General features: G+C 39.9%; 1 protein-coding gene across 2 annotated transcripts; it reads left to right on the top strand.

Annotated features, from left to right (window-relative positions):
• Nucleotides 1–33,301: 33,301 nt before the first annotated feature.
• NR5A2 (nuclear receptor subfamily 5 group A member 2) lies at nt 33,302–116,159 on the top strand. 2 transcript variants are annotated; one of them, XM_065742979.1, is made up of 8 exons: nt 33,302–33,510; nt 42,293–42,430; nt 44,547–44,665; nt 45,929–46,070; nt 48,683–49,329; nt 81,742–81,861; nt 92,297–92,444; nt 114,610–116,159. In XM_065742979.1, the coding sequence occupies exons 1-8, from the start codon at nt 33,447–33,449 to the stop codon at nt 114,855–114,857; spliced, it is 1,626 nt and encodes a 541-aa protein (XP_065599051.1). In that variant the 5' UTR covers nt 33,302–33,446; the 3' UTR covers nt 114,858–116,159. The 2 variants fall into 2 exon arrangements, with proteins under 2 accessions (XP_065599051.1, XP_065599042.1); XM_065742970.1 differs by lacking the exon at nt 33,302–33,510 and having other exon boundaries at nt 42,255–42,430.
• Nucleotides 116,160–144,179: the final 28,020 nt, after the last annotated feature.

Below are 144,179 nucleotides of genomic sequence, written 5' to 3'. Positions count from 1 at the left end.
CTTAGATCATGCAAAATTTACAATAAGAGTAGAAAATACTTCTCAACAAGTACCTGATAAAACACTTACAGTTTCAACCACAGCAGTAAACATCCAATAAAGCAAGGTGGAAACCCATCAAAAAGCTCGCCACATCATCACCCAGAGCAAACCACGCTGCTGTTTCTATCTTACCATTTTCTCTCTTGCTGTGACAGAGATTAATATTTTCCTTTTCATAAGTCCAGTAACAAAAAAAAAAAAGTTTGTTTTCAACTTTCTGGTATCAGTGGGGAAACAAAGCCATGATAAAAAGGACAAACAGGAACCCCACACCTGACAACAATGAAGAATCTTGCTTTCAAACATCACACAATTGGCTGATGCTTTTTTTTTTTTAATGGGCTAGCAGCTGCGTGACTCATTTATGTATGTTCTGCCTGCCTTAGCACTAAGCAGACTGATGTAAATAGGAAGTGATGAGGAAAATCAATTCAGGGCAAACACATTTTTTTCTAGGCTGTAACAGGAAGAGATAGGAAGCCCAGGAAGATACTTGATAGATATTCAACTCTGTAGAAAGAGGAAGCAGCATGTTGAAGCACTAAGCTGGTTATTTTGAGTTGTTGAACGGAAACGGGATACAGCACAGAAAGGATGCAGATAGGATGCATTTTGTTGCATAGCAACCTAGGGAATAGAAGCTCCCGCATGTAACTGGAGACCATCTGCTAGTATGAGAGGGAGAGAAAAAACACGTGTTTAAAAGGGAAAAGAAAAAAAGTGCAACACTGAAGAAGGAAGTTTAGTACTCTGATGTGTCCCAGCCAGATCACCCTGGCAAGAAGTTAAGGGTTAGAAGAACTTAAGTAATTGTATGCAGCTTCCTTCTACAGTATTTTTGCATTGACAATGTTTTTACAGAACCAAAGTAAGCTTTGGAGCAAAATAGGCAAACTGACAGTGAAGATTAAGAATGTCAAGATACTGAGTTTGCTCACACTAAAGCAGGTTGTGTCTTCTTTACTGTAGAAGGAATAAAAGTCAAACTACTTTAAAAAATGCTGGAAGTTACTTTGCTGTACTTTTGCACTTCTTCCCAGAACATCACCCAGTCACCAGAGCATGTGGAAATAGTCTAACTCCAGCTCTCAATGCAACAACTTTATTTTTTTTTTTACTAGTCCAAATTCAGGTGCTTAAATAAAAGAATTGTGGATTGATTTCAGTCAAATTAGAATCAGGATTTCCTGAAGCACATTGAATCAATGACAATTTTACAGCAAAGGATTTACTAAGAAAAAAAGCATTCTAAAGAAGAGATTTCCATTAATAGGTAAGAAAATACCAAGAAACTAAAGCCCTGAGAATGGAGCTGCTGGCATCAGCTCAGTCACAATTCTGATCCTGAGGTAGCAGCTACCCTTAACTGTCAAGCACTGATAGACTGTGGATGGCACAGGACATGCCAAGAAGCAGCTTATTTTACCTGGATAGTCTGAATCGTCCCAGTCTCCAGCCTTTTGCTGATGCCTTCAGCTCCTCTTAGCACAGACCATAGGAAGTGTTGACCTCCACCTCTGCACAATTGTGGCCATGGGGCATGCACCGTCCCCCACGTGAGTTTACAGTATACCTTCCCTCATAGTTTAAGAGAAATGCAAATAGCTGTCCTCATTTTCCTCATCCCAGTTTTCCTTTTTTTAAACACTTCACTATAAAGATATTTCAGATGGGCTCATAGTCATTTTCAGAGTCATATGGTGTGTAATTGTTGAGGAGAAAACTGTTATAACCACCATGTCAAATTTATGGCCAGTACCGTGCTGCACTGAATAGCTTCTGGTAACATTACAGTGTTCCTCTGATTGTATTTTTCCTTATCTGGTAATCATTCAGATGGGACTAGCAGCAGTCTATCACATGACATGAGACATGAGGCTTAGGTCATGCTGCCTTCCTAATCCATCAGATCTCCCAAGCAGGGGTGGCTCCTCACGAAGTTTTGGTTTCTTAATATCTACATATCAGATTTATTTATATCAAGGCAGATGAAATCATGCTTCAGCCCATTCCCTGGTTTAAGCACTGGTGCTCATGCCACCAGAGTTCATCCCTGAAGTTGCACAGGCTGATTATTGTATGCAGGTGGCAGCATAAGCATCTACTTACAAACACATCAGCACATACAAAATCTTAAAACAAACAAGCAAGAGCTACCATGAGAAACTAGAATGGAAACAAGGACTTAAACTTGTACACAATTATTTCACTTCAAAAATTGCCACTGTTGCATGTGCACCTGGAACCATGCAACACTGTAAAAATTGGTTTATTTCAAAAATAAAATCCTAAAGAAGACCCAGAGCTGTTCAACTAGACCACTAGATTATTAGATTCCTCTAAAGCCCATAATTTCAATTGCTTTATGCCTCTCAAAGATAGATGAAAGAAACCTAAAATTTGCAGCAATGGGAGGAACGAGCATCTCCTGCCATACTTTGAAATGCACAAATCTCCCAAGCAAGACAAATCCACATCAGCAGTAAGGGACTATGCTGATGTACAGCCCAGTTACATGGAGCCAGTCCCCCAGGCACCAAGTTTCCAGCAGAGAAAAGGTAGAGAAGCTGTGGCATATTTTTATTACACATTTGAGGTCCTACCTCAGCTCAGGAGAAATCTTCTGTGTGATCTTCTTCCATTCATTTTATTATTACTTCTACACTGTTGATTTATAAAATGCCTCTGTCCCATCAATATGTTGCTGCAGAGCTGAGCTGCCCAACCCAGCCACCCAGATGGGATGCTGAAATAGTGAAAAGGAAAGCCATATAAAAACTGTTGCTCTAACACAAGAGTAATAAATGAATTTATGTAGACTTGGCCAAAGAAATGCAGAAAAAGCTGGCAATACTCCACCATTTGAAGTACCTGGGACTTGTCCACCTCCAGATGTTTTGTCAGGCAACACGACAGGAGAGCTCTCGCAGCCCAGCTGGCAGAGCTACAAGCAAGGAACACCTATATTCAGCAAACTGTTATCCCTTGTGCTCCTCCCCCCCAGTACACCATGTCTAGAGGAAATAATTATAACTGACGATGCTCCTAGGGTTCACATTCAGTTAAGAAAATGTTTAGTAGACCTCAGTGATGACTCCTTATAGTGCTTAGTTGCTCCTGGCAGTAAAATATTTCTAAAGTACTTCTGTTGTTGTATGCTAATAAATTTAGTACATATTTTTCCTTCTCTAGGACACCTTCAGACTGCAAGTTATCACCACAGGATAATTCCATACGTGATTCAGGATCAGCACATACTGGTTATAGCTTGAAAAAGAGTACTGGCCCAGATTGAAGACTGGTCCACTGAAAGCTAACAGTTCCTGTTCTAGCTCACTTCCCATAAAAATCAGTGACAATGAAGAAAAGCATCCTAGTCCATTTGATATTTAGAAGATACAGAAGGCAGATAATACTGTCAGTCCATGATAAATCAGTCTTTACATAACTTCCCCTACAATGGACTAATTGATATGAGCTTTCCTACCTCCATAAACAGAAGAAGTTTTGTCTAGCAGTAAAGTACTGATCCTACAGGGAAAAAAAAGCCATCTTGGTCAAGGAAGTTCCAGTGCCTGACACACATTCCTAACTTTTTAGAGAAGCAGTGATATTAATTATTCATCACCTAATGCACATCTAACACGCATGCCCTTTTTCTTTCACATGAAAAGCTGTGTAAAGAAAACATTTTTCTCCTTTAGCGCTCACATAGGATACAGAGATTATTCAGATGAACTTTTTTCATCACATACCAGTGATGGGCAGTCCCTATACCACCAGTACCTATGGCTGTACTGATGCTCATTCAACTCTTCAACAGAGCTCTTCCTGCTGATAAAGCATTGAAAGGAATTAATCTTCTACCTGAATAAAGACCATGATGAGAGCAAAATACTAAGTTCATGGCAAAACAAAAGTAATAAGAAGTTCAGCATGGGCTTAGTCATTAAAAATAATATAGTTTCTAATAAGAAATGTTACTTTATTACAATCACTAAAATAGCCACTTGTTACCTCAAAGGTGATACCAGGATAGACTAAGCTGAACACATTTCTAGATAAAAAGGGAGATATTTAACTTACAAGAAAATGTTTCGTATTGTCACCTTTGATAAAAAAAAAAATTGCGCCTGAATAGATGTGAAGTCTAATTGCTGTGAAAAAGACTATTAAAATTACAGAGCTAGAGCATGCTCACAGAAATAGTATGTAAAAACATTTTGAAAAGCTGTTCAAGTAGAAAGAAGGTTGAATTCCCACATTTTCTCCTCATATTCTGTGATCTCAAAGTTGAGAAAACCAGCACACAATTGTTTTGGTGGGATTAAAACACTAACTACATGTTCCTGAAGTGACTTATTTGGAAATTGTGATCCTTTTCCAAAAAATTAGATGGGGAAAACAAACCAGAACTTTAACAGAACCTGAGTTATGCCGTTATCTCTCATATCTTTTACATGAGAATTAATCCCTAATGTTTCGTATTAACACAAAAATCATTTTTTGCAAGTGTCCTTTTCATTTTGCCCCAATGGGCAACGAAATGACATTTAATCAGAGTAGAGCAAGTCACCTAACATTTAACTACAAAGAATATTTCAAAGAATGCTAAAAGAATATGCATCTCTGTATGACATAGGTCTCCATCATATTTTTCAAGATGTGATAGAACATTCCAAACATCAGTAGATTACAATTTGCAAAATCATCTCTGCATCTGATTTAATAGCATTTAAGGCACCTCCTCCTTATCTGTCCAAAGTGCTGTTGCATGAAAAAAAATTACAAAGGAACATTTGCAGAGGAAACAATGCTCCACAAATTATATTACTTTTGTGTGTGTAAAATAAAAGAAGCAGCAATAAGAGAGTTTGAAGTACTGCCTTGCCAGTATAAAAATCAACCTGAACTACATTCAAGTCATTTTCATTTCCAGTTTTGGTGTGGGGTTTGTTTTTGCTTGTTGCTTGCTTTGTCTGTTATTTTCCTTTTCGCTAAACATTCTCAAATAGGGAATGTCTGAAAAGTCACAACACTTGCTCCATGAAGGAACACTGTGTCACATCACAGAATAAAGTACATAATGCAGGTTTTAGTTGTTTTTAACTCAAAACTGGAGCTCCAGCTAATAAAATAGGATTTATTACATCATAGTATAGGAACTCTGGCATCCCACTCCATGCTTTTCTGAGGCAGAGCCTGAGCTAATTGTCATGAACATTCATTTGATATTTGAGAACAGCATGGCATGAACAGCACTGAGAAGCTTCCAGGATTTTCTTCAGCTATTTTTCCATTGTTACCCTCTTAAACTGACAGGATAAATATCTTCAGACATATCTCTAACGTAACTAGCAGCATAATGGGGGAAAACACTTCAGTTTTATGGATATTAGAAGAACATAAAGAAATTTATATGTATCCTAATTCATTACAGCAAGTTTCTCCCGTGTTCCACAAACTTCTCTCTTCTGACATCGCTTCCTGTTGTCAAGCATGTTATTCTATGATAGTCACTGCAAAAACTCCTGCCAACCAGGCAATTCAGTTTTATTGGATAGCTCCTTTTATTGTTTCCAAACTTATTTCCCCCCACTCAAGAGATCAGTAATGAATGGCTGTAGTGTCTGTACTCCTTATATATACATATAGATAGTAAAATGTATATACTTATAAATTTCAGTATTTTGTGTGCCTAGTAAATGCACTTCCATACATACAGATTTACACAAACACAGCAAACAAGCATTTTGATTTAGTATTCGTGTTAACACAGTCTTATTAGTATAATCCCCTTTACCATTCTGAATGGTTATAAGAGGACTGGGCAAAAGAAGCAATAGAACAGCCCAATAATAAGAAAAATGAACTCCTAAAAATTAAAATTTGACCTAAAACATTTCACAGTTTTACTGCTAGAAAGGAAAGTAGGAGTAGGACCCAAGTTGCTTTAGATTATTTTATATACCTGAAGTTAGTGCATGTTTAGGTACTGTATCCTGAAAAAGTATCAGTATCAAATATCTAAGAACAAATGTACCTCCTTCATTGAAACTATCAATACTGACTACACCTCCTTTGAAATAACAGGTGACAAAGTAGCTGTAATAATTTTAGTCTGTGTTTACTTGCACATTTGGTTTTCAGATTTGGTCTTGATAATCAGTTTGTGCAAATCATTCTCTTTGGGATTGTCCAACTTCCTTCCACCTTCTCAGTGGCCCCTTGTGCAGCAGGACATCCTGCATTTTAGGAATTTCAGTTTGTTATCTCAGTAGCTCTGAAAGCATTGTCTGAGTCAGGAGTTTTCTTTTTTGTCTTAAGTGCCTGGTATGCAGTTGGCATCTAACCTTATACACACGTGCACAAGCTCAGATCTGTCTTGTTTAAGCTGACATTTGACGTGGCTATAGCACTTACGAGTGGTGAACAGGATGCTAGTCCCACGATTTGCCTAGCAGTAGCACTGTAGAGCTCTCTGTTTAACACCCATTAACATGAATGGATTCGTTTCGAGTACTCTGTATTGATATACACATGCATGGAAATATATTTACACATAGGATTTTAATTTCCCACTTTCCCTCTCCCATAGCAGCTACTGTGACCCTGAGCAATTCTTTTTAGTCATCAGTAAGAGTATAGGCTTGACTACTTCTAAAGTGATCTATTATCTTAAAGGCTACAGAAGTTCTCCAGACCTATGCCAGAGCTCAGAGATGCCCATTCATAGTAATGAATTGAGTAACTTTATTTTACATCGGTCCTATGTATCACAGACTGTCTGGTAGGTGGTTGCACAACTTCCATCTCAGTCAGCATTCTCTGTAGTGAAATCTTTTTGAAGATATCTGCCTGAAATATTTTTCCACGAATATCCAAAGTGGGGTGCTCCTGCAGTCATGAAAACAGACTTGTGCCAAAATGGACTTGGAGTTGCGACTAAAAAAGTAAAACAGTAGGCACCCTACCCAGCAGCACCACTTGCTGTCTTCAAGTATGTTGTTTTAAAATTGTGTATTTTTCATGTTTCATAAAAGCTTTATGTTTGCTCAGTGAGATTACAGCAGCGTTTCCAGGAATAGATCACCGAATCAGAAACCACACTTGAGTTTTACTTTTTGGTAGTGCCATAGGGTCACTGTCCTATCTTAGGACAACCATTGAAACACTTTACACCATATTTACACCAGTGTGTGACAACCTAGAACTACATTAACACAGGGGCTCTAGATGATAACTACTCCTCTTATACATGACTAAAATAACACATCAAGCAAGAAAATTTATTTTTCTAGCTTAATTAAGACATTTTCTGACTTGGAATAAATTGCAATTGGTAAAAAAACAGTATATGTTTACAAGTCAAATTCAGTTATTTATTAATGGGCCTTGATTCCAGTTTGAAGCCTGAGATATCAACATTATTTGAAATAAGAAAATAAGCTTAAGGCAAAATTTTATTCATTAGTAAAATTCATTTTATCTGCTATCACTACACCGAGAGCACTGATCAGGTTCTGCAAGAGCAGTATGTTCCTCATAGGCACAAGAAGAAAATCACATTTTCAAATTTAATACAGCGAATGCTTTAAATCCTCCTTTCACATCATCATTTACTACTAAGCAAGATATCATCCATATCATCACTCCTCTGCAACTGGCAGAGACAGCTTCCTTGAATACTGAAAGCTTCTAGATAACTTTTACAAGTTTGTCCAGATTTCTTCTTTTTATCCAAAGCCCAGATTCTGCATTCTACTCGTACATTTATTTTGGTAGTAACTGTAGCTCATATTGGAGACCAATAGCTCTATGAATCAACTCTTTGTGCAAAAAATTTTAGCATCTAAAACACTCAGCTCTTGTCACTCTTGTACTGAGACACTCAGCACCTAGAAGACTGTAGTGAGAAAGGATTATACAATATTTGGTAGAGGTTGCACCCCACTTCCCTTTGGAGAATATGCAAAGAACCCAGAGATAATACCACATCAATACCAGTGTCATCTAACAGCAGCAGTATATTAGATGTTCTGTAGAGGCAGTAGTAATCTGTTTCAGTGTCTTTCAGTGTACTTGTGGGGTACTTTCTTTGTGTAATGGTGTAAAGCTGTAAATTATCACAGATAGGTAATTCAGTTAGTAGTTAGGTGAGCTGGCCATAAGAACTGGCTTGAAGCTGGTCTCTGCTGCAGGTGTGCTGAGAATTATTTTCTTCAAAGTGATACAGAAAACTATTTGCTACAAAAAGTTGTTTCTGTTCACAGGCACATAGGATGGTTTTAGATCACAATCAGAGAGATCACTTTATTCAGCAATACCTTATGACATCACTTTATTCAGCAATATCTTACACCTCTGGAACCTGAATAATTTCTGAATAGCTATTACTACAAAAATTGGCACTATAACCAACCACTCAAGCCCTCCGAAAAAAATGGAAAAAGTTTATAGGAATGCTATTTGCACTAATATACACACCAATCAAGAGGGAGATTACCTAAACAAAAACATTTAAAAGTAAATCAAGAGCAGAATTATTGAACAAATAGTAGTCCAGGTACACTAACATTACATGGCTCACTATTGTACTAAACCAGTTAATGAAGAAAGTTTAACAAGACCTACGCTATCCAAAGGGTTTGGATAACTAATTATCTATGGTTCTCAGATTCTGTGATCAACTAACACAGCTCCACTGAAAAACAGATCCCATTTAAGAGTGGTAGATGCATTACAGACATCAATTACTAATCATAGCAATCATACAGAAGATTAGAGCCAGACCTGTGTCCCCTTCTGCATTTAGTTCAAGGCTCTGATTTAACACTGCAAAGGATACGCATCATTAGCATGGGCTTCAGGGATTCTAACACATTTTGTAATAGTCTTTGTATTTTACTTTTTCTTCCTTGCAAGTAGCCTTATTTAAGGCATTTAGGCTAACTTGAAATGTAACTGTACTTTTAGTTATTTGATCTGATTCTATTTTCCCCATACTACACTGGGAAAATTGTTGCTGCCATTTTGAATAGTCACAATATATTGATGATCCATACACCAAATCCCTCCAAATATAAGCATTGTATTTCTCACATCTGAAGGCAGAGCTAAGAGCTAACAGCAGATGGACTGCCAGCATTGAGATTATTGTTATACTGTTTCCTTGCAGTCATTCCAGAATATTTGCACTTATTTCTGTAGCTCCCAAACTAACATTACCTTCTTTCAGCATGAACCTCCCTTGCACATAACAAAAGGGAAAACAAAATCAGAAATAATTTGCTCTGAAAGTAACACCTCCTATTTATTTCTGCAGAAACAAAAACAGGAAGAAACAGCACAATAACACTGTTTGAAAGAGCATATTCTGAGCTACAAAATATTTTTTCAATTTAGTTACCACTATTAGTTATGCATTTTATGCAAGCAATAAATGAGAGCCTGCAAGGCACATTCATAAAAATCTACACCAGCACAGATGACCCAAATCCAGGTTACACAGAGGGTGTGGTAGACAGCTCAGTCAAGACTGGCAATGAAATCCAAAGTCTTCAAACTGATATGGGGCCAAGCACTATTGTATTGCAAGAGACAGACTGCCTTCTTCTCTGGTCTGTCTCTGAAGTTTGAGCCTTAAACCTAGTATCACAATATAGTCAGCTTGTCAAGGGTTCCAGGAAATCCAGAAAGATTACCCCTTTCCTACCATAAAAGACAGTGCACATTGCTTTTCCTACTGAGGGTTGTATCTTCAACTTTTTGTCTGATGGGGAATTCACATTCTGCCACACAATGGACTACTGTTTTGACTCCAGTCTGTACTGCTGACAACTCAGCACCAGAATAAAACAACCCAAGAGACTGCTAACTTCAGCCTCATATTGTTTTAATCAATCCTGACAAACTTGCATATGATGTTCTTTATGATTCTGTGTGAGCATTCATGGGACCCACCTTCATGATATCCCAGCGTTGCCTCTGTCACTTCCAGTGAATTGAAGCCAATATTCAGCTTCATAGACAGCTTCCTGATAGTTATCCACAACTGAGTTGATCAAGACACTCTCCATTTTGTGGTATAACAGCTGTGCATAACTGTCCAGAACACGGCTTATCTTTCACGTAACTGTCACCACTGCTGAAATGTACCACCCACCACTTGTCTACGCTCACATCCACTGTTTGATCTCCATCAACATTCAAGCCTGAATGAATGACAAGGGGTGCCATTTTCTTCCCACATAGAGGAATTCAATGGAACACCTTTGCTTCATACACCATTTTGTCATACTGCCTCTTTTCTGCCATCTGTTACACAAAAGCAAAAGGTAACAATATTGACAAGAAGACTGTGTCACCTGCCATATCTCCAACATCTACCTCTAACATAAGGGCTGGCATAATAAAATAGGAGGCATTACTTTCAGAGCAGCCCTCATCCATACGCAGTATAGGCTTTGCTTACTTAGAAAGCTCTTTCTGTAGCCTGCCTCCTGAACTGCAGCACAGGGATACACAATCTGAGACAACAGGAGGAAATAATAAATCACATGGTAAAATACAAAGGTTTTGAAAAGGAAGCACGACCTATTACTGATAGACACTTTTTCAGAGAATCAGGATACTGCTCCTCTCCACTGGTCTGACTGATCGTACCCTGGGCAAAAGTTTTTAAATCAGTAAGGTTATAACTTTGCAGCATTACACATTTATATAATTTTAAAGAGTATTCATATCAAAAATATCAGAATTATTGATTTTTTTTAAATGAAAGCCATCTTGGTTAGGAGGACTCAGGAGCTTTAGCAAGCACTAGTACATGAGGACAAGAGCGAGCAAAGCAAACAGAAGGGCATCAAAACAGCCTGTCCACTGGTAGATTCAAGACAAAACACTAGTTTACAAACAGATAAGATTTTCATGATGATGCCTCCTCTGCACAATATTGAGGAACATGTAGTTCCCTCAATTATACATTGTAGCTTTCCTCAAGGATGGAGTTAAGATGGCATTTTATTTAATTTTGTCTGCAAACTACAGGCTGAACTGCATTGCTTCTGTTGTAATGTCTTGTTGATAATCTTATCGGCGTAGTCAAGTCATCAGTCCAAACTGTAGTTGGAAACTTGATCCCATCTTCCCCATGCCCACATGCATTTAGCCTTGACCACTCACCCAGAAGAGAAATTTTCTATAGATCTTGACAGCTTTTGCTGTGATTGCCCTTCTGATGGCCTTATGTTCTACATTGCCATCAACTGGCAACATGTATGCTCTGGCTCTATTTTTATGCATTTGCTAGAATAATGTCCTTCAGATAACCTAAAGAAAGGAGTGAGAACAGATTCCCAAGGACACTGCTATTGGTTATAATGTGTCTTTTAAAGCAAGCCCAGTTATACTCTAAGCTCTTCTGCTACACCTGCAAAGTCTTCAGGAGGAGCCAGTTTCAAAATTATGTTGTATTTTTGAGAATACACTCAACCCTGTTAAGAAAGACAAAAATCACAGTCCTCCCACGTGGAAAGGATTCTGGGGCTCTCTAGTGCAGCCTGCTGCTCAGAGCAGCCTTAGCCCTGAACCCAGACCAGGTTGTATATTCAAGACAGCAGTTGCCCAGCTGCCCCCCAAAAAACTGCTCTTCTGCTTTGTTACATTGATTTTGTTTTTCCTTCTATCCCCATCTCAATTTACAACTACAGCCTTTGGTTTCCTGCCACACACCTCAGTGAGAGCCTGGCCCAACTTACTACAGCTAGGCCTTCACAGCCCTCTCATTCTCACACTGGAAGCCCCAGTCCCACCCCTCAGGAGGCATACTCCAGCCCTGCCAGAAGCTTGGTGGCCTCTGCTGAGCTCACCCCATTTAAATCCATTCTCTCCTGCACTGAGCAACCCAGAGCTGGATGAAATAAACAGTTGCTAATCAGCACAGAGATAACACATTCTAAAACAGCCCACACTAATTGCTTACAAGCAACAACTTCAGGCAGCCATGTATTAATATATACCAACTACGAGTGTACATGTTTTTCTATTTCACTTTTGCAACAGTTTTTAAATCTCAGTTTTATTGCAACAGAGTTAAAGATTTTAATACTTCAAAGCTAATGAAGCAGCCAAAAATTAATTGAAATCTCTTAGCTGAAAGTTCCTTTGTGCTTAATGGACAGTGGCTCAAATCTCCCCTGTGCTGAGGCTTATGCAGACTTTTAAATCAGAGCAAAGGGAGCACAGGCTGAGCAATAACCAATGCCTTTTTGAATCAATTGTATTCTACATTACCTCCACTGTAAGTGACTCCACAAGGTGAGGGCCAATGGCAGTTCAGGCCCAAGACCACTATTTTCAAAGAAACCTCTACTCATTGCACCTGATGGCATACAGCTTGAACATACTTGAAATACATACAAATGTAATCAAAACTGTTGATCAATGGCTTTAAAAGAAATAATGGTTTTGTGTTTGTGATTTGGATGTAAAAATAGTCAGAAATATTCTGAAAGTCCCATAAAAAATAAAAATCAGAGTACACCTTGCAAAGCAAGCTCTGATGTCTGTTATCTATATATGATTGATAGTTGCTTACCCAGCTTCATCTAAGTGCCAATCTATGATATGTCATGCAAGCACATTTGTTTCTAAAAATACAAGGAGAACTTGGCTAGATAAGCCTGTCACTTTTGCCTTAATAAAACTTTGCATCTGAATCAAGAAAAACATTCTTAAAATTTTTTTTTTGAAGGATCTGATTAACAAAACGTATAGCTCTTACCAAACAAAGATTAAAGGCAAATACATTTACTTTTAGAATTTTTTTAATGACTATGTACAAAATAGCAACAGTGCACTGTGGGCATTAAGTGCTTCCTGTACTAGAATTACATCGAGAATTCAGAACTCTTAATAGTTATCTAGATATATTTTGGAAGTAGCTTTAGGATTAGTACTTTTGAGATTTACTAGTGTTAATTTCTTTGTTTTGGGAGGAAGGATTATCTACACATTTGATAACAAAATCCAAATTATCAAGACTCTGGATTACACAGATTTATATGTCCTTTCATAAGCTCTTTGTCCCTTCTCAGTCTCTTCTGTCACTCTCAGATGAGCAAAGTAAGTTGTGCATTATACCAGCTTTGGCATCCAGTTTTATTCTCAAAAATTAGAAGTGTTCTAAGCTTTGGTGAGTAAAGATGTCTCCTTCAGTTGCTGTAAGACAATAACAGCTGTAGACAACAAATTCAATATCTTACCACTTTCTAAAATGTAAAACTTCAGTCCTAAGGGAATCCTTGAGTCAAACAAAAGTGTAATAGATCTTCACTGAAATGAATACCAACTGCACCTTGCAGACAGAGCAATATCAATACTGCTTAGAGGGTCTCATGTGACACCTCCAGACAAACCTTCCTCAAATCCATTCAAAAAATTGCTGAAAACAGCTGTATTTATGGTGAAATGCCCTACAAACATGGAGGTCTTCCATTTTCTTTCCTTGTGCCTTACTTCACTACTGTAATTTGGATTTATTCCAGTTCTTTGTGAAGTGATAAAATAAAGCATCAAGGTACGAGGAAAAGAGAAATCTTTCCAGTAGAGAAGGAAAGTAACTCAGTTCCTAAAAAAATTAGGAATAAGCCACCATTTCAGCATTGTCTTCTCTTTGTTGGGTTTCCTCCAATTAATTTTTAAGCAAGCTAGTTCCAATCAAGTTCAAAAGATAAAAATCTGAATCAAAATGAAGTTCCCCTTTCTATCAGATGAAGTAGGAAAGAGAACATATACTATAAAGCATCGGGAGAGATATGGGAAAAATAAAGTTGAATTATTGCTTGCAAGAACAGTAGAACAACAACAACATTTACAGGGGGACTGTGAAAAACAACATTTTTTCTGGAGCAATAGTTATGCTCTTTTTTCATGATTCAAGATTAGAGTTTACAACAAAAATATTGTTGGAAGACATTTGGATAATGGTTTTAATGAGAAAAAACAAAACCTGTAATGCGGTAACTAAAAAAAAAAGAGACAAAAGCTATACTAGAAATCTCACCTCAGTTAACTTATTACCAAAGCCATTCTTGCTGACAGTCACAGGTTGATTAGATTCTGTTTTCCTGTGAATGCATGTTTGATATGGAAAACGGAATATTCTGTGGTTGTGTCAACCTAGAAAAAGCTGTTTAAAATATGATTAAAACATCTGAGCACAAAGACAAAGCATACTGAATTTAGCACTATATCTTAAATCTCCTTTTTGGAGAAAAGGATATTTAAGACATGCTTGTTACAGAACCTTCATTTCTTTTTTTTTCTTAATTGGAAATGAAAAAAATGCTCTATCAGGATAAAGATTAATTTCAAGATATACTCAGGAAGGAGCCAAATGAAAATGCCATTACCTAATGACAAACTCGGGGTACTTTCCAGGCTGATTCTGGATTTCTCAGAAGAGAGGATCTGCTGAAAAAAAAAAAAGCCTAACCTATTCAAACACATGCCTTTCATTCAGCCTGAACTTCCAGGTAAGTGTAAGATCTGACAGGACACCTTGGTGTAAAACTAAACCAGAGATGTCAGCACACGGCCCCCAGACAAAGAAATTATACAAATATCAATATTTATGCTCAAAATTATGCTAAAATTATTGCCTAAATAAAGATACAATTAAAACAACATTATCAGCTGGCAATAAAATGATAGCTCATGTTATAAATTACATACTGTTTCACCTTCTATATGATTTTTATCATTATGTCTTCTAGGATGCACTGAAAGTTTACAGCACTTTACCAGTCTTATTGAAATACCCTCAGAAATTGCACTGAAATAGCTTTAAGCATTCTTAATTCAGTGCAATACTGGTAATATCTAACAGTAGGTGATAGCCAGAATCAGAAATGCTTTTCTAAACATGTTTGAGTTGGCTTAGCATTGGATGTTCTGGTCTGATAAGAGACTCCAGCACTAAGGCTATCACAACTGAAATTAGCAACTGGAATGAAAATTACTGTACAAGAAATTGCATTCCACCTCAACATCCTTTTCATTATGCCTTTGAAAACTCTCTATATAAACAGATTAAAGTGAAACTTTTCAACTAGGAGATGATGAGCAGCAGGAATTCCTTTTTCAATAAAAAGTATTTTTAATTCTGAAAGATGTGATACTTGAGAACATTAATGACTCCTCATTTCGACCTTTTATTCAAAACACAGCTGGTGTGACTAGCTTGTTGAACATCTCCTTTGCACTGGATGCAACCTGTGAGCCTCAGCTGGTGCACTGAACTTAGTCCACCATTTCTTTCTCATCAGACACCTACAACTGCACATTTGGGATAATAGAATAAATAGTGTGGCAAGAAATAAGAGGCTGGAGATGGTTTCTCTTCAACTTAGAAGTAGTTTGGGACTGCTAACTTCAAACAAAAGAAATGGCATACTCTGTACAAATTCTGAGACAAACTTTCCACACATGCCACATGCAGTACTAGAAAGCAAATGCCAACACCACCTTGAAAAGATTAATGTTGTTACTTATTGTTTTCATCCTTTGAAGCTTAGATTCCAATTTTCTGTATCACTGTACCAGGTACACAGGTTGCTAAGGGCATCTGTAGTGAGATAGTTTTGAATTCTACTATTTATTCTAAATTAAAATATATTTTAATCACCAAATTGAACCTCTTATCTTTTGTTCTCTTTCTCAGAACAGATGCACAGCACACTTACTCTGCATGCTGACAGGTTTTTGGCTGCTTGTAAATCCTGAAAATATTGATCAGTTAAAAATATTCGGATGCTTGCATCCCTTGATTCTGCTTACTACAGCCTTTCTTTCTGGTCAGCAAGCAGAGTACCAGCAATTTTGTTATAATGATAAATGACCCTCATAGACAGGTCACTCTTTTTTACCTAAAGCCACAATTTGCTCCTTCCTTTAGGTCACAACCTGATTTTTCAGGGTGACAGATTTATTACTTTCTTTGTGTGCTAAAAAACAAATCACCAACAATTGCTCAAAATACCATCCTGTCACAATAACTTTGAGCACTTCCCAGCCAGAATGATGCAACACAAGAGGGTTTTTTCCTGTTTTTAAAGCAGCAAGATCACTTGCACATTTAGTCTTGCTTCTGTGAAGATCCATTTGGTCCATTTCATCATACACAGCATGTCCAGACTCCCCAGAGAAAAAGGTATTACAAATTGTAGTAAAAGCACCATTAAGCCTCTCACAGTGCGAGGTGTCACTTTTAAAGTGACAGTCACAGAAGAGTAACTTCAAGCTTGCCTGTGGTCCTGAAGAATGGTGTTTTGAGTAGTAGTAACAAACTTTTTTTGCAAATATTTTGTGTGCACTTCTAGTACACCCCCATAACTGAAGCAGGAGAACAACTAGAGATTTTTACAAGGAAAAGTTGCCACTTCGACTTTCACACTTGTTTCCAGGAAGACTTTTCTCTTATGACTCCAGCCAAATACAATGGTCTCAGGATGCTGGTCCCAACCAATGAGTTACCAAGCAGTAATTCCTTAAAAAGCCAGAAATTCATTCTCCTGAAGTTCAGATTCTGACAAGATTATATTCCTTGAGATCACAAACTCAGCCAGGGCACAGTCACCACAGCCTAGACTGCTTCCAGCCTTAACTTCTCTAATGAGCTCCTCTGAAGTGATGAGCACCAGGTCCACTAATGCTTTTTCTCTGGTCAGTTTGTCTAATACCTGGACCAGAAAGTTATTCTCAAAACACTCCAGGAGACTCCTGGATTGTTTGCAGCTTGCTGCGCTGCTTTCCCCAGTAGACATCTCAGTGATTTAAATCCCTCATCAGGATATGAGAGCCTGAAAACACAAAGCTTCTCGTAATTGAAGTAACAGGGCCCCCTCCACAGGCTTCCCTTGATCAGGTGGCCTGTAGTAGCCCCTGACCACCAGATGTCCTTTGTGGGTCTGAGCTAGTCCTGCAGCCCTCACACACACAATACTTCTAAATGAATACAAGTGTTTTCCCAAATACAGTCTACAGGAAGTACAACATACTACACTCAGCTACCAGGGATGGTCCACCCAAATTTCATTATGTACAGTTCCAAGTCCCAGTTAGCTTACAGTCATTTCAAGCAGCATACTTTCCATTAAGCTACTGTCCTTACACTGTTAAAATGATTGTAATATGTCATTAAATATATATACCATAAACATGTACTTTTGATTAACACACTTCAGCAGAACCATTTTTGATAAGCTTTGTACGCTACCAAAGCTCATAAGGTAGAAGGTGCAAGAAACAAAACTTTTACTGAGAAACCGTATCATCCTCTGGAACAACTAACAAAAATGAACACTGAAGTGGATAGCATCAGTGAAACACATAAATGAGACACTGCAGAAGCAAGCGATAAGAAAGGAAGAGAGCATTGAGAAGCTCAGAGAAAGTCATCAGGAGAGACTAAAAAGCATTTCTGAATGCAAAAGACCTTCTGTGTCAATTTTAAATATACAAATATACTGAGCTGCATCAAGTCTGATTTTCAGTGAATCACTGACATTATGCCTCAGCCTTTCGAATACTTTTGAACGTGTCCTTCTACACAACTTTTGTTACCCATTTTACAAGTGCACATGGAGTTTGCCAAGTTGTATAAAGATCTGTACTGCATGTTCAATCACTGAGCTACATAAAAATGTAGCTGTTTGCAAACATGATCTCTTGCCATACCACAACAGATTTCCACATTCTTCATCTTTACCTTGCAAATAGTTTGCAATAACTACAAGCACCATAACAAGCAGCTTTCAAGGAATTTAGATTAACCTCCCAGATGCAGTTCTGTACATACATACAGCTGCCTCCAGCTGGCAACTCTCCATTTTAGAAGAGCCACATGATGAACTCAAGTTGTTTCCATTTCTCTCTGGTGACTGTGATGAGTTTGTCTTCTCTGAGACATCTTCAATAAAAGAAATCAGACCTGAGATGTGCAGGACTTTCACAGCAGGTCTGCATATACAACAGAAGCATGAGCTCAAGATAACAATGCCAAGAAACATCTATCCATCCATCTAGCTAGGCACACCATACTTACACTCTTTACATGAGAATAGTAGTGCTCAGTAGCCTAACGAAGGCTACTTATCTTTACTGATATATAATGAAGAATAAGATGTTTTTTGTGTTGCTGAAAGAAATGACTACCTTCACAAACCCATCCCCTGAAAGAAAAAAATAAAGTTGGCGATCATTAGCCAGCTTTATTCTATTTACTGAGATAAGGTTTATAGCTCTGATATGAGAAAATTCTCTCAGGACAGCTCACACTAACCTTTTAGCACAGAAAGTATCAAGATACTGAGAGATGATATCCCATCATGACTGCTGCTGCATAGAGGACGACTTAACATAAGGACAGATTGAAAGGGTCAAAAGTAAACACTAAATTAGGCTCTGTTGTGTTAGTTTGTTGTCCCTGGCTCTAAGAATACACCCAGCAAGCTCTAACAGGGCACCAAGTTGCATGCTGCTTTAACTTAACCTCTTGTCCATATTTATTCAGGTAACTAGATTTTTCATTTCTCACATCTGAAAAGTAGCAAGAAGGTGGTTGAAATATTAAGTTTAACTTCAGAGTTTCCTTTTCCTCACTGTGAGGCTAACACAAACATCGGAACAAGTGACTTTAGACTAGCAAGTATGCAAGTGTTGCTCCTAGAGTCACAAGACCATCCTGATGACTCGCAGGCTGGTCTGAGCCCGCAGAGCTGCAGGGAGTTGTTCACCAAAGCTGCAAGCAGACAGTTCAAAAGCTCACCTGCCACCCTCTCATAATTTTAAGCTTGTAAGGAACACGCCATTAGGCTCAGAGCAAAATAAAAACTATACAGTTGTACCGATACAGTGAGAAATGCTACATTTCCTTGCATGGGTGCCAGCCAGCACAGCTGCTAGAACAAAAGTTCACATTCCAAATGAAAACACCATACTGTGCCCTCAGTTTGAACATAGCTGCTTCACTAGCTGGAGGGACAGTCTAAGACAAGGAGATGGCCTGATCTGCTCAGGACTGAACAGAAATCAGCTACTAATCCAGATGAAGTTAATGCAGCAAGGTGTATGGGCACACTTAAAGAGATTCCCCTCAGCTAAACATGCTTTAGGAATCACCAATAAACAAATTAAACTGGTAAAAGGCTGTGTAAGAGTAAACATCCTGGGAATTACTAACATCTGAAGTGCAGGATCCTAGAGGTGAGAACAACTCTGTTGGCAGAGTTGCATTTCTCTTTGGTCCCCATTAGCCTACCCTAATGCCTTAATTATTTTTCCTGGTGAGTCTAATTGAGCTCGCTTTCTAGTCAGTGTGGCCTTTCTTTGGAATCCAGGACACAGGAAGAAGTCACTGCTCTTAGGCTTCTCTCATCAACTTTGCTCACACATCACTACAATGTTGACAGTCCTGCTCTGCACTTCCCTTCCTATAATGAAACCACAGAAAGCTTTATCAAATGTTTACCAAGTTGTTTACAACCATCAAAGCAAGGCCCAAAGAGCACTACTAAGTTAACTCCTGAGACTAGAATGACAAGGCTTTGTCTCAATCTACCTCTTTCAACCATATATCCTAGTGGTCAGACTAAGGTCTGATCACCCCAGTTTATTCACAGCAATAAGGACTACCTTCACATTCTGCTGCATTCAGTGTAAAATAAACTATTCTGTGCCTCAGTTACAGCCCTCGCGGGAGCATCTCAGAACAAGACTGAGTCCCTAACTTGTCTGTACACAGACCTAGTGGTTAATTCAGAGCTGCAATAACATCAGAAACAGCTCCACCTGTAGAGTATGAACCACTGACATCTTCAGTTAGAAATATCAAGTGCCACTTCTAGCTAAAAGCACATCTTTCTGCCACTGCCAGTTACCAGGCCCCAGGAGGACAGACACAGTTCAGTTACACAAGATACCCATGTACATCCCATACAGACAGAGTGGTGAAATCCCAGACAGAAGAGATAACCAAATAAAAACAGTAGCAGATTTAGGTGCCTGCATGCATAATATGAGGCAGCTTTATCAGAGAAGAACAAAGCTTTTGCCAAGATATAACCCAGAGCATAAGGGTTTAAAAAAAAAGTTTGCACACCCACCCTTTAAGGATCTCAGTCAAAAAACCACTGATCTTGGTGAACTCAGCAACACAGAAGTATACCCATGAAGGAACAAGTCACACCAGATACTGAACCATTCCACATTCATTATTGGCTTTATGCACACACCAGGCCAGTTACCGTAGATCAGCAGTTGTTTATTCTGGAGATTTCACATGCATCAGAAACAAGATTTGACTTAAGTGGACTAGAATTCAAATAACATGCACAAAACAAGTTCCTGAAATGCATCCCAACTAAATCAAACTAAATCAGACTGCTCCTCCAGTGCCTGAAGAAACCAAATCCTTACACTGGCTCCTTTCACTCAGGCTCAGCAGCTTTCACCTTTTCCAAGCAACTACAAATCAGCCTCTCTCTCACAGCTAGCAGCAGCAGCAGCCAGCACGCTCCTTCTACATGTTCCTCTTTTGCTACAGAGCATGCGTACACACAGATAATACAAAAACACCTCATTGGAATAACCCAAGAATGAACAATATTTATTAATGAAGAAAAACATCTAAGACCCTGCTTCTTCATACACTGAATGACATGTTCAGGCTCAGCGATGCTAGGTTTTAATCTTAGGTCTTCAGCTCCTTCCCTTTCTCTACTCAGATCAGCAAGCACTGAAGAAGAGGTTAGCCCTCAATTTTTTTACTTCCTTAAATCTTCAGTTCTCATCTCTTGACAAAATCCATTCACACAGGGCTCTCAAGTTAATGGTTAAACTTGTTGTTTGTAGTACCATTAATATAGGTCAAGCAGCACAATAGTTACAACTGCTGAGAGGGAAGGTACATAAAGACACAGTAAGCAGTTCAGGACCTTATTACAACACGTCTATCAAACGCAGGAGTACAAACAATGTGCCTGATTCATCAGAAAGATAACTTCTGCTGACAGTACACAATGTTCCCTGGAGTCTCTTGCACATGGCTCAAAAATTAAAATTGGAAATGTAAACTACAGACACATTCTTACAAATACATTTCAGCATAGCGAGCAATTCTATGCAAAATAGCAGATACAGGCAGCAGGATTAATTCAGATCTCATTTGCATCACTGAGCACTGAAGAGACTTGGTAGCAGCTATGACTTTATTCTGCATTTTCTCTCACATAAGCAAGGGAAGAATTTGTCCCACCAGACCCAAGAACACTTTTTTCACTGTGGGATGCACATGCATAATGCCTAGAAGAGGGATTACCTTATGCCTTATTTAATAATATTCAAAAAGACCTCTACGCCTCAAAAAGTCAGGACTTCAGGAACACTGACAGTATTTTTTCAAAGCTAATGGCACCCTAAAGCTTCACAACATGGATCACTTCTGCTCAGTGCCAGTCATTCACTGCCTGCAAGTTCAAATACATAACATTCTAGTTTGGCTCCCAAGCTCATTAGTCAATGTTCCCAAGCTCAAGTGAATTCCCACATATGCTACTGAAGCCAAAGCTGAAAGAAGTCAGAGGACTCAGGACTGCAACGGTTGATTGTGTGCTAGACACCTCTCTCTTTCCAGCTACTTGCATCATGATGACACACACAAGCATGAAACAAGTCTGTAATGTGAAGCACATCTCTCCCCAATCCCTAACATAACAGCACTGCCTTTTGTGACCAAGTATTTTGAAAGCACAAATAGCTTTCTAAATTGTTTGCCCCTCAATTGAGTAGACCAAGGTAAGTTAAATTTAAGTAGAAAGCCTCCTATGCATGTGATTGGCCAATGGTAATTCCAAGACAACCAGTTCAACTGTTATGAATCTAGGATGAAGGGTTTGAACAGAATATTTTCTTACACAGCCAAACACAGAACTGACACCCTAAAACAGAACACATTTTTAGTGTGTATAAGAGTTGGAGGTTTACAACTGGTAAAAATTGATGACTGTTTTTAACTGTCTCACTGATAATTCACACCAGTGTTACTCATTCACAATCACTTATTTCACCTCAAAAGATTAGTAGCATTCTATGAAATCAATTTGAAACACTGGTTGAAGCTCTCCTAAAACACCCTAACCACCTTAAACACAGACAAACATATATTGCTTTGTGCATTTTACACACTGTTATGCATATCACATTTTCTGGCACCTTCCAAAAAAATAAATCACATCACACAATTAGAACACACATTTGACACTTCAGATCAAGTCTAGTGCACGTTACTTATAGTACATAACAGTTCAATAGACTGTCTTCTGATTGTATTTATATTGGAAAGGCAGCTCATCAAGACAGCTTGGATACAACTGCTCATGTCAAGACAAACAACATCATTATAAGAGAATTTTTATGCATCTGGATATTTATAGAACTGCATCTGTTCTAACACTTTGTATGTTGCATTTTCTTTACTAGGATGAGACATGCAGCACTTTAGCACAGATGGACAGGAGATCCCACTACAGTATAGTTCCTCCCTATGAACAGACTACATGTTTTTCTATAGACACCACTTATATTAGCGCTAACAGCATTGTCTCACACTACTGTTTTCCTGAAACATTAATAAGATCACGTTTAATGCAGAGCAGGAGAAAAATTTAAAACTGTCCACAGCATATATTGAATAAGAAATATAAGAGTCCACAGAAAATAATGTAATTGCTTGTAAAAACACATGCACCTGCTGCCTTCCTCCAAGACTGGATAATTCATAGCATATACAGGCAGTGGGAGCAAGGCTGCTTCCTTGGGTACTCACAGGATCTCTGCCCTGTCATCCAGGAAGCACAAGGTGGAGTGGTTCTCTACTGATGTTCAGATTGCTAAGGTAAGAAGCAAAAGGCTTTGCTTCTTCACCACCACCTCTGTTTCACCTTAAGATGCTATCTGCTGAATCCAGTTAAAGACACTTCATCCCATTTAAAAGGAGGAAGCAGACAGGCACTTCAATGCAGCAAAAATGGAATTAGCCATACTAGTTCTATCAGCCCCTTTTTAAAATACAGTTCCAATTCCAAAAGTTTGTGTTATAATTCAGTGTACTCCTGTTATTAAGTCTGTCCTGATTAAATACCACCAGGGTGGATGAAACAAATTGTGAGTCTTGGATAAGCATTTAGTCAGTACAACTCAGCATTCAGACCTGCTTCCATTGTGTCAGACAGAACGACAGCAATTCACCTCATCTCTTCGGGAATGTCAATAGAAATACATTTGCCAATGACACTTCTGTAACTTAACATCACACCTTTGTAAAATTGCTGAAAAAATGTTGAAGACCATTGAGCCAGGTTAAGAACACTGATATCTCACATGAAACCTAGGTCCTTGCATGCAAGTCTGTGCAGCCAGTGGAACTATCTCTTATCATGAAGAAATGTAGACTATTAGTGGTACTCAAACTGATAACAAGCTCACACTAAACCTGCTTGCTATTCTTGATATAATCTCTATGTTACATAGTTAATTAAGGTTCTGGTCATTCACTGCACCCTTTAAACACATGATGAACCCTTCACAAAACTCCAAATAACAAACTCTTTCACAGCTCTTCAGAACCTGGTAGGACAGCAGGACCTACAAATGGCTTCCATCTGAGAAGCCAACTCAGAACTCTCCCATGCACACAGAAGTCCCGCACAGAAAGCTCACATTTCACAGAAGTTTCATTTCAACATTTTAACATGTACTTTCTAGTCATATCAACTCAAAGATGGCTTGGTAGAATCACAGATAGAGCTGTGAAAATTCCAGGATGCTTCAATTTTGAGCAGAACGGGCATTCTGAAGTGAGATCACAACTACTTCAACAGTAATCAAGGTGTTACCAGCAGTTACCTCTCATGAATGAAGCAGTCAGGCATACTGACTAACTGCCTGATCTAAAGCTCTCCTCAACAATCTTCTGCAACAGGGTGAGGATTAGCTTCAAATCCTATAAGAATCTATTATAAAGTCCCAGAAACAGAGCTTACTGCTTTTAAGAAACATAATACAGCTTCTGTAAGTGGCTGCCACTTATTCTGTAGTTTCATGAATTTCTCTGCACAGGGAAAGCTCCTTACAAAACAACCTTTCCAAGCACAGCTGTTTTCAGAGCAAAGCAGAAATAGGTCCCAGCAGCCCCCAGCATCAGAGGGGCACAGTAACTGAAGGAACTTCGTGGGTTGCAATCTTCCAGCACAACAAAACCATATGAATCCAACAGCCATGCTGCAATGGAGGCAAAGAACACCATCAAGGAGGACAAGAAATGCACTGCAATCTCAAAGTTAAAAAGCAATCCTTAGTCTTCCAAAGAAGACGATGCAAAACAATGCAGTTTAGGTTGCTAGTGCTGCCTGTTGTTTTAGCACTTTGTGTATAAATTATTTACTGAATCCCATTTTTCTGTAAAAGAAGCATTTCTAGTTACAGAAACAGCACTATTACTGCAAGCAGTACAAAAGCCTAACTTGAGAAAAGGCTGAACATCCTCAACAATTGCACTTCAGAAGGTGCTCAGTGCAGGAGCCAAGATAAGAGATACATGGGAAGCAGCCGTATCAGGAATTCTGTCCTCAACAGAAGACAGCACCACATCACACAAAAAAAGGAAAACTTTAGATAAAGTCAAAAGGGAGAGAGGGGAATAAGATCAGACAATAACAACAAAGAAGCAAGAGGTAAATGTCTGTGTTTGATGTAACAATGTGCTTTTATTCACATTGTGGAAACGTTCTGAGCTACAATTTCATTTGGATTCTGCTAGTTTCCTAAGCTATAGGAGAAGTGATACAGAAATGCTTGACTTTCTGCCAAAATCCTAGAGTCTGTTGTAAAATTACTTTTTAACCTCCAAAATAAAGTCTCATCTCCTGCTCATTCCCAACACTTCATACAACTACAATGTCAGTGAATTCACTAAAGCAGCTTTCCCCTGGGTAAGTTAGGAGTCTAGCTAATTGTTTTCATTAAAAGTGATAAAGCAGGTTTCAAGCTCCACCAGCCTAAGTCTGTGCCTCTCTGCATTTGCCTGAACACTGATCTTTGAGTCAGAAAGAACTTCCACCCCATTCCATCCCTCTTCTGTCATTCACTGTTTGTCATTTGTCTCAGTGTGCTTTAGGTAAATTATTGATCTAATGCATTTATTTAAGTTTAGCAGATGTTTGTTTCAAGACTGAAATTCATTGTAAAATTGTGTATTTCACAGATTGTGAAATTTTGATACCTTAATGAAATAATTTTATACAGCTTCTTAACACATAGGAGAAGGATACAGGAAAGAAAAGATGATGCTTCTTTGGCTGGAAAATAGCACTGCAGACACTGACAGCCTAGCCTCACTAAACGATTCAGAATGTTCCGTGCCGTTAATATGAAATGAAAAAAATCAATTCTTATTGTTCAGTCATTACCTCCCATGAACTGATGTACAAGTGTCACACATGGCAGCAAGTTAATGGTAACCCAAAGCAGTTGCAACTTTCCAGAAACAAGCTTCAGCTGCACCTTTTAGGCATCCTTGCTCTTTCCAGCTTCCTTTCTAGAAAAGTCCTCTCCCTACTCCACAGGTGCAAGTAACGAGCAGGGCACCTGCCTCATGGCAATCACCCGCTGCAAGCTCTTCACAAGCAAGGACATGTGAAGGTCAGTCAGATTCTGTTCAGATACCATAGAAGAAAAAGAGTATTTTCTTTTTAACTGCCAATCACTGTGGTCTGTGTGAGAAAAATTGCGGCCCCCATAATAAAAGAAAAAAGCCAAAATTACACATCAAAACACAGAATCCTAGAAAACCATGTAATTGATAACTGAAAAGGATTCACATTCCAGCTGAAAAACTTCCACATTTTGAGGGGAAAGTATTCACAAGACCCACCACCAAATCCACATGCTTCATTACAGAAACATTACAACCCACTCCAAAAAGGAATAAGAAGAGCTCCTGCAAAGGATGCGTAGAGAGAAGAATGGAATGTGGAAAAATGAACACAATTCCTACTGGCTTTAATCACAAGAATAATCTCACTGAAGTAAACAAAGAATAGCAAAAGCCTGACTGTTGCACAGAAGTAGAATTAATCTTACAAGATGAAGAACACCAATACAAGAATGCTGACAGAAAATCCCAACATTCAAAAAGATACGTTAACCCAACATACAGCACTTGTTTCACTGACTTCAGCACAGCTCTTAACACAGGACTTTGCCCTGAGGACTTCTTTTTTCCTAAACCAGAACTTCTAGCAAGCCTTGAAGAAAAGAAACAGTAAACGTTCCTTGAATAAATAGCTATGATTTTCAACTGGTGAGCCTTAGTTGAAACTAGAAACAGTAACTTCTTGGCACAAAAGAGAGAGCAACAAAGGCCAACCGTACCTTCAAAGGAAACAAACTTACAGCCAACAGCAAATCTAACACAGAACGGGTAGGAGCCTTACCAAGAGCGTGGTCCCACAGCACAGGAGCTGGTTGAGCAGTAGCAAGTCCTATAAAGTCACCAACAATCATCAGGAAAAATAAAAAAGGCATGCAGTTAAGCCAGGAAAGACAAAAAAACATTGCAAGAGCAGACCCACATCCAGCACAGCTTAAAGAAAGAGCTGGGACTCCACCCAAGATCTTAAACGGCCCTACAGCCTTGTGGGTCGGTGCACAGGTGGGCCCACTCATGACTCAGGGGAGCCCAGCTGAGACTTGTGAAGTCATTAAGGCCTATTAGTGCCCTCAGGGCTCTGAACCAAGTTTCTTTTTAAATCATCATTCTACTACTACTCTATTAAATTTCTCTTACTGCACATATATCTATTTCATGAGGTTTTCTAGAGCTCACAATCAGACATCCAACTCAGTTGTGCACGCTGTTGTCTGCACCACAGAAAAACACTTCAGTTTAATGAAAGGCTAGGCAGTGGTGAACAGAAGAAAGCATGAACAGCATCTGCATGAGGCTAACGTGAATTTATGGCTGTTAAGGGAGTGGCTGAAGTACTCTTGAAGCCTCGGTTTGAGACCAAGAACTTGATCTGAGCATTATGCAAAAAGGGTGGCAGAACAGTTCTGCGTGCATCGCAGTATTTGTGCCAGTGGTCTGATTTAAAGCTGTTCCCTGCCAGCTGGGGCTACTCAGAAGTCCCACAGGTTCCTGCTCTCCCCAGAAGGGAGGCACCCAAATTCCAGGGTCGTTCCCATTTTGTATTGTCATCCAAGCATTTTAAATAAAATAAGAATACTGCCTGACAAACTCTGGGCACGTAGTATAAAAATATATTAAAATGTTAATTAATATGCTAAACTAATCTATTATTCATGTGGCTGCACTGGGGAGATATGTTCTTGAAGGAATTAAGCACTTCTCAGATCTCAAGTCTATTTGTTCTGTTTTTTGAGAACTGCAACATTTATCAAGAGTGGTGCCTAGGTGACTCAAAAGACAATGAAAAAGCTGTCTTTCTTCACTGCTATATGTGCTCGTGAAATCTATCTGCTGGATAGAACAGATACAGCATTTTACCATGAAGCTTACATCTAAAGTAGTTGCTGGTGTCCAGATTTCATCATATGCTTCCAGAACACAACTGCCTTAAATTGTCAAGATAAAGACTAGAGCGCTGTTTAATTATTAGTGCCATAAACCACAGCAATATTTACCTGCCTACAACAGAGCTTAGGAAAATCCACTTATCTTTCTTGCCAGGTGCTACATTTCTCACAGTTATTAATAAAGTGATCAGAAATCATTATTTCTGAATGGCCTTTGCCCCACTTTTCTGTTGTCCAGCATGCTTCCCAACAAAAGTTGGCTTCGAATTTGGAACAAATTCTGCACTTTCTTGTTGGGAAGGCAGAAAGAAGCAAAAGCTTTCATCTGCACCAGACCCAAGTGATCATGCCAGCACTAAGCCTTGATTCCTCCTGCCTCCTGTGGCAGTTAAGCCCATGCAGTGGGCATTACGTGCTGCTCCACTGTTCCCCAGCCTTCAGATAGCCCACATTCCTGATTCTGCTAGGAGACCCCCCCAGCAGGACATGAAGTGCCATGCTGAGCATCTTGCCTTTCCTGCCCTGCACTTTCCTTTAGCACCCAGCTCAGGTGCACCTACACAAGGCTGGGCAGTAGGAGGTGCAGCACATGCCTGGCTTCCCTCACGGGGAGAGACTGGGAGAAACTCCTCAGAGCATGCAGGGTCTTTCAGGCTATAGTGTCCTGAGGTAAGACTTAATGCATCCATCCTGCCTCAAGTGACGGTGTCGTCCCTTTTTTGGTTTTGGTTTTTGTGAAGGGTATTTTTTGCAGGGAGCAGAGGGCATAACTGCTCTCACTACACATATGTACAAATCTTGAAAAACAGAGCATCTAAGCTAAGATTTTATGCACCACTTAACATTCACTTTAGGACTCTTTCTCCTCTCCTCCCTCCAAAGTAACATATTCGTGATATTTTATTAATAATGCTCTAAGGACAAGCTGCTTTCTGCTCCTGAGTGCTGTGTAAGATGATGGATGAGTTCACAACACCTGTTACTGGTACATACGTGGAAGTAATTTCCCCTTGCCTGTTTCACAGAAATCTGTTATTTTCTCACATAGTCAAATACCCTGTTCCTATTTCTAGTAAAAAGCTGCTAGATAAGCTTTGAAAAGGTTTCATAATTAATTAATATATTTTTTCTTTGTATGCCAATAAGTTAGATTACTGAAGGAAAAGACTTGTGCAAGAAATTAAAATTGAAGCAAAATTAAATTGAAACAAACGAACAAAAAAAACCACCTAGTTTCTAAGTAATTATCAAGGAAAATTCACAAGAAGCGATTTTATACTTTCTACAATTCATTATTCCTCTTCAAATATGGTTCCTATTCAATTGTGTTCATCCAATCAGAGGAGAGAAACTTGTAAGAGGCAAAAATATTCCAAGAGATTAAAGTTGTCATGGGAAATGATTTGTATTGTGAACATCCATTTGGAACTTACCATGCTTTTCTTCAACACAGTTGAATTTGAATATGCTGAGAATCACAAGTAAGCAGTAGCATACACTGACATGTATCTTAACATCATTACATTTGATTACTGAGGTGATTAATGTCATGTTTTTATATACTGAGGCTGCTTCAGAAGTAATGCCTCCTATTTTATTGTATTGGTCTGTGATGTCAGAGGTAGAAGTTGTGTATGGCAGTACATGTTGGACCTTCCCACCAATATTCCATTACATTTTCTTTCTGTATGACAGCAGCAGAGGGACAGTCTGACAAAATGGCCTCTGTTACTGAAGTGTGTATGAAGCAGAGGTGTGTCATTAAATACCTCCATGCAGAAAAAATGGCATCCATTGACATTCGTTGATGCTCAGTGAATGTTTATGGAGATCAAACAGTGGATGTAGCAAAGTGAGGCAATGGGTGGTGTATTTCAGCAGTGCCAACAGTGATGGTGGGTCACCTCTGCTGGTGCATACTGCTACGAGCACAGCACGCAGGTTCTTATTCACTGCATAGCTAATGGTAGTGACTGTGCTGAAAAATCATCTTTTGTAGCTGAGAATTTGCTCTATAAATATTATTATTGTGCCCTTTGTCCCTGCTGTAGTTTCCATGGAAATAAATAGGAGACATTACTTTCAGTGCAATCTACATATGTACACATGTATGTACGTACGTATGTGTAATAAAAGAAAACTAGCAAGATATTTAATACTGCAGGCACACCACATGACCAAACAGTAACTGAGAATCCACTGCAGGAAATAATCTAATAAATTAGAATTGTTACATTTCATTACTGGAATTAGTTCATTGAAAACCTCAGAAGGTGAATATCAACAGACATATAAGATTTTCTTAATTTCTTCTACAGAACACAGTATTTTCAATTCCACAGTTCTGCACATGCAAAATAATATAAAACCCATGATGGTGGAGAAAATACACTGAAGCACCCAAATGAACTTTAAATATCTGTTGTAGGTCAAGAGGAACGGCAGGCAGAAGGGCTGAAATGAAGTTTTTACAGAGTGATTTCCAGATAAATGAATAGTGCTTGTAAATCTCTTTCCACTTAAACAAAGCTGCAGCTGAAACCAACTGGCCTACGCTCAGGACCAGACAACAGCTCACGCCTGGTGGGCACCATGCCAGACTGAATGCCACATTTGCCCTGGACTTTCAGTTATATGAAGATTCTGTCCCCCACTTGATGTGTGCTGTGCCAAGTGATTGGCTTTGGTGAGATGGAGATCAGTGATACTTTGTGATGGCACAGAAAGATAACATACTGGATTCAGAAGAACAACATCCAAACTACTAAGAGAAAATGGCAGACTCTTGAATGACCTCACCAAATGTACACCAACATGGACGAGGCAGGGTTTAAGACTCTTGGAAGAGGCCACTGTTCATTGGACTAGCTGCCTCCAGAGCATCTGAACATCCTTATGTGCCCAGATGAAATGCCACGAAAGAAAACGTCTGTAAGAGGAGCAAATCCTGTGTAGTAAATTTGTGTAGTAAATGGTTGCAAAATAATTTGATGTGCAAGAGTCAAAGGAGGGATTGCTGCCAAGCTTTTGAAACCAGTTGCGTTTTCTTTGAGGGACATTTGATTGAGGGACAAACAAGGAACAATTTCATCATAAAAGAACAGCAAAATAAAGACAGTAAATAGCTTTCAATTAATTACCTTCCTGAAAGACCTGTTAAATATACAGAGGTGCCAGATCATGGGTTGGTACAGACTGTCCTGGAGTTCTACGAGTTTTCCCTGCTTCAAACTAAGTACAAAGAGAGGTAAAGAAAGTCCGTCTGGTCATGCACCTGGCACACATTCTTGTATCCATGGAGACAAAGTATCAGAAAGGAAAAAAAGAACATTTATAAGTGACCCTGACATTTGATACTGATGCAAAAACAAGGAAAGAAATGACAGAGTTAGAAGCCAAAAGCATGAAGTTTCTTTATTGCCTATGATTCAGTATCTCTCTCCCTCACATAGAAGAGATTCCTTTAAAGACATTCCTGCCTGCGGACCAGTGGAGCTCCAGCAGTGTCTCCAATGGAACTGCAGAAGGTTTCAAGCCTAAGTATTACTTGCAACTTTTCTCTTTTATCTCACATTCTAAAAGACATGTGGGTTGCTTTTTATTTATTTATTTATTTATTTATTTTTGTGATGGAACAAATGATTGTTTTTTATTTTTGCAAACAGAATTTAAAACCTACTTGATGATTAAATGAATTAGAATAGACACACTAATCCTTTAGGTTTGTATAAAAACTGTGGTAAAAGTTGGCTTCCAGTTCCCAGATAATCTAATCAGATAAAAAAATATCAGTGACCTTGAGAAAACACCCATAGTGTCTGTTTAACCAGACTTACGAATTATTTTTTTCCCATAATAAATAAGAAGATATATTTACATTTCATGCTTTTGCTTTTTAAAGCATCTCATAAACATTACAAGACAATTCACAGCATTGCTGAGAGGTAGTTCAGGAGTATGCTCACTTTACAAGTGTAAGAACAAGAAAGAAACTTGATCTCAGGAAGTTTTTGATGCACTGGTCAGTATGATTCTACTTGCTGCGTGTACCACAAACACAATGAATATGTATGATCAGCACTCATTAAATGGGTTAACACATAAATGGATGATTTATACACACCATCACAGTATATGAAGCATCCAAAATGCACTTGCAGTTGTTTAATAAGATTTTGGAAAATCAGGTCCTCCCTCTAAAACCTCACTTCTTTGCTAGGGGGCTGCAGCAGAGGGTGGCCCTGCACAGACCCAACAGCGCAGGGATCATGGCCCTAATGCTCAAGCCCTACAAGTCACTGCGGTTTGCCACAACCCCAGGAGGAAAGCCTGAAAAGTTGTCCCTTTTCAGCACAAATGAACCACTTTATCATCAATGTCCAGCCATCATGATGAAGCACATAAAAGCAGATGTTGCTTTACAGCCCTCTTCTAATCTCAAAAGCAAAAATCCTGCAGACTTCAAGAGGCTTCAGATCCAGCCCACAGTGGAAGAATTCCTTTATTTTCCAACAGACTTGACATATCAAATATCATCTGAGCACTCAGATGGGAGCCTGCTCTCACAGCACAGATGGCACCTCGGCTGTAGTGAGCACCAAGGGCACAGCAGTGTACCCATATAGGGCCCACAGCCCCTGCCTACCTGCATGGCATGGGGTGCCACAGAAACAAGGTGCCACGAAGCACAGTGCTGCATGGCCAAGGTGCTGTAGGCCAGGGTGCCCAACACTTCCTCTGCTGTTGGCAAAGCAGGACTTGGCCACTCAAAGCCAAGCTGAGCAATCACCCAGTCATCAGCACAGCTGCCCAATGTTCCCATTTGTATTGACAGAAAAGCACCTGCGGCCATTTTGCACACTGTGAATGCATTCTGTACCTCAGCAGCTTCAGAGGTGAGCCAATACCATCTGTGTATCATAATCCTGAGTATCAATTAACCGTGCTGTAAAACTCTTACTTTATTGAGAAGTGTTACACTTTCGACTAAGTGGCTACAACCTGGAGCTGTCTCCAGCCTGCAGGCTGGGCAATAAAGTGCTTTGTCTGACAAACCCATCACAGAGGTTTGCTCACGCTGTCACTCGGGCATAGAATCCCAAGCGCATTCCCAAGCCTCCTTTAAGGAATTAATGCTTGCTTACTTTGCCATCCCGAGAGTATTTACAGAAGTCAAAACGACCGTGCTTGCAGTCCACTGTGCAAAGAGGTGATGACATCAGGAAGATAGGTCACAAGCTTGAGTTTATAGTCATTACACTTACGTTGGTATGGCTTTTCATCCACTCAGTATAATCTTATGACCCCACAACTTTACAACCCTTCACTCTCTGGGTTTCATAGCACCTCTCCACTCCGGGTTAATCATTTCTCTGTCATTATCTGCCAAGAGTTCTTATCTCTTCTGCTGTCACTTTATAACAGGGCCCTCTTATCAAGCTGTACTAAATCACGTGACGGGGCCAAACCTATCACAAGTTCCAATTCTTCTGATTAGAGACTATCATGAAATGGGATACATGGTTTACAGCAGGTCACTAATGCTGGAAAAAGTACAGAGTCCACCGAAAGACATGCTTGTTACTTTCTGAATTCTGGGATAATTTTTTTGTTGTTGTTCATCACTCCGACTTTCACTGAGGGTTATTATAGCCTTGGTCTCAAGGCCAGAAAAGTTTACAGGCTGCACCTCTTCCGTACTCAATGCTGTACACCTTGCACCCAAGGGTACTCTATATTTACACTCAATAATGTCTTCTGGTTCTCACACGGCCATCATACAGGAATCTATAAAACATGGACTTACATCAGTCGGTAAGTAACAGTTTTCTGTTTTGATGACTCTGCATAAATATATTAAATTGAGGCTGCCCAAACTGAAAAAAAATCATTATGACTGGGCAAGCAAACAAAACTGATTAATTTACATGTGTTTTTAGGCAAATGAGAACTTTATGACACTATGTAAAATGAAAGTAAACAGTCGATGACTGAGTGAATGATTTTTTTCTGCAGAGATAATGCGATTACCAAATTTACCGTTAGACCATTAATAGTATTTTTATATACTATAATTGCTAATTACCAAGAAATGGCATATGTGCACATATGTATAAGCACTGGTGAAAAGCATAAATTGCTTCTGGCCTGACTGTTCTCACTGAATAAAACCTCAGGAATGTTTTCAGGGTTTTTTTTATTTTGGTTTTGTTTTTTTATGTTCTTTTTCTTTTTCTGTAATTAATATGGATGCTAAATACAGATTCTTTTTAGTATCGAAAGTGCATATATATATGTATATCCATTTAGTAGGAATGGGCTGGATAGTGAAGGTCGGTTGATATCTCAGAGCAGTGAAGATGTGAACACTTTCAGCAGAATGTGGAACAGCACCAGTTCCCTGTTGGGAAAGCTGGTTGGCGCAGGTTGCTCTGGCTTGCCAACACGAGGAGCATTGTGCCCCAGCTGCTCAGGGCTGCAGGGGCTGTGGCAGAGCCCGAGCAGGGCTGCAGATGGCACCCAGAGCAGACTGCTCCTGCATGGAGAGGGAGGCTCCTCTGCCTGTGCGAGGCAGCCCAGCCACACTGCAGGTCCCACAGCCCATGGCTGTGCGAGGCTGTGCCTTGGCACGGCAGCTGATGGCAAGGATGAAAAAAGGGAGCTTTGGCCCGAGGGTGTGTACCTGGGATCACTGTCCTCTTCTTCCCTCAAAGTGCGTCAGTGTGTGCAGGCAAAGCACTCATCCTGATGCAGGGTGTGATATGGGTCCCTCACCATCAAGGGATTGCAGGGATGGAGGGCGCAGCAACAGCTGCAGGAAGTAGCCTCAAATCTAGCTGAAAGCTGATCTTGATCTCCTAGGTGGAGCTGCTGTTTCACCTGGGGAAGGGGAGTGTGCCATGGATGGGCTCCCACCTGGGACCCAGCTGTGTCCCAGGCTGCTGTCCCCCAGGAGCTCACTACCTACCCTCTCCTCCTGCTCTGCACCTCCCACACAAGGGCCATGCCAAACACCACAGCATACTTTGCTGGGCTGTAAATGAATGGCTGGAGGATAATACACCATGACTGTTCTGTCAGGGTATCCTGTCCACAACAGCGGGAGAAGGAAAAATGAGACATTCCTCTCCATCATACTTACACCAAATAAATTTAGGTTTCCCTAAATCATGTAGATATGAAGGACAGAGAGTCATGAATTAGCAAAGCACTGTTGTCACCATACCTCCAAAATGCACTCACATATGTGCCATACTGCACACATAACAGGTCAGATTCACTAAGCAAAGCCCAGGAAAAACAGATCTGAATCCTGTGACACCTTCTGAAATTCTAGGTGCTCTGTGTCTAGGGCAGAACTGTTGCCTTGTGTGGCACAGCACAGCCACAGCTCCTGGTGGCATTCCTGACAAGCATGTCTAATTCGACCTGTGTACTCTGAGCACTATGTGCCCTTAAGGTTAAATGTAAGGAGCAAGATCCCACTCTTATTTGCTCTTGAAAGTATGCCTTTGGAAGGAATAGCCATTCCCCAGAGCCAAGTAGGCTAAATCCCTTCTCTGGACTTTTCTTTCTGTCCAGTCCTTCCCAGCACATCCTTTACTTTTTCCACCTCGAGCCAAAGCAAGGCAGATGGGTATGTGAGGTGCTCTTGCTGTGAGGTGCTCTTGCTGGGGGCACCTGTGCATGCAGGCAGGCAGTACAGGCACCCACTGGGTAAGTCAGTCCATGGAACGGAGCAGCAACACACCGCTGCAGGGGTGAGCCTGCTTCCAGCCTCAAACTGCCCAAACTGAGCCTTCCTCTCAGCCTCATCCAGCTCCCATGGACACAAATAAAACTCCTTCTCTTATTTAAAGGGGAGTGGATCTGCCCCTCAGAGAGCAAACAGCCAGACTGGAGCTGACACCTGGTTTTAGGTTTACAGTCAAGTAGTGAAAAAAGCAGCTGGAATTCACAGGATATTACTAGCACATCGGATCTTCCAGGTGAAGATCATACAATCCTCTGGAAGTGCCATGTGTATTTCTGGTCAGATTCCCAGGCAGCACAAAGCCACTCAACCAGCTGGATTTTCCTCTAGTCAGCCTGTTGTCTTAGCATCCTCAGGGACACTGCAATTGGTGTGAGCATTAACTACAATTATTTAACAGAAATAATTGTTTCATTAACTTGAAAAAATGGTCGTAGAGCAGGACAAATAATCTACTTGTAATTTCTTACTGTGAGGCTTTTCAGCTTGTGTAATACTTGCTGCCATCTTAATTCGAATGTATGTCTTCCAGCAATTTACGGTATTACAACTAGTGCTCTCGAGTTTGGCAAGGTTTATTTGTATGCATCATTATTAGCATGCATATATCATGCATTTTCACATGACTGGCAAAGACAGCAAATATTATTTTTAAATTCTGGATGAGGATTTTGGTCAGCATAGCAAGCAAAGCTTCCATGGAAGCAAACAGAGGTTGGGCTGCAAGACCCAGGCAGCTTTTAAGAGTGATATCTCAATGCTAGCCTTAACTTCTATGCCATTTTCTTCTCCTTAAATACTTTTGCTATCATTATACTGCAAATGAACTATTTAGAAAAGTGGCAGCATTTACATATACACTTGGTTCTCTCCAGTTAGTCTGATTTTAAATATGCAAATGCATGGAGCAAAATAACAGTGATGATGCCTGTGGGCTCCAGAGGAAAACCTCTGCCAGAAGGCCTCCAGTCATATGTCCATGTGGGCATCTCAGAAGTCAGCTCCCAGCCTGTCCTTACGTAGGGCAGCAGGGAAGAATGATCTGCAGCAGGAGCTGTGCCTCACTGCAGTGTGGAGAAAAACGTTACTGAAGTACAGAGTTTACTCACCTATTCCACAAGTACTTTATACATACTGCTGAGCTGATATGTGCATCATTAGGTAGTAACATATATTAATACATTCTTATATATAATGCAGAGGCATTACATACACAATCCTTATTGAGATTTCTCAATGTAAACGTTGCTATTTTATCTTTTCATGGTTTGTTTTATGATTAGACTTATGCGTGGAGAACTCTTAGATGATACGTATATATCTATGAGCTCTGGGTTTGCTCACGATAAAGATCAGCTATTAAATTACTTTTTGTAAATAAAGTTTTCCAAGCTTCAAAACATAATCACTATTTGGGAGGGGAGGGGGAAGGAATGGACCTAAAACATCTCCTTTTTTCTTTTTTTTATTTTTTACCAGCAGATCAAGGTCAGTTGCCTCAGCAAAAGAAATTTCATTTTTAAGCCTGTCTGTGCAGGATAGAAATCAATTATCTCTTATGGTACAGAGGCCAGCGCTCAGCCCTGACAGGAGCCTTGCTTTATACACAAATATATTTGGAGTATTTCCAGACCAGGCTGCAGTTCTTATAACTAGGTGCTCCACGCGCAGCTCCAAGGGGGCAGCGCAGCCGAGACAAAAGGAACCCACCAGCGAAGTAAACAAATACCCTGAGTGGGTATTTGTACCCAGGCAGTTGGGCCTGGCCCCGGAGGGCAGCGCGGCTGGGTGCCCCGCTCCGAGCCGTGCCGTGCCGCTCCTGTAGGGCTGGGGCTGCGGTTCCGCTGCGGGGCGGGCGCGGGGAGGGGCCGCCGCATGTCCTCGGCGCTTCGGTCAGAGCGAGGACGTTTTCCGCAGCTAGACGCAACAGGTCCGAGAAGCGCTGGGATAGAATGCGTCTTCCCTGCTTAGCACTAAGAAAAAGAAAACTATCACGTTTTCTACTTGCAAAACTGACTCTTTGAGCGTGTTAGGCGAAAGGCTGACGTGTGGCGAAGGATGCCGCTCGCTGCTGGTGCTGTTGATGCAGGGAAACCCCCGCAAGCTCCAGGCAGGACTCGCCTCTCCCGGGGCGCCCGTGCCTTCAGCCGCCCGAGCCGGACGCGTTGCCCCAGACCTCGCCTCCTCCTCGGGCCCCGCAGGAGCGCCGGCAGCCCCTCGGGGAGCAGGCGGGGAGAGCCGCTGCCCCGAGCCGTCCCGGGGCACTGCGCTGCGCCCCGGGCCCGGCGGGATGCGGCAGGACGGGGTGCGGCACCGCAACGCCTTCCGGTGAGTCACCGGCAATAAAAGAAAAGCAATCACGGAGGTGCTTTGCCACCCACTTGGCCCGACGCGCTCCTCGCCCTGGAGTATCCCGTAGTTTCGCATCACTCGTGGCTGCCAGGTGTTTATAAGGCAGCAGGGCGTTCCAGCGCGCAGCAGTAAGCTCGGCCGGGCGTTAAAAATAGTTTCTCGGTCAATAATTGACTGCTTGGGAAAGGCTCTCCGGTTCGGACCGGAGAGGATCGGCACCTCCGTAAGGCAGCGGCGAAAGATTCGCAGCAGAAAAAACGCAACAGGCTTCGGACAGTGATCCTCTGCGGTGCGCGTTTCACTTCAGAAAGCACTGCGGCCCGAAGCACTCTCTCTGATTCGCTGTTGGCGGATCAAAAAAAAATTACGGAAAAATAATGTGTTTTTGTGTTTGTTTGGTTGGTTTTTTGCAGTTTTCTGGAAGGGGCAGTTTACTTTCTAAAGCCTGAGTCGGAGACGTAAACAACCTCCGCCCAACTGAATCCCTAGGAACTAAAAGCAGCGCTCCTTGGCAAAGTGATGAGAGGAGCTCGTGGGCTGAGCGATTTCGGAGGTTTCAGGGAACTCTCCGTGTCGTCCCGTGGGGGCGATCTGTTTATGGCAGGGACACACAGGGAGTGAAGACATGGAGTGAGTGAGGAGAGGAAAAAGGAAAAGAAAGAGAGAAAAAGAAAAAGAAAGGAAAGGAAAATAATTAGAATAGAGCCGATGATAGATACATATTTCATGTTGTAAACAGTCTCGTGAAGTTGGGAGTGAGAGGTGAGTGAAACGAAGCAGGAGCCGCATTACAAATGCTGCAGTTGCAGAGGGGAGCTGCACATGCCGCTCTCTGTCACACGCTGCCTGCCCGCGTGTGTGCGGGGCCGGAGCGGCGTGAGGCGGTGTGGGGCGGCACGGAGCAGCGCTGGGCGGTGCGCTGCTAGGGCTGGGTGCCTCCAGGGCTGGGTGCCGCTAGCGATGGTTGCTGTTAGGGCTGGGTGCTGCCAGGGCTGGGTGCTGCTAGGGCCGGCTCCGTGGCAATGACTCTCACCCGCGACTGGCTGAAGCTACCAGACTGAGGAGTGATCCCTCAGATTCACTCTGGGGCTACTAACGCGATGCTCGGAGGAAAAGGATGAGGGAGGGCGGAGAACGGATGCAGATTTCTTTCCTTCTTAAATACTTCCTTATAAGCCTTCTTGATTGACTTTGCATTTAGATTTCTCAGCAGAAGACTCCAGTCTTTCATTTGTTTCTGCAAAGTTTGTCTCGGACTCCCCCCCACTCTCCTTCCCCCACCCAGAAGTTCCCTCTCGCTCCAGCTTGCTTGCTGGGAACATAAACCAAACCTTCTTCGGGACGCTTCCCTGCACAGAGGTGGCAGAGAGCACTACTTGCTGCTCTCGAGCAGATCCTCGGGGATGGAAATGTCCCTGCATGTACTACATCTGCCCCAGTCTGCGGCCTCTTTGAAGCAGTAAGAAATTGGAGCTTGAAGTATTGCCACACAGAACCCTCTGCCTTCAAACAGAGGCGAAAGAAGCTTCGAATTATTTAAAATCAGACCGTGTTTTCTTTTTTTTTCTAATGTAAATGTACATACATTTAAATAGGGAAGTATAAAATATTCCAGGTCTTGCTCCTTGTACTAATCAAGGTTGCTGGAGGCTCTCCGAGCCATCATCTTTTATAATTATAATTACACGCGTCAATCAAGACCTTCAGGCAAAGTCAGAACAAGGCAGGCAAACTCAGGAGAGAAATCACATTAAAAAAAAAAAAAAGTTTGGAGAACTTGGTAAGGAACGGAGAAGAGATTAGAAGAAAGGGTAATTAAGGTTGCTCAAGGCAATCGCGAGAGCTAGAACTCCATGTTAAATTAAATGTAGCCACAAGGGAACAGGTATCATTTATAATGTGTACTGCCCTAAACTGTTACTTCGGAGAAACGTGGATGTGTAATAACCTCTCCAAAGTATGTTCATCTGTAGCGATGACTGGCGGAGCAGCATTGCAATGCACACTTCGAGCTTGCTCCAAACCCTCCCCGGCAGAACCACGCGGAGCCCACGAGCGAGACCGAAGCTCCCAACACCGCTGCCAGGGCCGGGTCCGGGGCGTGGGCATTCCGTCCGCTCTGCCGGGGCTGTCCGCGGGGCTCTCTTCCCCGGCTTTCGCCCAAAACGCGGGTGCCTTTCCCGGAGCTGAACTCACTCGAATAGCGGCACGGGGCGCCTCGGCAGGACTACGCCGCGCGGCGTGACCGACAGGGGAGGGAGCGGCGGTTCCCCGACGGCTCAGCGGGCCGCCGTCTCGCCAGGCCCGAGGCCACGGCCCCGCCGCAGCGCGCAGCCTCCGGCCGAGCCCCGAGCCCCGAGCCCCGGGGCGGGCGCCCGAAGGAGCGGAGCCGCCGCTGCACTGAGCCCCGGCCAGAGCCGAGCCACGGCCGGGAGCCGGCGCGGGTGATGCCGCACGGCGACGCCGTCCCGAGGGCACGTTAGTGACGGGGGCCCGGGGGAGCAGCTCCCCAGCGGCCGTACGGTGTCGGGCCGGCCCGTTCCTACCAGGGGATGGGCTCACCCCCTCGGGGGATCTCGGCCGCCCCGCAGAGCACCGCGCTGGCACGTCCTGCGGCTCATCGCGCCTCTGGGTCGCACGGCAGGACAACTGCTAAGGTGTGAAGTTATAGCCTGAGAAATAACGCGATGACATAGACCAAGACCTCCCTGCCCGCGCTCCATCCCTAAGAGGAATGGCAAAATATAAGGAGCCCATAAGCTCCGAGCATCGCGGAGTACTGGGTCCAGCCTCACAACGCTAAACCCCGCACAGAGTGGGAAAGGCAGACAAAATTCTCCCTGTGCGTAGGGTTGGCTGAGGGTCTGCTCTCAGTTAAGCAAAGCTCTCCCCTTCCCGTCAGCGGGCGAGAGAAGTTCGAAGTGTCGAGAGAATGGCACACGCGACGCACTCCACCCGCGATCCCTTTCGTTCCCCACAAGCGGTTGTAAGTTTGGTCACGGGTCTGCTTTTCCGAAATCTGTTCCAACCGATGGGAAAAAGCGGTCCTCAGCACCGCAGACGGTTCCGCGCCTCACTTCCAATCGGAAGCAGTTTTCAGCGCCAAATATTTTCAGCTTTTAATGTACACAACGGTGACCAAAGCCTCATGGCAGCACGGGCGGGGGTCTCGGATGCTCGCGGAGGTGACAATAACGCTCAGCCCGCACTGCCGGTGGAGGCGGCCGAAGCCCCCCCAGTGCCCGCAGCGCGGCAGGGGCGGGCAGGGCAGCGGGGCGGGTGGACCCCCGGCCCCGGCGCGGCTCCGCAGGCAGCGTGGGACCCCGCCGCCGCCGGGGCTGCTTTGCGCTGCGGGGCCGCCCGGCTCCCGCGGAGACGCACGCTGGCGAGAAACGAGTTATCTGAGATAACGCGGGGAGTAGTGCCGCTAGCCGCACCGAGGGCCGGGGAAGGGAAGCTCTTGCTCAAGCGTTGGCTCGGCAGGGCATTGGATTTTGTGCAAACGATGCAACCGGCACCGATAGATTTCGCAAGAAGTTTTAGGGAAAGGAGACACAAAAAGCCAGAATAGACACGGTGAGCTCCCGCCTGCTGCTTTAAGGCTCTGGGACAGAGAGGCGGCAGTGGGCCCCGAGGGCCGGAGTTCCCCAGACGCCCAGGGTCCCGCTGCCTGCCCCCGCCCGCAGAGGAGCGAGCGCCGGGGGTCCCGCGGGTGGCAGAGGGGAGCTGCAGCGGGGCACGCAGCCGCGGGGTGCGCGGCGGGCTGGGGGCCGTCGGGCTCCTCTGGTGCGAGCGGGTTTGGCGGCAGCCCCGGCCCCGCAGCCCGGCCAACAAGCGGGCGGGGGGCGATCACGCTGCGCGAGCTCCTGTGTCTGTGTGCGCGTGTGTGCGCGGGGGTGTTGCTACTTCCTACTCCGCCGTATTGGCTGCGAGAGCCGTGTCGGTGCCCCCCTTCGCTGGGGGCCCCCGCAGCCCCCGGGCTCCGGGAGCGCCTCCCCACGGGCCCGGGGCGAGAGGTCCCGGCTCGGCACCTCCGCACTTGTGGCGGGGGAAAGGGGGAGGAGGAGGAGGAGGGAGGAAGGGAGGAGGGGGCCGGGGGTGGGAACCCTGTCCAGCAGCACCAGCGGCGGCAGAGCGCTCCCGTGCACTGTGCCTCTCCGCATGGATCGGGGCGCCGGGCTGCCGCCGCGCTGAGCCCCGGGCGGAGCTGCTGCGGGCTCCCGGGGTTGCTCCTTCCTCTCCGACACCCCCGGTCTTCCTCCTCCTCCTCTCCTCTCCGCCCCCGCCGCCTGCAGCCCAACAACCGCTCCGCGGCTCCCCCGGCCGCGGGCACCCGGCGGCGCTTCCCGGCGGCCGGGGCCGCTCGGCGCTCCCGCTGCAGCAGGGCAAGGGCTGGCGCGGCGCAGAGGGAGGGAAGAGGAGGAGGAGGAAGAAGAAGCATCGGCCGCCGAGCGTCCCTCGGTCCCGCTAAATCTGTGCTGCCGTGTCCAGGTGCCGGTGCCGCGAACGGACACGGAGCCCTCAGCCCGGCCCGCAGCCGCCTTGTCATGCTGCCCAAAGTGGAGACGGAGGCCCTGGGACTCGCCCGGTCGAATGGGGAACAGGGGCAGATGCCAGAAAACATGCAAGGTAAGGGGGGAACCGCACGGCGCTCCCCCTCCGCGCACGCTCGGCTCCCCACTCCTTCAAACCGCCCCCGAGTCCTGCAAAAAAAGTTCAGGGCTGCCTCCCGCGAGCTCCGCCGAACTCGTACCTTCGCGGCTCCGTCGGGTACCGGAGCCCGAGGCAGTAGCGCTAGATCGTGGCAGAACCGGGCCGGGAGATGCGGCCGCGGTGGGAGGTATCTTTGCCCGGGGGTGCAGACGCCCGCGGGCTTCTGCCTCGGGGCCACCGCAGCGGGTCGGAACGCCGCGTGGGTCCCATCCCCGCTCCGCCCATAACTATCGCTAAGTTTACGGCGGAGGATTTTACGCAACGGGAATGTCCCGGAGAACACCTCGCGTGTCACCCCCGGGGCCCGAGGGGACGGCCGCCGCCGGCACCCCGCAGGTACAGCGCAGGTGGCAGCGGCCTCTGTGCTAAACTTCGCCCGGAGCCCCGGCGCGTGTGCACCGTTCTGGGTCCGGTTCTGGGTGACGGCGGGATGCCCGAGCTGGAAACGCCTCGGCTGGCCCGCCCGGGCCGGGGGCCGCGGGCAGGGCCGCTGCGAGGGATCGGTTCCCGCAGCCCGGTGAGCGAGCGCTGCCCGCTCCGCCCCCTGCCTGCCCCCGAGCAGCGGGTCCTGCCCCGTCGCTCTTCCGCAGCCGTCCCCTGCTTGCAGGGAACTAGGGGCGGGGTGGGCCGGGGGCTCGGAGGTGCTGGGGGCGGCTCGCCCGCCCTTTTCTTCGCCCGCAGAGCGGGCTCCCCGCCAAGCGCTCGGAAAACCCCTGCTTTCCCACTTGTTTTTTCCTGAGACGAGGGAGAACTCGGTCCCAGCGCCGGGTCCCGGCTTGGGGCCGCGGGCGCAGAGGGGAGGGCCGGGCCCTTCTCCTCCCCGTCCGCTGCCGCCCCGCGTCCGCCCCACGCCCCTGGCAGGCGGTGACTCCGGCCGTGCCGAGGCCGCCCTGGAGCCGCTGCCCCGGCCGCGTGCCGGCTGGTTCATGCCCCAGAGCGCAGCTCCCGCGGCCCCGAGCCGGGCTGCCCCCGGGGCGCTTCGGGCGGACTCCGGCCGCCCCGCCGCCCGCGAGCCGCGGCGTTATCGGGAAGGAGGCGACGTCCCGAGCGCTGCCGCTGGCTGCCCGGTGCCTCCCGCAACTCCTCGGGAACCCTCCGCCGTCGCCGGCCTGAGGTCCGGGGAGGGAAATCGGCGGCGCCGCTCCGGGCGGGCTCGCTTGCCGTGAATCGCCCGCCAGAGCCGCCGTGCGGGCTCTTCGGAGAGAGCCCGGCTCGAGAGATCGCGCTCCGCGTCCGGCTTCAGCCCGGTCTGCACCCACCCAGCCCCTTCCCCGAGCGGCCCGAACGCCGGGCGCCCGGCTCGCCGGACCCGGGGCAGCCGCGGACCCCTAGGGACGCCGGTGTCGAGCCGGGACCCGCTCCCCGCCCGCGCCACCGGGGCCGGGCAGCGGCGGCGAGGCTGAGCGCGACCCCGTGCCCGGCTGCGGCACGCCGGGGCTGCGGGCGGGCAGCGCTCCCGCGGCGGCTCGGGCCCGGGCTGCGGAGCGGGGGGCGGCGGTCGCCCCGAGCCCACGAGCTCCTGCTCAGCAAGTAAGTAACTTGACTGCAACGCGGCACAAAAGTGCTGGGGCTGTACGATACAAGCCTAGGCTAAGTAAATATTTGCAGGCTGATGTTGAAAGGAAACTTTAAAGGAAACGAACCGAGTTACTTTAAAGACAGCGGTGACGCTTCATCTTTTCATTGTACCTTTTTAAGCACGTTTCTGATCACTCGGATTGAAATAGACTCATTCCGTTTGTGATTCCCTAAGCTACGCTCTGAAGTAAGAGCGCTCCACGAACAGAAATACTGAGAACCTAAACATGAGGAGCCGGGGGGTTTTGCTTCTCCTGCCCAGTGCCATACAGATTTGCTGTTGGGCAAAAGTTGCACATTCCAGTGCAAGCTGTACTCTGAAACGCAAAACTTTCTGCAGTTCTCAGCGTTATACTTTAAAGAGAACTCTTCCCCTAGATGAGAGCAGTTGCAGAAAAAGAAGTAAATTGTTACCGTCAATCCTAACAGAATGCGCTATTTCTCCTCTTCCCAGTGTCTCAGTTTAAAATGGTGAATTACTCTTATGATGAAGACCTTGAGGAGCTGTGTCCGGTCTGCGGAGATAAAGTGTCTGGGTACCACTACGGGCTGCTCACCTGCGAGAGCTGCAAGGTTCTGTACTAATTACCTCATACAAACAGAATACAGCAAAAAAAAGTTTCAAATATAAACAAAACAAAACAAAAAAAGACAAACTAAGGCAGATGTTTAATAACTTGGCTTATTTCTTGTGCATTTCTTGCTAGATTCTCATGAAAAATTAAGCACCAAAATGCTGCAGGATTAGAACTCTCTTTGAGAGATCTCATTTGCACAAAAGGGAAGAAAAACTTGGGCTGTTCTTAACCATAGCTTTAGTGCTACTTTAAAGTGTTTTGTTGTTGTAAAGCGAGTTAGTTAGAGAATAACTTTTATTCCTAACTGTCCTAAATGTTGATCTTAGTTGATTTACATATGCTTAGAATATTTCTTTTCCCGGAGGACAAAGTAAAAATCTCCTCGGTGCTGATCAGTTTCACAGAGTCCAAATCAGCTTTACGATTTTGCTTCCCTCAATATTACACAGTCCATTTCTGTAATGATGATGATTTTGCTCTTTTTATACCAACTAGATACTGCCAGAGCTCACCTGACACAAAGCTACCAACATATGACTTGCTTTAAGTTATTCTCTATTTTGAGAAGAAAATATTTCTAAAGGCAACCACATTTAATCACTTCTAAATTAATTTCTCTGCGTGGTTTTATTACACTAAAGTTTAAACATCTATGAATTTATGGCATGCCAAATTTGTCAGGTAAAAATTTGCAGAGTTCTTCCCAGCCATCTAAGTAATGCACTGTGAAGAAAGCTCCATGGCTCAAACAAAGCAATTGAAAATACTTAGTTGTATGGGAAAATTAACTTGGCGCATTATATTTTCATTAAAAAAAAATCAATGAGAATTGAATAACAAGCACTTATGCCTTTAGCACGCACCGTTGGGATACGCATTCGCCAGAGGTATTCTGTATTGTTTTTATCTTTGCTACAGTGTTCCTACTTATTTTACAGAGAAGTGCTTTGAAGGGAACACTTATTTTACAATTAAGTGATACAGAAGGAGCTGGCCAGCCTCTCTTTCCGCTGTGCCTACAGCCACTCTTGCGAAGCTTTGATGCAAGTCTAAAAAGCAGAGCCCTAGTTCAAGAAAAGCTCCTGTAGGGTCTGGTGCTTTTTTTCCTGTATACATCTCACTTTCATTTAAAATCTACTGTAGAACTGCATGAGATCCTGTCCAGAGCCTGAAAAATATGTTACAATCATTTCTGTGAAATGAAATGCTGAAGTACACTGCTCAAGCAGAATGGCTGACTTTTGTATCTACCACACAGGGGTTCTTTAAGCGAACAGTCCAGAATAACAAGAGGTACACATGCATAGAAAACCAGAACTGCCAGATTGACAAAACTCAGAGGAAACGGTGCCCTTACTGTCGATTTCAAAAATGTCTAAGCGTTGGAATGAAATTAGAAGGTAAGGCTTCCAGTCTTGCTTGTATCACCAGCTGTATACAGACTCACTTCTGAGAAATGACAGGATTACGTTATGATAGACACTGCTTTATAAGCATTACTCTATATGTCACATTTTTAAAGTTGTAATAAAAGGTGGCTTATGTTCAATGAAGCTGTTGCTTCCTAGAAGTACAAAAAGTAAATGGTAAATCTCTAAAAACTTGTCAAAACCACACAGTCAATTTTCACGTATGTACATCCTGTGAGATTTCAGTATTTCCACGCTCTAGGCAGTATGGAATTAGTTTTGCAGCGTTATGAAAAGATTAAACTAAGTATATAAGAGGAATCCAGATTTTAAAAATTCATTGTTAGAGTGATTTGACGTTATTTAAATTTTATCTGGGGTTCTTTTTATAGTATTATCTTTCAATAATATGGCAAAAAAAAAAAAGAGATGGAATGCACAAGTTCTTTCTTACAGTGACTTTCTTTTGGGATTAAGGACAAAAACTTCTAAAGTTATGTCCTATATCTTTCACGATGCTACACCTGCAATGTTATTACCAACAAGGACTTGGAAGTATACTTTTTTTACTTCATTAGGCTCTGTTGTGTACAGAGAGAAATGAAGAATATACAATACCCTTTGAGAAAAGAGAATGCAAAAATATCATTCAGATTCAAATGTGAGACTCGAAATTATTCCAACATTGACAAATAAAATAAATTGAGATTTCAAAGCAAACAGCATTTCTATTTGACCGAGCACAAGCTTCCAAATCCCTTATTCTTCTTTTGTACTGAAATGGCATTTACCTGAGATACCAAACAAGGAAGAATCAGACCAACAAGGGATACAATAAACCACTAAGGGAGCCATAAAAGACAAGCCCCATCACCTGAGTTTGGCTGAGGAAAACTGTTTCTATAACTGAAGATCAACACAATAATCAGCCCTCTGCAATCTGATTAATTCAATATTATTCTATCTGCTCACATCCTTGGCTACCACTGACACTGCACTAAACATCCCAAATCCTGCATAGGCATCCAAATTCAAGCTTTGAATTTGGAATCATTTTCTTCCTGCTGACAGAGAATAAGGATAAGATACATTAACTACTTTTAACTCCTCTCAACTGTGGGCAACGATACAGGTCCAATTTTTGTGCTTCAATGACGCTGTGCAATACACACTAGTCTCTGTAGGAGTTATGCCAACATTTGCTAATAGCATTTGCCATGTAACTGTTAATTCTAGATACCTGGAAGGATACTGTATGTACAGATTTAAAGTTAATGACATTTAGCAGCATCATGATTTAATTAGTTTTCTACATTTCACTCAAAACCAACATTTAGCAGCATTATTAGGAACATTCTGGCTGTAAAGGGAAGTAAGGCACATCTAGTTTAAAAGGTGCTTTCGAAGTGTACTCTAACTCCCTTCACTGTACACCCATACAACTTCTTTTCCTCTCTTTAGAGAACTGTTGACATGCGCTTCCATAACTGTGAATACTTGTGACATTTATGTGTCTTTTTCCCTAATAATTATATATATATATCCTTAAAGTCTTTTTCATAAATTACCATGCACTAAAAAAATAAAGAATCATTAAACATTAAGTCCTTATGATAATGTACAGTATTATCCATATCCAGCATTCAGAATAAATTTTTAATGATCTACTAATCCCTAAGATAAAAAGCTCAAGAACTTAACCTCCAGCAATCTCAGCAGTCTCAACATGTCACCCGGCTGTCAAAGGTTCCTCTCTCAGTGTAATTGCCACTGGGCAAGGTGGGCTTGGTGAGAGCTCCTCGCTAGACCATTACACACATAGCACGGTGACAGTCACTGCTGTGTCACAGACCACCAGCATGACTCCCAAGGCAGTTGTTGAGGTGGATTTGTTTTAATTATTTCTAATTCCAGAGATATTACAAGCCAAAACAGCGCCAACAGTTTGTGTCACTTCCTCCTCCTATGTGGAAAGCAGTAGGCTAACAGCTTTTCTCTGCGTGTTCCTACTGCAGCCAAACTGTAGAGCTGTTCAGATAACTAGAAAATTCTCAGCTATACACCAGTCTGAAGAGAGCATTCAAAAAGAAGTATTTCCTTTTTGCCAGGAAAATACATATTCTCTCCTTTGTGACTACTGAATGTTTCACAATTTACGTTTCAGATGTTTTAATGGAATGACTATAACAAGATAATGTGGTCTACTGGATACATCTCAGACACATTCTGGACATCAGCCCTTGTTTCTTAATGACATAGTAACTTGACATAAAACCAAACACACACTGAGATCTCCACGTGATTCCATAGCAGGTGTGAAATCTCTGTAGCCAACCATTGTGTCTGTCCCCATGTCTTAATCACCGTAGAGAACAGGTCTTCCAAGTTAGCAATGTGCATGCCATGTTTCAATTACCAGAAATAAGTGACATTTGTTAAATTAAAATAACTCTTTCTTTAAGAGTAAGTGCTACTTTGAATTTGGAAAAAAAAAAATCAAGGAGTTACATGTCTACATTTCTGCTCTGTCCTAATGTACGTTCTGTTACAGAATGTCCATTTCCAGTTTTCGTTCTGATTTACTTCCTCCTCTCCCCTGACAGCCGTGCGAGCTGATCGAATGCGTGGTGGCAGAAACAAGTTTGGACCAATGTACAAGAGAGACAGGGCACTGAAGCAGCAGAAGAAAGCTCTCATCCGAGCAAATGGACTTAAACTGGAAGCCATGACTCAGGTGATCCAAGCTATGCCAACTGACCTGACAATATCCTCTGCGATCCAGAACATCCATTCTGCCTCCAAAGGCCTACCTCTGAACCATACTGCCTTGCCTCCCACAGACTATGACAGAAGCCCCTTTGTAACCTCTCCAATTAGTATGACAATGCCACCCCATGGCAGCTTGCAAGGTTACCAAACATATGGCCACTTCCCAAGCCGTGCTATCAAGTCCGAGTACCCTGACCCTTACACTAGCTCACCAGAGTCAATAATGGGCTACTCATACATGGATGGTTATCAAACAAGCTCACCAGCAAGTATTCCACATCTGATATTGGAACTCCTGAAATGTGAGCCAGATGAACCACAAGTCCAAGCTAAGATCATGGCATACCTGCAACAGGAGCAAGCCAACAGAAGCAAACACGAGAAGCTCAACACATTTGGGCTTATGTGTAAAATGGCTGACCAAACCCTATTCTCCATCGTCGAGTGGGCTAGGAGTAGCATCTTTTTTAGAGAACTTAAGGTAGGTAACAATTTCACATTATATTTTTTAAGAAAGCAAGATCATTTTTAACGTTGTACTTCGAGCAAGGAAGTGTGGTTTATCTTTTTCTCTAAGCATTTCTAATTCATCTGGCTTTAAATAAGCAGACTGTTCTGAGGAGAAACTTGCATGTGTCTTCATCTTAGTGTGCAGTAAGCTGTATCAGAGGTTTCAGTTTTACTCTTCTGTATTTTATTGTTTGTCCTAATAGTTTTTTTAACTGCACGGGCCTAGCATGAATTTTGCTCCTTCTCTGTCAGCCTCTTTCTGGCTTGTACTTAGAATTGAAGAATGTCTGTTACCATTCTGTACTCATTTGCATAATTATCTTATTACCTTATTACACAGTAACCTTATCTGCACATCTGTGTTCACTCCCTACTTAAGTGTATATTAGAATATTAACTTTCTCACTGGGATATTATTTTGTATGTCTACGTGTAGTTAACCATGAAGGCTACGTTGTAAGCAGGGTACACAGATCAGATAGCAAGGAGGAAGAAAGTATCCTTAAGGATTCCTTTGATTCCTATCACCACTGATACACTGTGGACTCCTGTAATCTACATCAGCCACAATTACCTTTAGGCTCTTCTTTATGAACATTAGGCAGTTGGACTATCAGTGCACCCAATCCTTATGCACAATTCTCTGGTGGACAGAGATTTCATTTTATATAAATATACATTTATCAGATTACTCTTAAGGCAGTTCTGTTGTTTGTTGTAGTCAGCTCTGACACAGAAATTGTAAGCCAGAAATTTGGGATCAGCCAGTATAGATAAACCACAATTTTAACCACTCCTTCAGTCTAAACGTTAGCTCTGAAAGGAATAAAATACCTTCCACCTAAAACAAACTAACAAAAAAACACAAGATCAAGCTTATATTGGGTCTGCATTTCCCTATTATATTGCCAGCTAACTGAATTTCCTGCAACTCAGAGATGTTTTTGCCATAACTATTTGCTGCTGAACTCTGCAAAGTTCTTGCCCCTAACTTCTTGACTGTCTTGCAAAAGGAAAATAATAAAATGCCCAAACAAAACAATTACTGCATAAGTTCATTGAGAATTGAATCCACCAATATCAAGAGCACAGAGGGGAGAGCCTATCAAAGGCCTGCAGTCAGGATACTTGCCACAACAGTATTTTTATCATAGCCTTAATGATTCAGACACAAGAAATGAAGTCTATGATTGCAAGAAAAGTGAGCTGTGTATGTTGTATATACACAGCTCCACTTGTTCTCAGACATTTTCACAACTGAAGGAACTATTATAAACTCAGCCTAAATTAAGAGAAAGAAGGGAGGAAGTTACTTGGGGGGGGAAAGAAAATTGATTAAAAAGGGCTGAAAACTGTCGCATCTTCTTTGCCATATATTGTTTATAATCTTTTAGTAACCCATACTTCTCATTTTAAATAACAAAAAGATTAGAATGACAAACCAAATACATTTTCAAAAGACGATGTCCTACAGTCTGGAAACAGGGAACTTTGAAACTATTAAGTTCTTAAGGCTGGAGTAATCATTTTAAAAAATAACTGAGATTTGCAGAAGATACTATTCAGTGCAAGATTTTTTAAGTTATCATGATCTGCCTAAAAATTACACTTACAATTAAAGTGATAATATGAAAAGATATTTGAGCAACATTTACTTGTCATGGTTCTACTGCTTACTCTGTAGGCAGATTTTAAAGGCATGCAACATCCTGTCCTGGGAAGTCTTAGAGATAGTCTTCATTTCTAACCTCAGGCAGGTTGATACTCTTCAACTAATGCATGCTTACTAGTATGGATGTAAAAGGTGCAGAAATTTGTTTCACACAGACGTCTAGAAATACATATGTTCTAGAAATTCACTACATACAGGCTTTGGCTATATCTTTCAGAGACAATGTTTTCTTCCCAATATTTGTGCCCTTTTTATCACAGAATCCCCCATGGATTTTGTATCTTGTGGCATACCTGGCTCATTTTTCTTAATTGGACAACATTTGCTAAACTGCACAGCATTCCAGAACAATATCAGCACACTTGGAACCCATTATTTAGGAACTAGGCTACAACAACTCTTAAGAACTTTGAACTTTTCAGCATTGAAAGAGTGACACATATACATCAGCCACCACACTGCCAACAGTAGCAGGTAACACTAACTTTTTGCAGCTGAGAAGAGAGGATCAGAATGGAAATTTTTCCTACCCTTTCTGTCCATCCACATTGTCAGCTCCTTCCAATCAACGTAGCAACGGCTGCTATTTCAGATTGCTCTGGAGAACCTGGGTACCTGTGGGGAGTAAAAAAAAGGATATGACAGAAATTTTAAATGCAGAAGGAAGGAAAAGGTAATTATGAGAAAGGTGCAAATAGATTTTCAAAACAGCTAACTTGTTCCCCACCTTCACACATGAGAGAGAAGTGTATATTTGCTTGAAGTATTTTCCTATTATACTGACTTTTCTACATAAAAACTGAACCATCAGATGCATTCCAGGTAAGATAATCTGGGCATTAGCAAATCTGAGACTAAAATTGTAATTGCTTCAAATTATGGAACAACTTAAAAAGTATTAAAAGGCACTCTTATATGAGTTCTAAAAGTACGTAATATAAAGTTCATACTTGTCAAAGAGGAGATCTTTCTGTCTTCATACTGGGTATCAGAAATTAATGGAAACATTAATGAAGCAAACTAGTTGGAATGAGTAACAACGTGAGAGTAAGAGCCAAAGCAGCAAGCTGCAGTCTAATAACTTGCACTTCAACCTCAAACATGCACCTGCCTTGAGAAGTGAGGATACTTTGTAATTTGTAATTATATCAGAAAATGTTTTTGACATCACATAATACTTGCTTCTTCATCCAAACAAATGTTTCTGTACAGATTAAATACAAACTCAGAAAACCTCAAAGTAAAATAATAGTACTAATAGTGAAGAAGACCTTTGTTTGCTATTTTGGAGTTGTTGAAAGCTTAGTAAATATAGAAGTAAGATATATCCATCTTATTCTCAGCTATGAAAACTCAGGAATGCCCCAGGGATGCTAGATTTGTAGCCAGCTGTCTCAGTCATGTGAAAGGTCTCGGTACAAAGCTAAAAAGAAAATATTGCAAGAGTTCCTAGAGTCCAAAGGTTATCTGGCCCCAAGAAAGGATGCAGACAGTTCCAGTGGACCGGTCTTTCCTCATCAGCTCACAGCAGGGAAAATTCAACAGCTACTTCCAAAGTATTCTTCAAACCATAAAAGCAAGCAGTCTCCACTTGCCACAGAAGAAAACAGAACCTGCACTGGAGAACAGTCCTCAGGATACCTTCACATGGCTGAGGATCAGAAAATTCACTAAAATGTTGATAGGTATAAAAAAAGACCCTAAAGAACCTGTGACTCACATAAAAATACTACCTTGACTTATTTGCTTATTTTAGTGAGGATGTCATAGGTCAAAGTACTATGTGAGCACAAGCCCAATTAGTGAATGATTGCAGGAAGAGGCAGCATACTTCATGTTGAAGAAGTTCATCCTAAAACTATTCACTGAATTTGCAAATTGATTTAGGCCATTCACTGACATCAGACGAGCAGCTCTGGGATGGACTCCTTACTCTGTGTACGAATTTGTCCATTAGCTGTAAACACATCTTTCAAAGAAACGATGGTTTAACCACATTTCTCAAAAGGGCCCTGTCTGTGGGACCTGTACTGCAAGATGGCAATACAGCTGTTTGAGCAGCTAATAAGCAAACAGATGCTTGGTTTAGCATCACATATATCTCATAAGCACAACTATATTAGCAGAGTTTCAAAGTATTTCTTAAAATAGAGCAAACTTAGTATGAATTGGGTCAACAGAAGCACTGGAGTCTCCTGACCTGTCACACAAAATACGTCTAGATAAATATAGTAATAATAATATTCAGTACATCACGATTAATTTCAAATTCAATCTTCATTAAATTAAATACCAAGAAATGCACAGAAAAATAAGGAATTAAGGTACAGAAATAGAGTTATTAAACCAAATTAATAGAGATGAGGGAAAATTTATTCTTTAGAAAAAACATCAGTAGTGGAATACCTTAAAAGTTTTTCTTCAGAGTGATGAAAGGTTGATATATTATTTCAACTTAAGTAATCAAAGGCAATTTGATAACTTAAAGTGCTTTTGGACTTTGTAGCGTGCATTTATCAGGACAGGAAGTGTAACTAACATAGCTGATGAAATAAAACTGCCATAGGATTCCTTCAGTCAGGGAAGCAATGAGAAACTGAGGTTGAGGATTTCCCTTAGTATCGGTAGTCAGGCTACGGGGTGTGGTGTCATACGTAGTTATTGATCTCTAGGCTGGTTTAAGCGTATTGGGATCTGAAAAGAGCCACCGTTTCTCAAACTTCTAAAATGTTGGGGGAAGTGGGTAAGTATGCATCTTACTCACCCAACAAATTATTTGCACTAGAAACATTAAATTGATTTAATTATGAGTGCTCGACAGTAAGAAATAAATACTTTTTTCTGAGATTAGTGGAAAGAAATAGTGAAATGACTGTAATGGAAAGAAGCCTCACCAGAAAAACCAGGCTTGGAATTATACCTGCCACACCACTGAAACTTGTAGGGACCACTGTCAGAAGTTAACTCAGTGATCTTCTTGATTTTTTCTGAACAAAGCCTGTGACTAAATGCAGTACTTCAGCATGCAGGAATGTTGTTCTGTAGCCTTCCTGAACTGCTTGTTCATTTCCAAGCCTCTGATACTTTTTCTAAGGGTAAGAAGACGGTAATATTCTCCTATGCTTATTTGTTTCAAAGCTCTCTACTTTGCAATATGATGTTGTCACCTCTGATAGCAGGAGGCTGAACTCAGCACTCTGGATTTAGTCACTTTTCCATCTGATGGCTGATGCTCAGCAGCACACTGAGATGAAGCAACCCTGCTTCATGTGGGTGCTTTTTGAAAGACTGTCACTTCTACAGGCAAGTGTATTTTCACACACTACTTCACCATAGCAAGCTTACTTCGATTCCCACCAACAGCCATGATGCAATATTTTGTTACTTATTACTAGATGGAAGAAAATGAGCATCCTAACACTTAAAGCAAGCATAGATATAGGCTGTAGTACAGAGACAGGGAGGTCTGCAGCTGCAGCCAGCGAATCACACACTGCAGCCTTGGCAGGAAGGATGAGCCCCACTCGCATATCCACCTGCAAGTTGGTGCCATTTGTTATACAAAATGGAAGTTTAACATCAGAGTTCAATTTTTTTTCTGAAGAACAAGACAACTGCCATCTTTACAGTGCAGGTGACAGAGCAGTGGCACAGGCTGCCCAGAGAGGTTGTACAGTCTCCGTCCCTGGAGATGTTCAAGACCAGCCTGGATGTCCACCTGTGCAACCTGGGCTAGGGAGCTGCTTTGGCAGGGGGCTGGATTTGATGATCTCTAGAGGTCCCTTCCAACCCCTACAATTCTGTGACTGTGATTATCTGGCTGCAGTACTAAATGCATTGTTACAGGGCAGTATGAAAAAACAACAGCATCTGAGACTGCTGTTCAGACCTTGCGTATCATGACGGCTTGCAGAACTTGGAAGTTCCCGCCACAGAAACGGCCCTCCCCTCCCCCCTGACAGATGATGGCATTTCTTAGAACCACAGCCCGTCAGTGCAGGTGACGCACTCCTGAAGGAAGCACCACTTAAAAGCAAGCTGGAGCACACAACCTCCATCTTCAGCAAGTCTCCGGCCGTTTCAGCTGACAGACAGCAGCTTTAGGCACCTCGCATTCGCTAAATCACAACACGTCGTGTCTTACCCGCGTCCAAGGAGCGGCGTGAAGCGTTAGCATTTACACGGAGCAGTCGCGCAGGAAAGCCTCCAGCCGCAACGTTCCCGCGCCCCTCAGGCTGCGGGCTGCTCCCATCACGCGCCCCTCGCGCTGCCGGGCGTTGCACGCCGCTCGCACGCGCGGGGCAGGCAGCTGCTGCCCGCCGTGGCCGCCTGCAAAGTGCCGCGGCCTTTATTCGCCGCTTGAGTTAAAAACTACAAGTTGTCGCTGCTGGCATCGCTACAGGCATGTGTAAGAAGGGCAGGTGTAAGAAGGAGAGCTAAAGAGAGAAAGAACGGCTGCAGTAGGAAAATGAAGCCATAATTTCATGCGGACATCTTCAGTGGCTTTTTTCCACTTCTGTAGCTGTTGGGCTGCAGATGCAGGCCAGGCAGATAAACATTCAGCACTGTTATGGGAACACCTCAAGCATTAAAGCAACCATTACAGATTTATATATATATATGTACATATATATATTTAAGTGGGTGTGTATATATATATATATACATTTATAGATACAAATTAGTGAAATAAATACAAAAAAAAAAAAAAAAAGTACCATTTTGTCCAGTTCCAGAATAGCCCGTCATACTCATCACTTGGAAATGGAAAGAAACTAAAATCGTTTTTCAGAAATTCAGAAATAGAAAAATGCTTTTTTTTTTCATCTAAATACAGCTCTTCATTTGTTGAAAGAAAGGTTACTTTGATATTTGTTGCTAAATAAAATCTTGGATCAAGTAAATTTAATTTAAAAAATTAGTGAAGGCAACAATAAACACAGGAAATATACATGAATAAAGTGTTCTAAAAGTCAGGCAACTCTTTTAAGACTATAAATATAACCTAAGCAAGGCCTCTATAATTAGCAAAGGGTGAACAAAAGAAGACATCCAGAAATAGATGGGGAGGGGGGAGGTGGGGAGGGTGTCATGTCTTGGTTAGCCTTATTCAAGTGTTCTTTCCATAGCATAGGAAATGGTTCCAGCTAGCTCATGAGTTCTGTTGGTATTAACTGATTTTTAAAAGGACATTTCCATATTGTCTCTATGCCAAGGAAATTCTTTTACTGGCATGTTTGCTGAATACAGGAAACATCGTCCCGACTAAGCGACACTGGATGTGATGAAGAGCGGTGTCCTTATTCTGGTGTTACAGTCAGCACCCTCTATTTGTTTCATCTGGATACCAGATGGTATTTATCAGGGAATACTTACTGCCTTGCAATTTGTCCTGAGCAATGAGCAGTGGCTGCTGGTGCTGTGTCATGGTTTGCTGTTCCTGAACCAACTCACTGCAGCCCCTGGAGGGGGGAGAGCACCAGGGATGTCCAGTCATCCTCTAATCCATTTCATACCTTTTAAAAGTTTGGGGAGAATGTCTATAGTAGCAACAGAGCACTGGGAACCTTTCCGTGCAGCGGCAAGAATTCCCTATACAAGGAAATAAACATGCACCTACAGTCAATTCCTAAACAGGGAGTTGAAGAAGTCATCCTTGCATGTGGTGATATTCAGTGTTAAGTCAAGTTGTGCTTACAGGTCTGGTCTAGTATTGCTTATTGGAAGAAAACTTCACTGAAGCTGATGAGAACTGTGTCCAAATAAGAAGTGCAAGTTAAGATCTTCAATCGTGCATTTCCAGCTTCACTCACAGCATCTGCCAGTTTCCTGTTTTCTTCTGTAGAGCTGCGTGGGTCAGGTGTTTGTTTCATTTGCTATGTGTTACTTCTAAACCCCCTTTTTATTATTTACTGGCTCTTCTTTTCCTTTCTCTTTCCTGGGAATTACGTTAGTCAGTATGTGGGCAGCATTTGAGAATTTGAAAGCTTTGAGATGAAGGTCCAGCATGGGTGGGTCAGGCAGGCCTGCAGTCTCCACTCCATATTGCTACTCCTGTAGCTCAGTAAAAATCACCAAAACAAATTAGTGTGTAAGTGGAAGCCAAAACTAATGCTGCAGCTCATGCCCAGGTCACCACGGTCTACAAGTTCCAGCTTCTTTTGCAACCAGTCTGCAGACACTGATGTTCTTCCTGCCTTTATATGGAGAAAGCGAGACAGAAAGACAGCTACTCACAAATACTACTGGAGTATTGTTTTGAGTGGCACATATGCACTGACATCACACATGTGAAAAGCAAGGTCAGACAAGTTTCTGCCTTTGAGGCTGAGACCCTGAATCTCCAAATGTTTTGAGTATTGGTCACATCACTAAGTTTCTACTCAAACTTACTGTACCTTGAAAAATCCAAAACCGCTAAAAGGAAACAGCATCAGAAAACAATCTTTCTGATGCAGTACTTGGAAAACAAGGCTCCTAGTTTAAAACACAAAGTATCAAGAACAGCAACAATAATGATAACTCTTAAGTAGAAATATGCATGTGGAATTATTTTACTTTGAGCTGTCCTTGCTGAGATAGGTACTTATTTTGCAAGCATAGTCAAGGACAATGCTCCCTCCTAAGAGTGACCTTTCAGTGGGAGTACTTGCAGTGCTATGCCTCAAAGTCAGTGTTTACATGGCTGGCTCATCTGGCAACATTGAACAGCATTTACTTATCATTCACATGCCTCTCCTTTAAGGTATACTCTTTTCCTCTTGGCTTCAGTGGGAGCTCCACGTGCTTTGCCTTTGATTCCCCTGCATGCTGTCCACTCTAATTAATATGAGGTTCAGTGGAGTTTCTCTCCCTCTTTTTCAGTAAAAGGGAATAGCTTTCAGCAGCTTATCCCATACTGATCAGGTGCTGCAGCATTATCAAACTGGCACATACTGCCTATACAGAATATAACTTCATTTTATCTCTGTCCCTGCCAAACAGGACTTCACCTTTTACTCCAGACCTAATCATAAATGGTGCCATAACTAAGAAAAAAAAATGACACTGATCACTCTAACATTCTAACAAACTCCTCTCATTGTTCAAAACGTTGCTTAGGCCTGTGTTTGTTTAACAGTTACAGTTTCAGCTAGCTAACACAGTCTTACCCTATAAGATGCTTTCATAGTACCTTGGTGCAATAAATAGAAAAGATCCATTCTTACTTTGAGACCACCATTCCCTAGGGCTGCATTGTGCAACCCACACTAAACCTCAGCATGCTCTGCCCTGTGGAAACTGTGCTTTGCCCATCGGAGATACTTCGTATGGGACACAATACTACATATTGAGGAAGACTAACAGAATATTGTCCTTTTGTTGTTGTTGTTGTTGTTTGCTCTGCTGCTTGTTTTATTAGAAATAAGTGTCCGACATTTTGATCTCAGACCTGTATGTCTGTGTGTACTGAGGGACACAGTGAACAGGAGCCATTTTTATCCTCCTTAAAAACCACTGCATGTGGCTTTCTGTGCTAACATAACCCTCTTTACAATATTTCAAAAGATACAGGACTTCCCAGCACGGTGATAAAGTTTTCCTGTGTTCCAATAATAAAAGTTGAACGTACCAGTAATTTCCAGTTCCTCTGAGGTTGGGCAGCCTGTGAGGACTAACTCAGAAGTAGCCAACCTGCAATATCAGTGTGGGAGTCGGAAACAGATGTTCACCGGACAATACAATTTGTTGTCACTGTCGATACTATATGGCACTTTTCCAAACAGAAACTGTTTGTATCTGGAAAAGAATGTATGGAATGATTCATGTCCCCAATTACTATTATTACTTTAAAATGTGAAACAGTTTCTTGTTTTCTTTTGCTTTATATGACTGATCTGGAGAGGCCTAAGGACTCAAAAATACAGTTAGTTGGACTTGGAGCATCTGCATAGTATGCCAGCCAAATAATTTAAGGCTTTTTCACTGGGACGAGAGGAATTATACACTATAAACAAGAATCAACTTCTCTTCTTTAGAATGAAGGTGCTGTAACCTTCTAGTCTTACAAAGTACTTGATGTTCATTATCTGGTTACATTAAAAGCACGTGGCAGTGGGTAAACTGGATGTTGCATGTGTATCTCAGAGTGTTTATTTATAAAGGTTATGATTTATTATATTAATATAATAATTATTTTTACTCACAGTAACATTTGTAGATAGTTCCTTTAAGCCCTAGAAATTCTAGTAGGCCATTTGGTCATTCAGAACTAATCACACACTCGAATGAGAAAAATCCTCTGTTCGAGTAACATATGATGCTTAGCCTTGATTTTCAAATTTCATGAATATTACAAAAAAGATGCACTAGATCATACTTACTGTAAAAAACAATGGATTAGGCTAGATGCTCTTTAAATTAAATATTAATTTTACAGGGATACATCAAATATATTTGAAAAAAAAAGCAAAAACTGGATGCAGAAAGTGTAAGTGAAAGCAGGCCTAAATACAAATGAATATATTCAGTAGGAGTCTCAATGAGAGCTAAAGATCTGAGTACCAGAATCCTTGGATATATCACCTATATTTTGCATCAAAAAGTAATGCTCCAGGTATTTTAAAAAATGAAGACATCTGGGATCTGAATTGGAGTTCACTGAAATCAGTGACAGAACTTGGATACAGATGCTGACTACTGTAACTCTGTCAGGCTTATTTAGAGAAATAAAACAAAGGAAAAGGTGTATGTAATCACAGGACCCTAAGAAGAACGAAACATTTTAGCACTATAAAATCAAGCAATTGCCTTATTTTTACAAAAGCATGCAGTAACACTTCACAGTGATCTTTTCATAACAATTATTTCTGTTTACTGTATTTACAGCTGCAGTGTGCTGCATCAGAGTAGTTTAATGATCTATGTCAGGCTTTTGTCAATGAAATGATTTTCAGCTGTATGTTTCTTTTTAACTGCTGCAATGACTTAGCCTTAAGTCCCAACCACAGTTCAAATTTTTCATGATTTTAGATTGAGTGAATTGAGAAACACTTTAACAGTGGAACACTAACCGTTCAGATCATTTTGCATGAGAGCTTGAACTCTATACAAAATGCTCAAAGTCAGTGTGTGATAAGAACGAAAGAAATTAGCCAATCAGATAACGCCCAGCACGTGTGTCAGTATCACACTAAATTATGTGCATGTGCCCGCATTTGTGTATTTTTATATACATTCATGGATTAAACTAGGTTTTCCATCAACTAGGTGGTGCCAAGTGACAAAATGATTTAGGATTAGGACGGGATTTAGGTTGATCTCGCTACAGTTGTATTTCTCATTTCGTTATCATGCCTGTGATACTGCAACAGTTGTGTTGTTGTTTTCTATATTTTATGAAATAGGCAAAATTAAATGTCCATACCAGACATACTATTAGGTTATGGGGAGAGGAAGAGAAACACAGCATTAGACTTCTTTTGTCTGCACACAGCAGAGATGTCCTGAATGTAGAAAACAGCTGGGAAACTTCCTATACGCTACACAGCTTGAAAAATGATTTCAGGGTGTTTTGGTTTTTTTTAATTCCATCTGATTAGACTTTATGTCAGAAGTCTGATACTCTGGCTCTGTAGTATGTCTCTCTGTAAAATATGAATCAATACAGATGCTGTGTTACCTGGTTGCATTACATCATTTTTGATACTAACTCTACTTTCATTGTAGCTGTCACGACAGTTGAATCCCAGTAAATGTTTTAGGCTTTGAAGGCTTCTCATTGCCATACCAGGGAAGGACATGTTTATACAAGGCTTCATTGTTACTTAGCATTCAAAAAATTGCTGGCTTAACACAGACTCATTTGCAGAAGTGTCTCCTCCGCCGTTTCGATGTTTCTGATTGCTATGTGTTCGTTTTGATCTGCTGATCAACATTCTGCTGTCTGCTGTCCATTCACATCTATGAGCCATTTTGGAAAGCAGCAGCTTACAGAGGAAGCCAGTTCTGATGGTCGTGTTACAGGGATGGTTTGGGCAGAGAGGTGAGCAAACGAGGCAGCTTCAATTAGCAGGAGCGCAGCCCACCCTCTGGCCATGCCAGGAAAGGAGGTGAGCCTGGGCCTCTGCTGCCCACACCAGAGTTAGTTAGAGCGCTCTGAATCTCATCTTTTGATCTCGGGCGATATTTTTCTCTGTTATGTCACAGAGGTCACCTGGCTCATGTGTGACAAACTGCCTGCATAAGTCACAGTGCCAGTGGCAGAGATTTGTAACCATGTCCCTGGTCCATTGCCTTTGAATTATTTCACAGGCCCTCTGCTTTACATTTACACTCTGTCGGAAGATGAACAGGGGAAGGGAGTAAAATCAAGGGCAGGGTCTCATCCTGAAGGACAAGGGGAAACAGGTGGAAGGTTAATGGCCCTGGAGCGTATCCACAAGCCTCTCAGGCTTGATATATGGGCCTCAGGCCTAAAACGGGCATTGGCTTTCAAAGATATATTATTTCATTTGAGGAGAGACATTCTGGAGTTCCTGCATTTGTCTGCTGATAGATGATCCTCTGTCCACAATTGGTTATGGCGTGTGAGTTTTCCTTGGGCCTGCTCCCGTACATAAAAATTTTGCTGAGCTCTCCAACCTTTCACATGCCTTTAAGAATGGGACGTGTGCAGGCCTTTTGGCAGGCTGCTGGATTTTTGTTGCTGCTATTTTTGTAGTTCCTTTTGAACCGGGAAGCAAGTGGGGGATGAAAGACACTTCTGTTCATTCATACATAGCTGGACAGGGGTGGCCTCGTGGGGATAGCATGGGGGAGAAGAAGATGTCAGGAATCAATTATGCATACGTGTGTCTACAGCCCAGATGGAAGCAAGACTGCCTAATCCAGTCTTTTACACTGATACATGCCCATGTAGAGATAAAAGCGGGGAAATCATTTATGTGATGTTTTTACAAGCCTTCTTCTTCTATTATATTTCATTTTCACAAGGGTTTTCACACACTTAAGCTTACAGGAAAGAGCAAAAGCAGTGATCTCATGCCTTTTATCAGTGCCCTCTCCAGGGCAGTGACAACAGGAACCTCCTAAAAATGTGACACTAATGGCTGCTTTCCAACCGAGATTCTGAAGACCTGTGGCCGGCTCATGCCATCTTGTACACTGATAATCTGAGACTGGCTGAAACAAGCAGGGCTACAGGCAACATGGCAGGGGCCTCGGTGCAGAGGGGAGAGAGCCCTGCACATCCTACCCCACAGTGTTCCCATAGCATCCTCTGCCCCAGCATAACAACTACACGACACAAAAAATCTGGTTAATGAACAGTTTAGAAAATAATTAAAAACTCTTAACATACTTTATGGTTTAATGTAACCTACTTAGCAGCTTGTTAACCAAGTTGTTCTTTTGATTTTATAAATATACTTGTAATAACTGTCATAGGATTGCGTTTCTAAGACCCACTAGTCAATGACAGAATAATTTAAGGAATTTGGGATGTATATTTTTACTATATATTCATTTAGATTGGTTTCAATAACCAATAACTGTTCCATTTCAATGGATAGATTTTGTTTGAAAGAATTCAGTGTGATTTATATTTAAATAGCTCCCAATTTTTCATTTTTCCTTTAAAGTGTAAAAAAGGAAAGTAAGCACAGAGCATATGTAAAACGTTTTCAAGGTAGTGTGTTTTGTTGTTGATGTAGTAAAATTTCTACTTACAAAAATTGGCATAGAGGATTAAAATTGAAATTGTCATCGAAGTGTTGCATTCACAAGTGCATCATCTGAGTAATTAGGATCTGTTTTTGCTATCACTGAACCCAGCTGATCAACCCTCAGCACCTTAGTGTGAGCGGGATCGGGATCATGCTGCACTTCAGTCAGTCCCTGTAGAACATGTTGTGTTGTATTGCAATTATTCTTTTTTCCGTTAGTGTCCTGCAGAGTTTAAGTTAGACAAGTGAGCTAGAGACTTGAGAGACATATTTAGTGCCTACTGCAGCAGTAGGAAGGAAATCTGAGGAGTTGTTAAAAGGAAGGATTTAGAAGCAGAAACTCTACAGAGAGAACTGAACAGAGTGTTAGCAGTCAGGAGGATCTGCTTTTCCACTTGTTGCTTTGATAACGGATAAAAGTCTGTCATGAACTGCTGGCTACCAGCTGGGAGCAGATAGAGTAATCCCGGCAGAGGCTGGCCCTGGCATTCCTTTAAATCTTAGAGAGCATAAGAAAATAGTTTTTTTCCTACCATTATCATCATCATTCATGATGATGTTTTCCACCCGTTTAACATTTTGGTTAAGTAGATCTACTTCATAATATTATCTTGATTGAAATATAAGCAAATATCCTCCAGATAAAGATATTTCAGCTATCTCACTCAACTGCCTAGAGATAAATTCCAGAGAACTAGAGATCAGGCATAAAATACCACTGTAGGAAATGTGCTGTTTGACTGTGAAGGTGTACTGCACCCAGCCTGCAGGCAGTCATAGGGATGGTCTGTGTATGTACATGGAAGTATGTCTTCCTTCTAATCAATTGCTTGTTGTAAAACAGAGGCTCAATAAATTAAATCTAGAGGATGTTAAACAAATGAGAAGAGCAACAGAGTGTTAGTTGTTAGACAAAGAGCTGGCATGTCCCCTGCATGGTACAAACAAGTACAAACGCAGTGATGGACAGAACCATGCATGCCTAACTTTACTGGTGTGCACTGGGCCACCAAGGTCACATTACTGACATGCTGGACACGTGCAGAATTGGGCCAGTAGCATTTGCTAGCATGTGTACAGATGCTTGACTGGAGCTGTGTTATTTCTACCTGCGTTATTCCAGCAAAGGAGGAAAAAACACCAAAAAAGTATTTAAAGCTCTGATTGTCATTCAGTTATATTCACTTTAATGACATATTTAGGGGCCTAGCTTACTTTGTATTCTTATGTGTAATTACCCATATTAAAAAAAAAAAAATCAACACTCATTAGTGTTCCGTTCCACTGACTTAATTATACCCCTTAATTAAATCTTGACTAACCAGGGGTCACTGCAGTGTCAGTGGGATTTGTCACTGTTTGTCATCAGGTGTCTGGTCACATCTATTTCTGGTTTCCCTGTTGCTGTATTCTGCCTAAGAGCATGGTCTTTTCTAAATGCAAAGAACAATTAGGCATTACCTTATTGTGTTCAGAGCCTTACAAATTAAACGAAACACAAGTGAATCTGCACTATAATGTTAGTACTCTCCCAGTCTTTACATACAGGAGCTGGCGAATCAGGCAAATATAAACCTTTTCTAAACACACTTCATTACCTACTTGTTCTCCTTTTCAAAGGCTTATTCTTCCTGCACTCAAAAGCCATGGTCTTATTAATTTATCAGATAATCTTGTGTTCAACAGGCGTAAAAATATATTACAAATAGCAATCCAGGGATACTTCTCCTTTCCCCTATCTCCTAAACATGAAATGAATTTGAAACATGACCAGCAAGAACGAGCTAAATCAATATTACATGCATAACAAATACATGGCATGTGCTGCTACTGCCGTGCTGCTCAGAGTCAGAAGACTGAGGCTCCCAGTTCAGTGCTCCCTGAATAATTCAGTGGGAGGTCTGCACGTGCAGTAAGTGCATAATAGTGCTGCTTCTCTTTATTTCAAATTTGCATGTTTCGGGTTTGTTATTTTAGAAAGTTACTTATGGGAAATATAATTCCCATGTTTATGCATATAATAGGCACCTAATGTTCATCTGAATAATTGATCAGTCAAGTCAGGCTTTCATAATTAGTTGCTGGCTTTTCAGTATAAGCCCACAAATACTTGCCAACCTATAGATGTTTTTAGTTTATTCATATATACGTTATCAAAAGAGCTGCAGTCATTACCTGGAAAGCATTTATTATTTATTCTGTGGAAGCAAAGGAAACATTTCTGTTCTAGATATGTATTTCCAATCTATTCTAACTTTCCCAGAAGATCATCTTTTTATTGTTAAAGTTTTCATGAATGTTTTCGGTCTGTAAGCTGCTTACAGTGGAAATCTGAATGAGGGGTTTCAGAAAAATGCATTCAGCCATTCCTCTGTTTCACAGAAGCTAAAATGAGAGGTTTCATTGATTACAAAATAATATGTATCACTTACTTGTAAGCAGATGAATAGCAGCCACCTAAATAGAGACTACTAACGGATATCCCTACTGCAGCCATGGACGCTGACACCAGACAGATGCATCTGTTGATAGCTCATGTGGCAGTGATACCGCAGTATCAGCTGGGGACCTATAAAGCAAATCGGAGATTTATAAGATAAATTTTATTTATTATCAACTTGATGACTTCATCTGAACTCTACCACTTAATGTTTTTTTGGTTCCTTATACCCGATAAGTTTTCATTTAGCCATTAAAGGAGAGAAGCAACTTCTCACTCCAGAAACTGCATTTTACGCCCATGATATACAATTCATAAAACAGATATTTGATTGTGAAATCCAGAATGAAAATTGGTTATTTTTTACTAGTAGTAATTTAAAGACCTAATTGTCTGATAAAATGACAGGACTATAAGTTGTGTGGTTCATCTTATGGGGAAAGAAACCACATTTTCACAGGGAGGCAACTTTTACTTCTTTCTATTGCTAGGTGTGTGGCACTGAATTTATAAAGATGCAATTATTTACAGAAAAGGTGTTTCAGTTCCACATATGCTATATGTTTACTTTCCCTTGCTCCTGTTCAGAAAAATCACCTCAGTTTTAGTGAAAATACATAAGCTTCCACTTCTCATCAGTGAGTACAGAACAAATGCTTCAATAAACGTGGAAAGTGCTTTCCTGAATCAATCTCCCCCTGAGGCTAGAACCATTGGATGTGTACAAAGTTCCCTGCTTCACAAGTGGAAGGATACATACACAATAGCAGAATACTAAAAGCATTTTAAATCTAAAATATTTCCAGAATAGCTTCTCTCTTTGTTTGGAAAGAATATGATGTAAAAATGCTACTGTAGTGGTGGGAAGTGGTGGTTTGAAGATAAGTCCTTCTCTTCAAAGAAATTTAATTACATGCCTCCCATGGAAAAATGCAAATATATTTCTAAAGGTGTCATTATAAAGTTCCTCATCCACAAAAGATATGCACTGTACTAATGTAAATGTTCATTATCTATTTTTATATCCATAGCAAAATAGTAGAAAATGAAACACTATATTGCAAAGAACACAATATATATGTATTGGAATCAGAGTTAAATTTGCTACTACTGTTTTAACTTTCAGTGTAATATTTCGTGCAGAGTTAGAATTTCAATCATGGTATTATACTAATACATGTATTTTCTATCGGGATATTTTTAAGCACAGCAGTTGCTACCTGGAAAGTATTTACAATTTCAACTAGCGGGCTAATTAAGGACTCAAGCTGTGCAAAGAGTGAAACATCTACATTCTCACTACCAGTGCATAAAGTTCTCACCAGTTTCCCTGTCTATTAACCTGGGAGTTCAGAAACATTTCCCATGGGTATTGTATGGCTATCTCAGTTCTTCCATTTAGAATTTGAAAGAGTATTGTCTTAAAAAGTGTTATACAATTGGATATAGATGTTTGTGCTGAAGAGATTCTTATTTTCATGATTAAACAGGTAGTCGAATCACAAGGTGGGAAAGAGCTCACATAAATAAACAATGAATTAGAAGCCCAAATAGGACTGTTAAGTCTGTTTTTCTAAGTTACAGTTAAACGAGAGGCATTATGTGGATTTTCAGATAAACTCACAAAGCTCTTATCTATACAAACCTGATAGACCTGTCATTATTCTTAGTGAACAACAGAAGTTATATCACTCAGTTTCATTAAAAATGCATTAATCCCTTTTTAGTAACCTTCTAATTCATTGACTCAATTATACACTGAACAATAAAAATGTTTGGTATAATAAAAATACAGTATTAAAATGTGGTTTATACATAAATATTTCATAGCAATGAGATTATTCAGGGTTTTAAAAGTATTAACAATATGAATATCATATTCTGAGGCAACAAAGTGTAGTATCTCTGAAACTATAAGTCAGAAAGATTAGTCTTTAAAACAAGTAGGCCTGAAATGGTTGCTTATAGCATTCCTTGCAGTACTTCGTGTGCAGACATCCTGTAAATTTAGTGACACTTACAGCATAGGCCGATTAAGGGCAGGATGGTACGTAGGATGCACATATACTGAGAAGCCCAGCTCCTCCAAGGGGCTCTGCACAGCAGAAGGACCTTGCCAGTTTTACTGGATCAGGGTTTGATCAGCACACTGGATGCTAAGGACACAGCGGTTCCTCTGCAGGCTTGTCCCATAGCACAGCCTGTGGGGCCAATTCTTGAGCAACTACTCCATGCTAGCTGTTCAGATAACTGCCTCCAAACTCACCAGCCTTTGGCCTGAGTGACAGCAGGCTGTGACTCCAGCAGGCTGGCCCCTGAGCTGATGCATACCACTGCTGGCATCAGTGTGCTCGGCAGCATGAGTATCTCCACTGCTGCGGCAGCCGCTGTGATTCTGTGGGGACCAGGGAGACACCTCCAGGCACTCAGCCTAGCTCTGGTGCAGACAGACCAGCCAGAGCAATCCACTGAAGGCTTTCATTGATTTTAACACAGCTAATACTTTTTAGAGTTTTGCGTTCAATTTCTTTTTATTCTTTTTTTATTTTATTTTTTTTGTGGCAGGAGAGCAAATTATCGCTGGTTGCACTAAAGAGCCGTCAGCAGATTTTAGCCCAGCACGACCTAGAAGTTCCTGTGCCAATCTGGCAATGGTGGTGGGAGCTGTGAAAAGCTGGCCCAATTTTTGCAAGCATTCCAAGATGAGAGGAGGAGAAAGCACTTTGTATTTTCATTAGTCATCCCTTTGCAGATTTACTTTTAATTCTTTCAGCAAAGCAGATTATTAAAAGCAATGACCTGAGGTCTTCATTCTGATATCAGACTTGCAATCCTGTATAATGCGTGCCTGAGGGCAGAGGTCACACTAACGAGTCTGTTAATGCAGTCACTCTGGGATAAGATCAATCTCCATACTTCACCATATTGATCCAATAGCTCATTGGCACTTCCCTCTTTGAATTGATGAGCTCATGTGTGAAAAGAGATGGATGGGTTTCTGACCCTGAGGAGCCCGTCAGGGCATACCCATTGCAGGGGAAGTGGATGTTTTCACTGCTTCATTTGGGTGGCTCATTATGTGGATGACTCGCGGGGAATAAGGGTCGTAACATTGTTTTATGAATTATTTACAACAAAATATCAGGTTTTTTCTTCATTTGATGTTCTACCTGTACTTAATCCCTTATAAATAGAACATGAAGAAACAAACACAAAAAAACTAATAAATGCCAAATATTTGTGTGAAGAGAATCGGCACATATAAGTGACCTCAGAATTTAATTTTACTAATATGAGGTAGTAATAATAATAGATATGAGGGTAGGAATAGACTTCATGGGTCATCTAGTCCATTCCCCTTAAACTGTGACAGAATATTGATGATATATAGAAATGAATTACATTTTAATTGCATATAGTGGAGAAGTACTCACAGTGAATTTAGTTTGGACACTCCAGCAAACTTCATAAGCACACTGTACTTGTAGAAAGGGGCAATTTCCATGCAACATGTGAGCTTAAAATAAACTGTGCACATCTCTCTGTTGTTAGAAGTAACCTAAAAAAAAAGAAAATTCAACTCCATTTATCAAATAGTCACATATTTACAAAATGCATATATTTGACACAGTAGATTGGATTTTGGTGCTGTGTGTGCTCATGCAAGAGGGAATATAAAAGGAGCTGTCGCCAGAGTCTGAATTCAGAAGTTGGCTTATGTTAGGTTGTACTAAAAAAAAGTAAGCATTAGCAGACTCTTCAGAGATGTAAAGCAATACAAAGTGAGGACCTGCTCCTCGAAGTCTATTAAAGCACGGACATTTATTTGTTGTGCTTTTTTTTTTGCTTTTTTTTTTTTTTGACTGCATATGAATTGTTGAATCAGTCTCAAAGTTGTTTATAATGAAATAATTTATTATATACCATCCAATCTCAGAATAGCATATGACACCACATCTAAGATGCTGTTACCTAGTATGCCAGGTTATATTATAATGCTGTAAAAAAATACTGGCCAAAATATTCTCATTGTGTTGTTAAACTGATGCTTACATTTATGTAAGAAGACAGTGCACTTCAATAATAATATCTTGCTGTATTATTTAACTGGACATTCTGGATTTATTTGGTAGGCTGGCTGTTTAAACTGAACGATATAAAATTTTATTTACAGAGAAGTGTCCATGCATACCTCACACAGACAGGCAACCCGTGTCTACTATTAGATTTACGGTAGCATAAACAGGTACTGCATAAAAACACAGCAACTAGAAGTCCCCTCCTTAAAGGCTTTGTAGTCTGAAAGAGACAAACATTCAGGCATATTGGTGAAAGAAAGGAAAAGAGCCGAAGAGAGAAATCAGTCCCTTACTTGAATAAAATTAATTAAAAGTAAAATTATGCTGAATGTTTGTATAATGCTGCATTCATTTAGATTTCTAAGTCATTCAGGCTATGTCATAGCTAGGAAAATTGCCCTGATACAGATTTACACAGACTTAGTATGGAGCCATACTAAAAAGTAAGTCTCAATGCACCTAAACAGGAGTTATTAAATTCAGCGTCAGAATGTACTTCCTCTTGATAAATCTGGGATAAATATGGGATTATTGAATGAATCCTCTTACATTTAGGTATCAAAGCAGTATTTTTGTCATGGTAAATCTTCAGAAATAAAACTCGTAAACTTAATTACATAACAAAGCAAACAGTTCTCAGATCTAGATTAATAATAAATTGGCAGACACTTGAACACAAGCTGAGTAAAAAAAATGAATTTTAAAAGCAGAATTTATGCCATCTTATTATAAACCCTTGTCCATTGATCAAGAGTCTGCCAGTCTGACTAAAACTCATCCTTCAGAGTTGTAGGAAATGATGCATTCCTGGGTGAACTGAAAGTTATCAGAGCAACTTGATTTTGTTGTTCATCCCCAAAGCTGACATCACAGAATCATAGAATCCTTAGAGTTGGAAGGGACCTCTGAGGACCATCTAGTCCAACTGCCCTGCAATGGACAGGGAATATCCAGAAGTGAGCAAAGAAAAAATGAATCAATTAGATGATTGATTAGTCGCTCATTTTTCTAAATTCACAGTCATTCTTTTCCATGAAAATATTTAGGAATTCAGCCTAGAAGCTCAAAATCTAGGTACCTGGTAAAGTGTCCAGATCTGACAACAAAGATAAGTCAGTGAGTTGCTTAGCTGTGCTTGCCTCCTTCACCTATCCACAGTCATTTTTACCCATAAAAGTTCTCCTTATTCCATGTTTTGTACTGCAAAAACTCCTCATATCAACAGAAAAAGTAGATCAAATAAAAAACAGTTTATTCAGTGATATATTTAAACAAACAATATTAATCCTAACTGCAGTGCTTATGTCTGTATGGGACCTGAGCAAAGTTGTGACAACAGTACCTTAATGATACTGAAGAGATTTCCAAATAAGAATACATGAAAAAGGAAGTGGGATAAATGAAACAATGCCAAATAAAGGGATAAATGAAAAAACATTTTAATACGCTATTCCTTGAACTTTCATTCAATCAACACTTCCTGTGATTTTTAATAACATGGCTCTGTCTGCTCTTCTACACTTGCATTTGTCAGGGCAGAAGATAATTTTCATGTAGATGATATTCAGAGTTGAAAGACTTTAGCTAGATGGTAGTAGCTGCAAACCAAGAGCCTCCTGCAATGCTTTTAAGATGCAAAGAGAAGAACCAAGTGTTTTGGATAGCTCCTACGTACAGTAACTCACTGGTTCTTACCTTTCTACGGCTTCAGCTTCCTTGGGGGATATTTTTAAGTAGCTTCTCCTATTTAATCAGGAAGGTACTTGTTTAGTACACGATAAACACATTTCTAGTGCTAAATATTCTTTCACTTTCTCACGCATCATTCCATCTTCTTTCTCTCCCTCAGCCCCAGTGACTTACTGTTACTGCTGAAACTGCTGGGATGTAAGACAACCATTCTATATTTTTAATTCATCAGGATAGCATTTCCTTTCACATCTTGTCTGAAAACACTGTTTCTCAAGATTTCTTACTGCTTTTGCTGGCATTTTCTTGTCAGTTCACCTACAAAGCAGGAAAAGAGTGGGAAATACATCTGTGTGGCAAGTACAGTGGCTTACCTGTTTCTGTTGCCAGAGGTGTAATACAGGTGTCTTTCTGTCCTATTCAACATACTACAGCACCCAGTCTTGAGACTTAACTTCTAGATGTTTCAGTGATTCAAATATGCGCAGAAGGAAATACCTGCTGTTAAACAATCAGATGTTGGTCAGAAGTATTTAAGGGATATGAAAAGTGAAGTATAAAACCAACATATTCTAGTTCCTGACAGACTGAAATGCTGTGCAGTCAAGAGGTAAAGAATATTTAAAATACAGAACTGGTCTTTCTGTATCCAACATAGTTTTTTTTTGTACATGTAACATACATATAATAAGTAGGCAAACAAATAATATCAATGTAACCTTAACAGAGGAGATAACTCAATGGGAGTCACATCATAACATATTTTAATCTGGAAAATATTACTGACGTAACAAAATAAAATAAAATAAAAACCTTAATGTTACTAGACAAATTTAAAAGATATTGTTCAGAACAAAAATTAGTTCTACATTCACATTTGGTGCCTACTAGAAATGGTATGTAACATCTGATGTATTAGATTTTTTAGGTGGTTTATAAAGTTTCTCATCCTGGGTATCACTAACACATACCTGAAACATTTTTCTTCTCTCATTTACCCTGCTGTAACTTTAAAGTAATGCCTTTTTAGCCACAAAATCAGATTACTTGCATACTCCCATATAGGGAAAATGGTCCAGTGCTGTGCAAACAAACTAGCATTTGTGGGTGTCAGCTGTTAAAAGAATAAGATCATACTTCTCTAGGCTTGCACTTTTCCCATACTCCATACCCCTTGAATAGCTGTCCCAGATGTAAAGAAATGCAAGCCCGATTAAATGGGCAAGTAAAATTAGAGCCAATTTAAGCAACTCTGGTATAAATGTAAGCAAAAACTAGTGTTACAGGGCATGCAGCACTTGAAGGAACAGAATTCTGGAGATGGCTCTGCCTGTTACCATACTAAAAATTCTTTCTGAAATAAGCATGTCTCTTGTGTCACAAGCTAAAAATAGTTTTCCATATTATACTTAGGTGAGTTTTAATAGAATATTTATTTTGTAGAAAATAGTTATTGCTATGACTTTAATATTTTACACTATCAACAATATACCAGTGTATTGTACTCATCTCTGTTGAGATTTGGTGCTTATTATTTTAAGAAAAATGATGTGATAATTTATCCAATAAATCATCAGACAGGATAGGAACATTACATATTAAAACTCCTTTCACATAATCCTGAAATATTTGTGACTTGGAGAAGCCCTTGGAGACTTTAATGTAAAGTTGCTGTATAATAGAGTGAAACTGCTGATTCAAAACATTGAGAATAAAATCACAACCAGTACTTTAAAATCTATGAGACCCAGTCTTGTCTTCTGATTCTCTTGAGGATATTTTGTGGTTCTTAAAATGCAGATCAGACCCACAATGATAATGATGAATTGCACGGGCCTGACATAATTCGAAGGACTTACATTCATGCAAGTCGAGACAGCAATCAGGCCCAGCACTTTTTAATATTTAGTTTGTTGATATCAGAAAACATGAGTATTTCTGAAGTAATTCAAAGGAACTAAACAGATTTACTCTCAAAACTTCTACACAAACTACACAGCATTATGTTTGTTTTTTTAAGTTCTAGACCCGACTATGCATAAATTTATACTGTAATAATGTCAGTAGAGATAAACACAGGAGAAGCATTTTGAAGATCAGTTCTATGGGTCCAGTCCTGAAGAAGACATCTCCTTCTTCACTCTGTGAAACAAGTGCTGAGAAGAATAATTTTCCTTTCCTTGTCTTCAAATTCGCTTTGACAGGGAAAAAAACATTGTATCATAAGCAAAAATTTCAGTTGGGGCTAAAAAGAAATTGTTTCCTTATTTTGAGATTTTTTAAAAAGAACCTAAGAAAAACACATTTATAATTCATCAGAAATAATGCTGACTGCAAAACACTAAGTAATCTTCATACAGTTTGCACAGAGATGCATGTATTTTTCAGGAAAAGGAAAAAAATAGGTTTTTATGATGCATTTTCTGCACTCATATATATACACAAAGTGCACAGTAACAGACCTTTCATTTGATGTTTCAAGAACTTAAATCTGTTGCATTTGGAGAGTGGGATGCTCTCCAAACAGGGAATCCAAAGACTTACAAAAGAAGAGAGGTCTTATTCTCCAACAGGACCAGTATTTGCTGCGTGCCTGTACACTTCAGCAAGGTGAGATGTCCAGACCCATACACACTGTAACATTCTTGCAAGAACACAGGATGGACATGAACTGATGCTGAAAGCTGGTTTTTTTATGAAAGTGTTCGACTTTACAGAAGGCAAACACTGAAACTGTGAAATGCCTGGTCATGGCTGCTGTGATCTGCTCTGTCACAGTCACCTTAGAGAGCTGCCCTAGGGCATGAGGGGAGAGAGGATGTTACAAAACCATTGCTCTCCCCATGGGTGTTTGCTTAGCAGAAAATACTACATGCCATTCAAAGCACGGGCACTGTTTATTTACTTCAGATTTTGCGAACATAGAAGGATGGGGACTTTCATAGATGAAACAGTGCTTTAAACTATACATTCCTTACCTGTGCCCTTAATAAGGTGAAAGGCAGTTTGATATTCCAAATATTAGTAGTTCTATGAGCAAGGAATTAATGAAGCATTTTAGCCCTCTCTCTGTCTCTCTCTCTGGGTTCTCTGATGTTGAATATAGGGTAAGCTTATTAGTCTTCCCTTCAGGGTGGTTCTTAGAACTTACTCTCCTCTATCCGGATACTGATTCCTGGGAGGCATATAGGAACGTAATGGCTCGGATGCATGAACTCTCTGTTGAAGTCAGCTGACAGTGGCTGATGGATTCAGAAGTTACTGAAGGCAAAAGTATGCACATATGCACACACACACGCACAGGCACATACTGAGTATAATTGCATCTTTGTAAGATGCTCTTTACATGCCATAAAGGAGCAGGAAAAGGCACACACTGAAATATTTCTGTATTTCCTTTCATTTCTAAACCATGAAAGAATGTAGATCGCTACCAAGCCCTAACACATCTTATGCTCCCTTCACACAAGAGCTAGACATCATCAGAACAGTCACCTAACAGGGGTTGTAAAGATGCTCCCTGCCCTTATGTAGAATGGGCAATTTCGTACAACACAGGTTTATAGTAAAGAGATGGAACAATTGTAGTTAATGTGAAATCATTTTTTCTTGAACTTCGTAGCATTTTATTACTGAGGTTATTGATGGTAATCACGTTTTAGTAAGGTATTCATTGATTATGGAAGTGCAATTGCTTTCAAAACCTCATAGGCTACTATGTGCTGCTTCTGACAACAACCTTGCACAGGTTTCCCACTGTTAGCAGCAACCCCTGTGCAGAGTTCGAATACTTTTCTACATATGTAATGATTTGGAAACCACATATGCATTCAGTAGTAAAAATTAGCCTCTGGAATGCACTTGTCTTATAAAACTTTGATTTGGGGCAATTTGCTTCACTATAGCATAAGAAAATGAAGTAACAACTCAAGCTTCATGTCTGCAATGTCCTTATCAGGGATCTCCAAAGTACACTTGAAAGGAAGTTCAACCATCCCTTGAACCTTTGTGCTTCAGGCTGAACAATTCAGACAGATGTTTAATCACTTCATATTCACTAGGAAATGGATAATCAATGGCCGTAGAATTTGAAAATGGCATTGGCATTCCCTTTTAGAAACATAAGTAAAAATAGTTCAGCTGAATCCAACACATTTTTATCACATAAATTTTAAACATCATATTTTTGGTTTCAATCATTAGATACCCTTTTAAATTTTCAGTAGCAGAAAAGCATACAGCTATAGTGCGTGTTGGTGCAATTGAACAGATGAAAAGGGATTCTCAGAGATAGGGTTCAGACTGAGTAAAAGGTGAGCGTATTGTTTAGCAGAGTCTGTGTCAATAATTATAGTGAAAATATTTAGCTTAAAGCAACAGGCACACACAAAAAAAAGCATGACCCTGAAACTCTTACCAGGCATTTCATCAAGCGCAGGAAAATACCTCTTCAGAAGAAATACTGTAACAAACTGTGGGTTATTTGCTACTGTATGCTAAATACTGTGAAATACTCTCCTAAAAGAAAGATACAGTGTGGTTTTGATAAGATTAGGGAGCATTTCAGCAAAACATGCACATTATTCTTCATTTTACCATTTGACAATTTGAATGTTGTTCTTCAGAGAAAACAAAAGTTTATAATGATTAACATCCCATGCTGTGGGAAGCATACACTCTGCAACAATACTACTCTTGTGTTGCACTAGCCTTCCTTATCTATAACATCAGCACAAATAATTTTTCAGATGAGTAACCAGCATTTCTGAGATAAGTCCTTCCTTTAGCTGCAATGGATAATGTGGGATTCAGTACTGCAGTGTCAACAGAGGCCCCAGCAATTTGGACAGCCTTCCAGTCATTCCCCCTGCCCAACCCCCCAAAGCTCAGGCCCTGGCTGAGTGGAACTCCAGGGTCGGCAGACAAATGCAATCCCCTCATCCCCACGCCAGCCCAACTTTCTTCCCACCAAGAGATCATGTGTCACCACAGTGCTCAGGATTAGACCTTCACACTTCAATCTGAGAATCTATTTCCTCCACCCCCAGAAATAACCTGCATGACTTGTTATATTGTGTAAGGCAATTTATGCAAACCAATAGTTGTATCTAAATATATTCCAATGCATGCCTGTTTTCTAATCATTGTCAGCAGAGATCTCAGAACTCTAAGAATTCAAGCGATTTCAAGTCACCTTATAACTGCAGTCTGCAGGGAAGAACTTGGTGGCGCACCTGGAAATCTGTATTCAGACTTGTATCTGGATATTTAACAGCGTGCATCTCACTGTACAGTACAAATGAGCAAGAATCTTCCATAGTAAACACAAAGGAGTGGCACAATGCTACCAGTCTCCATGATCCTACTAAAACTCAAGGAAAGGGTCAGAGGACATGGAGAGAAGGGAGAACCACATCTCTTTGTCTCACTTTTTTCACAAACGATTATTTTTTTTAATGTTCTGAAAGAGAACTACTACTGCATAGTGAAATTATGAAGGAAGCTAACGCAGGCAACCTCTCACGCTTAGGGCATGCATCCACCTCTATCTGGTCCTGTTCTCGGACATGCACTCCCCCAGCCCAACCATATAGCCGTTCTGCACTGGGGCTTTACTGAGAGGAGCTGGGATGCACAATGGCTGAGGTAATCAGGGGAGAGCACATCCTGGAGCCTTTTCAATTACTGTGACAAACAGACTGTGCAAACAGTAATTCCCTCCTCTGGGGGAATCCCCAAAAACAGGCACATCACTCTACCTGCTGAGGGCTGTGTCCTGAAGTTTTCCTTTCATGGGAAATTAGCATGTTGCTGTTTTGACCACAGTTTTGACTCCAGCTTGTAGAGGTAACACTATGCATCATCACCGGTGACGATGCATTCCTGGAACTATCACCTTCAGCCTCATATTTGTTCAACAGGTCCTGACAGACGTGCACATGGTGTCCTTCCTGTTCTTGTGTGAAAATCTTGAGACCCACTAGGCGCAAACGTTGCAGGATTCTAACACTGCCACCACCATTTCCAACATTCAGCTCCATTCCCAGTTCTCTGGTTGTAAGCCACCAATTCATGTGGATGAGCAGATGGAGGTACTCCTCATTTTGTGGTGCAACAGCTGTGCATGGCCATCCAGAATGTGGCTTGCCTTTCATGTCACTGTTGCCTCTGCTGAAATGTACCACCCACTGCCTCACTTTGCTGCATTTGCTGTGTGGTCTCCATCAATGTTCAGCAAGTGTCAATGATGTCAATGGGTGTAATTTTTTTCACATGGAGGAATACAATGATGCATCTCTGCTTCATACACACTTCCATGTCAGATGCCATTTGTCAGACTGCTCCTGCCGTCTGTCACACAGCAACAAAATGTAATGGAGTATTGGTGGGAAGGTTCAATCTCTACTTCCATACCACCAACCTCTAGCACCACTTCTGACATTGTGGGCCAACATAATAAAATAAAAGGCATTACTTTTGAAGCAACTATCATAGATATGGGGAGATTTATTTATTTTTTGCATAGTGGGCCATGCTGTTATTCATTCTGGCTAGCACGGTAGCTCGTTGGCAGCACAACGGGGTGGTGGTGGGTGGCTGTGACAATGGCCATTTATCTTCCATACTGTGACATAGGGAAAATGCTGCAAGCAATCTGAACAGCATAAAGATGACTCCAAATTCTGACATGTTTCTTTGTCCTTGCTGTAAGCATAGTTGAACAGAATTTTCTTGCAAGAAAAAGGATTGAAACAGGACACTGTCATGTACTAATGTTATTAGAAAGCTCCTTGCTCCATCTTTATGTTCTTACTAAGTGTGCATAGTACACGTATCTGTTTCCATCTCTACTCATGACAACTGCCATCCTCTGTTTGTCTGACACAAAGTACTTGCTCCTACTCTGCCCCGGTAGCTTCACTTTCTCTCACACAATGTCTTTAATTCTGCATAATATCCAATGTCATCATCTTCACCTTCACGGTTTTACCTGACAATCCAACTTACCTTATATTCTCCAACTGCACAACACCCCACCCTTTCCTCTACAACTTCCTCCTAAGCACTCCCAATGCTTCCTTTGTTATCCAGTCACTGTTCTACAAGTAAGATATTTTACTCCTTTCATAATCTTAACATTGTTATCCTTTCATGCCACTTTATGTGCTGGAAATTATCCCTATTTCTTTTAAGCCACACATCTTCCCTTTAGCTTCCTCCACATCCTTCCTTAAAAACCAGTTCTTCAGCAACAGTTTCCAGTTATACTGTCCCTGCTGCTAAGAGTCTTCATCAGAATGCCACTGACCAGACAGGACCTAAATTTAACCATCTGGGCACAGTATATACTATGGTTTTGCTTGAGGCTACGTAATTGTCAAATGGATATATCATTTGACAACTTGCTTAGGTGAGATGTTGGTCAATAGTTTGTTATGGCAGGGAACAGCTGCTCTGGGAAGAGTTCTTGTAGCAGTCAGTTGTTAGCCATATAATGTTCAATTTTCATTTATAAGCATTCTCAGTAGTTCTTTCAAAGGACACTTTGTTGTTGCTGTTAACACATTAACAAAAAAAAAAATCTCAAAGCTTAGCCACCAACACAGGCTTTTGGGCTTGCTTCTAATTCAGTGCATACTATAAACAAAAACAGTGTTGATTACTGAGAACTACTGACTGGAGCCAAGGAGTTGTGGTGCTCAGGGACATGATTTAGTGGTGGGTTGAGTGAGGTATGGTTTGACTGCAGTTGGACTTGATGATCTTGAAGGTCTTTTCCAACCTGAGCAATTCTATGATTCTGTGATTGCAGTTACAGAACCTTACTCTTTCTTCTCCTCTCCATGTTAATGGGGGACTAGCATGCTTAGCTTCAGAGTCACAAAAACTGAAGTGCATGAGGTGCTTTTTCTGCAAAGTACCTTCCTTATCAGAATTCACTCTGCACTTCATCCATCAAAGTTTAAGCCTCACTGGCTTCAAGATCATTTTAAGATAGGCATTTGTTGTAGCCAAATGCTAATTTTTTGTTTTGCCAGATAATGTATGCTTATGCATAAGTGTGCCACAGAAACAGAGGTATTTGTGTTCTGGCTAACATAACACACTTCCTGAAGTTTACCAGTTCATCCTAGCATAAGGTGTGCTATGTTACCATGTTTATTCAGCAGTCTGTGTTGTTTTCTTTTTTACATCCAGTACCTGTTAGCAGAGATAAGGTATGTGGTTTTCTTCATCTGCACCCCTTTCAGAAGTAGGCTGTAATTGATCCTCCATTTTAGTCATTTGTGACCTTCCTTAAAGCCATCTCTGTTTCTTCCTAGTACAAACTGGGAAGTATTTTGCTGCCCTGCCAGCTTTCTTAAAATGACAAAAGCAGCTGGATCTAATCATTTTCTGAAGCCAACAGTGTGTTTTGGATGTGTATTTTGCTTTTTATGATATCCGTTTTATAGGCTTTCACTAGTTAAATTACAGTGAATTCAGAGAGACAGATTTTGAGAACTACTAGCAGATGTTCGCTGTTGCTAGTTTTATGAGTCTTGTAGAACAGCAGGAACAGGCTATGTGCAAAACATTTTTTTTGTGATTTTGCCATCTCATACTGTTCTCACAGCACTGGCTCAGTAATGATATGATAAAGCTTGGGAGGTAGGCTTTGATTGCAGACTAGCTGCTGTTGGGGCCTTCAGAAAGCCAGACCTGTAAAGTGCAGTTTGTTTTCAAAAGTTGCTGCCTGTGGCTGAGACAGATGGGTTAGCTAGAAATATGTCATTTATAATACAATCAAATGCTTGACCTCTTATTCAGGTATTAGTTGTTATGACATGGATGTTGAATGTTTAAACTGTCTCACAGCTTGTTTTGTTCAGATGTAAGCTGTGGTAGCTTCATCTGAAATGCTAATTTAGGATCAAATGATCATGTTGGCATTATTTATTTGATTTTTGTAACACTTTGTTGTACACAGAAGAGAATGATCCTAAAACAATTTCACATAAAAACCAAGAGTACTGGAATCTGTAAATTTTAGACAATTCATTTTAAAAATGCCTTCGTTTAAATGTGGCTCATGTATTGATGGGGAGTGTTTCATTGGGATCATTCAGAACACCACTCCTGAGCTAACAAGTCAGTTGGCTGAAATAGCTTTGTAGTCAAACACATGTTGCAGGCAGAGGAATAGGAATCTTTTAATACAGAATCAGCTTTGCTCTGCAGTCTGAACAGAAATGAATTATCACAGGCACAGACAGCATACAGATAGAGCAAGGCTGAGTTTGTGATAGCACAAGCTTTACTCTGACTTAGTAATATATCCATCTGCAGTGTCCACACCTCTTTCTGTCCTCCATTTCTGCTGCCTGTGGATATGTGGCTTATAAGTGTTATCTGAGCTTACACGTATTAACTGTGACTGTAGGCAGAACAGCAATTACGTTAAAAGATTATGCTTAAAACCTCAAAGCAAAACTTTTGAAATATCAAAATCAAGGGTGTTTTATACCATACTAATTCATCCTTTTCTTGTACCTATGCATTAATACATATACTATAACACAAACACAGATTGAAAAAAAAAAGGAATAGGACAGACCGTCTTAACAAGCATTAAATAATTCCTCACCAATTAATTTTTGCAACCTTAAAGTGTTTTTTTTTGGCAATATTTAGAAATAATTTTCTTATTTCTCCTTTCTTTTTCTTTGTTTTTTTTTTTTTAATAGCAAAATGAAAAAACAAACAAATTCACTAACTAACTAACTAAGAAAAGCAAACAGAAAAATGCTATCATCACAGTGGAGGGAATGAAGCATTTCCCAGCAGAGATACCTGCTGCAGTCGTGGAGCAGGTCCTAGCGAAGGCTGTGGGGGAGAAAAGGCTGTTCTGCACGCAGGTGCTTCCACACTGGCTTCATGCTATCTGTCCCATTTCTTTCCTGATTTCATTTGCTTGCACAGCCCAGCGAGGGGCAATATTTTGATACAGAAATCTGAGGGAGAGAAAATGGGACCAGAACAGTGGGGAGAAGATTGTAGCTGGAGAGAAGGGAAGTTAACAAATGAGGAAGGCAAAGAGAGAACTGCATGTCTAACATGTTGAAGTTTGAGCCATATGGCAAGTGATGGGAAATAGGGACAAAATACTAGGTAACTTTCATACACCACAAATACTCTGCTGATTTCTTTTTCATTTCTCCTATTTTATAGCATTTTTAATCTGTTCAGCTATTACTATCTATGCAGGCTCTTAGAGCCCTTTGAACGGTATAGATGTTATCAGCACAGCCACACTAGGCACTTAACTGTAGCAAAGTTAACGTATGCATCCTTTAAACCTTCCAGAACTCTCTGAAGTCAAAGACTTTACTTTTTAGGGAAGAAGTAAGCACAGGAAGAACAAGTCCAGAGGATATTGGTGTATACTCTGACTTAAAGGTTTTCCCCTAATTTGAGCATTTTTTCCCATGTCCCTGCAAAATTCATTAATTTTCAATTTTTAAAGCGAATACAACTGAATGTAATCTAGTCGCTCCACTACTGTAGTTCTGATTTCCTAGATCAGATTTCCTAATCAGCTCCAAATATTTTATACATTTTACAAGTAATGGTTTCAGCAGTGTTTTGATTATACAGCTGAGAATAGAAGCTTTGTGAACAAATAATGTTTGATAACATTTCTATTCTCACGACTTTATTCCGATACTTGAAGGAGGTGGCATGCTAGCCAGCTTCCAGACTGCAGTGTGATGGAGAACTCATTTCCAGTGTAACACCACCAATGTTTGCTTTCCAGGTTGATGACCAAATGAAGTTGCTTCAGAACTGCTGGAGTGAACTCTTAATTCTAGATCACATTTACCGGCAAGTAGTACATGGGAAAGAAGGCTCCATCCTTCTGGTTACCGGGCAACAAGTGAGTATGTGGGCTCAGAGAAGTATTGATGGCTTTTTAATAATCATTTTCAAAATAGCAGGAGTTTAACTAGGTCAGAAGCACTTCTTTGTTCTCAGAGATTCTCCACAAATAATGCAGATAAAATGACTTGTGCACTCTGTTCCCAGTCTGTTGATTACAGTTAAACTTATAAAAGCAGATATAATCATAAGCACTTTCCTTTTCAAATATACCTGTATACCTCAGTGATTGAAAAACAGCAGATGAGAAGTGTTTCTCAAGGATTTATTTTCTTGGAGCTAAAATGGTTTGTTTCTGACAGCAACAGCACACATCCCAAACTGTGCTCTGTGGTTTAGGTCTAAGAAATTTTAGTTTATTTTCCCTTCAGAATTATGGTTTACTCATAAGACTCTCTAACTGGATCAGAAATCTAGATAACTTGCAGCTACTGCCTCAGAAATACCTTGCTTTTAGAGAAGTATGCGCTTGTGTGAAAGACTGGTGAGATGAGACATCTAAATGGCAGAAAATAATTCAGACTACAGGATATATATGCAGGTATTGTCTCAGGAGCTGTCTCAGGGAACGTGCCTACAGGTTCTGCACAGCTTTCCAACAGCTGATTTTCTGCAGATGCAAAATGCAAAAGCCAAAACACAAGAGCCATAAAGTGGGCTATTATTAGGATAATATTAGGAAAACTGAGAAAAACTGAGTGAAGTAGGAAGTTTTGACTCACCCATAATCTCCAAAGTACAAAGAACACAAGAACCTTATTCATAGGATTCTTCTTTCTGGAAAAAAATATATCAGTATCAAAGAGAAGTAAAGTTCATCTGGGCATTATGTTCCTGATTCAAAGTGAAAACAAATGATGGTCCACAGTTATTTAAGCAACTGCAAAATGAACTGCCTAGATGTATACACACTTGGGAAAGAGATCCTTTTTCTAACTATACAGATGAACCATTTGTGCCCGTATGCTCTGGAATCTGCTTACAGCTTTAGTCACAATTCTAAAATTGCAACCATTTCTTAATGCAAAGTATTTATAAAAATCATTATAAGCATTTCTTAGCATTAAGAAATGGCTGGAATTAAAAAAAAAAAAGAAAGAGAAATAACTGCATTTATGATTAAAAGGTGTATAGTAAAAGGGGAAAATGATCCACTTGTACAGGAAAAGAAGTGGGAGAATTCTACAAAACTGACTTCTATACCTTTGTGGAAAGTCACTAAAACCTACATGAGATAAAGTTGTTTTCTCTAATTATATGACAAAAAGTAGTCGCATTATGCCTGACTTACATCAGTGCTACTGCAAAAAAATTACTGATTCTATTTCCATTCCACAATCTGCAAAACAAAGAAGATATACACACTGGCAACTATTTCCCACACGGTTCATGTGTGACTCCTTTGTTGTGAATCCATAAGCATATAGACAGATTTCTGTTACAAAGGGAACTGCTAAGTTAATGTCTCCTTTGTTGTGTGATGAGCTAGCTTTTTAAGGTGCCTGGTGTGTAAATTCCACAGAAACCATTTCAGACAGTTAAATATCTTTACATTCCTGCCTCTGCCTCCATTTTTCCACAGTAATAGTCCTTATCTGAATTAGCCACTTTTATCTTTATTTGCAGAAAAAAAAAGAAGCTGTACATGTTCTGATGGCAAAGCATAGTATTTTATCACTGTTGGACAAGAGGTTGCTAATTAAATGCACTCCTTAGAAATCATCAGTTGGTTTTGGAAGCTGCATAGTTGCAACTAAACTAAAACCTGGCTAAACTGAACAGATTACAGCCATTTTTTGCCCCAGGTTTGTCAAGCAGGTTTAATGCATCCTCCTTTCAACCCAGTTTGGCTTTCCTATGCCAACATTTGTCACTTGAAACTGATGCAGGCACCCCCAAGTTTTCCATCCTCTGCATTGATCTTTGCTCTTAGGCTGCTTGGAGAGCAGGGAGCCATACCTACAGAACACTAAACCAGTCCCTCTCCTTACAGAAAGTTGTTTTTTTTTCAGCATATGATTGCTACTGGTTACTCTCTTCCTCCCTGAGCTCTGCTGCAAAGCAGAGTTTTGGAAGACGATGTCAGCAAAGACTGATGCAAAGAAGGTGCAGAGTACCTCAGCCTGGTGTATGTTTGCTGGTACTCGATCACCAGCCAACTCCAGAAACAGCTCCACATTTTCCTTGCTCTTTCCTTACTAGTGATTTGACATCCTGTACAAGTTTCAACTCTAGCTGATTTCTACAGGCTGGTTTAAGATCTCCCTTACATGCTTGGACAGTGCTTCTACATTTTTTGTTCTGAGCCACTTCCTGCTTTCACCTGCTGTGCACGGCCTTCTTGTTAAACCACTCTGATCCAGTACAACTACTTTTCCTGAACATCAGGATGGACCATCCTGGCAGCATCAAGTTGGTCTGTTGACCTTCTAAGACAAAAGTCTAGTTCAAATGTGTTTATGACAGGGGAATTTTGACCATACTTCTCCACTATTTAACTGTAAAATGACTCTGGAAAACGACAGTTGTAGACCATGGCATTACCAGTATTCACTGCTCCACTAAATGCTGCATACCTGCCAGCTGCTGCCCCAATCCTTTCAGTTCCTCCAGTAGGAAAAAGGAAATAAACATGCCATCATCTCACAGAAATTAACTGATTGAAGTGTGGAAAGCACTCTGACAGTTCTGATGAAAAGTGCTGTGTATGTTTTTACTTACAGCTACCAGCAAAGCACTATGAGCAAAATTACAGTCAATCACCTTGCTTTCAAATATATTAACTTTAAACTGAGGTCTGGAGTTAGATAGCCTACTTTATTACCTGAGAGATTGTGATTATCACCACAAGTTACCAAATTTAAGACCTTAGAAAGCCTTATTCCTTGCTTTCTTTAATATATTCCTCCATAAAAGTTACTCATAAACTCAGTCCTTTTTACAATCAGAGTCAAGGGGGAAGCTGTCAGGGGGAAGCTTACCACCACTTAATTAGAGCGTACCTGCTCTCTCCACTCAGAGTGCACAGCCTCTGCTCCTTAGGTATAAAAGTCAAACTTAATCTAGCTCTCCAGGGCTGTATCATTTCTTGTTCTATCCTAGGTATCTAAAATGGACTAGTAGTTAGAAGCACACTCAATAATTTTCAAACGCATCGGCTCAAACCTGTTACCCTAGGGCATTCTTATCACATTACCATACATCTGCCTTTCCCTCAAGCCATTGGCTTATGAGTTTTTCCCAGTGTCAATCCACTGTTCCTACTTTGATTGGAAAAAAAGTGCAGTCAGCAACAAAGAAGTCAACTACGTCCCTTGCACAAAAAGACTGTGGATTACTTTATTTTGTTATTTATTTGGTTGGAATTTCATAAATGAACCTCTTTTGCATGCATGTATGTCAGGGAAGCACTTTTTTCATATCATTACAATTCCTCAGCAGTTCCTCAGAAACAAGTTCCTCCCTGTGCTGCACACTTCATTTTCTGCACTAACTATTGCCCCTCAGCAGCAGTAATTACCATTTCAAAAGGAAATAAAGTAGCACAAACACATTTTACAACTCTCCAAATTTCATAATAGAAAGCAGTCAAGAAGTGATTTGCAATGTAGTAGTTAATTGTAAATCATTGCCAATATTCTCTCCATCCGCCAAGCTTAGTAGGCTTGCCATGTGCCTTGTAATTTTAACAGACAATTTGCAATTGTAGAAATCTAATGCATCCAACTTGAGCACTTTATTTTTGCATTTTCTACTCCAACAATACACAGTCAGTTTCCAAGATCCAGCACACACAGGATAGATACTGGAGTCCTGTACAGAATGCCACTGCTCTTACATTTTCAGGCAGCATTCAACACACAACACAAGAATTGTAGGGTCAGCTACCCAGACACAAGCTGCTCATTTTGTTCATACCTTCACTGCTCAATGTAATCAAATCTTGTATTTGCTGAGTTTGGTCAAAGTTTTTCAGATTAAAAAGGCTGCCTGAGAATGTGCCTAAATCTGATGTTTCTTGAGATTGTTCAAACTAGTGATTAATTCACTACCTCATATATATATATTCTCTCATCTGGACTTATACACTAAGAGAATGCCTGAGGAGAACATGAGGATTAACCAAGATCTCAACAGTATTTTGTTTTGAAGCAAATCATAACCAGGCTTTAGTTTTGATCAGAATTCTGTGTTTTGAACCTCCACTGAAATGCGATGCTCAGTAGCTTTTTCAGCTGTACCTTATTGAAAGGTGTTGAGGTATCACATAGGGGCTTTGCCTGGGGAACTTCCTGTGGCAACAACATTTTTTTTAGACTTACCACTTGCAGAGAAGGCTTCCACTGTCCTGATGTAGGTGAATTCATTGGCTTCACAGAATCTGCTTTTCTAGGTGACCAGCTTGCCTTACTGACGAAAAGGTTTTCAGGAAATAGCTTTACTTCCAGATTGTAGGCTGCACGTAACTGTTTCACAAATAAGGATGACCCTTGCAGAGGTAGCACTGTTGTACAAAGTTATAAGAATGTTAGAGAAAGAACACATCTGTGAAAAACTCTATTCACATTTGCTTTGCTATACAGTTATGAACATATCATAGCACCTTAAAAGGGTAAAATTCCAGCTCCGGTTCAAAGACAGAAGCAATACATCCATCTGTCTCAACCATCTGCAGTCTATAGAAGCAGTGATACTTCTGGGATCCAAAATAAATGCATTCAGTCTTCTGGACTGTTGGGAAACAATTCAACATAGTAGAAAAGAGGTTAATATAAGAGTGTAAGAAAGGAAAATGAAATCAAAAGAGTTAAAAGCCCCTGAAGAAGCAGACTGAATTAGCACAGTTCTAGTGATGTTGCCCAAATGTTTACAAAACATTTCCTTTGATGAACTGTCTTGCAATACTGTACATTCAGCAGCGGTTGCATATCATCTTTTCTATACATAAGAAACGTAAAGTCCATTGCAACACTGAAGCAAAGAAATGAATTCTACTGTACTCTAGGTTAGTCACATTTTAACATCTTTGTACTAATAGTTTGAAGAATGGACTACCACCATTCCTAAAGTAGAAAATGTATTACTAGTGGTTAAAATAGTTCTCAGAAATACTTTAATCATCATACCTTCTATGACATAAATATACCTTCTAAAATTGAATTTATACGTGATCAACAACAAGGCACAGAGTTTCCAATTTTGATGTACTAGTCTTCTTTGAAACAAAGTTAGACATACCTTGCAGTACTTCAGGGTGTTACTATTTGCATATTATAACTAATTAGCAAGCACAATAACGTTATCCTAGGGGAAAGGTCCACTGGCAACATAGTTCATTATCTTCTATTATTGTATATCATGTTAAAATGACAAGCATCTTACACTGTGTAAGTCATCACAATTTTAATTAATATATCCAAAACTGGTATGAGTATTTGCTGATTTTGTCTGTGCTGAATCCTCCTCGATTTTTGTGTAGGCACTTCTCCTGTGTGTTTTTCTACCTTCATTTGCTTTGAAATATAACGTGAGCATTGTTTTAAATTAATGAGAGCATTAATTATATGAAAATATGAAAATGAGTTTAATAACCACCACAATTGCCAGCAAAATATATATTCTCTTCTACCTCGGGAAATAGTGAAAGTAATTAAGGTTGTGATAGTAAATTAACTTGCTTGCTATATACTGTGCTCAGTGCCTTCTTCTGGGAGAAACACTCACTCAGCCTCATAGCCAGACACTAGAGCCAACTCAAAAGCTTCGGGGCTTCCAGTGCAGGTTGTCACCCGTGGATGGGAGCAGTGGCACAGGCAGCAGCATGCTCCGCTGACAGAGTTGCACAGAGCAGAGCGAGGATCAGGATGGTCATTTGCTGCACCCAGATGTTTGCTGCCAAAAACACAGTGATCTAACTTACAGCAAACAACAAACACAATCTGCAGTATTAGTCATTTCCATCTCTTCACTGCTCTGCTTATCAGTTGAGACATTTTTTGATAGCTGACTTTCTGAATGCTGCTGAACTGTAGGTACTTTACTAAGATATATTGTACTATTATTTAGGAATTTTCATAAACACTCAGCACTGACCCAACTTACTTCCAATGTCATTTAAGGCATTTACATTTAAGTCACTTTGAACTGGCTCAACAAAAGGAACTTAGAAAAAAAAATACTCAGCATTGCCATATGCCCTCTACAGTCCCTTTTTCAGTTATGATCCTCTTTACCTTTAGCTTTTTTATTTAATTTTCCTTTGCCATTAATATCTCAGAATTCCCCCTTGCAAAGCCTGCAGCCTCATCTACCCAGTCCTTACCTCTGCAACACAGGGAGCCGGGGGAATGCCAGCAAACTCAGAGTTAGCTGTAAGAAGCAGCCATCAGAAATACTGAGAAGAAGGGTATTATATCAATGCTGCCTGCTGAAAAGAGTTAAGCACATTTTTCTAGTAGGAATTCAAAGCTGGAGGTTCTATCCCAGATCTCTCTTTCTGCCCAGTATTCTTCATCAGAATATGTCTGTAAGACATGTGAGGTTCATCTGAGGCCACTTGATATTTCTGACTTTCAACAGAAGCTCCAGCTGCCAGGATACAGTCTAACATATTTCATGTGCTCTTTGGACTGGAGATATGACCCTGGACTTCCCACATCTCAGCTAAATGCTGAAAAAATTCCCATTCTGGTATTTTAGATGCCTTAGCTAATCTAGTCCATAAATCTTAAAAGAGCTGTCGCATGAGCTGGACATGACTTCAGTAGTCCTGGCTATGCCTAGAGCCAGTTCAGCTCTCTGAGTGGAAGGTGGATTGAGAGGACTTTAAGCACAAAGTTACGTGGCAGCAGAATGGGGTTTCTAGTACCTAATTTTAGATTTAAGTATGACAGTTAGCAAATGGTACTACAGCACAGCCTGCAGTATAGCACATACAGTGATATCCACACTAACCTTAAACAATTAAGTTTAAGTACCAGAATGGCAAGAACAAGTATCAGCACAAGTTATTCAGTGCTGTTCTGCTGGCACTGCTTTGGTGCTGAGCTAACCCAATTAAAACTCTACCATTACCTCTTTATCATTTCTATATTCATCATGCAAGACAGCAGAGTACTCATATATGAGGAATTTACACCTCCACTCATCTGTGCAGACATAACTTTATGCCTATTGCTTTATTTCATATGGTGATATGAAAGTATCACTGAAGCTTCTGTTTTCAAAAATGCCAGCTAACATGTCACTATCAATACCAAAATCAGCTATACTATGCAATACTAATAACTGGGAAGCCATTTGTTTATTTGATTTTACCAGATGGAATTTATCATACAGTGTTGAGTAAATATTATGATGTCAGTATGCAAGTAAACATTCTGCTCAAGAACTAGGCCCTTTTAAGCTTTGTCTTTTGAAAGCATGTTTAATCATGAGTTGAAAGGTGAAAGAATTAATACACCTTTTTAGTATTGGTTTCTGCATACAGAACCAAACAAGAAAGACAGTATACTCTTTAATGTGACCATTTTTTTCCCAAAAAGACATTAACTGAGGCTTTTTCATGCACAGTTGATTTTGTACAAACTGATTGACACCTTTGGGGGTCGTCTTTCCACTGACTCATAATTTTGCTCACTCTTGAAAAAAGCCTTCTGCACACCCAGTATTCTCTAGTTAAAGCTGAAAATTCAACTCATCATATTTACACAATAAAAAAAAGATCCATTCTGCATTGTTTTTAATTGCAAATCCTACTCAAGGGACCAATTCTCCTGCTTAGGAGGCAGCCCTGCGCCTTCTACTAGAGAACCAACTGCAGTCAATTATGGTAATGAAATGTCAATAAATATAAAAATTTAATACAGCCTGCTCTTGGTGAGTGGCAGATGAGGACTTGCCTCCCAGACAAATTTGCTGGTGTTGCAAATATTAAATGCACCTGAAAGAGTAGCTGGTTGCGTGAGAGCTCTCCAGTAGAGGGATGGTGGGAGATCCAGACATCTACTGGGCTTTTCTATTATGGCATAATTACTGCACTAAGGCCACTGATATTCTTGACACCCAGACATCTTAACTTCTTATTATGAATTGAAAGGCATATTCCCCCTCAAACTGGAACCTCAGAGAGGGATTTTGAGCTTTCTTCCTCCACTTAACAAAGCATTAACATTACAAAAGGGAAATTAAGTTGAGAACGAGTTGATATTTGTATGTGACCAGTTTCTCAATAAGAAGTAGTTGAATCATGTCACCATATTAAACTGCTCTATGAATAAAAAGTGGGGCATGTTACTACTTTTTATTATTATTTAAATAAACATATATCCTTATATATAAAAAAATACATTTATGTATGTGGAGGGGGGGAGAGAGAGAGAACAGATGAAGTTTGATGCATTTTATGAAAGACAGTTTGTCTGCAAGTTGCAAAGATTAGATCCTAGTTCAGTCTATGACTTCTTAGGTCCTGAATAAACTATTTAATAATACCACTTCAGTGTTTCCAAGTATAAAAGACAGCAATAAAATCTATCTCCTAGTATATTTAATCACAATCCATTGACTTCATTGGAACATAAGCACAACTCTAAATGCTCTGCAATGCTATTTTTAACAGTCATGCCAAAGGAGTAACTTCATTTTTCTTGTACAGTTGCTTCCAATCCATGTCTTGGGAGCACTAAGTATATATAATAAAATGTCTTATTAAAGTCTGTAACCTATTGATTACATTAAGGTTATCTCAAGGAGAGGTTATTTTTAGTCCTTTTCAATCATCTATCTTACCTTTCCTGGCTGAAATTTTGACAGGTTTAAGTCCTAGAGTTTTCTTCTTGCTTTACAGCTGTTTATGATTGAGTTAAATCAATTTAACACTTTTAAAATAAAGAAAAAAGATGTTTCAAAATACAGTATCCACAACAGTTAGTTAGAAAATACAGATTTTAAGGGGTCAGTGCCTGGAAAAACAAAACTTTCAGTACTGTTCTATTTCCTCCTGTGGTATCTGGTCCTTCTTTGTTAAGTACTTTATTATGGGAGACCTTAAAGACTGGATTAGTGCATAGACATCTTCAAATGCATTGTTAACCCAGAGTATGCACTTAACATTGGGCTTTGTCTTAGTTTAAAGCCAGGCTTCACCTATGTGTGGTTATATGAAATATGGCTGTCAATTCCCCTGTTGTTGTGGAGGCCCCTAAGAGACTAAAGCTCCGCAAATATTAGAATAGCTGGTTAAGAAACACATTCTGAAAACACCTAACACATCACAGCCCCTGCACTTTATCTCTAGATCACGTCATTCCCTGAGGCTACAGAGCCTGAGTATGTCTCAGTTCTCATCATCCCATGACAAAGTCTGTGGAAGTTAGCAGTGACTATCCTCAGAGCAGCAGTGACTGGTGCAGCCATTTGCATGGATGCACCCCCTAATGACACTAGCATTTCCATTAAAATGTTCTAGTGTGCAAAGGTTGCCTGATTTCAAGAATTGCCATTGGGTTTATCAGACAGGAAGGGCTTAAAATATTCTTGGCCTATCAATGTTGCCCTTTTGAAATATGGTATATTCATCACAGCTTTCTGTTGGGTCTCTACACACAAGAGTCATTTAGGACAGCTTGTGGGGAGGCCAGTGCCTCCAAGAAGGAGAGGGCAGCATGTCAAGGGCAGTAGACCTTCCCTGCAGTCATGCTCTTTACTGCGTTGCAGATCAAGGTGCTTCATGTGCTGTGGTGGCTGCCTGGGACAGTGTTGGTGCAGCTGGCCTGTGCCATGCACCTGCTCACTCCTCCTCCCATAACAGAGGAGGAACTGCTGGAACAGGTCCCTTGGAGCCAACACCAGCAAGTGCCAGGATTTTGTGTAGCTAAAGAGTAGAGAAAACACCCTCACAATACCTCCACTTCCTATGGGAATACACACCAACATTTCTGGACTTGAATAGATGTTTCTGGCAAAGTTATGGGCACCACATAATTTCCCATGAGTACATTTATATCCCTCTGCACTAATACACTTGGAGTGGGCGCAAAGCCCAACTTCATCAGTGTCTTTCCGCAAGATCATACAATTTCAAAGAGTACAGGAGACACCAACTGCATAAAACAAACTAAAAAGTGGCATAGCTCCCAGTGTCATTAGCAATAGCCATATATAAAGCCTCTAACACAAGCTAATGCAGACAAACCAGCATTCACAGTGATGTGACATACCATTAAGATGTATGGTTTAATAATAATTCCAATACATAGTGTTGTGCTAAAATGGGTTTGTATATAAAATCATCCTGACTTGATAACATCATTAAATTGAGAGTGATTCTTTCATCTGGGAGTATCCTGGCTACATGTGATTACTTGAAATATTCTAAAGTGGTTCTGTGGGCACAGACAGAAATCAGCCAGAAATGTAATTCTCTTTTACAGGTAGATTATTCCGTAATAGCGTCACAAGCTGGAGCCACCCTCAACAACCTTATGAGCCACGCACAAGAACTAGTAGCAAAGCTCCGTTCCCTGCAGTTTGATCTACGAGAATTTGTATGCCTCAAATTCCTGGTGCTGTTTAGTTTAGGTAGGTAAATTCTACTCTTCATGCTTCCGTTATTCCTTACTGCTGCTGTGTTGTTTCTTTTTCCCCTAAAACCACTGAATATATTTGTCTTTTGTTATTTTCTCCTGAAAAACAAATATGATTTTAAAACACATTTTATGAGGTCCACAGTAAACAGGTGGTCATCTTTTAACTCACATGCAGGAGAATTAAATGGGAAGATTAAACGTGGGTTTTGAAGTGATTCCTAAAACATACAGAATTCTGTAGAGTATTACAAGCTCACTCTACATGCTTTCTGAATATTCCTAAACAAAGATAATATTCTATTATAAATTCCAGAGGACAGAAGAAAATACTGATTGGCATATTTTTATGATATTGAATATGTTTATGTAAAGCAGATGATGTGGAGATGTAGTTAAATTATCCTTCTTTTTTAAAGGTGCTTCTGGTAAGTACAAACAGTCTTGTTTGCATATGGCTGTCAGACTGTAACACATAAATCAGGAATGTAACTCACTGTCTTTTCAAAGTGAAAGGAACTCTTGAAGTGCAGATTAATGATAAAAGCTTTATGTCAAATCTAGGTAGGAAATAACCTTTAAAGGGAAGATTGTTTTGCACTAGCAAAGAGGACACAGAATGGGAAAGATACCTATGCAAGACAGATTAGTTAAACCGGTCCCCTTCAATGAATCAGTCAAGAAAAATCACCAGTGCCAGGAACAAAAAAAAAAAAAAAAAAGGCTTAGGGAGATGAATTCCTATTGACTTCATCAGAACAGATTTTTTGCCTGTCTTCTCTTTCAGGTTTTCATGGAGTTGACTTAATAGAACTGATCTAAATAAACTTTGGTTAAGTTAATTTATTATTTACTGGTAGGCAGTTGAAATGAGAGATTTAAAAACACAAATAAGGTCAGATCCAGCCATCTCTCCAAAGCCAAAATTATTATTTTGCTCAAAAGTTGTTTTGTCTACAAAGATAATAAACAGTTGAGCCAAGCACAACAATGAAAGAAATATCATCAATGGTGACATTTAATGACCATGTTCTTTAATTATCATTTTTTTTAAGATCTTCTGTAAAGGAATAGGATTTTGCAATTTAATTATTATAATAATATAATAATAAATATTATTATTATACAGTTGAATGAATAAGACATTTTGCATACACAGTAAAGACTCGATTACTCTTTGAAATATGTTCTGCTATGTGGTATTTATAGTGTTTGAATCTGCTATGGAAAGTTAAGATGAAGATCTCTCCTATCACAAATAGCACTTTTCTCTCATTTATGCCACCATAAAAAACGCTAGTTCTGCTGCTAATGGGAGCCTTGTAGTCATATTACTTCTTTATGGAAAGAATATAGCAAAGAAAGGGTCAGTACCTTTGCAGCTATCAATTCACTATTTAGTGCACTGAATAACTCAATTTGCTAATAGTCAAAACTAGATGTTATTCTGTAAGCAGTAAAATACAATGATGTTGCCCCTTGACACAGAGAACTAAGGCAAATATTTGTAGAGAATGATGATAAAAATGAAATTAAAAACAGAGATACCTTTTCCAGCTAACTACCTAATTTTGTGCCCAAAAGTATGAATTGTCTGGCTGAAATTGAGTGAGTTGGGTTTTTTAAGACATTAAAGTACCTAACAATACTAGTAAGCATTCAGCAGAGTTGTAGAAACTAGCTAAGCAGCAAATTCTGTGGAAATAGTCAGGAGCAATTATTGTATCTCAGTACTGAGATTGATGCATATCTTTGTCTCTTCAAGCATCTCAACAATAAACTAAATGCTGAAAACATACTATTAATCAAAACAATATTTCAAAAATCTGAGCTGACTTTCATTGAAAATAAGACTCTGTAACATTTAATGGAATAAGAAGCACATCAGCACATACCAACCTTTCTCATTTCTAAGGATGTCCTCCCCACAGAGTTAACCAAACCAGTAAAGCCTTATACTATTGTTTGTGTGGTAGCAAAAAGTCAGTAATCCACAACATTCATTTACTGAGGAGAAACCATTTGTTTTTTTATAACCACAGTTGCAAAGCTGTCTTGTAAAGCTGTTTGTTATTCCTGACTGTACCACGTTGTCTGTACCTTCATAGGACGGCAGTCTCTTTGAGGGCAAATAACATTGTCCCTTTTTTTTTTATCTGACATTTCAGAAGTGACTGGCTTAGTAAGCTAAAAGTAAAATGATATTCAAAGCTCGTAGCATATTGAAAAAATTTTGAATTCACAATTAAATCATATCAGTCTTGCTTTCTAGTTTTAAATGAGAGAGGTGAACTGTTCATTATATATTTTCCAGAGGTTCCAAAAGTTTTATACAAGAAAATGGTTTTGGTTTCCAGAAGTGTTAAAGATGCTGTTGAAGCTTAGACACATGAATGTTTATCACAGCCTCTGTATGAAGCCAGCAGTGGACAGCTCTTTCTGCAGCCATACTGCACTCACTGCAGTGAGCGGCACATCCAGGCACTAGAGATCTACTCCTCTTTCATCTGTCCCATCTAAGCAACCTTACCAAGTACATAATGATGAAGTTGAAGAAACCAAAATATTGTGGTAATTTAATTTTTAGATGGTGTGAACTCTCTTTAGTTTAGCCTACCTAGAATTAATACATTTAGAATTAGGTAACTTATAAATTTCCTCTATCAGTTATAAAAAGCCACTTTACCTCTGTACTTAAAAAAATTCTACGTCACACCGACATATCTTCATACTTCAATGACTGTCTGTCCATCCTCGGTAGTTTCTCTTGCTATCAGTCTACTCACTGCTGGGCCCTGGAAAGGAGTAAGAGATATATTCTCTTAATTCCAGCAGAGGAAGGGGGTGAAGTTGGTACATTCCAAATCAAAATTTAATTTAAGTATCCCCCCCAGTGTTACGATATTCAAAAAAAATATTCAGTAGCTCAAGAGAGACGTAAATAAAAATTGGATTTTGTTTTTACTTCTTAGTTGCATTTGAGAGACTTATTTCAAGGAAGGAGAAGCAAGTAATTAAACAACAGTTGATGGAAACATATTCAGCAGGCACACATTGAAGAACTAGAAAAGAAGAAAGAAATCTTTGAGAAACTTGGGTGTTAAACCCACTTTTCACATTATCTCTGCAGGTTTTGCATTTCTTAATTCATGTCCAAAATACAGAAAGAGAATGTCTGAGAAACCTGATTTTCAGATAGGTGTGTAAGTCTTAATCAAATTTCCTGAAAAATAAAAATAAACATACCTGGCTTTCTAAAGCTAGCCAAATTGTCAATAAGGTAATTTCTTTATCCTTATCGCAGACTAATACTAAGGCTAATTTTTCTACAGCATACAGCCAGCATAGTCTACAGAACACATCAACAAAAAGTAGGTCTAAAACTTGCTAGTTTGAACCAAAATACATTGCAGACAGGAAAAGCAATTTTATCAAAAAGTCAGTTTATCTCTGAATTACCATTAATGAATTTGATAGCAGTTTGGAAACTCCTACACTGTCAGAGTTTGAATTTTTACTATATTTTATTCTAATTATTTATTTAAATGTTGAATTCTCTAATCCTGAAGAATAAATAGATTGCCACAATTCACTATAATGAAATCTTGGAATCACTAAAGTCAAATAGAATTTTTCACTAATTTCATCAGAGCCAAAATTTGTCTTAATGTATCTTTGACTTTCCTCCCATCACGGAATGAAGTTCAGATCAATTTTTCAACCACTCAATTTGATTTATATGCCTTTTTTTTTTTTTTTTTAATTTGTGAACCAAATAACTGTCTATAATACAGGTTACTTTTCATCATCTTCTGATGCAACAAATCTCTTCTTATTGCACAATCCAGTAGCATAACAAACTGGTCGGTTAACCTGAAATCAGACACTGTTCACTTATTACCAAAACTTCCCATTTGTCCTGCTAGTTTTTATTATCTGAACTCAGCAAGGATGATTTGTCAAACCTTCCATCAAAGCAGTTTATAAAGTGAAATGCCAATAGGAAGAAAGTTAGACATCATTTGACCCATGTCCAGGCACTTGTCTGCCTGGACCTAAATGCTGCAGTAGGCAGCAGCTGACTGGTACTGCTCTCTTATCATTGTCAGGACACAGATAAATGTGCTTCATTTAAGAAATGAAGGTTTTATCAATGGGCAAATAATTGCAGAGCCACTATTGATCTCACATCTCACTTAACGTGAGACAAGAGGGACCTGTGGACCTGTAGAAATGGTAAACATTTAATCGCTATGGATGGCAAACAATGGCCTTTTGGTGAAAGAAAGGGGGGAGGGGAAAGAACTCAGTTTTCAAACAAACCACACCAGTTACTTAACGGTTCAGCAGAGATCCAATCTGAGTAGGCAATACTACATGCCTATTTTTCAGGGGGTGTAAGAAGAATATTAGCAAATCTTTCCATGCTTCCAGTCTCCCTCCAACTCTAGATGGGAGGAAGGTAGATTTCAGTATCGGGCTCCTCTGTAGGCACTTTTGGAAAAAAAGCTTCTTGTTAAGATCTTCACATAGATTAAACACGCTGAATGAGATGCTTCCTGAGAACATGCAGGAGAAGTTGCACAAAGCCTGCCTGTGCTTAGTTTCATTTTGTGCCATTAAATCAAATCAACACAGTTATGAAAAACTCTGGAGTTGGAAAAAAACCAACAAACTTAAATGAGTTATTGCACTTTTCAGTGTATTTATGTAATACTGTTGGTCTAAGAGATGTACAGACTAGCTAGAGTCTGTGCTTCAGGGAGCCTGCTATATAAGTATACAGAAAACATAACAAAAGCAAAAAAAAAAAAAAAAAAAGAAAAGAAAAACAAACAAACAAACAAAAAACAGCAGCACCAGACAACGTTGAAATACTGGACTGTACATATTTTCAATTCCATGGCTTATGTTTAAGGTTTAATTTGCAGTGTACGTAGCTCAAAAATTAGTGTATAAACATCAACTGGAAGTAAAATAACAAGGGATACAGATTACATGGTGGTGGTACTGATGATACTTAAAGGCACAGAAAGAAACAGAACAACATAAAATGTGATACAATGGCACAACTTAAGAAACTTATGTATATTTGGATCTTTTTTGCAGCCTGCCTAATAATCCTGCTATACTTTCAAAAACTGTAGATGTGCCTTTTACACTTTCTAGTTAAAGAAACTGCACCAACTTTTCAAAGCTTAGTCCAGGAAGAATGAGAACGTAACTATGAAAAAAGAACTAGTCGAAATATTTTCTTCTACCCTCCCAACATTTGGATACTTTTAGTATCAGAACTAAATAAGTTAGCAGTTAGTCAGCTCAAAATGTCACACCACTTATTCTTCAAGACAGCAGATGTAGAAGATGCTGCGAGTTTTTGTGATAAAAGCCAGTTGGAGAAATTACACAGTGGACAATCCACTGAAACCTATGAAATACACAGAACTGTTAGTTCTGGCTGTTTGTAACCTCCAGCTGTTTGGAAACTCAGCAGTTGCTGCAAGTAGGGATCACTCCATGTTTTCTTCTTACACGGTTCCCTAGGACATCTGTTCCTGGTCGCTGTCAAAGATGAGATCACAATTTAGATGAGCCAGAGTGGCTATTCTCATACTCTTATTAGATAAGTGTAAGCCATTTATAATTTTCAGGGACAAAGATTTCCATTCTGTAAAGTGGAACTAGTATTTATTTGGTAAGATAACGAAAATTAACAGAAAACAACTCTGTCTTCAGTAGCACCTGCAGTGCAAGATCTGAAGTGAGTGCTCTGAATGTGAATAGTATTGCATGACAAAGACTGCCTTGACAAGCCTATGCAAGTCCTCGGTGGAGCACTTATCCAGGAACAGACTGGTCCACACCAATTTATCCTCTTCTTACTTCATGTGCCAGACAACACTCAAGTCTCTTAGACTGTCTTAAGTCTTCAGACAGCTCTGAAGCCAGAATGCTCACTTTAGCAGTTTATACTTTTCATAGTTTGTAAATATACAAATATTTTTACAATTGACGGCATACATATGCTATCAATAGTACGTGTTTATACTTGTGTCATTATTATGAGATGGTGTTATAAAATCCATTGGCAGCTTTTTCATATTCATCCAAAGTGCACTGAAGAGCACTTTTAAGACAGAACCTGATGAATGAGCAGTCAAGGGGTTCTGTACAATTAGTATTCAGCCAGGTTCTTCAGGCTTCCCCACATCACATCTGAAATCTAGAAAAATAGTTTGCACACACTTGTCAAATTCAGGCTCATATGCTAACCTCATATCTAACTAACTAGGTAAGTACATGAGGATAATGTTGGCAAAGACACATTTCCTAAATTTTATGTAATCATTTGGAATTCAGGAAGGATAAATTAGTATTCAGGAGATGTGACTGTTCAATATTTATGCCATTGAGGCTTGGCAGAAGCAAATAATGGTACATAAAGCTGATGCTTGTCTTAATTAAATGCAGTATAATAGGTGTTGAGGGCTTTTTTTCCCCTTAGTGAAGAGAGCAGTTTAGCAATGACCAGATATAACTCATTCTGAAGTTCAGAGTTTAAAATTAATCAATATGTATTTATAACAAGGGAGGGACTGAATATAATTTATTATTAGCTGAAAGCTGGCTGATAGATAAGATCTATTTAAGCACATTTTCCCACATAGTAGTTTCTGACAAAATATTTGTTCTCTTTGATTCTTAATTATTTTTTGCTGTACTAATAGTATTTCAAATAGGAGACTTGTTGGAATTAATTCCCAGCCACAGAAATGCTGAGAGTGACACCAGAGAACAAAAAATAAGACATCTACATAGGAGGATCTTTTCACTGCGACAAACTCATAGCTCAGAGAAAACTACTAATAGTAACATTTTCTAATTTTCTGATGAGGAATTCGTAGCAGCCTATATTCCTTTAAAGGTTGTGATGTACATTTGTGATGATAGCTAGGTTTTAACTGATAGATAAAGATGAGAGGCGTGATTCCAGCACATCTCCAGGGTCACCTCTCCTAATTGTCACAGTAAAAGCTTTGAGAGCGGACATGAAGAAGGTAGATAAAGAGTGCTGGGGAGAACTCCAATTCAGCATGACTCGGAATGAAGAAAGCAGAAGGGCTCTTAGCCTGGAACGGGTGTGGGTGAGAGACAAAGATGGTATTGTGGGGCAAGCCAGAGGCAGGAAGCAGCCTCATGATGCTGAATGGTTGATGATAAATACGGAACAAACAGCTACAGGACCTTGACAGTGAACACAATTCACGTCTGATGTAGCAGAGGAAAAGGGCAAAGCGATGAGTTTGATGAAAGCGATGAAACAATAGCAAAGCGATGAGTTTGGAAGGATGTCACAACAGTGGTGTTCCCCAAAGTCAAAGGAAGAAAGTGTGGTAACTGAGATGTAATATGATGGTGGGGCTACATGGTGTTTGTTACAAATTTAATCCAGCAAACAAGGCCTTTTGTGCACAGTCCATGGAAGACTATGAAAACAGATCTAAGGGCCAGCTATGTTATATTAGTTTGGGATTCATTGTATTAGAAGTAGGCCAATTTAAAGGTGAACATCGCTGTCTTTTGGGTGATCTCATCTCTGGATAAAATGGAGGCTCTGTTTCTAGAAATCAAGATGAACAATTCTTTAGATTATTATGACATAAGTCAATCAAAAATTACAGACTTAATGTACAAATTGTCTAGATTGAGATCAATGGCTTGAATTGAGCAAAATGTTGAAGAAGATAGTCATAATGGTTATATGGGTCCATTCTTGTACCCATATCAGCGAAAGTAAGTTTCATAGCCAAGAAGTTCAAATTCATCATGAGTCTCCCAATTTCACTGGTTTTAGAAGCTTTGTTCAATCTTCCAAGTTCAAATGTGATTATTCATATGGACTCTCACTGCTGCACGTCCCACATTAACTACAGAAACCAAGGATGACTGTCTCATTACAGATGATGTGGGTCAGTAGAACAGTTAAATAGCCAGTCTGCTCCTGAAACATTTAATTCTTCTCTGATTTTCTGGCAAAGCAGCCTGTCTTCTCTACTCTGCAACTAGAAGAGCTGTTCCACTTTTCTACTTTAATCCTCTGGGAAAGAATGAAAGAGAATAAACAAAGATCTTTTTAGGATAAGCTTATGAAGGACTTTCTCCATTCACGAAGCCAGCACATAGAAATACAGAAATCAACCCTCTTGTTCCTGGTTGTTTCTGACACCATAACAGACTGTGGAGCTCTGAAGAATTTTATATGATATCTGAGTTACTTTATCCAGTAAATGAAAACTATAGATATCTTTGTAGAAAGTTCTGAAATCCAGAGTATTAAAGATACTATGGAAGGTACAACCAAATAAGTGAATCGTAGCATTGTGTGCAACATGCAGGACACAGTGAATTTCCTTTTGCCCTTTTTTTTTTTTGTAAGTTCTTTGTTTTTATTGGTTTCTTTGTAGAGAAACAAAAGCAAAGACATCTTCCCTTTTCTTTATCTATCAAAATCTGTAGCACAATTAAATAATTAAAAATCAGTCCCTGAAAGTTCTTAGAGATGTTAAATGATGAGTGAAGGCTCTGATCAGCAGACCTTTGCTCCTGAGAACACTTTTTCACAGAGCTGACAGGTTTTAGTCAAGCCTCCCATGCAGGTTTCAAACAGCGCAGGAAGAATGAAAGAAGTCATGGAAGCAGCTATATTGCAGGTATCTTTCTTGATGAAATGTCTAATCAATTATTCTTGTGGATAACATATGAATTACATATATATAGAAAAATACTGGAATTATTTCTTAGAGTTATGAATTAAAACAGTATTTTTAAGAAATAAGTCTTCAATCATTCTTCTCAGCCTTGGCTGTCAAAGTCATGAATGACAAACTTTTTGCAGAACTTTCAGAGACAGCCTTCTATTTCATCACTGATTAAAGATTTATTTTTAAATAAACTACATTATAGAGGAAATTTAATAATCACTTCTGATTTATCCTGATTTTATTTCAGAAACTGTAATTACTGTTGTGGACTTATGTCTTAAGTATCTGCCGAGTACAATGGCTTTATTTGAGGCATGAATTTGATAAAATATAATAATTACTGGTTTACACTGTCTATCTGTCTGACAGTTGCAAGTCATGGAAAAAAAATTAACCTCCTTCAGCAAGTGAAGAGGAAACATCCTTTTCTTTCTCTCTTTCTCTCTTTTTTTTAAATAAAAATGTATTTATTAAAAGGTTTTGAAATAACAAAAGGATTAGATTCTTGAGAGAAAATTAGGTCGTATATTTGTTAGATACAAATCTCACAAGTAATTAGAAACATGAGTATCAAGCAGTATCTGTATTCTGTGCTGCTGCCTTTGTGTGCAGACAGTGGGGATTTCAGAATAACCCAATCCGTGTGCTCTGCACTTTTATACTTTCTAATATGTTCACAGAATACTAGTAAGAATGGCTTTTAAACAGTTCCTACAAGGGGGAAAAATCACTTGCAAATAAATTGCATTTACATTTGTGTCTGCTTTGGAAATACTTCTGGAATTTTCATCCCACCTTCCATACATATTGTAGATGTTTAAAATACAAGCTTGAATGTATTTTACATGTAACAAATATACTGTTATACAGAACTTTTTAGCTGGTATTAGCATAAGCACTTAACATCAGAGTTTGCTTTTGTTAGTCAAGGTTCCCAGTATCACTTAGCAATAAATGAGTATATATAAATATTTAAATAAATGACTGAATACACTTAATTTTAATAGAGACAACTCTATGCATTTCATTAGGTCATACATTTAAATGCTTAATTGAGGGAGGAACATACTAAAGGAATGCAATGGCAAATTTCACTTCACTGTTGCTGTAAGAGACCACTTACAGAATACTTTCTATACCAGAAGATACAGCCTATGGATTAGGAACCATTCCTCACTTATTTCTAGTTAAAATAGACATTGCAGAGACTCTTACCTGAAAGGCTGTTTGCTACTGTCAGCCAGTCATTGGAGACACGCTGCAGACATGTGCTCCATTCCCCTGTCTTTCTCTTATCCCTCTGATGCTTATGCCACCTGAGATGCTAGAAAGGAAACAAAAGCAATGGTTGTCTCTAAGACAGGAAAAAGAGAGCTGAAACACAACAGAGAAGCACTGAAAAGTAGTTGCAGGAGGAATGAACAGAAGCCAGGGGATGGAAAGAATTGCAAGAGTAATGGGAGAATGGTAGAGAAGAGGATACCTGGCCAGAACAGGAACCAAGAAGGGGGAAAAGGACTGGAAGGAAAGAGAAACCATGGAACTGTGATCAAAGTCAAGTGAGAGAGGGAGGAAACAGAGGCAAACAGGAAAGAAACAATGAAAGAAAATTCAGAAACAAACTTTACAGGTCACCCTCGAACACAGCTGTGATCATGAATTGGGACACAGAAGGGAACTGTGCAGATGCACTCGTTCCCAAGCTCATGGCTTGGAGCATGTCCCACTGACTTATGTTGTCAGGAAAAGGGAGGGAAGCAAATACTGCAGCTCCTCAGGTTCTGGCAAAGCCACTCTTGAGGCTGGATGAACTTCATAGAGCAGAAGTTCCCCCTATTACTCTGGACCTTTGCAGAGCCATCAAGAATGGGGCAAACTGAAAAATATACATAAATCCAAATACAGTCCATGTCACTTCCAAAAGTTTAGTCTGCACAAGGCCATTTTTGTAAGGAAATTATAAGAGTTCACTTTTTAAGATTACTCAAGGACTAATAAGGAAAATGTAACATTTAGAATCATCCCCAATTGATGAATATTGTAAATACATTGCACAACACCTCTGCTTGCCAGCTGAAGGCAAGTTTCAGGAAGGAGATGAATTTCAGCATCAGAACAGTGAATTACACTACAACAGTATCTTCCTTCTCTCCCAACACCAAAAATTGTAAGAGATCAGTGGACTGCTCAGGATGAGACGGGTGATGTCAACCTGTCTTTCAGTGGGGGAAAACCCATATCCCAGAACAGAACACATGAGGCAAACTGTTCTTCTTGCTCAGCTCGAGGCAGGCTGAATGGGTAGGTTGAGAAAGTCACTTCCTCTTCGCTATAAGCATCTCGTCAGGGAGACATTTGGTGTTAGAGAACAGAGAAACTGGCAATGTTGAAAAGGACAGATATCATACTTACATTTCCTAAAGAAGTGCTGGAAAACAGTACTGCACACTGGAAGTATTCTTTCAGAGAGCAACATTGCCAAGAGGCTACTGTGGGACCAGTATCCTCTGAACTGCCCACTGCGCTCCAGCTGGCCAACTCATTTCTACCTGTCATTCTTCCCCACTTCCTGCTTTGAGAGAGGAAAGTAAGAGCCCATAATTAATTAAAACCATAGAAAAATACCAGAGTCGATCCAGGGAGTAAAGAGGGAACAAAGCAATTAGAACTTTCCCGCTAAAACCTCACTAGGCATACTGTAAAATTTTAAGTGTGTCGTGCCCCTCAAAAATGTGGCAGAGAGAAGCAGACACTTAAAAGAGCTTTCAATTACTTACGTGCCTTCGGCACCCTTTCAGGATGCTGTGGAGCTGGAAACAGCTGTGGTAAAGTTATTTTCTCTGCATTTGCCTTTCTTGACAGAACAGCTCCAATATTTTGATCTCAAGAATAATCAGGTCTTTTGTGTTTCCTTTTCAACTAACTGCAGACTTTTGCAAGTTAAAAATTAATGACAACTTCTCTTCCTCTTTTTTTTTCTTTCTTTCTTTTGACCATAACCCTTCTGTGCTTTCCTGAAAATAAAATAATCTTTTTCCTACAACCTCTAACTGGTAATCTAAACTGCATCCAAACCACTTTTCTGCCCTCCTTCTGTGGTAACGCACAAAATGAATTCCACCACAACAAAACAACTTGCCTTGTGAAAACCATTATTCTGAAGATGAAACATTGTGTTGTGTCCTTTACCACTATTACTGGCAGTCAGTCTGTTAGAACATATTGGGCGATTATAGGCCAGTCTTTTCAGAGAAAGCCATGGGTTTCAAGTTAGCAGTAACCATCTATCAATTCTTGAGATTATGCCATGATTTACTGTCACAGCATCATGTATTCTCTGATTTTCTGCCTGCTATGAAACATTGTGCTTTCCTTTTCTATTGATGTATCAACTATAATAGTTACAAGCAGCTACAGAAAAATCAATAGCGAACTTTCATTACTGAGCACATAAACAGTACCATGCTGTGAGAGCACCTAGCTGTTAAATAGTCACCAGCAGTAAGGTACACTATAAATGTCTGTTATTTTGGTCTAAATGAAGAATGTCTGAATTTGAAACATCAAGTAGCTGGGATTTCTGACATCACTGGATTCCATGTCAAGTTTTTCGAGTACGTGATTTTTTACCCAGGTGTCAGCCTTGATTTGTCTTTTCTGTGCTGGGACCTTTTTTTTATTTTTATTCTTTTTAAACCCAAAGCTGACCTAGGAAATGAATATCAAAATAACGTATTGCTGGGCTATCCTTCACTGTAAGCTCATTAGTTTTGGTTGGAAAGAAGTGGTAAGAGTTGTGTTCATGCTTACTGAACTAGATTATATCAAGTAAATTGTCTGATTATGGTGAACAGGCCAACATTATCTGCATTAATCTCACAAACAGAGCAGAGATTAGAAAGGTACTACAGTATGATTTCAGGCTCAGAGGTACTCCTTGGACTGTGCACTAAGAAAAACTTTTCTATACTTGGTTGGAGGGTCGGGAGAGGGGAAGTATAATTTTTAGTTAAAACACACTCATTTGCCAGTGGAAACACATTAACTTCAATTAGTGAATGTAAAGCAGGAATGCCAAGAACAAAAGTAAATGTTATAGAGCATTGCTCCAAAAATGTTCAGGCCATTGGCATCCTCAAGCACAGAGCTCCTGCAGGGCAGGCTGTGCTGGAGGAGTCAGTGATTACCTTGGCACTTGGAGACTGTGCTGATTTACACCTATGAATGTACTATTTGTTGCTGAACACCTTAAAATTTGAAAGACTGTGCACTGCCATGAAACTAAAACATAAGAATGCACATGCAATTACATGAATTGCATCCCACAAAATGTACATCCATCATCTGTCATGGCCACGAGGTTAGAGGAAAGCCACGTTTCTTGCCCTGGACACAACTTTTAGGAAAACTAACATCCAAGGAAAGAAATCAAAATCAGTAATACAAAAATTGTAAAAGCAACATGGAAATCTTGTAATATAAAATGAAAAATAAAATAGAAATTTTGTTACAAATGGCAATTCAGTCCTGCCCATCACGAAATTCCTGCAGGTGGTGAAACACCTTTTTGCTTCAGATTGTTTCAAAATAAGAATATAAAAAAGTGGTCATTTTGCTGATTTTTTTTTTAAATCAACATTTGAAAAAAAAAAAAAAGGTTGGATGATTGTATCACACTGGTCCTTGTCTGAAATATGGCAAAGGACTCAACGTTCTCAGTTATTTGTTGATTACACTAACAGAGAGCTGTGGTACAGTTCTGCACCCCTTAGAGCAGAACAGCACTAAAACACCTTTGCTTTTCCTCTTTTAAAGAAAATACGTATTAACGGTTTCCACTCCTGTGGGACTATGAATATAAACAGAAGGAAAAGTGCAAAGAAAATTCACCAAGTAGTAAAAAAAGTGGTGTGAAGTTCTGTTCCTACCTATAAACCACTATAATAATATAATTGGCTGGCCTAATATTTTTAATCAAGTTCAAAAAAGTTTGAAATATAATAATTAAATGCAAATGCAGTCCTGATCCCAAAGACCAGAAGAATGCCTTTAAGCTAGTATTTATAACAAGAACTATTCGACTGAGCTGTCTTGTAAATTTTATCATACCTGAGGCAGTTTTCCTCAGTCGATTAGCTGAAAAGCTGAATATATCCTGAGGCAAACCAGACATCTAGTACAGGCTAAATTCAACTACTGGAGCTTAAATTTGGCTTAATATATCCCCACTTGGATCTGCCTGTTTAATTCTCTTTCATATGATAACGTTGGTTTATTCATAGTCTGGACTTGCCACCTGAACAAACTGTACCTCATATCTTATTCTAATGGAATAAGAAAACTTTGTAAAAACCACAAAAGTTCCTGACTGAAAATCAAATGCAAATTTGGGATTTAAAACTGTTTTGTAAAGTGACTACAAGATTAGTACAGAGAGATTTTTCCCCTAAGGAGCACTGCTTTTTATGATCATGCATTTTTTATACTCTGTAGAGACAGATGGGCTTTATAAAAGGATAGAGCCTGCTACTCAAAAGGGTTTCAGTGGCAGCTGCACTTCTGTTTTTTAACCTCAGTAGAAATCTATATCGGATATTTTTCCAGAAAATATTTATACTACTTCTTTTAGGACTATATTCCCCTTTGCTGTAGTTCCAGTGACAGCAGCAGAAACATCTCTGAGATTAATCTGGTCCATTATTCCTATTTTGAGCAGTACTTGAGTAGCAGAAGAAGAATAGGGAGGAAAAGAATAGATGTCTAAACTTCTCATGAGTGCAAAATATAAATCTAATAATTCAGAAAATGTTTAAGCAAAGGCAGAACAAACTTTTCTAGAAGGAAGTAAATTTCTAAAATTGTCATTCTTTTTTTGTTTCTGAACATTCAGCTGCTTCTCATTCAAACAATAGGCTGTTCCTTGCTCCTCTTTCCATTATACTGCACAGCCGTTTATTGCAAGTTGCATACAACACCCTTTCTGCCTCAGTTCATAACTTCAAAGATTCTGTATGATGCCCCTATCACCATTCATAGGAACTTCATAAATATTAATGACATTTTAAACTATTCACACCCTACAAATTGTAGACGCTGACAGCCAGTTTCTTTAAAATATCAACAATCCTGTATTTTTCATGCGTTATTGAAGATTAAAGTGATGTTTCAGAAATTAATTTGGGAAACCACTTGGTTCATTAAATTTACTGTTTATTCTTATTTCGTTAACTCTTACCATAACTCTAATTTCCTTATTTTCTCAAATGTAATGCTTCTTCTTTGGTCACCATGTAATATAAAACTAATGGTAGGGCTGTAGGTCAGCCCACGTTTAAACATGCATATATTGAAGCCTGCTGATACCATGACAATTACTGTACTGGTTTTCTTAGCTGTGCTTACTCCAACTGAATATTTGGAAGGCAATCATTTCTAGCCTAGGCATATACTAAGGATCTGGGTATAGGTGAGGAGTTAGGAAAAATAATTTTAAGTTATGTTCTTTCTTAGTTTATCCATGAGACCTTCCCTAAACTGTTTCAGACCCAGCTTATCAACACATGCCTGCATGCAAATATGATCATGGCTGTACAGGACAGCGTTAAAGAAATTGTCCCTGAAAAAAAGACTTGGGTTGAGCCATTTTTTCTAGGTCTGATCTGTAGGTTAACTGAAAGAGTCACCAGATCAAACAATCCTGGAAGCAGCAACCAGAAAACCATGTCAGACCAGGTAGCTGTCTCACCATGTCTCACAATCAGCTTGGAAACAGGCTATAAATTTGGGCTTAAACCCTTGTGTTCTATTTTTCTCTGCATCAGCACAGCTGCAACCTGGAACATAGCTCCAATAAGAACATCCTGTAGCCAGTAATAGCTAAGATCCTCCTCTGAAGAGGTGGGAGACCCCACTTCTTCATTGAAGAATTTCAGGTTGTATATTAGGAAAAAATTATTCTCTGAAAGAGTGGTCAAGTGTTAGAACAGGCTGCCCAGGGAGGTGGTGGAGTCACCATCCCTGAAGGTGTTCAAGAAACATGTAGATGTGGCACTGAAGGACATGGTTTAGTGAGTCAGCACTTGGACTCGATGATCCTAGAGGTCTTTTCCAGACCCAGTGATTCTTTGAAATTCCTGTCCTTCTGCTGTGCCCTTAAAGAAAGCAGCAGCAACTCTCTTATGTGGAACCTAATTACATCAGTGAATGCTAAGCATGGATTAAAATACCAACAGAATAAGCCTTCAGGCAACATACAGGTTGCATTCAGTCCCAGCTAGGCAGAGCAGAGTCAAGCATATGCTGCATAGCTCACCTAATCTGAGGACAAGTCTAGAACATCAGCAGAAATATAACTCCAGGCATGTAGGGAACTGAAGAGTAAAAGGAAGTGAGGAGGTACTGCAGATAAAACATTTCTAAAATGAAATGTTAGCTGCAATAACTACTTGGATCTGGAGTATCTAGTCCATCCATGTTTCCTCCAGGATAGCCTGCTCTCCCCATTGGCTTTCCACAGCCCTAGCTGTGTTCCTGTACCTAGTCCCGCTTTTCCTCATGAGCGCCAACGAGAAGCACTGGACTTTACATTTAGAGGTATAGCTGCCGATGGACTTGGGCTCAGAACTTGTGAGCAGCTCTTCCTCCAGAAGAGGCCTGGCAGGATCCTGCTCTGTTGTGTTTCAATGACTGCCATATCACATATGCGTCATTTGAAAGGTATAAGGATGTTCATTCCTGCATTGCCAGAATGAGAAGCAGGTGGAGATTTTGTTTGTTTGTTTAAATTTAAAGTCAGTAAACTCCCAGCCTGAGCTGCTGAAAGTCAAGCTGTTTTATTTTCCTGAATGATGACTCAGTCAGTAATTACACCAGTCATAAAGACTGAAGAGATCAAATTAGGTGTTGTCCTTTGACTTCACTGAGAGTGCAAGAACAGAAACACCTGCAATTTAGTAAAATATTTTCACAGTTGTGTAAGGAGAAGAACTCAGATAAGTAATTCCTAGCTCCCTTTTCATTGCAGAGCTAACAGTAGCAAAAGCAATTATAAGATTTTTTTACTGGTAAATAAATACAGGACATAATAGAGATGAGAAACTGAAATTTTCAGTAAGAATCTGTCATTTTACAATCTTTTTGGTATAGAAAAAATATGCCTCAATATTTTAAATAACACTAGAAAGAAGTCTATCACTATGAAACCACATCAAAATATGTTTTAGTTGATTTCTGAGTTGTTCTGAAACAAATCAAAGGTCTGCCAAGACCAAATATGGGGGATGGATTACCATTCAGAGTATGAATTACAGCCCCCTTTCTCATTAGCATCTAATTCTTGCCATAGAAATACATTTTATTTTGCCTAACATTTAGCTATGAATTAAATGCATTGCTAGAGAATAATTTAATTCATGTTTTCAAAACAACGTGCCCATTATCTGATGTTATGTTCAACTGAAGATGAAAATTACTTTATGACCCTCATAAACAGTCAGAGATAAATCTTTACACTGTTACAGCTTAACCACTGCCAGAGAAAGAATCCTTCAGAAAACAGGAAATTTTTCAATGTATTTACTTCAGAGTTGGGAATTTTAAGAAAACATAAGTGACTTCTGTTGCTAAAATGTAGTTTTTCAAGTTTTGGGAAGCGCTGACTATAACGCCTTACAATCAATTAATAAACACATCTAAAATAATTTGTTCCCTGTGCCTTCTGAGTAAACAATACTCAGTACAAACAAGCTCTAATAAAATCAAGGGGAATTTTGCCATAGGGAGTTCATCTTTACCACAGACCTTCCTTCATTACAGTAGTCTGCTTGTCAAGAAAGCTTAGACACAATGCCATATATCTGCTTTCATGGCAGATGTGCTATACTGCTCTTGTTTAAACTACAGAAAATCAAGAGTAATTTTCAAACTGGCACTTTATCAACCATTAGTACTCTTGCTCTCAAATATTTCTTTATCACATATCAAATCCTATCGACAAAATTTCCAGTCCAGTTGGAAAAAATAGACAAATATCTTGGAGATGAGCTTGAAGGCCATCCTGGCCAAAACACTACACTAGAGTTTAGAAAACATCATATTTTATCTATACTTTTTTTGACCATTCCAAAGAGTTGCTAAGCACTGGAGCCTGTTGGGTTTTAATAAAATCCCTTAGCCTCCTTATATGGGTAGGGCTGAACCCTTTCAAGGCAAGGAAGTTCAAATCTTACTGCCTGGAATGTCCATTTTCAGCCTCACAAAGATTAGGGACTTCTACCCTCAGAGAATCCTGAACATAACCTTATTTCACCTTTGTAATGCCATAAATTGCAGTGGTGCAAAATCCACAGTGGAAGCTGATGCATCTGTGTGTGCACCTGCTCCTCGCTGTACACGGAAAAGTTGCCTGATAAAAGATGTGCGCAGCAATATTTAACCAGCTTTATCTGTGAAACATTTATGCTGTTCCTAAGGAGTTACTATTTTTTCAGATTTAAATCTCTCATTCTCTTTCATTTTGCTTTTCAGAATTCCCAGGCCAAGAGAATCTCTCTACAGATTAATACACCACCAAATTTTCAGTATTTCATGTTTGCAATATGAGAGGGAGTAAACCTCTCTGAAACCTAAATATTTTCCCCTCTAAAGACCAGACCCATTTTTGGGAAAAATATGCAAAAGTGTTCTCATTGGTCTGAATGCTGCATGCAGTTTCAGCTTAAAGCACAGCTTTATAGCAGATGTATAAAATAATCAAAATTGGGAGATTTGTGGGAATACTAGCACATTTTTACTGTGAGTGCAGAGCAGATCCTGACACACTGTAATACTGTTTTTGTCTTAATCGTCAAAAGTAAGCTACAGAGAACAAAAAATTCTTTGTTTGACAGAAAAGCAATTGCTATTTCTTGTAAAATATATATAATATATTCCAGAAGACCTAAGGGTTTACTTTCCAATAAGGATAGAAATAGATGTACGCCCCACTGTGAGCTTGCAGTAAGGCTGTTTCATGTAAAAAGTTGGTAATTAGTCCCTGAGTGAATAAAGTAGAAGAGATAAGAGACTGATACTTACTGTAAGCAACACAAAACACTTTTTCTAGCTGCTAGGATTTAAAGGGTGTGTGGGTGGGAGGGGGGAGAAGCTATTCCTGCTCATTTAACTTACAAGTGTCTAAACCCTGGAAAATTATTTCTTGCATTAAGCTTAAACATGTGTACTTTAAATTGTTACTAACCGATATAAAGATTGGTAAGAGACCCTGCAATTCTAAAAAGCAGACAGGAGTGAATAAGTACGTGAAAGCACAAAAGACTGTTGTGTTGTACATCAGTAGCAGATTTCACTGCACATCTCTGACTTCAGCAGAGTTACACCAGCATCACCTGGTGCTTCACCAGCTTATCTCATTAGTGTTCGAAGTGTTTCCTTACTGAGAATGACTTCGTTGGAAAACTAAATCAAGCACCCTTAGTCAAAGTTAACTGTCAAGAGCAAAAACAAACACAAAGCACGTGAGAAACATCTGCAAGAAAAATAAAAACTTAAGATAAAATCACTATCATCTAAATACTAAATTGCCAATCTTGAATACACCGCAAGAACCTCACCCAAAAGACACAACTGGTCATCAGGTGCACACCATCTCTGTCATGACTGCACTGCCACAGAGATCAATACACAGACGAATTGTATAATAATGTCTAACTCTGTGGTCACTTGGACTATGAATACTCTGTTTCAGTGTAGAAACAGTAAGGAAAATTCCTTGCATTCAGACTGATTAACTAAAACAAACTTGTTTACAAACATCTGATTCTCATCATAAATGCCAGGAATACATTAAAAGTATTTCATCTGGCTGGATGCAGCATAGAAGCCCCAGAACTACTTTTTGTTTACTGTTAAATGTACTGACTCTAATGCTTTTGTTTCCATGCACAAGTATTTAACGAACTGATAAAAAATATTTAAAACTTATTTTTTATAAGGAAAAGTTTGAAATGCTAATTCTGAAATCATTATACAATTTATCTTCCTGTTTAACGCAGTTTAATCTCCAACATAGGCCCTGTTTTCTGGGGGAATTCATTCATGATTGCAATTTGCCTCTGAAAGCAACCTATTTAATCATAACACTCAACTTTAAATCGTCACACTCACTGCAAAATATCTTGGGAGTTTTAGGTACCTATGTGAAAACATAAACAGCTGTTAGAAAACATCCAGAGTAATATATAAAAACATGACTTACCAGGGACACTGGCAAATAGACTTTGTATAAATAAGTGTGAATAGCTCAGGGACCAGGCATAGTGGCTTTGAAATTTCCAGATCTCCTCACTCTGAATACTGAAATTTCAGATGATTCTCGTTGGACAGTCATCATAATTTAGGTAATGCTAGTGAGTTCTTTGAAGCCAGTTAGCAAAGTTCAAGCAGAAGTCACATCCTGGCTCCCAGGCAATCAGCTCTGATTCTGAGAGCCACTTGCTTCATTTCCACAGTGACAGTAATGATGGCAGGAACTGCCCATTGCACAAGAGTGCCCATGCAAGAGTGAAACTGAAGGGCAGCTGGAAACCAGCACAGCATGCTGCAGAGAGGCTCCTGCTCAAAGTCAAAGTCTGTGCACGCTATCCAGCTCTGCCATTGGGATCCTTGGCTTTCCCCCTCTTTCCCAATCCTGAGGAAAAATGTTTGCCTCCTTCAACCATTTTCCTCTTATTCTAGCACTGTTATGAGCAGGAATCATTCATTCTATTTAAAGCATTTCTAGGAAAAGGTGCAGTTAGATCCAACTTACTCAGCTTTCCAGGCTACCAATGGATTGGGGAACCAAAGTGTTTTCCTATTTTACAAAGGAAAACACTCATTTCCCCTCCATTCAAAGGCTGGGATTTACAATGAACCAAATCCTGCCAAATTCCCTCTCTCCCTTCTCAAAGAACGTCCATAAAGGGACACATTTGTCTTTTTTCAAAGTGAGTTAGCAGAGTACATACACTCAGTATTGTGCTCTGGCACTACTTGTATTACGGTACTCTACTGATGGTATAAACAATTGAATATTGACCAAAATAAGTTCTCCCAGCAAGAGTACTTTGACCGCTTCCCTCTTTCTACACTATAGCAGCAGTCCAATTTGCAGTTTTAGAATAATTTCTACAATCTCCAGACATGTGAAATAATGGCATCAAAACAGGTTTTACAAAGGGACTCAAATAGTAAGGAGTAAATACACTGGCAGAACCTTTTCAGCAGTGTGTAGTGATAGGGCAACGGGAAGTGGCCACGAACTGGAGCACAGGAAGTGTTGCATAAACATAAGTGGGAACTTCTTCACAGTGCAGTGATGGAGCACTGGCACAGGCTGCACAGAGAGGTGGTAGAGTTCTCTTCTCTGGAGACATTCAAGACCCACCTGGACGCCTACCTGTGCAACCTGGGCTAGGGGAGCTGCTTTGGCAGTGGGGTTAGACTAGATGATCTCTAGGGGTCCCTTCCAGGCCCTGCAATTTTGTGATTCTGAGATTTATTTCCAATCACCATTTCCATAGCTTGAACTTCCTGTATAGGAACAGAAGATAATCGAAGAGAGGTAGAGTGAACAAATCTTGCCTACCCACTAATGTAAGAGCCCCTGTTGTCCAATACCAAATAAAATTAGCATGTTGGATTTCAGAAAGCATAGTCAGGCTAAAGGGCACCATTCTTATCTGGTATTCCACCCAAAGGACAATGATTTCAATTTATAAAGATCATTAGTCAATGAAATATATATTTTAGAGAGTTTCTAGTAGGGAAGATTATTTTGGCAGTCACTGGAGTGTACCAGATGGTTCATTAACATAGACTAGACAAGTCAAAGGCTTTCAGAATCATTTAGAAAATGTCAAACAGAAACAAGAACCCTGTCACTTTTTATTAGAATTAACTACATCATACCCTGGACACAGATTTCACCTTGGGTCAGAAAAATTAATACAGAATTATATGAATTGTGTAACATACTAGGTTAAAGATAGGGCTTCCTCTCGGGACTCATTTGCTAGCAATATATCATGGTCTTCTACTTTAGGAATCCTCAACCTTTCTTTTTGTAAGATATGAAAAGAGCTGACCTTGCTCAGACTCCATTGGTGTCTAATTGATTTGAGGTATATGCAGAATTTCAACAAGACACTCCACTAAAGCTCTTTTGTGATCATTTTCCCAGGAAAGTTGGCAAAAGGGTTCACTGAATATTCAGCAGCTTGTAGAGTATGCTTTTGTCAGGAGGAAAAAAAAAAAATCAAAAAAACCCACAACACTTAGTGAAACACTGCCTTAGTAAGCGGCAATTAAAATGCAACTCAATTGTTCTTACTTGTTGTTGTTGTTTTAATTATCATTCAGATGTCAAAAACCTAGAGAACTTCCAGCTTGTGGAGGGTGTTCAGGAACAAGTGAATGCTGCTCTGCTGGACTACACAATGTGTAATTACCCACAGCAAACAGACAAATTTGGGCAGCTTCTCCTGCGACTACCAGAAATCCGGGCCATCAGTATGCAGGCAGAAGAATACCTCTACTATAAACACCTGAACGGGGATGTTCCATGTAATAACCTTCTCATTGAGATGCTGCATGCAAAGAGAGCATAAATTATATCCATTAGAGCTTCTGCTTTCAAGGAAAAAATATACTCTGAACTGCTCCAAGCAACACTAATTAAAATGTGGTTTTAAGACTTTGCAAAATGGTATAATAATCAAATACTAATAGTAAATAAGTGATGTATCAGGGTATTTGTATTGCAAACTGTGAATCATGCTACACATCCCCAAAGGAATCTCTATAGGACTTTATGCTGGATTGAAGTGAACTGAAGAAGTGGATACTATCACCTATGTCAACATGAAAAAGGACAGAATGATTCTTGTATATTTAACTGCTGATTGCCAATATGAAGAAATTTAGGGGGGAAAAAAATGATCTGTACTATTGAGCTAAGAGGGCGGGGAATTTGAGTGCACTAAATTCCTTCATTGTATAGCAGGACTTCTAGAACAGTCATAACGGATGCAAAGCTGCATCTATACCATCTTCTGTCATCCTTCCAATGACCCTACACTTCTTCTGTGATAAATGACGTGGCATCCATTCAGCAGTCTGTAAGAGAGAGTTGGCCTAAGCCACGTTCTAGGTAGTATGGCCACCACTTCCTTAGAGGCTGGTTTTGACAGCCTCTCAGGCCGGCAGATAGCTAATATGAAGAGTCCGTTTTCAAGTTAGCTTGGCATTCTTACTACGTTCTAAAGTTTGTTTTGTCACGTGTTCATGTTGTTAAATCAGGCAGTATCCCTCTTCTACTACTGTCATTGGCTGTCATTCAAAACCTAAGCTAAATATGAAAAAAAAATAGCCAACTCAAATATATACTTCACTAGTGCAATGGCTGAAATGGGGCTCTGCTATGTACTCGCGGCCTCTTCAAAGCAAAGAAAATGAAGATATCTAAACCACTACAAGTGACAGCTTCTTTGACAAAAAGCTTTTCTAGGACACCAAATACTGTTGTTAAACAAAAAATTAAAATATAGAAGAACAGAAATGCATTAAGCATTAATGCATTAGGCAAGTAAATTCTATGAGATGATGCCCAATATCTAATCACACTTTTCTGAAGAAAGTTAAGTAATACACTTCCTTTGTGCAAAAAAGAAGAGTGATACTGCTATGTCTATGTCGGCCAAAGTCTGCTGCAGAACAAATATTAGAAAAGAACAAACAATTCTCTCTCCGTCCAAATGAAGGTATCAGTATTAAAAAGTAATGCCACGGTTCTGAGTCTTGCCTTATTTCGTTATCCTTAAAGGTAACTGCAGGTGTGGATCAACATATATTTAAAATAAAGTATTAGCCTCTACCATTAACAAAAACATAGTGTTTACATTCTTTAGGTCCTGTGGGGAGGGGGGGAGGGGAAATAAAAAACTGTGATAAAATTACAAAGCAGTGATTTTCTTATTGTTGCTTTCAAATTGGTAATTATTTTACCAGTACTTAATTACTGTATGTCGTGAGACACTAAAATCAGCGGGGGGAGGGGACTTTAGTTTGACTTTAATTTTGGGATTACCAGCTGTACAATCACTTGTAGAAACTGTATAAAATCCTAATTCTTTGATTATTTTTTTTCATGAAGATTGCTGGCTTTTGAATAGTTTATTTATATTGTATATGATAGTTTCCACTGTAGACAATTATGATGCTAATTTATTGTTTGTTGGTTTCATCTTTATATAAGATATAACCAGAATGAAGAAGCCAAATATATGTGTTTACTGTAGCATGTCTTCAAGTTAGTGGAACATAGTTCAGGGGCACACAAGGGTCTTCAAAAATTCAAATCATTCATTTGATTATATGTCTGTAAATCTTCATAATCCTTAATGTAGTTTATTTAAATCTATTGTAAATTATGTGAGTTGTAGCTTTTTGTTTCACGTGAACTTGAAAATGTGCATTCTCTTATTTTTTTCCAATTATTCACACACTGTATACCAAAGACATTAATTATTGCATCTGCATTAGTTAACATGCTATTTTAATCACCTGTATTAATCAGTTGTATTCTGTCCATGCATAGGGTACAAACACAGCAAAGCCCAATGTCTGCACCTCCTAGATGCCTACCTTGAATCACAGAACGCACACAGTGACATAGTGGCCAAAAGCAAACTGAACACACCCTCAGTAGTCATTCCGCATAGCAAGCATGGCAACATTATTTAACTAACAGCATTTTCCTTCAAACAAACTAAATTAACAGAAAGTAAGATGCAGGTGGCAACTGACAATGGCTGTGATATCTACATATCATGAGTATAGTGCAAAGTTTAGTCATTCATTGCCTTTTGGAAAGAAAAACAAACCATATTTCAAGTGTTTGCACTGTCTTTTTTCTACTTTTTTTTCACCCTATTGAAATGCTACAGTAAATATCACTGAATATTAAAGTAAAAAGCTTTAAAAATGTTACTAGCTGTATTCATGGCGTGATTATCTAGTACAAAATAATTAAAATAAGGATGTAAGAGAAAAGTAGATTTTGTCATACAACTTTATGGAAACAATTTCAGATAAATTAACATATATTTGTCCATATCCATCGTTCCAAGAATCCCACTAGCTTGCCCAAAGTTTGGGAACAAAAAAAAAAAAAAGGAAAATAAAAGAAAAACAACCAAACCTCATGTTAATTGTTAACTATTTTGTAACCAGACATTTGCTTTGGACTGCCTTATTGATTACCTGACATATTAGTAAAAGCAGACTAAAATTCAAAGGTTTTGGCTTTGGCTGGTTTATTATAGTTGTTCTGTGTTTGTAAACAGACAATCTGTAAAGTCTGACTATTTGTATTACAGATGTTCTGCAGCTGCCTTGGATTTAAATCCATGCAACTCTTAGAATGTGCAGTGAGTTACTTGTTGAAGTTGAAGTTCTCTTACTGTATCGGTGAAATACATATTGTCATGTCAGTTCTTGCCAGAAGTTTCTCATTGCCAATGGATTTTTTTTTCAGTATTTCAATAAATATTGATATGTCCACGCTGACTACTTTTAAATTGTCTTTATGCTAACATCATTTCACTGAAATGAAGCACTGGTCAAAATACAGTTTCTCAGAAGAGTAAAACATAATAGACATAAGGGTTCTAAAGAAAAATGGATGTTGAGAGAAAAGCACAAATGTGGAGAACACCGCATTCAAATGTTCAGACAGCGACAGTTAAATTATATAGGCTGAAGCAAAATAAACCCAGTTAAACAGATCTGAAAAGCTGTGTTGACTCAAAAAGAAATTTACCAGTTAAAAAAGTTAATGCATTTCATCTCATTCTGCACACTTAATTTCACTTTAAACAGTGTTCAAAAAGGTTAAGCAGCCAAACAATTGGAGGAGAGAAATGACAGAACAAAAGAAAATAGGGTAACGGGAACCAGCAGAGCTCAGGATAACCTCTCAGCAATGTAAATACAGCACAGGGCCAGGGGCGACTCCAGAGCTTCCAAGCACAACTGCCAGTGAAGGCTGCCAAGGAGGCAGATGTTACAGCTACTAGAGAAAAATATTCTCCTGAAGTTGCCCTCTGGCTCATCTGATTGCCATTTCAAGAGCAGGGGGTGAAGTAGTCCAACAGCTTGTCAGCAGCACCCTACTGTTCTGAGATCAAGCCCACCACTTCCCCTAAACTGTCTTGTAGCTGAAAAGGGGCTGTTCTGCATAGTGCCAAGTGTTAATGCTTCAAGGGGAAGAAACGGGTGTATAATTAGTTAGTTACAAATACTGTGTTTGAATGAAACAAAGCTGTGTTTGTGTTGCAATAAGAACAGAGTAAAATGGACAGGATACATACATCACACACAAGTGTTGTGAATCGTAACTGAAAATCACAATACCTCATAAAATCCAGGTAAGGTTTCAGGATTAAAATCTCATCTAAGGAAAATTAATATATATATGTGTATATTTATAATATATATAGGCAGTATATTTAGTATCTACACTACAGATTTAAATTACGAGGGAATTTATTTTTAACTGTTTGACACTGGTTCTGGAACAACCTGCTGTGTGTACTTATTGGAAACATGGAAAGAGTGAGTTCAGTGTAACACAGGTCATCAGTACAATACTTAGTGATCTTGACAATTTCCTGGAATACTGAATAACATTTTTCATTAACCCTTAATATGAAGCCCATAGTCTAGATACACGATAAAACTTCTGATGACACTCTTACCTACTCCAGTAGAGTTGTAATTTTCTCTGTGCAGGTGTATCTGCTGTACGTTGTAGTTCAGAGAGTCAGACAGAAAGCATGAAACTAACAACACAAGAAAATTCCAGATAAGTTTTAGGACCACCAGATCTCACAGCTTTGTAACCCTGTGATGCAGGCATGAGCCTAAACACTTTTGTGTCCATTCCATAATCACACTTGCAAATAAGTTTTAGAGAAAAGATTCAGTTTCTAAGGACAGTTTGCCAACTATATGAAAAACGTTGCTAAATTATTAAAGGCAGAAGAGGGCCTAATCCTCACCTGGAGCAGACACACGTACCCTGATGTCAGTGGAACTAACCTCAGAAGAATCTACTTTGCTCATTAGCTACAGCCTGATCCAGCCCACATCAATAAGACGAGGCTTCCCCTCATCAAATGCTTTCCAAACCCCCACTTTTTGGCTCATCTGTAGGACGAAACTCTAAGTTATTGAAGTCTGGCATGAAAGCTTGGACTTACACAACACTAGGTGAGCTTTTACCATTGCTCCAAGAAAGTCATGACCCCTATTTCCTGAAATCACTGTAATGTCCTTTAGTCCCAGATTAATGGTCAGGATTATGGTAGTCTCTGTGTACACCCAGGAGGATAATTCAGATGGAAAGTAAACCAAAATGTGGATAGAATACAGGGTCCTGATGGTAGCTGCATTAACAATGGCTCAACTGTAGTACTCTGCACAAATCACTGGAGCCCAACCTCACTGCAGACGGCAGGGTTTAAAACACAGGCTGAAATAAACAGTAGAAAAACTTAATGTTGTAGTCATCATTTTGTCCTCTTACATCTTGCTTTTCCTATGCTATAGGATGAGTAAATTCACCTTAAAATGGGGAAATGATTCCTGTTGTGAGGTGCAGAGCAAAGGAACACTGCAGTAAAACCAGTTGTTTATCTTTTAAAGCACATGTTCTTTGGTGTAACATCCTCAACCAAAAACTTCACAGAACATAAGACTCCCTGCAGGTATTTGTGTCACTGATATTACTGAATGTTTGCTGGATAGTACCATTGCCAACTGTCAGTTATACAGTAAAACAGGGATTCCATATCAGAGGGAATAAAGTATGTTTGCAAGAAGGGCCCTGAACAAGTCACAGTATATACAATAGAACCTGCTGAAGGCCATTCAGCATGCCTACAGATATGCACACGCACCACAAACCACTTATCGCAATTCCTCGGGGACACTCAAAAATCCAGTTCTCTGGTTGCTGTATAGGACAATTTGAGAGGCACTGATCCCCATGGGGACAGCTCAAGTCCTGCTTTGTAGAGCAGTCTTTCCGCTCATGTAAGCACAAGCATGTTGGTGCAGAATAATACAAGAGAGGAGCATGCTCTTCTTATCAGTACAACAGCATCTATAACATACACTACATCATTATAGCTGTGGTGCACTTCACCACTTGATCTACACGTATGTGTACCAAAGACAGGAAGATTTCCAAAGTGTCTCCTACACCACAGAAACACATCACATCTTTATGTAACAAGAAGTTCTAGAAAAACTGCCTGAGTTTGAATTCCACAGTAAGAAATACAGAGCATTGCAGATGCCTATTATAATCAGTCCACAAAGTACAGCAGAAAGCAAGAGATTATCAGGGGCAGGGGTGCTCAAGAAGAAAATATAATAAAATCTAAGCACAAATGTAGAATAGACAAGATGATATTTATGTTTCATAAATATTTCATTGTTATTCACTTTTAATGTAAAAGAAAAAAATAAATAAAATATGGTGGATTATTATCATCACTTTGAAGTATTAACAAGGCCTGAATAAATTATCATTTATGTATTTTACAGACCCGCCACAGTAAGTGATACTGGTTTTAATTTTCATTCAATAAATGTCATTTTATTTTAGAATTTTTCTAAGTTTCAGATAAAAAAATGAAATGGAATATTTAGTTAAATATGTTTAATCAATATATTCAACTCCTGCTGTGACAACTGAAGCTTATCATTGGAGTTTATTTTAATATGAAATGCCATAGCTGTTTCACAAAGTTCACACTATTTTTTTCTTAGCAAATTCAGATAAATACTCTACAGTAAATTATTACCCTTCCTAATAAGACCTGTCCATGAGTTCTACACCCCTTGGATTTGCAGCTACAAGCCACCCCCAAGTTTGGCATATCTTTGGAAACAGAACTGGAGCTGAAAGGGGTGCTGGCCCCAACAAGGTGGAGCTGGGCAAGTCTTATGATATTTGTCTCTCTGTATTTGCATGTCTTCTCTGCTCATTTATATTATTCAAGGTCAAGGTCAATGATTTTAAACTAAGACAGGGGAGATTTAGGTTAGATGTTAAGAGGAAGTTTTTCACTCAGAGGGTGGTGACACACTGGAACATGTTGCCCAGAGCGGTTGTAGATGCCCCATCCCCAGATACATTCAAGTTAAGGCTGGATGTGGCTCTGAGCAGTCTGCTCTTGTGGTTGATGACCCTGTCCATGGCAGGGGGGTTGAAATGAGATGATCGTTGATGTCCTTTTCAACCCAGGCCGCTCTATGATTCATTATTCAAAACCCAGCTGATCCTTCCAGTGATTGCACCCTTATTCTTCACATGAGCTCTTGCTGCCTTTCCACTTTTTTCTTGTATGACTCAAATTTCTTTGTTTAATTTTCTTTTTCTTTGTACCACAAACAGAATTTACAAGTCCACTTGACCCAATGCATTTATATTTTCAGAAGAGTCATCTATATGTTTGAGGGTTGGAGGATGGAGGGAATAAAAAGCGGAGTGTCAAGGACTCAGCAGTAAGTGTCTGCATGTTTAGAAGCAGCAGAGTGACCATAAATGTCAAAACAGGAAAACAACTGCTGAAACCGGGCCACACCAGGCTAAAGATAAGCCCAGCCAAAAGCAAGACAAGGTCACTAGTCAGCCTGCTATGCCTTAGCTCACAATGACCAGCTAAAACATCAACAGTCCTTACTAAACATTGTTTTTAGAAGGAAAATAGGAAACATCCAAGAATTTTAGTTTAACAACACTAAAATATTCATAGTGGAATCTAAACAGAGGAGCAACTAGAATAAAATTATTTTAAGACAATTATCTTTTTGCTCCAACAGCACACATAGTAATATTCAATAAAACCAAAAAACAGCCTTTGCCAAGAAGAGTAAAGGGAACAAAGTTTTTCTTTTTTTTCTTTGTTTATATATCCAACTTTGACACAGCCTTACCCCTTGAGCATCCTGCAGGGAAAAAATATAAAACTAACCAAAAAGCACTGTTACTTTCCAGGGTGACAGAGTTAAGACACGTTTCCTTGTCAGAAAAAGCTGGCTGATATCTCACCTGGTGTTCCAGAGCCCTCAGGAAATCTGGCTGAACAGCATCAACTATGTCTCCGCACTGTTTTGTTCAAGAAGGAGCAACAACCACAAGCACGCAACAGAGGTGCTGGCTGAGATGCTGCAGGCAAAGGCAGCACAGCCTGAGCACTGCCTATGTGGGGATTCAGCACACTGGTGTCACAAGTGGTCAGCCTGTGAACAGAAGGCAGATTTTGTGAGATCTGTTGCTCTAGTACTATAACCTCCATCTAATATAGAACCACTGTCCATCTATTTAACATGAGAGTTGTGAAGGAAATAGCAGTATTTTATTAGCATATTTTCTAGTATATAGACTAATTGATTCATTAAAGGTTCACTGTACAGATGCCATAGTTTTACCCAGCTTATCTCTCACCTCCCTTGTATTTACATTTTAGCTCTGTTCGGAGGTCAATTTCATGTGAACAAAAACACACAGAAATAATATATACAAAACATGAAAAAAGCTCCAGAAAGGAAGTGATCGTTTTATGTTGATAAAATTGAAACCAAGGACACTAGAAAAACTCTGTTTTCCTCCTGGTAGTTACTTTGTAGTTGTCCTGCTGTTTTTGTTAATGTCTTCTCATGAAAGCCATAATTAATACAACACAAACTTATTTAACCAAGAAGAAAATGATAATTTGTTTGTAGTTTAAGGAACTACTTTAGAATAAGCAAATACACACACATACTTCACATAATTTAGAATAGAGGTAAAAGAGCAAAAAGTCTCAATCCAACTTTTTCTTTAAAAATAAAATATATATTTTTTAAAATGCATATGATTTCCATAGGCATATTAATTCCTATTTCTGACATGAAGCCAAATACACAGCTTTTATGTGTATAAAGATGAGTGGGATCCCTTCCGAGTAACTCAGTTTGTACTGCAAAACTGATCTCAAGAATCTGAACTTCCCCAGAAATGGAAGTCTTCAGTTTTAGATCTTTGTCACACCTCACTCACATAGGCAACACATACCTCAGAAACTAACAAACAATCTCTGTATCCCAGTCTATCTGGTTCATGAACAGACTTCCCAAGGCACGTGGATATAACTGAGACATTTCTGAAGGAAGTATTCCTCCCGTTACTGATAGAGCTGTTACAAGCTGGTAAAACTCACTGCACAGCTAAATGAGAATGGAACAGCTAGGAGATGAGGTTTTACAAGAAACCACGCAAAGCCACAGCAGAAATGTAAACACAGTAATCATTCCAATTAGAGAGAAAAGAGAAGCTGAAAATGATTGAGGGCAGTCAGTTCACTTTATCCTAAGAGTTTATTTGCATAGCTCATTCACATAGCATAGTTTATTTGGTTTCTCGTCATTCTAACACATTGCAGAATGTAAACACCACAAGATCATCAATCCAAGAGTGCTCTTCTGCAAGTGCTAGGACGGAAAAGGATCACATGGAGCCATTAAAAAATAACTAAATAACCCCAGGAGAAACTGCACTGCAGAGAACAACCATCTCCAAGTCTGAAACTTCACCGTTAGTTTAGGGATGGTCTCATTCTGTATTTGCCTGTTGCACTCCTAAGCACAGAGATATGCATGCTGATGCTCATTCAGTTATGATAACTCATTCAATTACTCATGGTTGTGTGATAGGTCTGCTCAAGTTTTGTTAGAAACTTTATAAATCATTTAAAATTAGTAACGGTTAATATCGAGTGAAGAGTAAAAGAAGGGCTACTTTTCACTTATTTCACTTAAAAGACATTCTTGCTATTAAACAAACAAACAAACAAGAAAAATCCACCAGCACAAAAAATTCAGCCCAGTAGGAGCCATAAGCCTACGTGCTTCTGAAGATGTTAGTGCCATTGACTCAGCCATCACAAGCCAGGACGAAAGAACTGCCATGACAGATGGTGAGGGACCCACAGGACAACTGGGGAGCACAGGACTGGCTCCTGCCCATGCTGCTGGGCACCCTAACTGCTCTCAAAGCTCCTGCATAAGAACAGCCTACAAATCAGATTTTTCACCCAGGAATCGCAAGGTTAAACTAACATAGCAGTGACACAGACACAGGTAGAGAAGGGACAAGGGTGATACAGGGGAAACTACAGGATATGCAGAGTGAACAAGAGGGGTCCCAGAGAAAGGTGTTCTCATGGGTGAATCAATGTTTTGACTGAAATACATTAATTTTCCTATTTCATTCACATTGTAAAACATCTCTCTGACTATTACATGTATTTTGATTATTTGATTATTACATGTAGGTTTGATTATTGATTATTACATGTAGGTTTACAGCCACTGATTCTCCTGATTTGTTTTGCCAATTGCTTAATTTCTTCAAAGTTTCACTAAAAAAAAAAAAAAAGCCTACTCCAGTCAGGAGTGAACACTTTCACAGCATATGATGCGCAGGAAGTTTTACTGCTGAGCTTTCGGAGGCACTTAGCCCACCAAGCGGATACTCAGTCTATTGGGTCACTGAACTGTAATAAAATACATCATTAAATGAAACATTTGATGGAGGTACTTGGCTCATTGGGTCAGTGGTTTTAGTTATAAGGAACTCCTTGTGAAGCTAATAGAGAAAAAAATTAGCCATTTTGATTTCCAAGACCAGCCTCTCTTTTTAAAGAGGGATACATGGCAGTTTCTGGTAATATACATAGTAACTACGATATTTTCCAGGAGACTACATGCTGCCACCAGCAGAGTTATAACAATATGTATGGAAATGGTACACAACCATCACTGACAGCAATAAATTGATGCTGAAAAGTTTGCTGAAAGCCCATATCATAAAATAAAGAGAGTATTACGAGTTTCAGTGTTTTCTGTGATTCTCTTCTCCAAATCTGAATTCTTGCTTGCAGAAAAGACACCCAAATCCACTGAAAAACTATCAGTTACATATTTCTTCCCAAAGAATACACTCAATAACCCCTGTGAAGTTATCAGAGATCTGTTCTTCTTGTGCTTCCTCTAACCTTCATGCCATTCATTTCTTACTTACCTGACCTCCCAAGCTCACCACAAATTCTCAAGCCTAGCTCAGGCGTAACTTGGTTCTCAACACCATCTTTTGGGTTTATTTTCATGCTTGAAATGGAAAAACAGACATTCCCCATAGTAGTAAGATCACAGCCCTGATCTAAAACACAGGAGTGTGGAAAGTGCTAGAGAATTTAGAATCAGCTGGACAATGGAAAAGTCCCAGTTATTTCTTTACTAAATGCATGTCTTCAAGCATGTGGGCCCAGAAGCCACCAGCCTCTGCTCCCTTGTCCACCACCCAATCCTGATTTGTCCCCTCTGCTCACCACTGAGCTGCCTTCTCCAGGGCTGGCTGGCACAGCGAGCTGCTGCCAAGAGCTGCAGATGGAAGAAAGTCACCACACAGCAAACATTTCATGCGGCTCATTGGAAACATTTAGCATGTGAAAGCAGAGAAATAGGCCTAATGTTGTTTTACAGTATTAAAGCAAATGTGTTCACAACATAGTAACTCCAGCTGCCACTGAAGACCCTGGAATAGACCCTGGAAATCCAACCTTCCCTGAAGAGAGCAAACTAATCTGGAAAAACATCACTAATAAATTTTGCCCTAGACTTCCTAGTTCAACTACCTAGTTCAAGCTACAGGTAAGGAAGAGTCTCCTTTCTTCTTTGACACCACTGAGGGCTTTCTTAGGAACTGAGCTGTGGGTGACAGGCAACTACAGGATCACCAGTGAGGGGATCACGTGCTCCATTTCCATGGCTTTCTCAGAGAGGAGGCTCAGTTTCAGAGGGAACACCTGGAAACTCAAACAAACCAGTACAGGGTGAACCAAGGACTGATGCTATGTAGGTTAGTGAATAAAGAGCAACAGAACATAGCTCTTACAGCTCCAAAATCCTTTTTTTTTTTTTTTTCCCCAAGACTGAATTTCAAACATTCAGAACAGGATGCTCACGGTCCAGCTCTGGCTGATGCACTGAAGTTCATCAGGAGTGAAAAAGCAGCATTCAATTTCAAGCCATTTCTATGCAGTTTTCTGTCAACAGCAGTGAATATTTTTGTTTTCAGGACAGAGAGCTTCAATCATAGCCTGCACATCTACAGCTGGGAGGTAGCATCACTGATATTATCTGTATAATTGTTAATATATACATATATATATAAATATATCAGATTTTATCCATTGTGCAGGAGGCTGACTTTGATCACCAGACCAGCATGACAAAGCACTGACCTGGCTGAATATCTAGCTATTTGCACAAAATACATTTGAAAAAGTGCAATACTTAATAAAAGAATATATCACGACACAACAGTGTTTTTGACTCTCTCTACTACAATCTGCACAAAATGATTCATTAGCTACTTTGCGTCTTGGATTCTCAGATTCTAGTACTTTCATTTTTACGCCATCTCCTTAACTTAAATCAGGAGGCAAAACAACGGGAAAAAAAGAAAACAATCACAAAACAGTTTTCTGAGAATTAATTTACCTGTCCTCTCCATGTCTGGTGTCACATTACCAAACAATCATTAAAATAATTACCTCTAATAGCATGTTACAAACAATTACCCAATCAAAGATTAAAGGTACTTCTAAGAAATACACTGCTATGCTGGAGGAAGTCAGGCATTGCTTTCTAAACAATTCATTACTTATTATATGTAAATTCTGATCTCCTTTTGCTGTATCACCAAAACCAAATGGCTTTCACTGTCCTTCTTAACACATTCATCCCAAAAGAAATAGGATTGTGGAAGCCTCCGGCAGGCACCAAGACACCAAGTTCCTGCATCATGCAGGCTGCAAGCTGTGCCCCAGAGGCTGTCCATCACTTGGCATTTGTCTACATCAAGCTGTGACACACACACAGCAGCAGACCCTCCCAAACATGTGCAGTGATCAGAGACCAGCAAAGCAACATCTGCTAGGTCTAGGAACTGCTTCTTGTCACAAACTATGCCAAACTGTCAAATTGCCTGTGACCTATTGCAACTACTACTTGCCACACTACTTGAGTTGCCAGCAAATGGGACAGAAGCCATAGTCTCTGAAGAAATAATTGGAAGGAGAAATTGATCGTTTTTTTTCACTCTTCATACTTCAGTGTCAGCAGCAGTGTGGCAAACCTGAAGAAACGCTTTCCCAATATAATTAGCAGAGAATACCTATTGCTTCCCAAACCAAATGCAAACAAGTCTGTTTTACTGCTACTAAGAAACCTAAATTTAAATTCTATTTCTGTGTAAGCAAAGTGAGTGTGAGCCTCTAGCAGCAGGCAGAGCACCTTCCCATTTCTGAGGCTGGAACACACCAGTGGCACCCCAATTCCAAAAAATTCAAGAATGAAAAGGAAGGAAAACAAATACAAGTCTATTTTAAATATCACTTTCCTCATCCTTTTGTGAGATCATACTTACCTTCCTGTGATTTTCTTCAAGCTTTCCATCCAGGTTTTTAATAAATAAATAAGTAAGACTAATGTTTTACAGAAGCTAAGGCTACACCAGCACTATCAAAAGGCAGCTCTGTGACTCTCCAGTCTCAGTTTTCATGCTGCAACATGCTGCTCTGTTGACTTGAAGAAGATGCAGATCTACATATATAGACCTATTTTAACGTCCCTGGTCAGTAATGCCAACTATAATACTTCTTATCACAAGATGCTCAAGGAACACCAAGTAACTTCATGTTTTCTGGTAATTTTATAGAAGAGGAGTGGCCAGATCATAAGTTAACCATTGCAATAACTATGAGGGCTGCTCTGAAAGTAATGCCTCCTAATTATATTATGTTGGCCCACAGCATCAGAGGTAGATGTTGCTGGGATGACAGTAGAGGTTGAACTTTCTCACCAATATTCCTTTTACATTATGTTTCTATGTGACAGATTGCAGCAGATGGGCAGTCTGACATCAAAGTTCATATGAAACAAAGGTGTGTCACTGAATTATTCCATGCAGAGAAAATTGCACCCATTGACATTCATTGGTGCTTGATGAATGTTGATGGAGACCAAGCAGGAGATGATAGAACAGCAAGACAGTGGGTGGTGTGTCTCAGAAGTGGCAAAAGAGACATGAAAGACAAGTCACATTCTGGGTGGTGATTATTAAGAGCCCCTGGGGTATGCAGGTTCTTGTCTATCAATAGCAAAAATACACAGCTAATGGCGGTAACTACTTTAAAAACCAGCGTTTTGTAGCTGAGAAATTGATCTGTAAAATAGCATTACTGTTCTCTTTGTCTCTAATTCCCAAAGAAAAAATAGGATGCAATACTTTCAGAGCAATGCATGAATTACGGAGATTGTTATCAGGATTTAAAAAAAAAAAAAAAGGTTGAAAAAAGTAATCTGGTAAGCATGATGACTGCATTAGAGTGCAGAAGCTAGCACATTCAAACACCACTGCCTTACTTGGGTTATGTCTGAGGTTGCCACAGCTGCAGTCTCAGCTGTTCGCCAGCACTCAGTCAATTGAACATTATTTGGGAACAGGAATCTTACACATAAGAGTATATGAATTAGGTCATCATTTCTGTAGTCACTGTGGTGTCAGTGAGCAACTCTTCAAAATGAAGGTACGGCCTTAACTATGGGTACTTGAGGATTTTCTTGTCTGGTTGGGCTTTTTGAATGGCAGGAAGGAAGTTGGGGGCCATTGAAGAGAGGAGGTTTTAGCGCCATCCATCTCCTCCCCACTTATCTTAACAATATGAATGCCATCTAGTGGTCAAGATAGCAGGATGTAAAAAACTGGGTAAAGTTGCACATCGTCCTGGCAACCTCTTGGGATGCAGCTTGAGAAATGCAGCTTTTTATATGCCTCCCAACATAGAGGGCAATTTACACTGGAGAAGTAGTTTTTCAGTACCCAGAAATGTTCTTGAAAGCATTTCTCAACATGTTCAAAGTACAGGATTTTACATCTGCCTCTGCAACCTTCTGTTTCTAATTGCAGTAGAAGAAAAAAAATCAACACTTAGGCAAATCCTTGCACTCAGCTCTACAAGTGGCAAAACTGAGATTAATAACACTAAACACCAATATTTAAATTTATGATTGCAAGACTAGAGCATTTATGAGCTAGATTTTCAACAGAACCTAGACCGCCCAGTAAGGGCATATGTCCATTCAATAACACCCATAACATCCATTAAATTATACTGCATTTGTAGAAGGCATGAAGGTTCAGAAGGATAAATGCACATTTAGCATACACAGATACTTTGTTAGAAAGCAATGTGTGAGAATCAGTATTTATCATCAGCATCATTGGCTTTTAGCACATTTTGTAATATCTGTTGATCAAATTTGATATCCAGCTTAGGGTGAGGGTTTTTTCATTCCTTCAGAATGCTTCCCCAAAGCTTGTCCAAAACTGGATATGTCAAGAAATGTGGTAAAAACAAATCTTGAAAGATGCTCAGTGCTAACCAGACATCTTACACTCCTTTCTGAAAACAAAAGCGGCTGACATACACAACAAATGTTAGCAAATAAAAGTCAAGGCAATAGAGTTTTTATGTCTGCATAAAATCTATCCAGACTCATTTTCCCAGGAAATATGTTCGCAAAGTACAAGGTGTAAGATAAGGAGCCAAAAGTACCCTGAGAAGAATCATGTCAGCACATTTTGGGAAATGCTGAACTTGTTTCTGTATTACAGCATGTATCGCATTCCTCTTTGAAAGGAAATGAAAACTTGTAATTGGTTCTAATAAAGACAATTTTTCTCCCCCTCAGCAAATTTTCTGTGTATCTGTCAGACAGAAATCTTGCAAGCACACAGCTCACACCTCAGTTTTGGTCCCACCTAGCTCAGTCCCCTCTTCAGAGGCTCCCAGTTTTCTCATATTCCTAGATGGCTCTTGCACATGCAAATTTTTTTTAAATTGCACTGTACTTTCAAATATAGAAATACTTGCTGTCTTCTACCTCATACACCCAGATGCTTGTGCAATAACCCAAACAGTTTGCAATGTTTTGAGTAATGCATCAAAAGAGCAATGGCACCTTAACGATATATTACATTAATACATCATCAAAGCTATGGCACTCTTATGATATATTAGTTTAATACATCATAGCGGTGCCATGTCTTGGACAATGTATTACTCCAAAACACAGCAACAGCCAGAAAGCGCTCAAAATAAGTTTTGTGTTTTTCCAACTTATTTACATTGTATGAGTTTGGGCTATTTTTTACATTTCTCAGAAACAACAGTCTCATTAGGGACAGAAGGCTGCAGCTACGTTCTGGTGTCAGTATTCCCAAGAAGCTATTTCATAATAATCTACCACCTTGCACACTCTTGCATGCACACATGAAAAAGAGGCTTTGGTGAGTAAATGAGCAAAGCCAGCTTCCCCTGCTATAAGAACTTGTTTACCACTCCACCCCAATTTTGCAGCATTTAGTGTGGCCCTCTGTTACAGTTACAGCACCCGGCAGCACCAAGTTCTTATGTATACAATACAGTGTTTCAGGAAAAAATATATGTCCTCAGCATTGCTTCAGAAAGAAATGGGAAGATCGTAGCACAGATTACTGTGTTGGAGTGTGCACAGCTGCAGCAGCCAAGGCTGGTGTGTGCCTGCTTTCTGACCTGAGCCGGGGCAGGGACACTGCCCATCACAGGACTGGAGCCAGTGCAGGCAATAACACCTACAGCCTGGCAATACAGGCAGCTTCTGTAGGAATAAGTCACCCTTTGGTTTCTGTGATAGCAAAGGACTGTATTCTACTTTTTACACAGAAGATGCATGGTATTCCCTAGCTGTTTCCTTGCATTAGTGCCAAAACCATGCCAAGTACAGTCTGACCAATACATTTGTGTGTCTGCAAAGTAATTCAGATTATGTATGCATGCACGATTTGAGAAGAGATATTTTGCACAAGTTCAAAGACAAAAAGCTGAACACCTCCTGGAAAATAATAGAAAAGAATGTACAGATGTTAAAACAAAATTCCTGCAGCAAAATATAGATGAAAAGAAGAAAACAGAATTATCATCTTAAAACAGGAATAAAAAGAAGAAGAAGAAAACACAAAGAGAAAAATCGTCACACAAAACTAAGGTGAAAACAACAGGATTTTCCACCATGCCGACTTTATATGAAGGCACAGATGAAAATTAATGAAACCACCTGGCTGTTCTTTGGGGCCTAACAAAGAGGTGAAAGTTTAAAAGGTTAATCCAAAATTAATTCTATGGCCACAATGTAAACCTTTCCTGCTATTATTTATTCATAAATTACTCATTAATTTCACTTAAAGCACTTCAAACACAATTACGCAGGTGCTTCAATTATCGCAGAGAACAATTGCAGCGCTGCACAGCACCCAGCCGCGCTCCGTCCCGGCCCCGCAGATGCTACGGCCGAGCCCTCCATCTTCTCGCTTACCTGCTCCCTGAAGGCTCGGCTCCTCCCAGGCAGCGGGCACAAAAAGATTTAACTTTAACGCGATTTGCTGAAGTTCCCGTGAGTGTACCTTCGGGGACCTTCCCTCGCGCCCGCTACAGCCACCTGTCCAACCGCGTGCTGCCCGACCCGACCCGACCCGACCCGACCCGACCCGTTGCGGGGCAGCTCGGTCTCTCCCCGCGGCTGCCGCTCTCAGCACGGGCTGGCACCGCCGGGAGCTGAGCGGCACGTGCAGGCCCCTGCGCAGCTCTAGGGCTGCCTAGGTAACATCTTCCGGTGAAACCTGCGAGAGATGCTCATCCCCCTCTGTGACACAGCACCTCTATGTTTGAAGAAAAACCATCTCGTTCATTGCACAGGATAAGGTGCATCGTTACCAAGCTGCAGTTAAGCTATTCTCTATTAAATTACACTTCTTTGCATCCCTGCCATTTGCACGCAAACACAAGTCTGGATTCAATTTTTCTCTCTTTGTTTGAATACACAGATATCTTCCATTCCTTTGGTACTCAATATTCTACATTTTCCCATAGCTCCAAATCCTACAGAAGCACAGGACACAAGTAGTCCTGGTGCTACTGCAGGAGGAGGATAAACTGCACAGACACACACACAAAAATCAAAAGTCTTTGCAAAGATGAAAAAAACCAAACAAACAAACAAACAAAAAAACAGAGATTCAGATACTCAGTAAGAAAACGTAGCCAAGAAAATAGAAGCGTGCCAGAAGGGTTTAGGGGAAAGCTACGGAGCATCTCTGGGAGTGCAGAACAGAAATGGGGAATTAAGTGTCTTCAGCTCCTAGCCTGTCCAGTAGCTCAGCTCTTGGCAAGCAACATGCATCCAAAGCGCAGAGCGGGGTGAAGGCAGAGGCCGAGCCCTGCCCTGTCTGCCCACCACTGAATGGGCAACAGGAGCCTGTCCTGCTTCTCCCTTCCTGACTCCCAGCTCATTGGATGCTTTTTGCTTGATGAGCCACCCTGACTTGCTGACACAGCAAAGTAACACTCTCTCTACAGGGATGATTTTTGAAACCCACTAACCAGCTCCAGATCCTAATCCTAATACCTCTACCAGAATGGATGCAAATTAAAATAAACATCATCAAGATATGTGTGAAGGAAAAAAACAGAATAGATCATATGTCTGAAGTACTAATAAATATATTTCTTAAGTAGCAATAGACTTTGTGCAGAGATCTAGAGCCAGAAGCACATTTTGGATAAATTAAAATTACGTGAAAACTTATTTTAATTCTAAGATGCCAATTAAAAAATATCAGCACCTAAACTATTGTTGAACTGTCTTCCTGAAATCCACGTACTGAGAGGGGAGCTCAGAGGGAAACTGGAAATAACCGTTTCACTTGAACTATAATTCAAATAAATAAATGCATAAACAAACATACACATACAAAACTGGACAATATCCAGAACCCACAAGTTTGATAGATGAACAGAAAAGTACAATTAAGTTTTTAGCCTATAAACTCAAACATTAACATTAACCCGAACACAATAAGTTCTGCACACCAAGAGTGAGGGCAGAAATCACCGCAGAAGAAGCAATTTATGTTTCCCGGAGAACCCTCTCCAGCCAGTGCTGGGTTCATACTTGACACTTAGAGGGCATCACTCTGGGACACAGTCATTGTGCTGAATCAATGCATAAAGCAAATGGAGAATTTGTCTGCCTGTTTTTCATCCATAGATAAACCATGATGACAATAATACAGAGGATTCTTTAAAATCTGTGTGCCATTCCAAAAAAAAGCACAATTCTTACTGGTGACCCTCTGGGACATTTCAGTACAATAAGGAATATTCAGATGTCTTTGCTGTCAACAACAAACAATACTAGCTAGAGCTAGCTAGAGGACTTTACTGGAGCTATAAAGAATGTTTTCCAGAGGGTTTTACATTTATGCACTGAATTCTCCTCTCTCATACCATCCAGATAGCAAGGGATCACAAACCTCATTTTTCAGAATGTTAGTTCTATGTGAAAATTAGCTTTTTATGTTATCCTTAATATTGTCCCATGCCACAAAATCTGTGGCCAAAACTTAAGATTCTCAATAAATGGTATTTTGTGGTTTCAAATTCAGAAGAAAATTCTACACCTTCTTGTGAAGTTATTTATATGGTACATATAGTACAAAACCATCAGCTATTAATAAGAAAACCTTATAGCAGATGCTGTGTGAAACATCCTTTGGTAATTACCAAACCTGGTAAATTCCAACAGCTCACACTGTTCCCTCCCTCTGAATACAGCCACACTTAGCTCTGGAGTTCAGTACAGAGAGCACACTTTTCAGCACTGGGAAGAGTGTACTAAGCACAGGAGGAAAGAATGACACACCTGCTGCTACTGGAAAGGAGAATGTGGACAGACAAGCACACATATCTCAGGCATCCTGTTTCTGTCAGGTCCCCAGGACTTGCACTCACACGCACAGCTGGAAGGGCTGTGCATTACCCCACAGGGAGCAGTGCTGGCCCTAAAGGCAGCCCCTCCTCAAGGGAATGCTCGCTGTATATTGTATCAACAGCCCCAATCTCCTTCAGGAACAAAGTAAAGCCATGAAAATGTTCTACTACTCAGATCAACCTACAGCTGCCTGTGGTACAGGGCACAGCAGCAGTGGTGTGAGGTACTGAGGCTTCCCCAGCAACCAACATGGAGCAGGGGATGGCAGAGAACCCTCAAGACCTGAGAAGAGCTACTGGGCCTTTCTGTAGACATGTTTTCTGTATTGCAACTGGTGTACCACTCTACCTTTTGCCTGGCCAGTCTCCAAAAGTTGTTTAAGTCTTGCTGTAACCAGCTGAGGGAACCTATTAGACAGCTGTGCCCTGGATTTGTTATACCATGCTTAAATGCCATAGCCTCAGTTGAGCCTCAACTGGTGTAAACATGTTCATTAAGTGTTAGTACATATTCAGGGGAAAATGGGTAAGAAATGAAGCAGCCTACTCACATGTTAATCTGAAGTTTCGTCTTCTGGGGGTTATTCAAGCATTTTTCTGAGATCCTTTCTGGAGGGGTAGAGGGACTAAAACAGTCATTATGTGCAAGTCACCTATAAAAAATTAGACATACAAGGAAAAACAGAACACATAAACAAGGAGAGGCATGCAAGTGTCAGAAATCTTATCTGAAATCCAAAGTTCAAAATGATTGAACAAAAAAAAATGCAAATTCTCCGCATAATTCAACTTGTATTTAAATTCCTCTGGTATCAGCCCTCCCCACCAAGTCTTGTTCAGATCACTACAGGAATTTACTGCAAATTTTGCAGAGCTTTTGACCTGTATCATCTTATTAAATTTTTATGAAAAATCAATGGAGTTCAATCATGTTATGAGCTGTTCTTCACACACGTGTCAGTGGCAAATGGAGAAGTCTATTTCTCCCAGTGTCTAGAGTGAAGACATTAAATTGGACACAAGTCTCTGACCACACATCCATGGTGCTGATGAGCTGAGAATAAACATTTAAGAAAATAAAATAAATGCAACTTTGGTGAAAACTATGAGATGGACAATTAATGGCTTTTGAAGATGGAAGTGTTTCAAGTTCCATACCTGTAAGTTAAATAATTTTATCTAATAAATGTTTAAAATTTTATTTGAAGAGAAATAGGCAACTTCATCACACAATCACATTACCAGCATCACCAGGAGAAAGAGAAAAGAAACATACTTTCCCCTGTTCTTATTTTATTACGTCTACTTTTAACACCATGAACAGGACTTCAGAGCATACTCGGGCAATAGGAAGCTGTTGGTGCCCCTGTCAGGGACTCTGCACAAAAAAGCAAAGTCCTCCTCTGGCACACACTGTGGCTCTGCTGGGAAGCAGCAGTGCCAAATAGTTCAGACAGCTCAAGATAGGATAGGAGAGTAAGATGGACCTCATCTACTGAGGGGATGGATGAGCAGAGACAACCTGACATCAGCTATGCCTGCCTGATGAGTCCCACAATGCTAAACATATGCTTCAAAAATAGATTAATAAATCAACTGCCTCTCTGTATAAACCATCGCATCTTGAGTATGGAGTCTGAGCTGCAGGACTACTTTTTGCCATCTTAATGCTTTTTTACCCATTTTATGGGTACAGAGACATTGCTAGTAGTTTAGCACTGTCTTTTAATGGCAGACACTGAAACAACCAGAAGCCATATTCTGTAGAAATGTGGGTAAGCATCAGTAAGCTCCCACATCTTGAACAAGCACTGCAGAACCTATTAAGTTTTAACAGAGAGCATAGTGTCTCTTGTTTGTTCTATTTCTTTATTTTCCTTACCTATTGTTTTGTTTTTAATTTCCGTGAGTAAGCTGTATTGGTATCCTGCTGGCTTCCTGCTAGCCACAGGAGAAGGAAGGGGAATTTTTGCAATAATTTAAAAATACACTGAAAGTATTGGAAAGGTTAAAAAATCAGATATAAAATGAAACTAAATAAAGACAAAGCAAACTGACAAAATTAGCCTTTATCTAATCACCAGAATGATGAAAATTCTACAAAAAGCCTAGAAAAACTGTCTCTGGAGTAAAAATGTGCCCATGTCATTTTATTTTTTTTAAAAAGCAAAATCTGTGGTGGTCTCCAGCAAGCCACCCCAAAGTGCAAAACAGTGAGACTACTACTGAAGCTGTTCTAGTGGGTCCAGAGGAGGGGCACAGAGATGTTCAGAAGGCTGGAGCACCTCTCCTATGAAGAAAGGTTGAAGGAGTTGGGCTTCTTTAGCCTGGAGAGGAGAAGGCTCGGGGGAGACCTCAGTGCAACTTTCTAGTACTTGAAGGGAGCATACAAGTGGAAGGGAAATTGACTTTTTTACATGGGATGACAAAGGGGAATGGTTTCAAACTGAAAGAATGGATTAGATATTAGGCGGAATTTTTTGTACTCAGGCTGATAAGGTGCTGAAACAGGTTGTCCAGGAAGCTGTGGATACCCCACCTCTGGAGGTGGGTTGGATGGGATCCTGGGCGGCCTGATCTAGAGGCTGGCAGCCCTGCCCATGGCAGGGGGGTTGGAACTAGATGATTTTTATGGTCCCTTCCAACCCAAGCCATTCTATTATTCCGTGACGCTGATTCTAATCACATTTCTCAACTATAGGCATAATGGAAATGGAAAAGGAATCTTTTGAAATGAATGACAATTTTTTTTTTTTTTTTTTTTATCTTGCCAAATTCACAAGCATCTTGCTTTTATGCCAACCAGTTTTTTGTTTGTTTTTACCAGGAAAAGGCAGCTGATATGTACACAAACTGTGCTTTGCTATAAAAATATTTTTTCAAGTGACAATCATAAGAGGAAAACAAATCCCATGTTTTGAAATTTTCAAAGTTACAAATATTTCACATTGATTATTTCACCTTCTAAATGAAGGAAGGTGTTAGACTCAGATTTGTATTAGTAACATTAAAAAAAAATCTGGAAAGTCTATTTATGTGAATTCTTCATTTAATTAGAGCCTGAGACATTTCATGCTGCAAGCACACCTTGGCAGAGACATGCAGTTTTACCCAGCTAGTGTAAACCAGGGTCAATAGACCAGCTATGGCTAGCAACAAGTGTGAACTTAGAGTGCTTTATGCAAAGCGATGCTTTTTTCCTAAAGTAATCTGCAGTCTTGCACTTTTATGCTTAGAACTTCAGTGTTTTAAAACTCTGAGACCGGAAGAACTCCAAGAAATTGAAGACACAGTGGAATATAATGCAAAAAGGAACTGGTACCAGGGCTTAGCTTTTAACAAATGTTGAGTTCATTTTGTTGCTGCGTCCTCTAAAGGGAATGCTGTTTTGCTGTCTTCAGCCTTGATTACTGTGGGGAAAAGCCCTAAATGGGATATTCTTTTGGCCTGATAGACAAAACATGTGTGTTGATGTTTCTTACAATATGAACACAGTCATCAAGGGAATTGTTGCTTAGCCATTCTAAAGTTAACTTGGGTACTGCAGAGTTTTTTCATCATGTTCTGTTTACTGAAAGTACAGTTGAGAAAAAAGGTTTAAAATACTTTTTTTCTGCTATTTACATCAAGCACTTCTATAATGTAAGGAGAAACAATAAATGGTGATAAAAATAGAAAATTATAGACAAACAATACCCACTTTACTCAATATATAAATACTCTCATCAGCTATTATTTAGCAAGATTTATTAAGACAACAGGGGATGTCTGGAAAGAAGCTGTAGCAACTCTTTAGAGTTCAAATAACATAGGAAATAAAGTTGATTGGATTTAGTGATTACTTTAACATCTATTAAAACCAAATTTCCAAACTCCAGCTCCACACTATCATTGTATGTGATCATCCCTCGGGAGAAAAAGCATTCATTCAGTTGTGTATATGAAGGATATTTTCTGTAATGTCTTTTCCAAAGCTGACTAGTGGCCTGGTGTTTGCATGCTGTTTTTTATTATTATTTTTGGCAGGGGAAGGGAAGGTTGAGTTGAATATTGGAACAAAGTTCAGAATATCAGCGTCAGGTGTGAAACTTGGGTATGTAAGTTTGAGGGATGAGTGTCTAAGCCCACCTGGGGGCTAGTCTTGAAATCACCAGGGATTAAGTCTCAAACAGCCTTAAACTGTAAATAACACAGTCATTGCTCCATAACATTGCTTGGTTTCAGTCTGTAAAATGGAAACAATGAGATTTTTTTGCTTCATAGTGAAAGTCCTAAATTAAAACCTATTAATCCTTGGCAAGCATTTAGGTACTAAAGCAATATAAAACATATCCATAAGCAAAGATCGCTCTATTGAGTTTAATGGTATTATTCTCAAACTACGAATGAGTGATCAAATGAAGAACTTCTGTTTTCATTAGAAGTGCTTAGATATTTTTGCTAAAGTCTCTCTGAGTACCTCACAAGATATATTCTTTGACAGAGTCAATGGCAGGAGGGTCATTAACTTTAAAGCTAGGCCAATTGACCCCTGAAACAATACTGAATCCTGAGTATGATGAAAATATTACTTCTAATGCTGTTAGATTTGCAGAAAAGCTTCAGAATAATCTCTTTTTCTCTTCCCAATTATGCAGGTTCAACATACTCTTACTTTTTATAATAAATTGACTCTGCTTGTGCCATATATCTGTTATTTTAAGATATAATCTACTGTTAGATTAATAAAATTTCTTCCAATTTCATCTTGGTGCTGTTATAAATCAGCATGGCTTGTCTTAAAGATCTGACTTGATATCACAGTAAAGCAACAAAAAGGTGGACATATGGAGGAATATGTAGTCCCTTGTCAGTAATTTTATCAAATAACAGTAACTTTTTTTGGATACAAGACTCAAATAACCATCTTTCTCAGTCACTACTCACCTTTATCTTTTAAGACAGGCATGCGGGTGATCAACAGAAACTTCTTGCTACCTGTAAGAAAGCCAGTTAAATTTAGAAAAACTTCAGTTTTTAAAGAAAGAAATAAAATAAATAAGGCAGAACTCCAAAACAGGGCTCTGATAGGGTTAACCTGGCTATAGTCTGAATTATTTCTCATTGTAATCTCGTTTAAGGGGAAATCACAAAGCATGGCAAACATTTTCAATTATGTTTTGGTTTAGTTCATCTGGACAAGGAGAAAAAAAGAAAAGAAGGGAAAAAATGGATGAATTAGAAGCTATACCACTGAATAAAAAACCAATCTCTGTTCATTATTGAACTTCATAAATGAATCAAGCAAACCCTTCTGCTTCGAATATTCAATTAACCTTATTTCAGGTGGAAAAAAATGTAATTTTTTAATATCCAAAAGGTTATTTTGAAATTACTAGACCAGGTTTTAATTACTGATAACCTTATGTCAGATATACAATAGGCCAGGCCTCTGTGAAGCAGTGAACTTGGCATCAGTTCTCTACATTCAGGCAGAGTCTGATCAGATTTTGTTTTGCCAGTCACTTAATTAGTAGTATCAGTAACTCTTACTACCTTAACATTATTTTCCTTTAGCTAATGATATTATTTTGCATGTGTTAAGTAAAACAGGAATTAACAAAATTCCAATGGCTTACTTAAATGATAAATAACAAGGCGTTTTAAGGAAGAAATCTCCTAGGGAGTGCGGAAAAACCTGCAGCTGAAGGCAAGCGTGTCAGGATGTGTAACTCTGCACAGGCATAAACAGGAAACGGAGCAGCTTGCATTTGGATTGACAATCTGGCTCCAAATGGCTCATCTACAGCGGGCATAATGCTTGAACCCAGTCAAACATAAAAACTGTGGCTTTGTAATAGTTTTCTGTGCTGACACCTCCCAGGGCTTCATCATATAAGTAAAAATCTTCCCTTCTCTGTCATTCTTCACTATCAAGAAAGGTTTTGGTTAATGAAACACTAAAAATTAACTATGTCATTTTTATTCCACAACATTTTCTCATACATCCACTTCCTATGGTTCTGGCAGTAAAACCCTTGGAACAGAAACATCAAAGATTAATCATTTTTTAATATTATATTAATTTATTTTATTGTCATGTTCCAACATGACAGATAAATTTGCTTTACCTTCTAAAAAAATGTCTCAAACATTTAACAGAGCCAGCAGTGTTTAACTCTATTTCTTCATATTTTTCTGATGCACTGACCCCATAATAATGAAAAATTTTGTAAATTTGTTGTGCAAAAGCTTAATGCGGTGTTTCTAGAGTACATGCAACTAAGTTTGCCATAATGCAAGGAGACCAAAGCAGTCCGTGTACTTTCCAGGTTCAAAGATTAATGGGATGTGAAGGGAGAGAAAAACTAAAGGACAATACGGTGGATCATAGGCCCTTTGTGGAAGATGTATAAGATCTTCACCATTACACTCCACAAAAAAAATTCTCCTTGGAGTCATCTCAGCTCTGAAAACATTGCGGGCACTGCAGAGCCAAGGGAAACAACCAGCAGTAACTTTATTCTAAGGATGTTTGCCAAGCCAAGGATTTGGTCTTTGTACAATAGATACAGCACTGAGAGTATTTAACCATTCAAAAACAACAACAATAAAATAGTAAGAAGAGACCAAAAATCCTGGATGGTTTTTTTCCCTCTGCATCATTTTAGGGGGAAAAAAAAGCCCACAGATTTTGAAGTCAGGAGCCTACAGTTAATTATTTTATCAAAGCTAAAGAACATTTAATGGAATAGATTTGACACAGTTATGCAGTGCCAGCTTATTCGGATACCTAAATTTGAATGTGGAAAACTCAGTGCAAAGTTTCTGAAAACAGGAATTGTTCTTCTATTCAACAGAATGATAATTGTCTAGAACACACCAGGAAAAAAATACACTACTTGCATTTGTTTCACTATCTTCACATCTAATAGCAAAACCAGATATTAAAATTTCTATTTTATATTCTGGTCACATATTGTTGTCAAACTGGAAAAGGGCTCTGTAAAATACTACATTTTTATTTGCACTGTACCCCTGTTTTGTACACTTTTAAGAACACCAAGATGGAGACACTTCAACTGTTCATTCATCCATTTATGAAGAGAAAATTAAAATCATGCTCACGAAGTCACAAATCACTTTACAATTCTCAGTGCTAAGATGGGAGTATCTCAATATCCAAACTCTTGTAATCAACGCTGTAATTAACAGACTCAGAAAATAACAAAACTACTATTCCAAACCAAGCATAAAAAATTGTTCAGCATAAACTGTCATACATATGTTATAAAATTACAATTTTAAGAAATACTAATAGTTTATAAAAGAAAGCTCTGTGATTCAGAATGGTAATTTCTCTAAGCATTGTGCACTAGTTTTGAAAATTAACAGTACTATTTCAAAAATCTTCTGTATGGTATAAATACAAAGAGTATCCCTAACATATTCGGCATAAAGCCTTTTGACAGCAGTGCTGCTATGATGCTGCACAGCTCTATTTACTCAAAACCTACGAAATGTGCCAGGATTTCTCTCTCAGAAGAAACATGCATGGTTCTGTTCATTTTTTTAAGGTTCTTGTGAAATCAGAAGCTGAACAACGTAAGCTGGGATAAATATAAATTGTAATAAGAAATAATAGTGAAATCCCCAAATTTAATTCATGTCCTTTAAAAAATGTTTTTCAAGTGCAGTTTTTTTTAATTTTATTATTTGTAGCATAGCTACTGGCATCTACTGCTAGGACTGCAGGGCACAGGGGAAAAGTCCTTGCCTGAAAAAGCTGATGGTCCAATTCTATCTTTCCTAAGACCTTAAAATTGTGATGCTTGTGGGGAGGAAGAAGAGCTGGTTAGGCTTCATTTTAAAACAAAAGGAATAAATGGTTGATTTGTAGTTTGTAAGCAGGTATTCTGCAGATACGTAATAGCTTTGAAGTGATCTTTCACTGACTCTTTTGAAGAAAACTGTTATATCTATTAATGGGTTAAATCATCTCAATTTATTACTGTTTTTAAAGTGCTTTAAGCACCTTTGATCATTCCTTCAAGATCAGCAAACGACTAACCAGAAACTATGCTTGCAAAATATTGTACCATTTTGGAAAGTTTTCCTCATTCACAGCCTTCCTAGGAATTTCACATCAGCTATGTGAAAAACAATATAGCAAGGGAACCTTGTTCCCTGACGATTAATTTATTTCATCGGACCTGGACTTTCATTGATGCAGATTCCAGGAACAACAGTCAGGGGAAGGAGATGTAAAATGTTCATGTGTCATTACACACCTCTCCCACAAACAGGTCAGCAGCAGACATCTTAGAGTGTGTCAGGGAGGAAAGGCTGCAGCATGCCCCCAGCAGCTGGGCACGCACAGCAGTGGCACACAGCTGCAGCAGCAAGGGATGGGTGCCCGACAGGAGCCAGTGCTGCACTGCGTGCTGGGTGTGCATGCTGGGGGAGGTGCTGGAAGGAGACTACGCTAGGGGAAAAGCGAGGGGAAATTAGATGAGACAATCAATTACAATATTTGAAAGCGTCTGATTAGCATACAATGACCAATTTCCTATCTAAAAAACAAAAAGGTTCAACGGTGTGTATTTGAGGCACATTCAGAACGTTATTTTAACACATAAGCAACAATAGTTTTGAAATCCCCGATATGAGCTGAGGATGGAGCTAAGCACCCCAGTAGTGACACAACATAAACTTCAGCACATGAAATACTGGAAGTTGATGTAAACAGCTTTTAATAGCAGTGAACATTTGCTCGCTTTGTTTAGACCATCTGGATGTTCCATTGTGTTCGGTTCTACACCGACTGCCATCGGGTGACAGTTGATATATGTTAAGTACAAGCAAAGTGCCTCAGCCCACTCCAGGGACCCCGAGGAGAACTTCTCAGTGTTTAGTGGAATACGCTGTCAGATCGCAGCGCGGTTGCCTGCATCCTTAATGGCTCGGGGCCAAAGTCCTCCGGCTTTTTTATCAAAGGAGAGTTTTGCTTTTTCTGTTTGAAAGGTTAGGAAAACTATGCCAAAGTTCTTCCAGGCAGCTTGCAGTGCATCAGCTGACAGGAACGATTTTCAATATGGAGCAAAGAATAAAGAGAACCACTAATCCTGAGAGAATCCAGGTCTCACTCATTTTACATGCAATGTGGCTAACAGCCTTTTAAGTGCAACAAAAGAAAAAGTTACTAATAAACATGATGATGTAATTGTTCTGGTAAAAAAAAAAAGTTAGGAAATCAACAGCTAGGAGCACACACGTTTTTCCATGCCTGTCAAGCAAGGAACACAGGAACGACAGTAATCTAAAAGCTTATTATTTGGATGCATTCACACAGGAGAAAAACATTTTGAGTTTTAGGGTACAAAATTGAAATAGTTTAGCTCAGCCTTTCTAAGGATACTGATCACTTGTAGCAAAATTATTTTTCTACCAGAAGTGTAATTATTCAATAAATCACGATTCATCTGGAACGCCAGCAAAAATCTTAACTGTACTCATTATTTTCCTAAAATCTCATATCAACAGGAACAGAAGTACTGAATGATCCTTAAAAATACACCCAGGTGCTTGCAGCACACGACATTTATCTTCTTCCTCTTTGTCATACCTGTTTGATTTTTTAATATTCTTGTTATTGGCTTTTTCCTGCAAAGTTTAACTCTTCTAAGTTTGACTCTTATAAGGCATTGCAGGGAACTGTTTATCCATCCAAATGGCTGCACATAAGCAACAGCAGTCCAAGGTTTCCCACATTATACCACAGCCCTGGCAGGGGCTGGGAGTGCATACTAGTTTCCATTTCACTTCACTTAACAACCTCTCACGAAGGCTATTCCAAGGAGTACCAGGGGATAGCACACCAAACCACCCTGTGAGAATCAATCTCGTTGCATACACTTTGGAACAACCCAGCGACCATTTTGCAGATAGCTATTTTGGCCACTTATC

This window comes from Cyrtonyx montezumae, unplaced genomic scaffold (assembly GCF_038088225.1).
Source record: "Cyrtonyx montezumae isolate F1298 unplaced genomic scaffold, pur_monq_1.0 scaffold_1, whole genome shotgun sequence".
NCBI classification, from domain to species: Eukaryota; Metazoa; Chordata; class Aves; order Galliformes; family Odontophoridae; genus Cyrtonyx; species Cyrtonyx montezumae.
This window is presented reverse-complemented; position numbering and strand designations above follow the sequence as displayed.

Coding starts and splice junctions, on each gene's coding strand:
- NR5A2 (XM_065742979.1), top strand. CDS start 33,447: ATGTCTTCTGGTTCTCACACGGCCATCATACAGGAATCTATAAAACAT. Junction 44,666..45,928: donor TCACCTGCGAGAGCTGCAAG/GTTCTGTACTAA, acceptor TCTACCACACAG/GGGTTCTTTAAGCGAACAGT. Junction 92,445..114,609: donor CCTGGTGCTGTTTAGTTTAG/GTAGGTAAATTC, acceptor ATTATCATTCAG/ATGTCAAAAACCTAGAGAAC.